This window comes from Trichosporon asahii (genome assembly GCF_000293215.1).
Source record: "Trichosporon asahii var. asahii CBS 2479 unplaced genomic scaffold scaffold00050, whole genome shotgun sequence".
In the NCBI taxonomy this organism is placed as follows: Eukaryota; Fungi; Basidiomycota; class Tremellomycetes; order Trichosporonales; family Trichosporonaceae; genus Trichosporon; species Trichosporon asahii.
In genome coordinates, this window is record NW_014040874.1 from 2,999,392 (window position 1) to 3,128,366 (window position 128,975).

The 128,975-nt window shown below is 59.7% G+C and overlaps 45 protein-coding genes across 45 annotated transcripts in view; 22 read left to right on the forward strand and 23 right to left on the reverse strand.

The window, feature by feature from the left end:
* Positions 1 to 600: 600 nt before the first annotated feature.
* Positions 601 to 1,044, reverse strand: A1Q1_02336 (uncharacterized protein; the record flags this gene model as incomplete). Its single annotated transcript, XM_014325281.1, has 1 exon — positions 601 to 1,044. The coding sequence occupies one exon, from the start codon at positions 1,042 to 1,044 to the stop codon at positions 601 to 603; it is 444 nt and encodes a 147-aa protein (XP_014180756.1).
* A 5,172-nt stretch (positions 1,045 to 6,216) lies between these two features.
* On the reverse strand, positions 6,217 to 8,180 carry A1Q1_02337 (oxidoreductase; the record flags this gene model as incomplete). The annotated part of the gene is made up of 2 exons (XM_014325282.1): positions 6,217 to 7,811; positions 7,886 to 8,180. 2 exons carry the CDS (start codon positions 8,178 to 8,180, stop codon positions 6,217 to 6,219), a joined length of 1,890 nt encoding a protein of 629 aa, XP_014180757.1.
* Positions 8,181 to 8,420: 240 nt separating this feature from the next.
* Positions 8,421 to 9,207, forward strand: A1Q1_02338 (uncharacterized protein; the record flags this gene model as incomplete). The annotated part of the gene is made up of 2 exons (XM_014325283.1): positions 8,421 to 9,024; positions 9,083 to 9,207. 2 exons carry the CDS (start codon positions 8,421 to 8,423, stop codon positions 9,205 to 9,207), a joined length of 729 nt encoding a protein of 242 aa, XP_014180758.1.
* A 473-nt stretch (positions 9,208 to 9,680) lies between these two features.
* Positions 9,681 to 11,612, forward strand: A1Q1_02339 (endoplasmic reticulum protein; the record flags this gene model as incomplete). Its single annotated transcript, XM_014325284.1, has 5 exons — positions 9,681 to 9,765; positions 9,838 to 10,062; positions 10,121 to 10,423; positions 10,461 to 10,904; positions 10,957 to 11,612. The coding sequence occupies 5 exons, from the start codon at positions 9,681 to 9,683 to the stop codon at positions 11,610 to 11,612; spliced, it is 1,713 nt and encodes a 570-aa protein (XP_014180759.1).
* Positions 11,613 to 11,723: 111 nt separating this feature from the next.
* On the reverse strand, positions 11,724 to 12,802 carry A1Q1_02340 (sterol metabolism-related protein; the record flags this gene model as incomplete). Its single annotated transcript, XM_014325285.1, has 4 exons — positions 11,724 to 11,975; positions 12,163 to 12,256; positions 12,386 to 12,675; positions 12,728 to 12,802. 4 exons carry the CDS (start codon positions 12,800 to 12,802, stop codon positions 11,724 to 11,726), a joined length of 711 nt encoding a protein of 236 aa, XP_014180760.1.
* A 603-nt stretch (positions 12,803 to 13,405) lies between these two features.
* Positions 13,406 to 15,255, forward strand: A1Q1_02341 (uncharacterized protein; the record flags this gene model as incomplete). The annotated part of the gene is made up of 4 exons (XM_014325286.1): positions 13,406 to 13,591; positions 13,690 to 14,298; positions 14,360 to 14,613; positions 14,670 to 15,255. 4 exons carry the CDS (start codon positions 13,406 to 13,408, stop codon positions 15,253 to 15,255), a joined length of 1,635 nt encoding a protein of 544 aa, XP_014180761.1.
* A 99-nt stretch (positions 15,256 to 15,354) lies between these two features.
* On the reverse strand, positions 15,355 to 15,774 carry A1Q1_02342 (uncharacterized protein; the record flags this gene model as incomplete). Its single annotated transcript, XM_014325287.1, has 3 exons — positions 15,355 to 15,444; positions 15,482 to 15,614; positions 15,683 to 15,774. 3 exons carry the CDS (start codon positions 15,772 to 15,774, stop codon positions 15,355 to 15,357), a joined length of 315 nt encoding a protein of 104 aa, XP_014180762.1.
* Positions 15,775 to 15,938: 164 nt separating this feature from the next.
* A1Q1_02343 (uncharacterized protein) lies at positions 15,939 to 17,030 on the reverse strand (the record flags this gene model as incomplete). The annotated part of the gene is made up of 5 exons (XM_014325288.1): positions 15,939 to 16,013; positions 16,071 to 16,148; positions 16,233 to 16,321; positions 16,362 to 16,586; positions 16,703 to 17,030. 5 exons carry the CDS (start codon positions 17,028 to 17,030, stop codon positions 15,939 to 15,941), a joined length of 795 nt encoding a protein of 264 aa, XP_014180763.1.
* A 432-nt stretch (positions 17,031 to 17,462) lies between these two features.
* A1Q1_02344 (uncharacterized protein) lies at positions 17,463 to 17,903 on the forward strand (the record flags this gene model as incomplete). The annotated part of the gene is made up of 1 exon (XM_014325289.1): positions 17,463 to 17,903. The coding sequence occupies one exon, from the start codon at positions 17,463 to 17,465 to the stop codon at positions 17,901 to 17,903; it is 441 nt and encodes a 146-aa protein (XP_014180764.1).
* A 764-nt stretch (positions 17,904 to 18,667) lies between these two features.
* A1Q1_02345 (uncharacterized protein) lies at positions 18,668 to 21,830 on the reverse strand (the record flags this gene model as incomplete). Its single annotated transcript, XM_014325290.1, has 2 exons — positions 18,668 to 19,161; positions 19,208 to 21,830. The coding sequence occupies 2 exons, from the start codon at positions 21,828 to 21,830 to the stop codon at positions 18,668 to 18,670; spliced, it is 3,117 nt and encodes a 1,038-aa protein (XP_014180765.1).
* A 583-nt stretch (positions 21,831 to 22,413) lies between these two features.
* Positions 22,414 to 22,869, forward strand: A1Q1_02346 (uncharacterized protein; the record flags this gene model as incomplete). The annotated part of the gene is made up of 1 exon (XM_014325291.1): positions 22,414 to 22,869. The coding sequence occupies one exon, from the start codon at positions 22,414 to 22,416 to the stop codon at positions 22,867 to 22,869; it is 456 nt and encodes a 151-aa protein (XP_014180766.1).
* A 219-nt stretch (positions 22,870 to 23,088) lies between these two features.
* A1Q1_02347 (uncharacterized protein) lies at positions 23,089 to 25,711 on the forward strand (the record flags this gene model as incomplete). Its single annotated transcript, XM_014325292.1, has 5 exons — positions 23,089 to 23,309; positions 23,350 to 23,378; positions 23,429 to 23,755; positions 23,869 to 24,318; positions 24,786 to 25,711. 5 exons carry the CDS (start codon positions 23,089 to 23,091, stop codon positions 25,709 to 25,711), a joined length of 1,953 nt encoding a protein of 650 aa, XP_014180767.1.
* Positions 25,712 to 26,656: 945 nt separating this feature from the next.
* On the reverse strand, positions 26,657 to 28,591 carry A1Q1_02348 (N-acetylglucosaminylphosphatidylinositol deacetylase; the record flags this gene model as incomplete). Its single annotated transcript, XM_014325293.1, has 6 exons — positions 26,657 to 27,049; positions 27,358 to 27,454; positions 27,566 to 27,665; positions 27,751 to 28,155; positions 28,398 to 28,479; positions 28,520 to 28,591. The coding sequence occupies 6 exons, from the start codon at positions 28,589 to 28,591 to the stop codon at positions 26,657 to 26,659; spliced, it is 1,149 nt and encodes a 382-aa protein (XP_014180768.1).
* Positions 28,592 to 29,051: 460 nt separating this feature from the next.
* Positions 29,052 to 29,734, reverse strand: A1Q1_02349 (uncharacterized protein; the record flags this gene model as incomplete). Its single annotated transcript, XM_014325294.1, has 2 exons — positions 29,052 to 29,463; positions 29,517 to 29,734. The coding sequence occupies 2 exons, from the start codon at positions 29,732 to 29,734 to the stop codon at positions 29,052 to 29,054; spliced, it is 630 nt and encodes a 209-aa protein (XP_014180769.1).
* A 1,297-nt stretch (positions 29,735 to 31,031) lies between these two features.
* A1Q1_02350 (methylenetetrahydrofolate dehydrogenase (NAD+)) lies at positions 31,032 to 32,316 on the forward strand (the record flags this gene model as incomplete). Its single annotated transcript, XM_014325295.1, has 4 exons — positions 31,032 to 31,199; positions 31,333 to 31,476; positions 31,527 to 31,639; positions 31,689 to 32,316. 4 exons carry the CDS (start codon positions 31,032 to 31,034, stop codon positions 32,314 to 32,316), a joined length of 1,053 nt encoding a protein of 350 aa, XP_014180770.1.
* A 466-nt stretch (positions 32,317 to 32,782) lies between these two features.
* On the forward strand, positions 32,783 to 35,541 carry A1Q1_02351 (jmjC domain DNA-binding protein; the record flags this gene model as incomplete). The annotated part of the gene is made up of 2 exons (XM_014325296.1): positions 32,783 to 34,305; positions 34,359 to 35,541. 2 exons carry the CDS (start codon positions 32,783 to 32,785, stop codon positions 35,539 to 35,541), a joined length of 2,706 nt encoding a protein of 901 aa, XP_014180771.1.
* Positions 35,542 to 35,847: 306 nt separating this feature from the next.
* Positions 35,848 to 37,304, reverse strand: A1Q1_02352 (LEM3 (ligand-effect modulator 3)/CDC50 family transcription regulatory protein; the record flags this gene model as incomplete). Its single annotated transcript, XM_014325297.1, has 5 exons — positions 35,848 to 35,888; positions 35,938 to 36,120; positions 36,171 to 36,640; positions 36,709 to 37,105; positions 37,196 to 37,304. The coding sequence occupies 5 exons, from the start codon at positions 37,302 to 37,304 to the stop codon at positions 35,848 to 35,850; spliced, it is 1,200 nt and encodes a 399-aa protein (XP_014180772.1).
* Positions 37,305 to 37,699: 395 nt separating this feature from the next.
* Positions 37,700 to 39,924, forward strand: A1Q1_02353 (uncharacterized protein; the record flags this gene model as incomplete). Its single annotated transcript, XM_014325298.1, has 5 exons — positions 37,700 to 37,747; positions 37,795 to 37,858; positions 37,980 to 38,161; positions 38,217 to 38,786; positions 38,824 to 39,924. 5 exons carry the CDS (start codon positions 37,700 to 37,702, stop codon positions 39,922 to 39,924), a joined length of 1,965 nt encoding a protein of 654 aa, XP_014180773.1.
* A 52-nt stretch (positions 39,925 to 39,976) lies between these two features.
* On the reverse strand, positions 39,977 to 41,369 carry A1Q1_02354 (cyclin-dependent protein kinase; the record flags this gene model as incomplete). The annotated part of the gene is made up of 8 exons (XM_014325299.1): positions 39,977 to 40,312; positions 40,358 to 40,544; positions 40,593 to 40,702; positions 40,780 to 40,911; positions 40,965 to 41,071; positions 41,183 to 41,209; positions 41,261 to 41,303; positions 41,349 to 41,369. The coding sequence occupies 8 exons, from the start codon at positions 41,367 to 41,369 to the stop codon at positions 39,977 to 39,979; spliced, it is 963 nt and encodes a 320-aa protein (XP_014180774.1).
* A 303-nt stretch (positions 41,370 to 41,672) lies between these two features.
* On the reverse strand, positions 41,673 to 43,188 carry A1Q1_02355 (membrane glycoprotein spo14; the record flags this gene model as incomplete). Its single annotated transcript, XM_014325300.1, has 6 exons — positions 41,673 to 41,879; positions 41,926 to 42,339; positions 42,417 to 42,651; positions 42,699 to 42,784; positions 42,842 to 42,946; positions 43,057 to 43,188. 6 exons carry the CDS (start codon positions 43,186 to 43,188, stop codon positions 41,673 to 41,675), a joined length of 1,179 nt encoding a protein of 392 aa, XP_014180775.1.
* A 5,479-nt stretch (positions 43,189 to 48,667) lies between these two features.
* Positions 48,668 to 49,971, reverse strand: A1Q1_02356 (uncharacterized protein; the record flags this gene model as incomplete). Its single annotated transcript, XM_014325301.1, has 2 exons — positions 48,668 to 49,159; positions 49,204 to 49,971. The coding sequence occupies 2 exons, from the start codon at positions 49,969 to 49,971 to the stop codon at positions 48,668 to 48,670; spliced, it is 1,260 nt and encodes a 419-aa protein (XP_014180776.1).
* A 10,102-nt stretch (positions 49,972 to 60,073) lies between these two features.
* On the reverse strand, positions 60,074 to 63,839 carry A1Q1_02357 (isoleucyl-tRNA synthetase; the record flags this gene model as incomplete). The annotated part of the gene is made up of 10 exons (XM_014325302.1): positions 60,074 to 60,186; positions 60,300 to 60,367; positions 60,418 to 60,524; positions 60,822 to 60,929; positions 61,131 to 61,261; positions 61,303 to 62,743; positions 62,806 to 63,114; positions 63,322 to 63,438; positions 63,493 to 63,549; positions 63,603 to 63,839. The coding sequence occupies 10 exons, from the start codon at positions 63,837 to 63,839 to the stop codon at positions 60,074 to 60,076; spliced, it is 2,688 nt and encodes an 895-aa protein (XP_014180777.1).
* Positions 63,840 to 64,073: 234 nt separating this feature from the next.
* A1Q1_02358 (uncharacterized protein) lies at positions 64,074 to 68,656 on the forward strand (the record flags this gene model as incomplete). Its single annotated transcript, XM_014325303.1, has 22 exons — positions 64,074 to 64,143; positions 64,198 to 64,233; positions 64,279 to 64,530; positions 64,583 to 64,624; positions 64,673 to 64,715; positions 64,779 to 65,407; positions 65,468 to 65,487; positions 65,549 to 65,743; positions 65,784 to 65,985; positions 66,060 to 66,104; positions 66,142 to 66,190; positions 66,230 to 66,532; positions 66,580 to 66,792; positions 66,847 to 66,874; positions 66,922 to 66,936; positions 67,100 to 67,149; positions 67,220 to 67,368; positions 67,460 to 67,624; positions 67,856 to 68,007; positions 68,046 to 68,132; positions 68,193 to 68,316; positions 68,364 to 68,656. The coding sequence occupies 22 exons, from the start codon at positions 64,074 to 64,076 to the stop codon at positions 68,654 to 68,656; spliced, it is 3,162 nt and encodes a 1,053-aa protein (XP_014180778.1).
* A 174-nt stretch (positions 68,657 to 68,830) lies between these two features.
* Positions 68,831 to 70,452, reverse strand: A1Q1_02359 (D-arabinono-1,4-lactone oxidase; the record flags this gene model as incomplete). The annotated part of the gene is made up of 2 exons (XM_014325304.1): positions 68,831 to 70,033; positions 70,093 to 70,452. The coding sequence occupies 2 exons, from the start codon at positions 70,450 to 70,452 to the stop codon at positions 68,831 to 68,833; spliced, it is 1,563 nt and encodes a 520-aa protein (XP_014180779.1).
* Positions 70,453 to 71,416: 964 nt separating this feature from the next.
* On the reverse strand, positions 71,417 to 72,364 carry A1Q1_02360 (uncharacterized protein; the record flags this gene model as incomplete). The annotated part of the gene is made up of 6 exons (XM_014325305.1): positions 71,417 to 71,449; positions 71,528 to 71,745; positions 71,803 to 71,873; positions 71,922 to 71,997; positions 72,048 to 72,057; positions 72,110 to 72,364. The coding sequence occupies 6 exons, from the start codon at positions 72,362 to 72,364 to the stop codon at positions 71,417 to 71,419; spliced, it is 663 nt and encodes a 220-aa protein (XP_014180780.1).
* Positions 72,365 to 73,469: 1,105 nt separating this feature from the next.
* Positions 73,470 to 74,280, forward strand: A1Q1_02361 (uncharacterized protein; the record flags this gene model as incomplete). Its single annotated transcript, XM_014325306.1, has 5 exons — positions 73,470 to 73,532; positions 73,590 to 73,749; positions 73,814 to 73,923; positions 73,979 to 74,110; positions 74,212 to 74,280. 5 exons carry the CDS (start codon positions 73,470 to 73,472, stop codon positions 74,278 to 74,280), a joined length of 534 nt encoding a protein of 177 aa, XP_014180781.1.
* Positions 74,281 to 75,156: 876 nt separating this feature from the next.
* A1Q1_02362 (uncharacterized protein) lies at positions 75,157 to 77,689 on the forward strand (the record flags this gene model as incomplete). Its single annotated transcript, XM_014325307.1, has 3 exons — positions 75,157 to 76,511; positions 76,571 to 76,987; positions 77,041 to 77,689. The coding sequence occupies 3 exons, from the start codon at positions 75,157 to 75,159 to the stop codon at positions 77,687 to 77,689; spliced, it is 2,421 nt and encodes an 806-aa protein (XP_014180782.1).
* A 790-nt stretch (positions 77,690 to 78,479) lies between these two features.
* A1Q1_02363 (O-acetyltransferase) lies at positions 78,480 to 81,342 on the forward strand (the record flags this gene model as incomplete). Its single annotated transcript, XM_014325308.1, has 3 exons — positions 78,480 to 78,699; positions 78,837 to 79,988; positions 80,030 to 81,342. The coding sequence occupies 3 exons, from the start codon at positions 78,480 to 78,482 to the stop codon at positions 81,340 to 81,342; spliced, it is 2,685 nt and encodes an 894-aa protein (XP_014180783.1).
* Positions 81,343 to 82,060: 718 nt separating this feature from the next.
* A1Q1_02364 (uncharacterized protein) lies at positions 82,061 to 82,891 on the forward strand (the record flags this gene model as incomplete). The annotated part of the gene is made up of 1 exon (XM_014325309.1): positions 82,061 to 82,891. The coding sequence occupies one exon, from the start codon at positions 82,061 to 82,063 to the stop codon at positions 82,889 to 82,891; it is 831 nt and encodes a 276-aa protein (XP_014180784.1).
* A 236-nt stretch (positions 82,892 to 83,127) lies between these two features.
* Positions 83,128 to 85,127, reverse strand: A1Q1_02365 (hsk1-interacting molecule 1; the record flags this gene model as incomplete). The annotated part of the gene is made up of 3 exons (XM_014325310.1): positions 83,128 to 84,338; positions 84,385 to 84,550; positions 84,612 to 85,127. The coding sequence occupies 3 exons, from the start codon at positions 85,125 to 85,127 to the stop codon at positions 83,128 to 83,130; spliced, it is 1,893 nt and encodes a 630-aa protein (XP_014180785.1).
* A 749-nt stretch (positions 85,128 to 85,876) lies between these two features.
* On the reverse strand, positions 85,877 to 87,973 carry A1Q1_02366 (heat shock protein; the record flags this gene model as incomplete). The annotated part of the gene is made up of 2 exons (XM_014325311.1): positions 85,877 to 87,728; positions 87,780 to 87,973. The coding sequence occupies 2 exons, from the start codon at positions 87,971 to 87,973 to the stop codon at positions 85,877 to 85,879; spliced, it is 2,046 nt and encodes a 681-aa protein (XP_014180786.1).
* A 1,358-nt stretch (positions 87,974 to 89,331) lies between these two features.
* Positions 89,332 to 89,942, forward strand: A1Q1_02367 (signal peptidase; the record flags this gene model as incomplete). The annotated part of the gene is made up of 2 exons (XM_014325312.1): positions 89,332 to 89,477; positions 89,594 to 89,942. The coding sequence occupies 2 exons, from the start codon at positions 89,332 to 89,334 to the stop codon at positions 89,940 to 89,942; spliced, it is 495 nt and encodes a 164-aa protein (XP_014180787.1).
* Positions 89,943 to 92,312: 2,370 nt separating this feature from the next.
* A1Q1_02368 (copper chaperone) lies at positions 92,313 to 92,828 on the forward strand (the record flags this gene model as incomplete). Its single annotated transcript, XM_014325313.1, has 2 exons — positions 92,313 to 92,373; positions 92,665 to 92,828. The coding sequence occupies 2 exons, from the start codon at positions 92,313 to 92,315 to the stop codon at positions 92,826 to 92,828; spliced, it is 225 nt and encodes a 74-aa protein (XP_014180788.1).
* A 243-nt stretch (positions 92,829 to 93,071) lies between these two features.
* A1Q1_02369 (thiol oxidase) lies at positions 93,072 to 94,042 on the reverse strand (the record flags this gene model as incomplete). The annotated part of the gene is made up of 2 exons (XM_014325314.1): positions 93,072 to 93,456; positions 93,549 to 94,042. The coding sequence occupies 2 exons, from the start codon at positions 94,040 to 94,042 to the stop codon at positions 93,072 to 93,074; spliced, it is 879 nt and encodes a 292-aa protein (XP_014180789.1).
* A 1,852-nt stretch (positions 94,043 to 95,894) lies between these two features.
* On the forward strand, positions 95,895 to 98,699 carry A1Q1_02370 (uncharacterized protein; the record flags this gene model as incomplete). Its single annotated transcript, XM_014325315.1, has 1 exon — positions 95,895 to 98,699. One exon carries the CDS (start codon positions 95,895 to 95,897, stop codon positions 98,697 to 98,699), a length of 2,805 nt encoding a protein of 934 aa, XP_014180790.1.
* A 1,064-nt stretch (positions 98,700 to 99,763) lies between these two features.
* Positions 99,764 to 102,646, reverse strand: A1Q1_02371 (uncharacterized protein; the record flags this gene model as incomplete). The annotated part of the gene is made up of 5 exons (XM_014325316.1): positions 99,764 to 101,520; positions 101,594 to 101,909; positions 102,018 to 102,161; positions 102,208 to 102,251; positions 102,295 to 102,646. The coding sequence occupies 5 exons, from the start codon at positions 102,644 to 102,646 to the stop codon at positions 99,764 to 99,766; spliced, it is 2,613 nt and encodes an 870-aa protein (XP_014180791.1).
* A 649-nt stretch (positions 102,647 to 103,295) lies between these two features.
* A1Q1_02372 (cell division control protein 45) lies at positions 103,296 to 105,695 on the forward strand (the record flags this gene model as incomplete). Its single annotated transcript, XM_014325317.1, has 6 exons — positions 103,296 to 103,439; positions 103,508 to 103,636; positions 103,832 to 104,060; positions 104,277 to 105,111; positions 105,160 to 105,589; positions 105,642 to 105,695. The coding sequence occupies 6 exons, from the start codon at positions 103,296 to 103,298 to the stop codon at positions 105,693 to 105,695; spliced, it is 1,821 nt and encodes a 606-aa protein (XP_014180792.1).
* Positions 105,696 to 106,767: 1,072 nt separating this feature from the next.
* On the forward strand, positions 106,768 to 110,042 carry A1Q1_02373 (uncharacterized protein; the record flags this gene model as incomplete). The annotated part of the gene is made up of 2 exons (XM_014325318.1): positions 106,768 to 107,904; positions 107,952 to 110,042. 2 exons carry the CDS (start codon positions 106,768 to 106,770, stop codon positions 110,040 to 110,042), a joined length of 3,228 nt encoding a protein of 1,075 aa, XP_014180793.1.
* A 344-nt stretch (positions 110,043 to 110,386) lies between these two features.
* Positions 110,387 to 113,135, reverse strand: A1Q1_02374 (MMS2 protein; the record flags this gene model as incomplete). Its single annotated transcript, XM_014325319.1, has 2 exons — positions 110,387 to 112,548; positions 112,961 to 113,135. 2 exons carry the CDS (start codon positions 113,133 to 113,135, stop codon positions 110,387 to 110,389), a joined length of 2,337 nt encoding a protein of 778 aa, XP_014180794.1.
* Positions 113,136 to 113,549: 414 nt separating this feature from the next.
* Positions 113,550 to 114,431, reverse strand: A1Q1_02375 (uncharacterized protein; the record flags this gene model as incomplete). Its single annotated transcript, XM_014325320.1, has 1 exon — positions 113,550 to 114,431. One exon carries the CDS (start codon positions 114,429 to 114,431, stop codon positions 113,550 to 113,552), a length of 882 nt encoding a protein of 293 aa, XP_014180795.1.
* Positions 114,432 to 114,583: 152 nt separating this feature from the next.
* Positions 114,584 to 115,443, forward strand: A1Q1_02376 (uncharacterized protein; the record flags this gene model as incomplete). The annotated part of the gene is made up of 2 exons (XM_014325321.1): positions 114,584 to 114,631; positions 114,703 to 115,443. The coding sequence occupies 2 exons, from the start codon at positions 114,584 to 114,586 to the stop codon at positions 115,441 to 115,443; spliced, it is 789 nt and encodes a 262-aa protein (XP_014180796.1).
* Positions 115,444 to 115,530: 87 nt separating this feature from the next.
* A1Q1_02377 (DNA replication licensing factor cdc19 (cell division control protein 19)) lies at positions 115,531 to 118,308 on the reverse strand (the record flags this gene model as incomplete). The annotated part of the gene is made up of 1 exon (XM_014325322.1): positions 115,531 to 118,308. The coding sequence occupies one exon, from the start codon at positions 118,306 to 118,308 to the stop codon at positions 115,531 to 115,533; it is 2,778 nt and encodes a 925-aa protein (XP_014180797.1).
* Positions 118,309 to 121,084: 2,776 nt separating this feature from the next.
* A1Q1_02378 (uncharacterized protein) lies at positions 121,085 to 123,436 on the forward strand (the record flags this gene model as incomplete). The annotated part of the gene is made up of 4 exons (XM_014325323.1): positions 121,085 to 121,215; positions 121,259 to 121,428; positions 121,484 to 122,645; positions 122,935 to 123,436. 4 exons carry the CDS (start codon positions 121,085 to 121,087, stop codon positions 123,434 to 123,436), a joined length of 1,965 nt encoding a protein of 654 aa, XP_014180798.1.
* Positions 123,437 to 123,517: 81 nt separating this feature from the next.
* On the forward strand, positions 123,518 to 124,116 carry A1Q1_02379 (uncharacterized protein; the record flags this gene model as incomplete). The annotated part of the gene is made up of 4 exons (XM_014325324.1): positions 123,518 to 123,714; positions 123,768 to 123,926; positions 123,986 to 124,028; positions 124,087 to 124,116. The coding sequence occupies 4 exons, from the start codon at positions 123,518 to 123,520 to the stop codon at positions 124,114 to 124,116; spliced, it is 429 nt and encodes a 142-aa protein (XP_014180799.1).
* A 3,809-nt stretch (positions 124,117 to 127,925) lies between these two features.
* Positions 127,926 to 128,975, reverse strand: part of A1Q1_02380 (uncharacterized protein) — a gene marked incomplete at both ends in the record, with an annotated part of 2,690 nt that continues 1,640 nt past the window's right edge. The window contains one exon of the mRNA XM_014325325.1: positions 127,926 to 128,975. This exon is cut by the window's right edge and continues 988 nt beyond it. Coding sequence (XP_014180800.1) covers positions 127,926 to 128,975 — 1,050 coding nt within the window.

Sequence of the window (128,975 nt, forward strand, 5' to 3'; positions counted from 1 at the left end):
CGCACGCCTCCTACGAAGATAGACGCACGCCGCGACGCCTCGCGGGATCCGAGAAGCTGGTTCTGCTTCGGTCCGGTCGGAATGGCGCTCCCGCACCTCCGCGAAGCCGCGAAGCATCACTCCCCGCCACCCCGCAAGCCCTTGAGCAAGTCACCGCACACGGACAGTGGGGTGCAAGCCGGTGCCAAAGCATGCGGCAGGATAATGACGCAGTGATGGTAAATCACTCAGTCCATGCCCAAGAAGCTTGGGATCGAGTGCCTGGTGCGAGAGGCAGAGAGTTTTAGGGAGGAAGGAGGCTCAGCAGGTGACGCGCGCCGTGGCGCACGGACGCGGGAATGTGTCTCGTCCTGTCTCAGACAGGCTCATCATGTCTCATCCTGGAACGCAATATCGCGACAACAACAGCGCCTGCTGCTATTGCTGACGTTTGTGCGGAATGTACACGCAAGCAAACACCGCGTGCGGTGGGCGAAGTGCCACATGCTTGTGGATTGTGGCAGTATTCTCGGGCGAAACAAAGGATGAAGTTTCCGGATGGCTGGAGCACCCGAAGATTCTCGAGGCGGCCCGGAGGGTATGGGGCGGATGGAAGAAGACTTACTTGTCAAGACAGTCGAGGGATCGACCGATATCCTGCGCCTCGATGCAGGCTTCGAGCTCGGTCAGGGAGGCGTAGTGAAGCTGTGCAGCGTACTTGTGGTAACTCTCGGGCGAGTGACAGTGCGGGAACGGAACATCGGCGTAAGGTGAAGGAGGAGAGTAAGGTGAGTAGGGAGGTGTTATCGGGTTCAGAGCCGAGTGACTAGATAGCGAGGAATGGGAAGACTGCGAGGAGTAGGAGGAAGGGACCGAGTGCACGGAAGGGGCCGAGTGTGCACTTTGCGGAGAGCCTGCATACGGTGATGCGGGGGCGGGATACGCGTAGACATATGGCGAGGGATAGGCCGGTACACTTATCGGCGCAGAAACGGGCACTGGCATCGGCGCGGGAGAGAGGTGCACCGGCATGGGCGTGTAGTAGGGGTAGTACTCGTGCGCCATGGTTGTCATGGAAACCGAGGAGAACGTCGAAGAAAGGAGGTGGCGAGGAACGCGATGTCCGTGATGTCGACTGATGGGAACTGATGGGCCAAGGGCAGTGACGATCACTGATAGTCGCTGATGGAAAGTGTTGCTGATGTTCGATGAGGGCGATGCCAGGCGATGACAGCACGGAGATTTCCTAGTTTACTGGGTCGTTTGGAACGATCAGGAGTGACAATACTCGTGACAAACAATGATAGCGAAGACGAAGGTGAGCAATGATGATCACTGAAGGGTAGTGATCGAAGATATGAAGACTGATGAGCCGTGATGCCTATTGATGGCTAGTGATGAGAGGTGATGCCTATTGATGGCTAGTGATGAGAGGTGATGCGGGACTTGGAATGCTAGAGAGGAGGGGATGCCGTCCACAAAACAGTGCGTGAGCGATTATAACCACCACGCGCTTTACGACTTTGTTCTCGACCCGGTTCGATGGTGTGCGGAATGCAACCGGTCTGATGCGGGATCACTCGATCACTGGAACGGCGGGGATGGACAAGGACTGGCCAGCGTGGCGAGAAAACAGATTGGAGTTGATTGAGAGCACTCTCTATTGTCAGCTGCTGAAACGCCAGGCACCCTCACCAGCCTGCCTCGGCGGTCTTGAGCAGCTGACTGCCTGATGGTCAGTTGGACGAGCGGACGGACGAGGCCGCAGGGTGAGCACGAGTGCGTGAACGCTGACTGGGAAGATAGCGCGTGGTTGTGTTTCCGAAGAGATGAGAGATATCCTGGGTCTGGTGTCGATTCGAAATGTCTAAGACATTATGAAACGGCGCCGAAGGAGACCAGACTTTGCTGGTGGCTATTGTTCTCTCGATCTCTTCTCTTGTCGAGATTGTGGTTCTTCTGAGCCGAACCGGGTTCAAGTGTGTGATCGCCTTAGGCCTGGTCTCAGCCGGTGTGAGCTGCCGCTAGCCTCCAGTGTGCGTGTGACGCGATGAGGGCCGTCGAGGCGTGAGAGAGGGGTGCTGGATACGCGCGATACTTCTAAGCGGCGTTCTATACGGCGGGCCGAGAACGGGAGGAAGCTCGTGAAGGCGCTGAAAGGCGCAATAAGGCGTGGGGCGGCGCTGACGGGCGCACGCCTCGAAGAACCAAAAGCGATATCAGGGGACTCCGGACGGAGAGGCGCGAAGGGAGGTTTTACTCGGGCTTGCTGTTTGCGCGATTTGCGGATCACGCGCACGCGGATGGGCGTTTGCGTCGCGGCGTGACAGATACCTGTCGGAGAGGATGCCCAGAGAAAGCTGGTGTGGCAGGTGGACCGTTGCAGGCGCCGGGGTAGTGGGCCAGGCGGAATGGTCGGCTGGGTGCGACTAGTGGTTGTCCGATGGTCCGGCGGCTGGACGGCCGCTGGGCCTTTGGGTTGTCTAGATTGTCTGGGCGGCGGACAACCAAGGCTGGCAGGTCTGGGCCGGACCGGGCGTTTGAGGCCACTTGGCGTGCGGCGTGCGGCGGTGTGTGTGCGGTTAACTGCGATTGACCTGGGTCCGGATTCGGGGTCTGCGATCGTCTCGCTGACGGATATGGGATATGGGTCCAAACAAGGCTGACAGTTATCTCTCGAGATCTCAAAGTGGACCTGTGGCAACAGTCTGGAACGAACGGGGAAAACATACGCCCAGCCAGCTTATATGACAATGGGCTGGCAGCTGACAGCGGCAGTGGCAACGGGGCTGCTTGGCATGGGGTGAATGATACGAGGGCTGCGCTGCGCTCGGAGGAGAGATCTAACAGGTGAGCCGCGAGAGAAAGCCCGCGACGCTACGTGGTCAGAGCCGTAGCAGTCCCCGAGTGCAGAGCATAGTGTAGTGAGCGAAAGGCGTCATGGCCAGAGCCTTGGAGAGCCGCGGTCAGGCTCGTGCTTTTCCGGGTCGCATTTCCTGTCCTTTTACCCTTTTCTGTGCCTTTCAGAGGTTTAGGCTGCATTCTCACCAGGGGCTGCGTCCTGATCTTGTTGCCTGTTGTGGCCGGAGTGACCATGCGGAGCTCGTCTGCGCTGCGTCTGCCCTGGCATTCCGCCGTGCCCTGGTCACCTGCCGAGTGTGCCGGTGGTGGTTGGCTGGCAAGACGTCCTGTGCGGGGCATACCGCTGAGGGTCAGCACTGACATGCGCGTGTGCGCACTGATCCTCATTCCATCAGATCCTGTCGATGTGAGTGGCCCCTCGTCGTATATCCAGCTCGTCCCTGTGCCTGGCCGTTCCTGCAGTGCACCTCGGCGTTTCATTAGTGATGTCTCTGCGCAGTTGCCGTGGTAAGTAACTTGAGCGGATGAGTCGAATGATAGGAGAAGACACAGGCGATAGCCTTAGCGACTCGATGTCAGGTCCCAGGTCCGAGTTCATCAGCGCTCGGGCTCTCGACGCGCAACGCGACGCCTCTCCGGGCGTTGCAGGCCTGTTGGCGCCTCTGCGCTGCCGTGCTTCGCCAGGACGCCGAAACGGAATGTTCCCCACCCCTTCGAGAACCGCGATAGCGACTACAGTGACACTAAGGCGTGCTCTGTTTCGAGACCTATCAGATTCCACCCGTTCCCAACAGCATGCGGCGCACAGTATCTCCGCAGTCCCTGCCCCTCAGCGTCCCACTACAGTGGTTCCGCTACCATAGGGTGCACAAGGTGAGCCCAGTAGTATTCCAGGACTACGACGGCACAATGACGGCGACGAAAGGTCACTGGGTACCTTCTGAGACAGCCGACATGACATCGCGCAACTCCGCATTCCGCGCGATAGCATTCCATATTCCATTTCCCATTGAACAGCCATGATTGCCGCTGATGGAGCGTGCGGGCGCCGGCGCCTGTTTCGCAAGACTGACGCCATGCGGGACCGATACTTGGGGCTCGCTATTGTGAGGCCTCCTCGGGCGTGCATGATACCGGTGCGATAGCTCGTGCTGGCTGTGCAGTTGACGTGAGAGGAGTGGGGGCAAGTGGGGAGACGCGGGGTAGCGCGGGGCGCAACGGCTCACCACGGCACAGTGCTCGAGCACGAGATAGAGGCTGAGCGGACAGAGCGGGGTGATTGCGATTGCTTCTGAAGGTCACACAGCAGCGCCATACGCGCACTGGGTTTGTTAGCGGTGCTCTGAGACAAGGCCGTGGGCGGGCACGTCGCCGCTGTAGCTGGCGCAGCTGCGAAACGCCTCGGTACGCTCTGCTCGCGAGATGTTTGTGCCTGGCGTTTGTCGGCTGACCAAGACACGGAAACTGACTGGTGTTAGCTGTCTGGCAGAACCAAACAGAGGGGGGAAGGAAGTGAGGATGAGAGAGCGGGTCGCGAACGCCGCCCGGCCCTGTTGGCACTGCGGCTGCCGTCGCCACTCTGCCCATGACCATCCGTGGAGCAATGTCAACCACTCGGGTCTCGCCGCCGTTATCAGCAGTCAGTCACGAGCCTCGTAATACCCCCACACTGTTCGTCATGTGAGGGTGATGCCAGCCGAAGGTCAGTTTGGGTCAGCATAGGGTGCCGCCGCATTCCGCAGGCTAGGGAAGAGACACGGCCGAATCGACAGGTTCCTCAACCAGCTGGTCCGGTGAGTTAGAAAACCGGGAGAAGTGTTAACGACGGACTTAACCTGGCCAGTGACTGGACGGCTGGGCCAAGCCACCATCGTCCGGGCCTAGGAAGTGGCAGAGGTGGCAATGGCACTCGGCTACGCTGCGCTCACAGCGCATCCCGTAAATGCAGGTCCCAATCCCTCTGCGGCATCGTCCGGTGGGAAAGGTGAGTGGCAGGTGCCTGGCGGCGCACATGCCTCGTCCATCCTCGTCCCCTCCCAGAGCTCCGCCACATCCATTGGCGACCCGCAAAAGCTAAGGGAGTGAAGCCACCGGGGCCACCACCACTCCGCGGCCCCTAAAGGCCCCACGACCACGAGTGTGGGTTGGGCTTCGAGTCCTGCCCAGAGTTGCCTTTTGCTCTCTTTTCCTGGCGAGCCGGACGACAGTCTCTGCCTCTTCGCCCTCGGCGGACGCCTACCCCTCTTCATGGCTCGAACGGCATAACCTCCTTAAGCCGGAACAACTGGGCTGAAGGTTGGTAGAAAAGCCCAACCGAGCCAAGCGGACGCGTGGGAGTGTGCGTCTCCAGGAGCGATGCTTCTTCTTTACTGTCACCAGATCTTCGCTGTTAGAGAGCTTGAGGTACAGTTATACGGTTTCCAGGAAGAAAACCAATTCGTATCCGAGACTAGCCGAATGGCCCCTATTGCGGCACCCCTGTCATCCGGCAAGGGGGCTCAGGCGCCGCAGAACGGTTCGGAGGCGTCCAATATCGATCGAAGAGACAGCGAGTCAGAGTGTGAGGGAGGAGCATGGCGGAGAGGACAACAACAGTACGAGGGAAGGCCAGTGGCCAATGTTTGCTGGGGCTTCACATGTTGCAGTTTCCCTTGGCTGCGCACTTGCTTGACCCGGGCAGTCCGGGTTCGCGGAGGTAGCGGGCCGCTTCACGGTGTCGTTGCACGGCTTCGCGGGCACCTGAGCCGTAAGCTTATTCTCGAGAACAATAGGAAAGAGGGAAGACCGGGCCCAGCCGGACGTCCTTCTTCGCGCGACGAAATGACCGATCAGATAACGCCCAGGCACGGTGTGTGATGGCGCCGCGGAACCTTTCTCCTGACCTCCTAACTTCCTTTCCGCCGCTGTTCAGTGAAGTAAGGGTAAAGAGATGACTGGACTGTGGGTCCGTGGGTCTGTTGCAATGTCTGGTCAGTGACTGGACAATGGGCAGGCACACTGCTGAAGCACAAGGCAGAGTAAAGGCTTTTACATCAGTGGGGGCGGCATGCGCACGAGCCGGGGCGTGCCGGCTGGTCGCTGCCCCCCGCTGGTTTTGATACCAACATACTAGTCGATGGATGGGGATGGAAATACTAAATGGCTGCTGCTTGCTGTCTCTATCATTATCATATGCATGATGCGTTTAGGTGAGGTCTGGATGTCAGCTTGGCTCCTACAGGGAAGACGTAGTGGCATTTTCGTCCATGCAGACGCAGGGTGACTTTGCCACTCGACTTGACACTCACTGTACTTGGGACCACCACCGCCCTCGGGAACGGTCCAGGTGATGTCCTGGGTAGGCGTCTTGATGGAGCAGGTCTTGCACTGGATATGTCAGCGATCGCTTTCGTCATCGCGCGACGGGCCGGAAGACTGCGGGTCCGGCTCGGCAATCAACAGGGACTGCCGAATACCGAGCCTCGAGCCGATCCGAAGCTCGGTGCCCGGTTCGCATCCACCGGGAACCGCAACAAAAACAAAGTTACTCACGTGGATGCAGTTCTGCGAGTTGATGACGAACTTCTTGCCCTCGGCGTCCTCCTCCGCTCCCTCGGCGTCCTGGTACTCGTAGACAGCGGCAGGGCAGACACGACCAAGGAGACCAGCGTACTTGGAGACGTTCTCCTCAACGTGGTGCTGGCGAGCCTCCTTTCCGGGAGGAAGACGGAGGTGCACAGGCTGGTTCTCGGCGTGGTTGGTACCAGTGAGCGAAACGGAAGTCAGAATGTCGAACGAAAGCTCGTTGTCGGGCTTCGGGTAGTTGATGGGCTTGTGGTGCGAAGCAAGCTCAGTGGCGGCGGAGTCCTCCTTGGGGTGGTGGAAGGTGAAGGGGACCTTGCCCTTGAGGATCATCGAGTCGAGACCAGACCAGGCCATGCCTCCCCAGAGACCGAGGGGGTTGTGGAACGAGGGACGGATGTTGCGGACCTCGCGGAGCTCGTCGTAGACCCACGACTTCTCCATCTCCTTCTCGTAACCAGACATGTCGATCTGCTCAGCCTCAGGGTTCTCCTGGAACTGCTTGTAGATCTCCTCGGCAGCGACCATACCAGACTTCATGGCATTGTGGGTTCCCTTGATCTTGGGGACGTTGAGGAAACCGGCCGAGCATCCGATAAGAGCTCCACCGGGGAAGTAGAGCTTGGGGATCGACTGAAGACCACCCTCGTTGAGGGCACGGGCACCGTAGGCGAGACGCTCACCGCCCTTGAGGATCTCAGCGAAGAAGGGGTGGTGCTTCATGCGCTGGAACTCCTGGTAGGGAGAGAGGTACGGGTTCGGGTAGTCGAGACCGACGACGAGACCCATGGTGACCATGTTGTCCTCCATGTGGTAGAGGAACGAACCACCGTAGGTCTTGTAGTCGAGGGGCCATCCCATGGTGTGGATGACCTTTCCGGGCTCGTAGACCTCGTCGCGCACACGCCAGACCTCCTTGATGCCGAGACCGTAAGTCTGGGGGTCCTTCCCCTCACGAAGGTTGTACTTGTTCTGGAGAACCTTGGAGAGCGAGCCGTGGGCACCCTCCGCGATGAGGGTAACCTTGGCGTGGAACTCCATACCGGGCTCGTAAGAGTCCTTGGGCTGGAAGTTCTTGTCGAGACCGACATCACCGGTGCAGACACCCTTGAGCGAGCCGTCCTCGTTGTAAACGGGCTTGGCGCCAGCGAAACCGGGGTAGACCTCGACACCGAGAGCCTCGGCCTGCTCAGCAAGCCAAGCGACGACACGCGAGAGCGAGACGATGTAGTTGCCCTCGTTGTTCATCTGGGGAGGGTGAGGGAGGGGGAAGGCCATGTTCTGGGTGAGGAACTTCATGGTGTCCTTGAGAGCGGGCTGGTTGAGGGGAGCGCCGTCCTCCTTCCAGTTGGGGAGGAGCTCGTCGAGCGCGCGGGGCTCAAGAACGGCACCGGACATGATGTGGTTTCCTAGGTTTCGTCAGTTTCGGACCCCCGGAACACTTTCCCGAGCCGTGTCGCGGCTCGGTACTCGGCAGACTTACCGGGCTCAGCGGCCTTCTCCAGAACGACAACACGGAGCGAGTCGTCAGTGTCGAGCTGCTTCAGGCGGATGGCGGCACTAAGACCAGCAGGGCCGCCTCCGACGATACAGACGTCGACCTCGTCGGTGGCGCGCTCGACCTCATCCGGGTTGAAAGCCTCCTCGGCCTCAGCCTCGGAAGCGTAGAAGCGGGCGCCGGAGCGAAGAGCGTTGCGGTGAACGGTGACGCGGGGCCTGGCGGCGGCGGCGGCGAGCCGCGTCCTCGAGGATCCAATCCAGCGCTGAGCAAGGGACATGGTGTACCGAACCTGTTCTTGCTGGAGCTGAGGTGTGAGATACAGTCAAAAGACAAACTAGATAGCGTGGTGGTGCGATCTTTCAAGTAGGCGGGCTGTGGTGGTTAGATACGCGGGGGCGGTCATTGGCCAGTGGGAGCTGCGGGGGTGTGATTTCTGTTTCCGCGTGCTCGGCTCGGTATAGGTCCGGCAGTTAGACGCGCGACACTCGGTTAAAGTGCCCGCAAGCAACCGATCGTCATGAACAATGACCGCACCTGGAGCCTACTCCCATGCTCCCTGGATGTAAACCCCGTCCTTCTCCGTGGGATCCGTGGCATCATCATGCACACCACGCAACCCAAGCCTAGTAGTGGGAGCTGTGAGCGAAAGGCGGCCGGGAGACCCACCCCATGGATCCCTCACGTCCTCCTCTCCCGAGTCACCCCTCAGCCCCAGCCCCGCACCGTCCAGCCAGTGAGAACGCCGATGGCCTGCTCCGTACTGTCTCCGCCCCAGCGCCCGGCGCCCAATGCCCCTCCACAAGCATATCGCATGGCGCCCAGCCAAAGCCAAAAAAGTCAGCCAACCGAGCTGCGAGCCGACAACGCACCGTCAGTGCTCGACCGGCTCACTTGGCTGAGCTTTTCGCGGGGATACTCCGAATTCGCTCGGCCTCTTACGGCTATTGCGCCTATCTTTATCCCTCCACCGCACATTTTAGGCGCAGCCCTCCACGCACCGTCCAAATGTCAACAAGCCAGGCGCGCACAGGCTCCACACACTGGCGAGCTTAACGTGATGCATAATCCACAGATTGACAGCGCTGGCCCGCAGAAGCGAGCTCTACGCTACCTCAGTTGTCGTAGGTCAGCCGTAGTGAGGGTGGGCCGCGATCTACAGACTCTCACGACCACATGTAGAGTGCTGGCGGATCATCGCACCCCCGTCACCGGACCTTGGCATGGAGCGGGGCCCAAGAACGCCCAGCTTCCAAGCTCCAGGCGACGTCCTCGGTACTTGTCACAACGGCCGTGCTTTCTCATGAAGCCGTGCAATCCTCTGTTGGAGCCATGAAATCGCCATTCTATCGCATCAAGGCGGTTATGCTGGCATGAACGATTTGCTTAGGATCTGGCTGGCAGCCGTCAAGCCAATTATGTAGACCTCGGCGGTGCAGACTTTGGATTATGTGTCTTTCTACCTGGGTCAATGACTAGTAACTGCTCATCCAGTAATTTCTGTGAGCTCCATCCTCCGTTCATCCCTTCACACCATGCATTATGCGCCTTCGTGCAAGAGGCTCTTCACATCGGTCCTTTCCCGCATGCCGCAGCGACCTCGGCGTCCATCCGATCTTCGCAGGCCTAAAGGCCGCTGTGACCAGATAGGCGCAACCACGTGCTTATCCCGTTAATGACCTTCCCGCCCCTTAGGCACGCAACCCCTAACGATCAGCGTGGCGCGGGGTAGTGACGACACGACAATATCGCTCTCCAGCATCACCTACCACCCAAAACCATGCAGTTAGCAGCGCTGTTCGGTGCGCTGAGCGCTCTCTCGGCGGTCTCAGCGGGTGCTGAGATCCGCGGCCTTGATCCAGCTCGTACGTCTTCGTCTTCCCTCCTCCCTGGGCTTCCTTCAGACCTCGGTGCTTGAGCTCCGTGACTAACCGCAGTGGCTTCCAAGTACACCGGCGCCGATGGCAAGTTTGCGTGTCTCGATGGGTCTGGCGTGATCCCTTTCTCGGCCGTTAACGACGACTACTGCGACTGCGCCGATGGCTCGGACGAGCCGGGCACGAGTGCCTGCGAGGGCCGGCCGAATGCGTGGTTCTACTGCAAGAACGAGGGACACATTCCCGGCCGTATCAGGTCGGGACGGGTGAACGATGGTATCTGTGGTGAGTAGCCCAAGACGCGACTTAGAGCTGGAGTGATCGACGGGTAAGCTAACGGCAGACCCCGAGTGCTGTGATGGCAGCGACGAGTGGGCGACTGGAGCGTGCCCGAACCGCTGCGCCGAGGTCTCAAAGGAGTACCGCGAGCGGACAGAGCGGGAGGCCAAGCTGCGCAAGACGGGCGGCAAGATTCGCTCCACCTACGTCAACTTTGCAGGCAAGGAGCGGCAGCGCCTCGAGGACGAGCTGAAGAGCAAGCGCGCCGAGCTTACGGAGAAGGAGGCGGAGCTGTCCGCGGCCCAGGCGGCTCTCAAGCGCGCCGAGGACATTAGCCGCGATGACCTCGAGAAGAAGAAGGCGACGCGTGAGTTTACCATCAGGGAAAATAACTGACACGGCAGCCCTGTTCCGATCCCTTGAGCGACACCGCGATGCCGTCACCAAGCTCAAGGAGGAGACCAAGTCGCTCCGCTCTGACCTCGAGAGCGTGCTTGCTATCTTGGGCGAGCTGTCCAACAACTGGAACCCGAACGGACAGGATATGGCCGTCAAGGCTGCTGTTGTGGGATACCGCGAGCTCACGGGCCAGATCCCTGACTCTGCCTCCGAGTCGACGGAGGTGAAGCAGGAGGAGGGCGAGGAGCCCGTCGAGGGTGTCTTCATCACGGAGACCGAGGAGGATGACGAGACGCCCGAGGCCGAGCCGCTGCTGTACGCTCTGAAGAACCCCGACGGCGCGATCAGCGAGTGGGAGCTGAACCACCTGCTGCGCGAGGACCTCGAGGGTCTGCTGCAGAAGGACACAACGGCGACCTCCTCAGACGACGACGACGAGGACAGCTTGCGTAAGTCTGCGAACCAGCTCCGGCTTCGACGGCACCGAGCTGACATATCCAGTGTACAAGCTCGAGGAGTACATCCCCGACAGCCTGTTCGAGTACTACGACGCGATCCGGGTCGGGCTCGTCGACTTCCTGACCTCGGCCGGCATCCTGCGCAAGCGCGAGTACGAAGTGGCCGAGGACGGCGCGCACGTCGCGAAGGCGCGTGAGCGTTCGAACACGGCGCAGCGTGCCGTCACCGACTTGCAATCCTCGATCACCTCAACCGAGCAGACGCTCGACAAGCTGACGAACGGCGAGTACGGTCCCGACGGGGAGTGGAAGAAGCTGGACGGGACGTGCATCTCGACCGTGGCGGGAGACTACACGTACGAGCTGTGCTTCTTTGGCCGCGCGACGCAGAAGAGCAACAAGGACTCCAGCTCCAACAGTCTCGGCAACTTTGAGGGCTGGGCCGAGGGCGCCGAGAAGGGCACGCTCGAGTATTACTCCAAGCAGAGGTACCGCAATGGCGCCAAGTGCTGGAACGGCCCGTTCCGTAGCGTCAACGTCGAACTCAGCTGTGGCAAGGAGAACGAAATCCTCAGCGTCACGGAGCCCGAGAAGTGCGAGTACAAGTTCAAGGCGACGAGTCCGGCGCTCTGCTGGCCCGAAGGCGACAAGGTCCAGGCTCAGACCACCGAGGAGGTTCAGGTCAAGGACGAGCTGTAAAGCTCCCTTCACCTCATCTCTCACCTCTCTCCTCTCGGCCGTGTAGAACGGATAAAAGTAGACTTAGACATGCATGCGCATCCCCTGTATTCTTCTACAGCTACATAGCCCTTAGTGGGCGTGGGGGTTCTTAGCCCCGTTGGAGCCGGCACCAGCGCCGGCGTGAGCGTGCGCCGCAGCAGCACGCTTCGCACGCTCCTGGGCCGCAATCTTGGCCTTCTTCGCCTCAACCTCGCGGCCGTGCGCGGCGTCGTCGCGGCGGCACGGCTCCGGAATCGGCGAGTCTGGGTCGATCTCGGGCAATAGCGCGCGGCCGACGTGCACGTACTTCTGCGCCATGAAGTCCTTCCACTTGTCGAGAGCCTGCGTGTCAGCTTAATCCTCCCAAACCAGCTATCTGTGGGTACCGCGATCGGGAGTAGAGCAGACAGTCCCGCTACACTGGAGCGGGCCAACCCAGTTCTGCGGAGCGCTCTCGGGCGGGAACAACGTCGCACGAGGTTGTTGTCGCAGCCACCAACATGCGGCTGCCGGCCGAATACGGACTTACCTTCAGCTCGCTCGCCGGGATACCGCGGAGGTCGTGCGTCTGGTGCGTGTCGAAGCAACCGGTGATGAAGGCGCGCGAGGCGTCACGGCCGGCCCTGGCTGTCAGCTATCTTCTCCGGCGCGCTAAGTAGCTCTTCCGCCCCCGCCATCTCTTGGAGGCATTGAGCGCCGGTGCACTTGGGTGACCTCGACGAGGTGCCCTGCAGAATTCATCTCGCACTCACATCATGTTGTAAGCGGCACCCTTGCCGTACATCCTCTGTCCGCCCTTGGTGACATCGTACACCTCTCCGTCAATGGAAACAAGGATGGGGAGCTTCGGGTCGCTGCCGTCGAACTTCTCAAGCTGCTTGAGGGTGTAGACCTTCTTGGCAGGTGCGAGTGGCGAGGCGCGGTACACCTTCTTGGCGTAGTGCTGGATCGCGGGGCCTTGGCCAAAGTGCAGCGTGCCGGTGAGGAAATAGGACAGCAGTGGCAGGAAGACAAACAGCGGCAGGAGGCGGGAGAAGAGCGACTTGCCGTCGTCGCGTTTCTGTCGTTAGCTTTCCGGGGCCTGCTAAGCTCACCTTAGTCTTGGTCTGCTTGACCTGGACGGGCTCGACGACCTCGACCTTCTCGACTTTCTCAACGGGGACGCTCATTGTTGTCGTGCGATGGGTGAGTGTGCGATGGCAAGAGGACAGTTACGTGTCATGGAAGTTACGTAGAGGTCGATGATGTGACACGTACGCCGCATGCGACTGGCCAGCTGGCTCGAAGCAGGTTGACAGCAAGCCCAGAGGATCGGCTCGGGAAGGAACAGAATTACGCTAATCTTGTGTGTTTCAGCTCGACCTGGCCGCAATCTCCCAGCTGCGACGCGACGAACGAGGCTGCGACGCCAGGGTGGCCAGGATCAGCGAGCGGCAACGGGAGTGGGGCACGTGGACTGCCCTATTCGGGCAACCAATATACGGAGAAGACGACTTCGGAGCTGGAGTACTTATACGTTCCGGTCTTCGGACGGTGTAATGAGCGATTAGCGGGAGTATTCGCCGAGCATCCGGTTGAGTGCGCGGCTGCATTCCTCCCACACGACCGAACGATGTGACCCCGGACATGACGTTGCCGCCATTGTCCGGGTAAACCACCGCAACCTCCATCTCTCGACCTTCCACAACCATCCGTTGTCTGGTCCTCATCAACCAAACTCTTGCTGATCCCATTTCTCAGCCTCGGGCTAGTTCTACGTTTCGGGCGTCACCATGAACATCGACAACACGACCCTCGTCCTCCTGGGCATCTTCCTCGCCCTCATGCTCTGGCAGCGCATGAAGCCGCAGTCTCTGGTTCACCCTCTCATGCTTGGCAAGCAGGCCGAGCCGGGTCCCGTTCGCAAGACGGGTGAGAGTGCGATCTACCGCTCTTGGGCGACTGGCCATAACGCTCCGGTATGTCCACTTTATCGAGCTAACTCTACCTGCTGGATGTAGCTGAACTATCTCTACTTGCTGGATGTAGCTGAACTATTTCTACCTGCTGGATGTAGCTGACAACGCAGCTTCAACTGCGCCCTTCGGGCCAGGCCAAGACCGTCCCGGACATGATCCCCAAGGACAAGGGTCGGCCCGAGTCTCGCCAGCTTCTCGGTGCGGAGCTGGACAGCGCTGGCCTCTCGCAGACTGCGACGATGCTGCCGGGTGGTCTGCGTGAGCTCTTCCCTGACCTTGCGAGGGCGACGAAGGACTCTCCCGCGCCGATCGCCGCGTTGATCCCCCCGTCCACGGCTACTGGTCTTCCTCTGCTGCTCCTGTCTCTCGCTTCTCGTCCTTCGACTCCTCTCGTTGTTGTGCCCCGTCCCAGTGCGCTCCCCGCCGCCCTCAAGGGCCAGGGCATGCCGCAGGCTCCCAAGCTCGTCGTTCTGCATGTCGCTTCCCTCGACCGTCTGCCCGAGATCGAATGCTCCGTCCTGCTTGTCGGAGACCCGCAGAAGAATGCCGCCCCGCGTGTTGGAGACAGGAAGAATGTTCAGTGGTGGGAGGACGTCTGGGCTGCTGCAGAGGTCGTGCCCAACTACACTGAGGAGGTCAGCTACATCGACACGCACAGCTACAGGTACAACGAGACGGGCACCGATGTCGCAAAGGCCATGCACGTTGTGAGTATCTCTTCTGCTTGCTCAGGAGCTGGGGGGCGCGGACCCTGGAAGCTAACAACAGAACATGACGGCCGGCGTTGCGTCGCTCCTCGCCATCTTTCCCGCCGAGAAGCGCCCTGGTCCCAAGGACACGATCGCCAGCAGCCAGAGCCTCAACACGCCGTTCGGCATGGGCATTGCTCTCGCTGCCGTTCTTAGTGGTTCCAGCATCAAGCTCGTTGGCTCGCCTGAGCCTGTGTGGGGCGCCTCGAACCCTGCTGCCGACATGATCGCGCTTGCTGCCAGCACAGGTCCTCGTCCCACGATCCTCATTCTGTGAGTAGGCGCCAAGGCGCCAAGCTTGATTGGTCGGTGAGGTAGCTGACAGTCAGTACGCCCGCGCAGGAGGCTGCAGTTCTCGCCGGCCTGTACGACACCTACGCGAAGACGCCCTTCTCCTCCCTCGCCGGCCGGCACATGCTCCGCAACCTGTCCGGCGGCCACGTCTCGCGCGAAGGTGTCTGGAACACGCTTGTCTGGAGCAGCGTGCGCGCCTCTGTCGGAGGGCTCGCCGCCGACGCGCGAGCGAACATTGTCGTCGGCCCCGTCCCCGAGTCGCTCCTCACGCCCGCCGCTGCGCTATTCTCCCTTCCTCTCATCCGCGTCACGAGCTCGCAGTGGGCCTCGGGACCCCTGACGGCCACGCACTTCTACGACCTCCAGAGCCCTGGTGGCGAGATCGCCCTGCCCCGTCCCGGGGGACCGATCGCGTCCGCCGGCCCGCCGGCGAACAACGTTGAGCTCCTCCTCAAGGGCGTCGCGGAGCCTTGGCCCGAGACGGGCAAGGTTGCCGGCCACGTCTGGGCGCGCGGGCCGAGCGTGCTCGACATCCTGGGCGTGACTGGATCTGATGGATGGGTCGACACGGGCTACGAGGGAGGCGTGCTCCCAAACGGCACGTTTGTCGTGGAGGCGTAAGGATAAGGTAGATATGCATAGCGATTTTCGTATGAACATACAACATGGGCTTGAAGCGAGATGGTGGTCGTGAGCTGTGATACAGATGGGAAGAGTGGACTACAGATTGGGAATCTTGATCCGGTCGCCGTCCTCGAGGCAGCGCACCTTGATGCTCTCGTCCCAGGTGATGGGGGCGGCTTTCGATTCCTGAGCTGTTAGGTTGTTACATCGGCATGACACCCACGAGATCGAGGTGGTATCTGTTCCAGAACCCAGCTGCCAGACGACCGTGCGCGTCGGAGCTGGGATGGAAACAGTCGACGTCCGAGACCGCCTCGATGGGGTAGTTCGCAATATCGACAGCGGAACCAGGTTGCCTGTTGTCAGCTACGCCACATCCTCTCAGCTATATGCCTCGCACATCAGCAACAGTGCGAACACGCACCATACAACAGCAAAGGTGGGGTCACGCTTCGCATTCCACTCCCTTATCAGTTGCAGAACTGCCTGGTCGTACTCGGCGGTGAGGGCGTCCATTTTGCGCCGCGTCCAGTCGCCGAAGGGGCCAGGAAGCATCGCGCACGAGCACTCGACGGGCAGGTGCGGTAGAGGTGGAAGGTGGGTACTGTTGTCAGTTACACTGAGGATAGCAACTTACCAATATGGATCGTCTTTAGTGAGGGCATATATGTCCGAGACCTTCAGTACGCCGACTGGGCATTAGCTCGCGGCCGATGGAGGCATGTAGGGAGCTGCATACCGATGTTGACGATGAGCTTGGCTGTATGTCAGTTTCGATGGGACTCGGACAACTCACGGACAGCTGCGCGTACTGAATCAACCGCTTCCCGAATACCGCGCGCATACTCCTCTGGCGTACCCGGTCCAAAGGGCGAGTTGGCTGCTGTCAGCTTGCGGTTTACCCAGAGCGTACAAGTCATGCAGAACGCGCACTGCCGTTAGCTTCCAGAACTGCCGGCCCTCAGCTATCTCACAATATCATTAGCCCCAACAGCGACGTTAAGCAGTGCCCAGGCCTGCTTATCGGCCCCGCTCATGTTGCGATACGTCGGCACGAGGTAGTCTGCCGTGTCAGCTTTCAACATCGGGTACAGGAAGCTCACCATTCGCCTGCTGAGGAAGGTTGAGCGAGACTGCGCCCGAGACGGCGGCGTTCAGGGCGTCATCGGGAAGGTGCTGGCAGCTCGCATGTGGACACGCAAGCGGTGGGTGGTTGCCGTGCGACTGTCCGTGCGGTTTCGTGTACCGCTGCAGAATACGGGGGATCGTCACGCTGCCCCGGTCGCCGCCAATCGCGTACGACACGCCGCGGTACTCTTCGAGGTCCACTGATGTCAGCTAGGTCCTCAGTGCGGCTCCACAGCTGGTAAGATCAGTGAGAGAGTCAAATGGACAAGACAAAGTGTCCGGTTCTTGGGGGAAGGAAGGTCCGTGGAGAACATACCCAGTCCACCAAGCACACGTTGGTCACCAAGCCAGTCCGACTCCGTGGGAGGGGTGGCGAGGAAGCCCGCGGTGATGCTGTCACCAAGCGCCATGACGACGCCAATGTTATCGAGCCGCACGTCGCGGCTGTTCTTGGGTTCATGCGGGGCGAGATCAGGGCACTGGTCGAGGTTAGAGAAGCGGACATACTTGCCCGGGATCTTCGGGCCGGGCAAGGGAGCTGCGACCGCGGAGAGCGGAGCAAGCCATGGAAAGGATGCGAATGAGCGTAGCGGGAAGAAGAGGAGTGCAGCGACGAGCGCTGGTAGTGGGGATAGCCTGCGCATTGCGTGAAGGAGTGTCAAAGTGTTTGTCGTGAGGAAGGTCAGAAAGTAGAAGTAGCGCAGGTGGCGAATTCCGGGCCCCAGCTTTGGCAGGATCTTATAGCCAGGTTGTTTTAGGACCCGGGGGAAGGCGTAGCGTCTCGCACCCTCGTCGCAATGTGACTGCGAGCGGAGAGATACGCGTGTGTCTGGGCCTTCCCTGCACACACACAGAAGGCGATCATGCATGTACAGAAGGAGAGTACGAGCATACGCGATGAAACAAACGCACTCGGTGACTTAGGCCAGCTCTCCGACTGGCTCTGACGTCGTCCCGCCTGGGTGACTGCCATCGGAGGAAATGCTTCCGCCCGTTGGCTCTTGGACATGACGGACGATATACACTCTCAGTCAGCCGAACTTTGCCTCTCACCACCACCTCCACCTTTCATCACGATGCGCCGTTCAGCCCACCTCCTGCGGCCACTGCGCTCCGCCCTCCCCTCTGCCACGCCGCTGCGTGCGCGTACGCTTGTCTCTCTTCCTCGTCCTACTTCTTCGACGCTCGCCTTTGCGGCTGTCCGTTCAGCCGTTCCGCGAACAGCCCTCCGATGGGCCTCGACCGAGGCTGCTGCGCCCTCGACGGTCTCGGTATCCGTTGAGGCGCCGGACCTTGCCGCGATCAAGGAGGAGGGATTCATCGAGGACCCCGAGCTCGTCCCGACCGAGAAGGCGACGCTGGCCATCACGCCCGAGGCGACAGCGCAGCTCGCCAAGCTCAAGGCTGGCGAGCCGGCCGACTCGCCCATGGCCCTCCGTGTCGGCGTTGACTCGGGCGGCTGCCACGGATACCAGTACATCATGGAGCTGACGGAGGAGAAGGGAACGGATGACTAGTGAGTTTGTTCTCGTATCGCGCCCCTGTTGCTTCTACGTCTTCCTTCGCCCGTGAGGAGGGCTGCAGCCTAACGAAGGTGGACGATCTGGAGCGGAGTGGAGCAGCGGATGTGGTCCAGCTATCCAAGGAGGCCTTGCTAGCTAGCTAACGCTCAGCGTCTTCCGGCCCCAGGGCGTCGACACGATCCCGGTCTACTGTGACCTGACCTCCCTCGGCCTGCTGAAGGGTAAGCTGCGTTAACATTTTACAGCTAACAACCAGGCGCGACGCTGCACTACGCGACCGAGCTGATCGGCTCGTCCTTCCGACTCCAGGACAACCCGCAGGCGAAGACGGGCGGCAACTGCGGCTGCGGCGTCAGCTGGGAGGCCAAGACGGACATCTAAACCATCCCCCGACCTCGATTACTCAGCACGGAACAAACAACGCATTTAGACCGACAATCCGAACAAACACCAGATGTATCAGTATGCTCATACCCCTCTCACTGTCTACTGATCAGATTCGCTTGCGGCTCGGTGTTCGGGCGAATTCATACATGCAAGTTTTAACTGACGAGACACTAACGAGACTGAGCTTTCAAGACTAGCGAAACACGGAACGCAGAACAGGCGAGAGCAAGAGTTCTTTTGGCGCTGTGTGTGGAGTGATGATGGGTGGTTGGATGATGTGAGATGAATGATGATAGTGTATGCGAGAGACGGGGAAAACTCTATACAGCGTCCATGCGCTGGCTGCGCCGGCGGACCAGCAGCCGGAGCGCTTAACCGCCGAAGAGGCGGATGATGAGGTACATGGTCGCGCAGATGAAGCGGAACGCGGCCATGGCGGCGACGAAGACGAGGATGACGAGCATGTAGATGCCAGTGCGGTTGTTGCCGTCAGAGCCGTTGAACGTGTCGCCAGCGCCGCCGCCAGAGAGAATCAGAGACGCGAGCAGCGCGTTCGAAAGAGACCACGCCAACAGCAGGTTGGTGCGGAAGTTGGCGTAGATGTCCTTCTGCTTCTGCTCCTTAGTCTCCTTCTTGGGAGGGACCTCGTCGGCGTCGACCTTAGCGCGCTTCACACGAATGTTGTCGAGAGCGTCCTGGTACGCGCTGTCAATGTCGTGTTGCGCACTGACGAGCGCGACCTCGACCTCCTTGCCGACAACCTTGACGTGGCCGAGGTCTTCCTCCACTGTGTCAGATCCCTTGGTACCCCACGACAGGTCGTGCAGGTTCGAGTAGGCGTAGATGTTGAGGATGTTAATGTACACTGAATGTCAGCTGGTGATCGTAACGCGCGAAGCTGGGTCACTTACTGGGCTGGAAGAGCAAGAACTGGAGGAAACAGGTACCGATGTGCCACGGGTCCAGCGCGAGAATACTCGAGATCACGAAGATACCGTACGTAGCGATCAAAGACACGACCATTCGGGAAAAGACGGGCGAGCCGATGTTTTCGATGGCGACTGCAATACAGAGCACACCGCAGATCAGCATGTACACCGTGAGAGCGGCGAAGATGTAGATAGCGATCTTGTACTTCCAGGGCGCGCCTTGAGGCCTGTTGCCCATCGCGAAGATGAAGCACGCGACGAGCGTTCCCAGATATATGTATTGGAGAATCACGTTGAAGACGTGGATACCCTTGGCGTGGAACTGAGGTGCCTCGAGAGCGGACGTGAGGATGACGAAGAAGATGTAGTAATTGCCGAGCGAGAACCAGCCGAAGATCAGGTTGAGAGCATTGTAGAAGAACTCGAGCATGAGCATCGACTTGCGGATGAGACTGTGACCGGACCACCAGAGGCGGCGAGAGTGCAGGAGAGCGTAAACAGCAGCGAAGAAGGAACCGTTGAGCCAACGACGACGCTGGCCGATGAACTCGGGGATCGTGTCGGGACAGTCCGTCTCACCAACGGCCGACTTGACATACTTCAGAACCCAGTTAGCCTTGGGCTTGGCGACAATTTCGAAACACAGCACACGATCCTCAGCGAGGTACATGTTGGCCGTGAACGAGTCGGCACCCGAGCCCTCGAGCTTCTCACCCATAAAGTAAGAAGCGAGGGGACCCTTTCCATCGGCGTCGTTCTGAAGAGCAATGTAGCGGTACGCCGAGAACGCTCCGGGAAGCACAGCACAGTAGCCGAACAGCGACTCCATGGGCTTGTCGAGAATGTTGGACATCTTGTACTCGAAGTTCTGCGCCGCGACGAGCGGGTTCAGGAGCAGCCTCCAACCTTTGCCCTTGTACGTGGCGATTTCACCACACGCGCCTCCGACGTTGGAATTGACATCGAACGCCTTCCAGAGATGGTAGATCGACTTGGGGCCGGGCATCGTACCAACATCGAGCAGAATACACACGTTCGGCTGAAGGAGAGGAGCAAATGCGTTGAAGAACCAGCGGTGCGAGTTGATCTTCTTGGCGTTCTTCTCCTTCATACAGAAAATGAACTGACAGGGAACGATACCCTTGTCCGGGTACTTGAAGTGAAGGTCGGGATCGAGCGCAAAGGATGTCGTGTACTCGAACACATGGGCGGTAACCGGACGGTCCTGAACCTTGTTCGTCATTGCACCCTCCTGGTAGATACCGAGAGCGGCAAGACAGTCGAGGACACGAGGGTTGACGTTCTTACGACCGTCGGCCACAATACAGACGACGACCTTCTGCCAGCCATTGTGGCCCCAAACACGCGAGTTCTTGCGTCCACAAAGGTGCGCAATGTTCTTCATGACGCCGTAGAGCGTACGACAGAAGAGCTCGGCGTCCTCATTGTACATCGTGATGACGATGAAGAGCTCGGTCTGGCGAGGCGGGTTGAACATGTTCTGCCTGAGACGCACACCGGAGGTAGCAAAGTCATCGGGGTCGGTGGTGACGGCAGTGTAGCGGGTAGTCTTCTGCTCCGCAACGCCCTTGACCGGCAGGAACTGAGCGAGACGGGACGGGATCGGCATGTCGACCTGGAACATACCCGACTCGTCGAGCTGCATCTTCTGCTTGATACGGCGGCCGGCATTGTTACGACGGCCAACGCGGCCAGTCGGTGCAGGACCAAAGTGCCTGGTCTCCTTCTCTTCCTCAACCAGAGGAACGCTCTCGAACTCGTCATCGATGGGCGCCTTGTAGGTGCTATTGGGGCGTCCATTCAGACCCAGGTTTCCGCTGTCGAGAGCAGACTCCGAGCCGAAGGGGTCGTATTTGCGGTAGGCAGGCGCGATGCCGTCATCGTTTGAGTCTCCCATGAGCGCCTGTTCAACATCTCCAGGTCGGCCATTGTAGCGCACGCTGTCGTCAAAGCCGGGGGACGGGGAGCGGGACGGCTCACGCATCTCGCGAGCGTACCGGAATGTTTGCGAAGGGATAAAACCAACCTGGAGGTCCGGGTGGTTCTGATCCGGCGGTGGGAGGTAGCTGGGAGTGGGCTGCATGTTTGACGGGGGCGGAGACATCATGTGCGGAGGCGGGGACATGATCTGCGAAGGGGAAGGAGACATCATGTGCGATGGAGCAGGCGACATCACAGGCGGCGTCATACCCTGGGGAGGAGGGATGACAGGAGGAGCTTCACCTCGAGTGTAGGCTGCTACACGCTCGAACGTCGGGAGGCGGCCGGTGGATGAGATCGGGGGAAGAAGCGGTGCCGCGCTGCTCGCAGCAGCGGAGGGCGCAAAGGCCGACGAGACGTGGGACGCATCCGAGCGGCCCGAAGAGTAGTTGGGCGGGTTGTTGGCGTACGGGGGATTGTAGACTGGGATGTTCAGGTTGAGGGAGCTGTGTCCATTGGAAGGAGGGGAGAGCGGGGTAGGGGTTTGCTGGGGAGCATAGGGGGGCACGGGCGATGCGTTGCGGAACAAGCTGCTGTTGCTGTGCGAGTGACGAGGGTATCGCTGGTCCCCGTCGTTGGGGGGAGCGGGTCCGCGCTGTGCCATGTCTGGAGAGATATGCACAAACGTTAGACAGGCAGCGAGGGTTCTGTCGGATGGATTGCTGTTGACGGATGGAGAGAAGAAAGAAAGAGGAAACACAGGGCCGATGGTGGGGGCAGGTAATGTTTGTGTTGACCCAGTGTTTTGCCAAGATGAATTAGTATGGGAAGTCACGTGCGGAAGCAACAAGCGCAAATCACGTTAAAGAAAAGCAGGCGCGCCCCTTGTCTGTGCGACCAGGAATTACCGTTCCTGGAATCCAGCTGTGCCTAACGTTCCTGCACGTGACCTTCTGGCCCGAAGAGGCGTGCGCTTGGACGAATGACGACACTGCGTATGTTGTTGCGGGCATACACGACGAACGACTGACTACGGGGGAAGGCGTTGCGTGTGTCGACGTCTCGTCTGTGCACAAGCTCACAGACGCGCGCATGCACACCAAAGCCGCAAAGGAGGCGATCGTCTGTGCGCGAATCTGTCGCAGGTGCCCCTCTTTTCGCACACTCGCACGCCCAGCTCACGGTACTCACACACGTAACCTGGTCGGTGACTCTCGCCATTGCCCACTCCATCATCGAGTCTGACCATGACCAACGCTGGCGAGCAGACCACTCCGCCTGCTCAGGCTGAAGGCGAGCCGATCAGCTATCACGACGTCTTTGGTAAGAAGCCGCCCCCGCGCGAGCTGTTCGAGTCGGTCGTGGGCTCGCTGGAGGACTTCAAGGCGCAGCCCATCAGTGTTCCCGCCCCTCCGCCACCTGGCGAGGTCCCGTACACGGACGCGAACGTGCGCAACGGTTTGAACGGGTGGCAGGACCAGGTCAACAAGCACGCAAGAGACAGTCACGGCCAGCCCTTCATCGATTCGACTATCAATCACTCGCTCGAGGCGCAGGCCAAGGTGGACGAGGAGCGCAAGAAGCGATACCGCGGTCGTCACACTGAGCGTGTGCAGGTCCCTGCTGCCGATGCGTTCAAGATCGGCGATCCAAACAGTGGCTGGGTAGAGCCGCTGACGTGCATTCGCGACTTCGACGAGTGAGCTAGCCAATTGTGGTGAGAAGCTGACAATAGGTCTCGTCCGCCGTTCGCCCGACGTAAGACTCGAGGGTGAAACAGTGACTGACAGCAGTGCTCGACGCCGCCTACGATTTCTTCGACACGCGTGGTCCGTGCCTCCTCTTCAATAAGAAGGACCGCCACTACTGGAACCAAGTGAGTTGGAAATATGTTGGGGAACTGACGGCAGATCCGCTGGGCGATGGGGGTGAAGGCTGAGTTTCCCGGCTTGCACTGGCCTGGTATCGGTCCCAAGGCACAGGCGTACGGAATGCAGTCTCGTGCTCGGCGTGATGCGACACGCGATATTATGGACGCTTACAATGCTGGAGAGGTCGGCGAGATCTGTCCGCTACTGAAGCACACCGAGCGTGCCGTGCGTGGCTTCCTCGCATGTGCGAGGCGTGAAGCTGAAGCCGTGTGGTGAGCTCCGTCTTCGTACACTTAACAGCTGACAAAACAGGGAAGTTGCGGGCGCGATCCGCCTCGCTGGTGCGTCCTCAAAGAGCCTCTGAGGCCCATAACACATAACTGACCTCCAGAAATCTTCGCTGCCTTCCTGGCCTTCGTAGTGCACCACCGTGCTCTGCCAGATGCCTTCCTGGCTCCCGCCTTCGACCGCGCGCTGGCAATGGCGCAGACTGGTCCGCGCAAGCTCCGCGAGGCCAAGGCGTGGGAGGCGCGGATCGACGAGGCGACCGCGCTCAACATGTCTGGCTTCGCGCTTCTGTGCGGGAACTACTACACGCGCTTGAAGGGCGTCAAGGCTGGATTGGCCTGGGAGCTGCCTCCCGAGACTGAGCCGGAGGAGAAGACCACGGCCGATACGACTCCTGAGATGGATGATGGCGGTTGGGGACCTGATCCTAGTGAGCTATCGATTGGGCTTGTAGCTAATGGCAGATGCCCCGAAAGTCAACCAGGTCGACGAGCCGACCGCGCGTGAAGGTGAGCTCTTTGCCCCGAGACTTCTAGCTAACAGCAGCCGCCTCAAACCTTGAAAGCGTCTTTGCGCCTCTCCCCGTAACCGACGTCAAGCTGTGGAACTGGATCGCGTTCGACCGTCGCCGCGTGACTGCTGTCTTCCCTCCTGACGCTCCCTCCGAAGGTGCGCCCGCGTTCACAACGCGTTACCACCGTTTCCGCACTGAGCCGGCTCCTTGGAGCGAGGAGGAGGGCTGGAAGGGACGAGCTCCGCACAAGGCGGCCGGCGACAGCACTCTCGACGGCAACGAGCACGTCTCGCCCGGCGGCGCCAAGTTCGAGCAGGAGAAGGACACGTGCCCGATCCCCGCTGAGCTTGACGTCTGGGTCGACTGCACCGGCATCGATGACTTTGACCCGCAGTGCGTTGTCGGCATGGGCATTCGTGCGCGCTGGGCGCAGATTGGCACCGAGGACAAGAAGTGGTGGATCTTCAAGCTCAAGGATTGTGAGTATAACACCTCCGTACTGGCCGCTCGGCGTCCAGGAGCGGGGGTCATCACCGCCCGTGACAAGAAAAGACGGACCACGTCAGCGATGCGGAGAATGCGGAGCGGCGAATGAGGAGCTCGCCTCATGACGACGAAAACGGTGGAGATGTCGCTAAGCGAGATGATCGGGGCCCTCCTGGGGCCCGTTATCGTCTCGAGGCCCCGTTATCGCTGCGATAAGGGGGTGTCTCCACGATCCTCATTCTCAACAGATCTCAGATCTCACGAGGCACACAGCCACCCCATATGCTCCGCGCAGTCACTCCACATGCTCCGCAATCTGCACAGCGAAGCACGCCACAGTAGTCACCATTCAGACGAGCCCAGCGCCTCCGGTACCGAACAGCCCTGTGTGGTGACTGCCCTGTTTCACTCAGTCTTCCCCTCATCGCAGCTGGTTTCGAGTGTCTTAGCTGACATACAGACGTGCTGCCCTCGTTTTGGCGCTCGACGCCAGAGGAGCTCGAGATCCAGGCGCGCGACCCGAAGCCGCCTTACGGTGACAAACTGCCCGCGCACCTGATCCCGAAGGAGGATCCGCGCGAGCCCTCCGAGGGGGGCAACAAGTTGAAGGCGAAGAAGAGCGAAGCGGACGACGAGAGCAGGGCCAAGCAGCACAACAAGCCTGAGAACAAGAACGACGATAAGCCCCTGTCTCCACCTCGCGATAACGACACCGATAAGCCTCAGATGCCCCAGAGTGATAAGCACGTCACACCCCGCCAGACCGAGAGCACGAGTTTAGCGGAGAATTCCAGCACCGCGGACAAGGTTGCTGGGAAGATCTTCCCCGAACTGGCGGTGGACACTCCGCCTGTGCCTCCGCCTGCGCCAAACGTGATTCCAGCCCAAACCGCCGCCAGGAACGCTCCACCCTCTTCTGACAAGGAAGCGAGGACTGCGGAACCTACGCAGCGTGTCAACGAGCCGGACATGGACACGAAGCGTGCCAGGCAGAACCTGGCCGATGCGAGCGAGGCGAGCGAGAGCCGGGCGAGCGTGAACCAGGCCGCAGAGGAACAGGGCCGCCAAGCCGCCCAGCTCATGGCCGACTTCACCTCCTCTATCCCTGCCCAGCCCCGCGCCGCACTCTCCGCACCCTCCATCAAGGCCGTGCTCGTGGGCAAGTCTGACCCGGACTACTTCAGCAGCGCTGTGCGCGCATTCGAGGCCGTCGACCAAGACGACGACGGGTACGACGCCGTCGCTGCTGCCCTCGAGGAGGAGTTTGACGAGGACGACCTCGTCGCCTACGCCCCGGACGAGGAGTATGAGAGCGACGAGGAGGACGAGGCGGACAAAGACGCCGCGCACTGGGAGCATGTTGTGAAGGGGGCGAGGGGCAAGTGAGCGCCGTCAAGGCGAGGTCGCGAGGCGGCCTCGCGAGCTGAGCCAGCGGAGCCGGCCGAGCGTCGCTGGCATCGCTGAAGGTCATCGAGTTCCGAGACATGCCGGAGAAGGAGGCGGCGAGACGGAGGATAAGGAGGATACGGAGGATCTGAAGTGGTCGGAAACATACTCCAGGAACGGCTCCGACGCACCAACGCCTTCGTCAACGTCATACCCAACCCGGACGCAGCTCTGGCCGACCCCGAAGTCATTGCCTCACCCAACACACGACTTGCATCATTTCACCGTCCCCTCACACTTGCATCATATGTCCATACTGCGCGACCGTTACGACCCTACCACCTTTGGTGCGTCCCCGGAATCACCCCCGGCGACCTCGGGAAGCGGAGAGCGTACCCGAACGCGCACTCTTCCCCGCCTGTCCATAGATAGCCCACGACGTGTACCGCACACCTGTATCTCACACCACCATGTCCATGCCGTCCCACTTCATCGTGCCTTCATTACCACACTCGCGTCATGCTCATAGACCCTCCTATGCAAAAACTGTGTAATAGACTGTGTAACTGCGTCGGGGGCTCGGGGCTCGGGGCTCGGGGCATTGGAGCAGACGCGTGGAGCACGGGCAAACTCTATATTCATTTTTTCATCCTAGGCTACTTGGCTGGACTTGCGTTGGACTTGGAAATGTGGTTGCGTTGTGGGTGTGGGTGTGGGTGTGGGTGTGGGTGTGGGTGTGGGTTGAGGGGATGCTAACTGAACAGGGTTGAGCTGCTACTTGCTGTATGTGTTTGTATGGGTTGTGTGGGCTACCTGGCCACCAAATGGAGTAATAATAAAGAACAAACGAAGACTTATGTACAAAAGATGCTTCACCATGAAGCGGACTTGGAGAGACGAGACGGGAAACTCTATATTGTGTTGAGACAGAGAAAAAACAAAAGGCTAGTGGCCCAGATCGATCAGACGGTTGACCCACATGAGCTGGCTGAAGGAGACGTAGAGCCAGCGGAACCACACGAGCTGGGAGCGGTGCGCAAGCATGGCGCGGATCGCCTTGGCATAGCGTACCGGCGAGGAGATGAGGGTCGCTGCCTCTGGCGCGTCGCCCTCGGGAGACGAGCCCAGGACGCGCGCAGCGAGTTCCCGCAGCGCGCACACGACGGCCCAAATCGGTCCCGTGTACTTTGTCGCGAGCGGGGGCGACTCGAGCTGCAGCAGCACCGGGCGCGGGACCTCGTCCGCACTGTCGAGATACGGGTTCAGGTGCGCGTGCACGTCGGCGAGGGCAATGTGGTTCGGGTGCTTGCTGACGCCCTGGTTGTCGAACGTGACGAGCTGTGCATACGTCAGCACGTGTTTCGGGGTTGGTCGAATGAGGCAAGCAACCCAAAGAGATGATGCAGATCACCCAGGACGAAATTGTCCTGAAATCATGGATCCTGAATTCACAACTCCATGCACTCTGAATGGCGGCAGAGCTTAAGTTAAATCACGAGATGGTCAAGCATCACACAAACCCCGCATTCGCGTGCTGCGGCATCGGTCTGGATGCCAGACGCCATTCACAGAATGCAGGGAAAGGAAGACGAAGGCGCTGTCCCGAAGCATGGCTTGGCTGCGGCACAAGAAAGAGATGCACTCACATGCGTGATTCCGTTGCGGTCAAGGTAGGGAGCGATCAGGTTCGCAACGAGCTGCGAGTCCCACATCTGCGAGGCGTTCATGCTGTCCTGCAGAGAACTGGAAAAGTCGTTAGCACACACGTTCCTCGAAAGAGCTGCGCAAGCCGGCACCGATGACGGAGTGAAAGCATGCACGACAGCGGAGCAGGCACCGCCCAAGCCAACTTACGGGTGCGTGATGAGGGAGACCTGGTCGGCCTTGAGGCCAAGGCGCGTGTACGACTGGTACAGCTCCTCCGTGCGAATGAGGCCGAGACCGTCTGCATTGCCTGTGACATGTCAGTTCTCCGTATGTGGTTGCGGCCAATAGCCAAGGATCCCGCCAAGAATAGTATTTTGTCAGGCACTACTCACCATCGGAAATGCAGATGGCGTGCATGTCCCAGCCGGCGTCGACCATGCTCAGGATGCTGGGAGCAAAGAACATCGCCTCGTCGTCCGGGTGCGCGGTGAGCACGGCGGCGCGGGGCTTGGCGACATCACCGGCGAGGGCGGAGAGCTGGGCGTCATTGCTGATCGTCGTCGTCCACTGCAGGAGCGCGGCAAACAGAACAACAATGAGGGCGAGGACGGGGCTGAAAGCCTTGCCAGAGCCGAGATCCGGTAGCGGCTTGGTCTTGCGCTGAGGACTGTCAAGCTCCGCGGCAATGTCAATGTCGTCCGGCTGTTCGTCAACGTCCGGCAGGCGTCGCGACGATGAGGGCGGGGACGCAGGCACACGAAGGCGCTCGATCGAAATGTGAAGGGTTCGCGTAATGGCTGATTGTCAGTCAGCACTGGAAGACCACAACGGGAGGATGTCGCAGGTGCGTGAGAATCCAGGAATTTTGGGACAGGTTCCAGGTAACCGAAAACATGTCGCTCAGACCACTGATCATGTGCGTTCCGAGTAACCGGTCGTGTCTTCACCACAACAAAGGCTGCGCTGGACAGGTACTGGGAACAACCATACCGGACCTGGCAACGAACAGAAGAAGGATCAGAAACACAAAACTACTCACCGTATGCGACGAGGTCGAGGGCCATGAAGAAAAGGAATGGAGCAGCCATCACGATGGCTAAAGCACGGAACGCATATGGGATCTGTGCGTCAGTCAAAGAGCACCGGTTGTAGCAGACTCACGTATCCGAATGGGAAGGGAAGTGTCGGGGTGAAGATGAGGTGGAAGAGGTCGCCGGTAGTCTGGAGAGACATGTTGGGCTATGGACGGTGTACCGTTGTTATGATGGTGGAAGCTGTTCTAAGATGGTGGTGATGTTGTAGTAACTCGGGGGAAGGCAGTCGAGTGTCGGACCGCCTACTTTTGAGAATGCTGTTGTACGGGGGCGATGGGAATGAGGGAATGTGTAGTGGTGGAATGTTGATTGCTCAGTGCAAGGTAGATGCGAGGCGAGAAGAGATGTGTAGATGTGCGGTGGTCAGGTGGGAGGTGAAAGAAGCGATAAGTCGAGGTCGATCTCAAGGCCGCAGAGGCAGATTGATTGCTTGAGCTGATCTGCTGGCTCGAGGAGGCTTGTGGGCTAGGCGACGCTAGGCTGGGCGCTACTGCTCGGTGCCGTTGAAGCGTTGCGGCAAATTCGTCGAGAATGGACGAAGGGCGAAAGAGCGTGGGAGTTGGGGACAATCGCGGAGGCCGGGGGGCGTGAAGAATGTTTCACGAGTGAGGCGAGGTGTGAAAGAGACGAGGTGGTCGAAGCAATTGAGAAGGAAGAGGGAAGAAAAAGGCCAAGGAGGCAGCGAGCGAGCGACCAAAAGGTCGGTCGGGTCGGTCGTTGGTGACAGAGGAGATATGTGGAACACGGTACCTTGAGTGCAGGACCAGGAGCTTGGCGGCGGTATCGGTATGCTGGGCCGAAGCACCGAGGGGAGCTTGGGCTGGTCGGGAGGGAAGGAAGGGCAGGGGTGATGAGCAATGAATGATGCGGTGGCCGATATGTGGCTTGGGACCTGTGGACCTGGGAGGCAGCTGGCTCTGCCCAGGTACGGATGTTGGTACGGCTGGTGGTACGGCTGGTGCGGCGGCCAGATGTTGCGTCGAGGGTGAGCTCGCTGAGCTAAACGGAGCACTGATTGCGATATGGCCAGGCCAGGTATCGCGACCTAGCGTGCTTTCACTCACTGTGTCCGCTCTGCCCGCTCTGTCCGCTCTGTCCTTGCGCACTCTGTCGTTGACCCTGGAACAGTGCCTAATGGGCGCTGCGTGGTGAGTGCACAGAGAGGAGGGCGTGCACAGATGGGAAGGGCGGGGGAGCGTGTGCCGTGTGTACCGGGCTCGCGATCAAAGGGGACCCGCGGGGGTGATTGTTGCAGAAGAATTTCATTCTCGTACGCTGGCATGGTTGGTTGCCATCTTTGGTCGCCGTGGGCGGTGAGGGTCGGACTCTTTTGGGCCCAAGAGACTCCGAAGCCTGGGCGTGATGCCAGAGCCGCCGGCCTGCAGCTTGTTCGGGACAGCGGCGAGGGTCCTCTCCCGACCCTTTGCCCCGTCCCTCGCTGGTGGGAAAATCGCTATCACAAGCCCAGGCACCCGGTCCCCTCCGTCCCTCCGCCCTCTGCGACCACCGCCCTCTCCATACGGGGTCTCCTCCACCATCCCTCCGGCCCTCCTGCCCCCGCTTTACGCGCCTCGCTCGCCTTGGCGACCGTTCCCTTTCCAAGCCTCCCTTTCAAGTGCACCCGAATCTCTAATCAGCCTATCGCACGTTCTGATGCCTGCGCATTCTATTCCTCGGATCCTCGCAAAGATCCCTCGACGGTACAACCTTACCACTGCCATTCCTATGTTCCTATGTCAGCCGCCCCGTCTGGACTCCCCACCCTACGCTGCGCTGTCCGCCGGCTTGGCCTTTCTCGTACATCTATTCTTCCTAGACAACATTTGACGCCTTCCCCCCACCTTATCCTCTGTTGCACGCACCCAACTGTCCGCTCAGTCGCCGTACGCCGTAGGGCCACGGCTCAGCGAGGTCGAGGACAGTCTGCGCTAATTGCGCCCAGATCAGTTCGCAATTCATTTGTTGCACAGCTCGACAGCTGCACGGGCGGCGGACACGGGAGCATGACAGAATGCCGTTTACATCAGAGCAGTTTGCGAGGACTCGCCGTGGGTGGCGGCGCATTCCACTGCTCGCAATTTTACCAGACCTAACGTTAACGCGTTACACTCGGACCCTGTCAATCCCTCTCAACCCTGCGCGTCCAGGCTAAATCAAGCCGGAACATCTTCGGCGTTATCACGTGACAACCAAATTATAATCGCGTGGCTTGGGACGATCGGCGTCTCGTGGGATTCGTGCGCCAACCGCGTGAGCAAAGTAGCCGGTTATTGCACGTGACCTGGCGCGCCAAAAGTTGATCCCTCTCAACTCCGGTCGCACTTCGACCAACGTCAGTCGGCTCAACGGCGTCGAAAACGCATCTGCAATCTCTCCCATCCAATCCGCGCTCCGGCAGACCTCTTCAGACGTCCTGATCTCAGGTTTAGATTTTCTAATCTGGCCCAGCCTTGCGATATATCGGCGTCAAAAATCTAGCTCCGTCCGCTGTGCGCCCCTGTCCTGTCGTCCTCGATCGAGTCGTTTGCCTTTTTCACCGAGGTGTCGTTCGCCCAGCTCTCCATCGACCGCTAAGCACCATGTCGTCCAACAACCACCAGGGTATCCTCGTCACCGCCTCGAAGGTGCACGTCCCCTTCAAGGCTGAGCTCCTCCAGGCCATCAACGACCCGCGCTTCCAGAAGCGCGCGCCTCACCTGGTCGGCATTCTCGCGACCAAGAAGGAGGATGCCCGCAGCTACGCCGAGGTGAGCAGGAAGAGAGAGGGTGTCGTAATCGAGGCAGCGCAGCGTTGAAAGTAATTGTATTATGCGCTTGTCCTTAGTGGCCCCGACCGAGCGTAATCACGTCGATCCAGAAGCTGACGATCAGTTCACAAAGCGCGCTTGCGAGCAGATCGGCATCAACTTCGAGCTGCGCCTGGTTGGCCAGGCCCGCGAGGGCATGGACGGTGCTGGTGTTGGCATCGGAGTCGAGGAGGCCATCCTCGAGGCGAACGAGGACGACGACGTTGACGGCATCATGGTGAGCAATCTCGGAAGCTGTAAGCCCGGCAAGATTGCAGCTAATCCCAGGTCTACTACCCGATCTACGGCGACCGTCAGGACCAGTACCTGCAGTCCGTTGTCTCCCCGGTCAAGGATGTTGAGGGTCTGAACCACCAGTTCCTGTTCAACCTCTACCACAAGTGAGTCACCGTTGTTTGTGCCACATGGTGCCGTGGCTGACCTCACTAGCATCCGCTTCATCTCTCCCCTTACCCTCCGCCCCGTCCCCGGCGCCATCGAGACTGGTGACCAGCCTCCTGAGGGCACCGTCAAGTCGATTCTCCCGTGTACCCCCCTCGCGATCGTCAAGGTGCTCGAGCACGTCGGTGTCTACAACTCGCTCATCCCGTACGGCGACCGTGCGCGCGGCAAGGTCATCACGGTCATCAACCGTTCCGAGGTTGTCGGCCGCCCGCTGGCCGCCCTTCTCGCCAACGACGGTGCGCGCGTCTTCTCCGTCGACATCACCGGCATTGTCGAGTTCTCGAAGCGCCCCTCGAAGCAGTCCAAGTACAACCCCCACCACGTCATCAACCCGACCGACCTGAGCCTCGAGGAGGTGCTCGGCCGCTCGGACGTCGTCATCTCCGCCGTCCCGAGCCAGAGCTACAAGGTCCCCACCGCGCAGCTCAAGGACGGCTGTGTCTGCGTCAACGTCGCCGGTGAGAAGAACTTTGAGGCCGACGTCCGCGAACGCGCCTCCATCTACGTCCCCTCCGTCGGTGTCATGACCATTGCCATGCTCCAGCGCAACCTCCTCCGTCTCTGCAAGTACCAGGACATGGTCAAGGAGGCCACTCAGGCCAAGTCCGCGTAAGCTACGAGGGAACTGCGAGCGAAGCGAGCAGCGAACGGCGTACAGCGCGGCGAGTCGTAAACATCGGCTCAGCCAATTTCTTGTCACTTTTAGATAGAATGTAAACGAAACGGCTTTATGCAATAGGGATTTATGTTGCTTTTTAGAGCCTGCATCGCATCTCCACTGCCTCGCTTGACATTCAGTCACCAGACCAGCTCCTGTGCCTGCGAGCGGTGTACAACAGTCGAGACCGTTGACGACGTCTACACGGAATGCCGCTTGAGGTGCTCCAAGTCTACACATTTCCCAGGCATACATGACAGGCACGCACGGACATGTCCGCCTGTCCGCGGACTGGTCACGATAAGGCACGAGAGGTGTCATCGGAATGTCATCGGAGTGTCATCGATTGTCATGACCTTTCGCCTATATAAACAAACCTTTCGACGACCATATCTCCCCCGTCGCTCAACTCACACCCCCCATGACACCCTCTACTGACTCCCCCAGCCCAGGGCTACCACCCAGGCCAAACAGCCCAGAAGTGTCATCGTCATCGGAGTCACGTGATTTGGCCGTCGCTGCTGCCCAGGACCAAGACCAGAACCAGGACCAGGACAACTCGAATGCTGCGGCAGGCAACCGGCGACGCGAAAACACGGGCGACCCGGATGACCCCTTGGTCGCAGCATTCATGGCTATGGAGGAGGGGACGGCGACTCGGAACCAGAGAAGAAGGGTGCGCATGTTTCTCGGCCGCGCTCCGCGGGGCAGCATGATAGACGGCAAGAGGATGAAGTGCCTTCTCGCGTTTCCGAGCGAGATGATGAAGGCCTGGGAGGACGTGTGGGAGCGCGAGCAGCGCGAGCAGCACGAGCAGCACGAGCAAAGCGAGGTCGTGGATGTCGGCGAGGTTTACTCCGGTGCTCCACCCGCAGGAGACGCAGGCACTTCCGACGATACGCAGCAGAAAGAGCAAGAGCCGAACGTCCAAACCACCAGCGACGACAAGCTCGAGAGCACCGAGAGCGCCACAGCGACCGACATTCTCACCCGCGTCCGCAAATTGATGAACAGGGTCCTCCAGGGCCAGTTCCAATACGACGAGCTCGGCAGCGACGTGCACGTGTGTGCGCGCTCGATCGACTCGGACCTGCGCGAGCTCCTCACACGCGCGCGCGCCGAGATCGACACCGTGCCCTTCCGTGACGTAAAGTCCGCAACTCTGACGCAGTACACGGACGCATGCTTCCTGCTCGCGCTCTGGCAGCTGTTCCGCCCCATGGCGCCCGCCTCGGTCCTGGGCCCGGGGCGGAAACGGCGCCGCAGCTCTGCGTCCGACGTTCATGCGCGGCGGTGTCGCGCGTGCCGGGAGGTTCTGCCCGAGGTGCAGATCAAGGTCAAGACGCGCGTCCAGGGACTATGTGTGTCCTGCAGCGCTGAGGCGATCAGGTTCGCGAAAGAGGCGGGAGATGGAGACGGGGGCGAACCGCTCGCTGACATGTGGGCGTTGGCGGAAAGGTGGGTGCTGGAACATCGCTCGGCGTCGCCCACGCCCCCTGCCCCGCCTGCCCCTGCGGTTTCTGCTTCTGCCGAATCAACCGAACCCGGCCGACCAGTCGGACCAATCGACCCCTCAGCTCTCATCGAGATCCCGGACGAGCCTCAGAGGGAGAAGACGATTCCGCGCGCATACACCGCCAGTCCACATACTGATGCGGACCCCTGGATCTCCGACGCGGGCGACGGGGCGCGCTTCATCGACGCCGTCAAGATGCTCGATCTCGCACTCATAGTAGCCGGGGGCGGGGACGAGGGGCGTCGCGAGCTCATCCGCAAGCTCGATACGGAGCTCCAGCGGCATATAAGGGAAGCGAGGGAGGGCGAGCGCGACTTTGACGAGTTTGACTGGCCCCGCAAGTCGAGGAGCCGGGCCACCACTCCCGCCGCCGGGCCACCACTCCCGCCGCTGAGGCCGCCGCTGAGGCGGGCGAGGCTTCAACAGGCGTGGGGGACTTGACGTGTGCCCGCCAACCCATTCCGAGCATCGACCCGCCCAGTCTACAAGCATACTCCTCCCGCGACGCCGGCGCTCCCTTCGTCCTCCGACGCTATGCAGCCAATGGCGAGCACCATCCCCGCTGGCAAGCCCTCGATCGCTGGCAGAGGGCCAGATACCTCCTCCGTCGTACGGGACGGGGGCGCGTCGTCCCCGTCGAGCTTGGGGGGAGCTACACCGAGGCAGGCTGGGGGCAGGCGATTGTGAGTTGGCAGCAGTTCCTGGCCCAGGCGGGGTGGGAGGGACCGATGGTGCCCGAGGAAGATGTCGAGGACGACGAGGCGATTGCGAGGGCGATGGCGGCCGACGGGGATGACGAGGAGGGCGAGATGTGTGAGGCGTTGGATAACTTTGCCCCTGCTGCTTCTTCCAGGGCGGGTGTACAGTTCAGTCGACGCACGAGCGAGGAGATGGAGAAGGAGAAGAGTGAGGAGAAGGAGAGGGAGAAGGAAAGAGAGAAAAGGGATGACGCCGTGCCAGTGTATCTCGCACAGCACGGGTTGTTCCGTCAATTCCCTGCGCTCGAGGCAGACTTCTCCGTCCCGGACTACGTCTTCTCCTCCCCAGAGGCACAGCTCGTACCCCCCGGTGTCGCATACGCGCCACCCTCCGAGCCACTCGTCAATGTCTGGATCGGAAGCCCCGGCGTGCTCTCCCCGGCTCACACGGACCCGTACTTCAACTGTTATGTCCAGGTCTTGGGACGGAAGAGGGTATGGCTCGCCCCGCCCTCGGTCACGGAGCACATGCACGCGTTTGGCGGCAAGGAGAAGGATGGCGAGGGCATGGATGTGGATCCGGAGTGGGTCATGATCCAGAAGATCCGGAAGCGCGCAGACGCGGAAGACCAGGACAAGGACGCGGACGAGGTAGAGGACAAGGTCGAGGGAGAAAGTGAGGGGAGAAAGGTGGGTGATGAGGAAGGGGACGAAGAATGGGACGACGAAGAGGACGAGTCGCTCTTTGCCTCGCTCATGACCAACACTTCGCGCCTTCCTTTGCTCAAGCCTGGCCAGAACGTGGACAGCATTGCGGCAAAGTACCCCGACTTTGAGAACGTGCTCCCGCACGCTATGGAGACTGTCCTCGAGCCTGGAGACATGCTCGTGATTCCGCCGGGGTGGTGGCACGCTATGCGCCAGGAGGGCGATGGGCCCGGCTGGAGCATCTCCTTCTGGTACTGAGCCCGTCATTTGTAATGACACCCAGGGTCGTCGAGAAGGACCCATTGATTGTATAAAGTAATTGTGAAGAGCGTAGTCAATCATGTCAGAAGCAATGAACAATGAGTAATCCGCCGCACGCACGCTCAATCTAACCTACATCGCGAATCTACAATGCCCCCGCAAAGAGCGCAGGCTGAAGGGTATATTCTGTCTTTTCCAATCCTCCGCATCTCTTGAGACAAAAACGGACAAAACAGACATGGCTGGATTTCGAAGTTTTCTCGCGTCTCCTTCTCCTCGCTGCACTCGCTGCACAAGCATGGATTACCGGTTGCCGGCGGCCTGGGGCTGGTTCCATGAGAGCACTGGTGTCAGCTAGATCGCGAGTTATCGAGCGAGGGAGGGGGGACTCACGGCTCATGTCTCCGAGCTTTCTCGGCTTGATGAAGTGGCGGATGAGGCCGGCGATCGCGAGCACGACGCACAGAATCGCGACGGCGACGTACGCCCAGCCCAGGAACGGCTGCTTGCCGCCGACCCAGGCGACAGTCGAGATCAGGATCGACTTGGTGCCGCCAAATTGCTTGACGGGGTAGTCTGGAAGTCAGCTAAGGTGATGTGTTCCGCAGCTCTCCGCATGGACTCACTCATCATCGCGACGGCCTCGTACGTGCCGCTCTTCATGACGTCGTCATCGTTGCGCGCCCACAGCTTGCGGAATGTGGGGAGCGCAGCAACACGCATCCAGACGTGGAAGTGCTCGTCGGCCTCGAGGTTGGGGTAGTTGTCCTCCGAGTAACCGTTCGGGTACTTCTCGTGCCAGTTGGGAGGGGGCAGGTAGTCGGTGATGTTGCCGTACGGCTTGTCGACGTAGTTCTTCGCAATACCGTGCCAGGCAATGTTCTTCTCCGAGAACTGGTACGTCTCATTGCTCGCGCCGTTCGACGGGTTCAGCAGCGTCACCTTGCCCGCGTTGTACGTGTCGTTGAAGTACGAGTTGGCGATCAGGCCACACGGGTAGTACGCCTTACCGCCAGAGCTCGTGACGGGCTTGCAGTTGCCGTCGTTGATCTGCGAGACAGTGCGCTTCTTGCCGAGCAGCTGGTCGGGGTCGAAGCTTTGCACATATCGACGGTGGTTCTGGTAGCTGGGCAGGTCAGCTTGCAGCCGTGCAACGCAGCTTACTAGTTGGTCAGGCGGTAGTAGAAGAAGACTCCGGGTCCGAGATCGTAAGGAACGTCAAACTGAATGCGGCACTGAGCACGCTCGCCAAGCGGTCTCGACGAGACGTTGGAGAAAGACCACTTCGGGGGCGGGATGTCGCTGGCCTTGATGTGGGACCCCGTCTTGAGCGAGTACGAGTACGCTCCCTTGGGCATGGTCGCGAACGTGCCATCGGTAGGGGCATCGGCGTCGCATTGCGTGTAGTCGAGGGTGATGTCGGTCACCTTGCCCGAGCCCCAGATGATGAGGGCTCCGATCGGAGCGAAGATGATACCGATGATGAAGAGTGTTGGCAGCACAGCCGCGGGCGTCAGGATGGGCTGCCATGCCTTGAGACGCTGCTGCTTGAACGCCGTGTCTGGAGATGGTCAGCGAAAACAAGTGACTGAGGCCGACGCCGACGCCACGCCACTCGGTCATGACGAGTACACGCTTGGGCTGAACTCACTGGCGGGTCGTTTAGACCACTTGACCTTCTCCTTGGGAGCGTCATGGTTGTTGGTGTCCTCCGATTGGAGGTTGTCGTTGTTTCTGTTTTTGCGCTTGAAGAGGCCCATTGTGCGGATGGGTCGACGAAGCGTGGATGGACGTGTGGTTGATCAAGAGTGAGATTTGGTCGAAGCGCTAGGAAGCGGCAACGTTGAAATCGAACACAGGGCCAGGGCTCCATCCGCGAGCCCGCGCTGTGCACGCGCGGCGGCCTACGGACACACAAGCACACAGCCTGGCGCAGGCGTCAGCACAGGCAGACGTCGTTCCCCGGGCCCGAAGCCAACCCCTTAGGCCCGCCAAGAATTCGTAGGTGTTTGGTCCGCCGGGCGCCTTTCGGCGGCCAGCATCACGTGATTCGCCACAAAGGTGGAGGTCGCAATGAGATTTCGGTGTCCAGATGTCTGAACCGGGAGGGAAGACACAAGGTTCAACAATAACACACCCGGGTCCAACGTGCACCATGCCCAAGGCTACCAAGAAGAAGAAGGAGAAGGTCGAGGACTTTAAAGTGAGCTGGTAGTTTTTGGGACGTGAGCTGACGGGCAGAAAGCGAAGCTCAAGCTTGGCAAGGGCAAGAAGCAGGCATCAAATGCGACCGACACATCCTTCAAGGCGCGATGTAAGTGCCTCAGTGTGTCACGGCTGACGTCAAGCGATCGCTCTTCCATCTCAGAAGCAGCTTTCAAGAGCACTCGCACGCGATGGCCAAGAGTCGACCGAGACGCCGACAACGTCTTCAGGCTTGACGCTTGACGATGTGCTCATCCAAATGCGGCACGTGAACGCCGGTGTGAGGAAGGAGTCTCTGAACCACCTGAGAGAAGTTCTGCAGGCTGGCGTGCGGCTAGGTATTAACTTTGGAGATCGACACGGTGAGGTCTCCAAGGTTGTGAGGGCTATCGGAGGCATGGTGACGGATGACGTGAGCTACTCAGTTGTGGCCAAGAGCTAACGACCAGGACGGACATGCGCGCAAGGCGTTGCACGGCTTCATCGAGTGGTACATCGCCCGCCTCCCTCGGACAACATTGGTCCCTTACCTTCCGTTGCTGGAGCTGCAGATCGCCTCGGCGCTCAGTCATATCTACCCCGCTGTGCGATTAGATGCGTGCAAGGTGGTCGAGATCCTACTGGACACGCACCCGGCTGAGGTGATCGGGTCGTGGCCGGCACCGAGTGTGAGCAGCAGTGTTGCGGGATCAGGATCAGGATCGACGATTTTCGAGGGACTGCGACTGGCTGCTGGCCTCGGAGGAGAGAAGGGGGCGAGCACGCAGGGCGGCTTCCGGTTAACGGCGGGCAGCAAACTGGTCATCCTCCGTGCGATCCGGACATTCATCGCGAAGGCGCTGGAGCCGTTGCTTGCTGCTCCGGAACTGAGCCATCCGGAGCCGAAGCTTGGCGAGTTCACTCTCCAGAAACTCGAGGTGCTCAGCGCTGCTGGACCGTGGAGCTTGGGCGAGTACGACTGGGCAACGCAGTGGGAAGAGCCGGATACGAGCTCCGCGGGCGACATTGCGTCGCCCGAGGCCCTCAACGAGATTTCTGTGAGCTGAAGACATGCCGATTCCAACTGACAATCAGCGAACGTACCTGTCTCTTCACTCCCTGCTGGTCGCAACGTTTATGGAGGCTGCGCCGAGCGCCTTCTCTGTCTCATCCACGGCGACGACGGACCAGGTTGCCCTCGATCTGTGCAGCGTGTGTGTCGACCTCGTGACTGTCTGCGCTCGTGCGCTGCTCGGACAGGCCGACTTCGCCTCCCTGGATAGTGCAAAGGAGCTCCGCTCCGCCTTCAGCGAGTTCCTTAAGCGCATGGCTGCGTACTTCCCCTTCGGACGTGGAGAGGGAGCGGCGTCAGCGGCGTCCGACGCCGTGTTCGGCATGTCGCTGAACTACGCCAAGCTGGCTGTTGCGCTCGCGCCCGTTCCGCCAGCAATCGCGCCTCAGCCCGTGTGGAAGCGTCGAGTGCGCGCGATCGACACCGCCTGGCGCGGCGTCAGCAATAAGAGCGACCCTGCGCTCGCCGCTGCCGCTGACTGGGTCGCATCGTGCCTCGAGCCGAGCACGGATGCGCTCGCCCCGCAGCTGTCGCCGACGAGCTACGCCGAGCTGCTTCCCGTCGTTCGATCCCTGCTCCTTCGCCCAAGTACGGCAGAGCTCGGCACGCAATTCGTGCACGCGGTCCTGCGTCAACAGTCAGCCAGCGCAAAGCGGCGCGCTAGCGATGCCTTCCTCGCCTCCCTCTTCCACACGCACGAGGACCGATGGGGTACGCTTCCCTTCTTCGTTCCGCTCGGCTCTGGTCTGCGCGCAGGATTCGCAAAGTGGCTTCAGAGCGTGCCGAAGACGCTCTGGGAGCTCGGCAACAAGGACCAGGAGGCGACGGAGCAGCTGCTCCGCTTCCTCCTCGATCTGGGGCGGAGGGCACCGAACGGGCTCGAGAAGCCGTACTCCCTCGTCGAGGCTGGGGAGCTCGAAGGTCTCGCTGCCAAGCTTGCACCTTTCTTCTGGGTTGCGCAGCGTAGCATGCTCGGACCCTGGGGACGATTGGATGACGGCACGCAGCGACTTGCGCTCGACGTCGCCCGCGTATGGGCGCCGATGGACGAGAGGCTCGGCGCGGCCGTTGCTGAGGCGGTCGAATCACGCCCGTGGGCAACAGAGTACTGGGCTCGGTCATAGATAATGTATGCAATAGTGTACTAGTACAGATCCCTCTAAGAACTACACGAAACTAGACGAACAGCTTTCGCGCGACGTTGCGCACCGCTTCCTGCGCAGGGGACGCCTTGCGCTTCGTGCCCGACTCGGGGTGGGGCTTGGTCTCTATCGGCCCGATGTCGCGGGGCTTGAGCTCGGCAAGCGGCTTGGGCAGAAGTACGGGCGGCGTCGGGCGCGGCGCACTCGTGAACCACCGGTGCGTCAGCGCCGCCTTGGCGCTTATCCGCTGCTTCGGGTCGTACTTCAGCAGCTCGCGGCAGAGATCCTGCCCATCCTTGCCCAGCGACGCGACGAGGTTCCACCACGGGTTCTTCGGGAACTGCGCGACCTCGGTGTAGTCCGGAAGCGACTTGTGGCCCTGCATGTCAGTTAATGCGGCTACCAATGAACTCACGGGCCAGTCCTCGTCTGTTGGCGTACCCATCGCGTGGAACGTTTTCTTCAGCTGGTCGATGTCCGAGTCACCCGCCAGGAACGGCACGCGCAGTACGAGCTCGACAAGGATCGTTCCTATCGACCACATGTCCACTGCCGTAGAATAATAGCGCGCACCCCACAGAAGCTCCGGGGGTCGATACCATCTGGACTGTCAGCTACGCGGCAAAACTGCCATCACAGCTTGAACTCACCGAGTGATGACCTGCGATGTCATCTTCCCTCCCGCGTCGCCAAACTCGCGCGCGAGGCCAAAGTCTGCAATCTTGAGCTCTCCGTTCGACGCGATCAGCAAGTTGTTCGGCTTCAAATCCTGTCTGTCAGCTCTGCGTAGCGTCGATCGAGCTTACGCGGTGGAGCACGCCGAAGCGGTGGATGTACTCGAGTCCTCGCAGACTCATGACCGTCCACGACTTCATGTCTGAGGTTTGGAAGATCAGGCTCTTGTCCCGGATCACGGCCTCGAGATCCGTGTCGAGGAACTCGAGCACGAGGTTCACGTTCTGCTTCACACTGAATACGTCCAGGAGCTGATGTCAGCTGACAAATACGGCCGGATAGCTTACCCCAATGATATTCGGGTGGTGTAGCTCCTGCAGGAACTTGACTTCGCGCAGCGCCGTCATATCCAATCCATCCTTCATTTCGCCGACCTTGATCTTCTTGATCGCGACTGAGGGTTAGCTCTCTAGATGAAGATGAATAAAGCTCGCGACTGCGGCGATAGCGGCGCTCGACGGTGATGCCGGCGAGGCATGGCGTCGCATGTGGGGCGGATGCATACCTTTTCTGCCGGTCGACTTCTCAACCGCTGTGTACTATCAGCTACGACGAAACCTTTTTCAGCTGTCACCCCACGTACCCTTGTAAACGTTGGCGAAGGTACCCTCGCCGATCTTCTTGCCCTTCTCCCCTGCCCGTCAGCTCGCAAGATCCGATCACTAGCTTACATCTTTCGGCTCTCCTCTCATTCTCCTGAGCAGCGAGATCCATCTTACCGGAAGATGTAAGGGGTGAAGAAGTGTCAGAATGCGCCGATTGATAGCCTGAACAAAGGATTGTTGTCGCCCCGCTCCGCCTGGCCGTTATTGACGAAACCTCCACCCAATTCCACCTCCACCTCATGGAACCAAATTCACGCGAGGACACACGTCATGTACAGCGCTCACATCATCCGAGCGTCGCAGCAACGAGGAAGCAGTTGTGCTCTGATGCACATGGATGTCTCATAAATCGTGAACTGTGAACTACAAATTTCCTAAGCCTATAGTTGCCTACACCTTGTTGCCGTGCTGGAGCAGAATGGCAACGAGAACGAGAATGACCGCAATGATGAAAGCGATTACGCTGAACGAAACACCGCCGAAGCTTGACGGGACGACGATCGTTCGGATCGTGTTGTCCGCGCTTGCGGAGACAATCATCGTTGCGGACGGGTTGAACTTGAGTGCTGTCGGCGGGAACGAGTGCACCTGCAAGATCTTGAGGAGGGGCTGGGGTCAGCTGAAGCGTACTAAGGCAGCTTACAGAAAGGGTTTTGGCGTCAAGCAGCCCGATCGAGAGGTCGGAAGCTCCGAACGCGACCAGTCCGTTCTTGCTAACATCCAACACGGTGATGGGCTTGCCAGCGACATCCCGCTTCAGCGTCAGGTCCCACTTGTACTTCGGCGTGTCCTTCTCGTCTCCGTCCTGGCCCGGAAGCTCGCTCGCCTCGTACCGCGCGATGTACGCCTTGCGCTGTCCCTTCTTTTGTCCGCGTTTCGGCAGCACAGAGTTAAGGACAGCGAGGATGGAGAGGTTGTTATCGTTCGATGCCGGTGTCGAGCTCGGGGTGAAGAAGCGGGCGGCGCGGAACTCGACCTTCGTGTCGTCGATCACCGGGGCGTCGATCGTCTGCGAGATCTCCAATCTCGGCACAAGATCCTTCTCCCCAGCCTCGAACTCGTAAATCGCAAGTTTCGTCGACGTTGTGATGGCAAGCTGAGCAAAGTTAGCTAGGTCAAATAGGGACGACTTACCCAAGTGCCGCTGGGGCCTCCCCAATCGAGATCGACAAGATCGCCGCCCTCAGGGTTGATCACGGTGATCGGGCTGAGGGAGGGGAACCGCAAGATGGACACCTTATTGTCCGTCGTTCCGACGGCGACAAATTCTGACGATCCAGACTTGGAGGACAGGGCAGTGATTTTCTGGTAGGGGTAGTCGTCCGAGTACGGTGCATCCAGCGTCTGCTGTGATCGAACGGGTGAGATCCTGCAAGGTCAGCTCTGCGGGTGCGCTCTTTAAGTGATAAGACTAACTCGTTGTCTTTGTATGAGAACACGCGACAGTTCGCGTTCTTCCCCGCCTTCAGCGACGACTCCGACTGGTTGATTCCCGTGACGAGCTGCGACGTCTGTCTGTCAGCTTCCGGCAGTAAGAAGTTCAGCTTCGGGTGACTCACGCCGCGATCCAGCGCCAGCGTCATGGGCGCGTCCTCGTCGCTGCTGAGGTTGAGCTCAAAGACGTCCTCGACGTTCTGTCCATTGTTGGCTACTCGACAAAGTTTCTGCAATGGCGTCAGTCCGGGCGTTACATTACATTACGTCTGCGGCGCAGCTACGCGCCGCCGGGTGGTCTGTCGGCGGCGCATCGGCTCAGCACGGTCTCCAGACTCACGAATTTGTTCGCGATACCAGACTTGGTCGCGCCTCCTCCTCCTCCTAGCAGAACAGTGTCATCGTCCGTCCAGTCGAGACAGTAGACAGGGAATGACTTGGTCGGGTGCGCGTAATGTTGAGTTCTCGTCATCGCGGCTGGTGGAAGCGGCGGGAGGCACGGGAAGGGTGCTAGGTCGCGCGAAGGGGGGTTACGTCGGCAATCGTCCGGTTCGTCAAGGAGTGTGAGGGGATAGATGCGTTGCGGGGATGGCACCGGGTTGTCTGATGGTGAGAAAAGATGGAGTGAATATGTCAAGTGGCCAGAGACGCGTGACAAAACACGTCGTACAGAAGCGGCGAGCCGGCGCTGAAAGCACGACAGCCTGACGGCGTCATCTTAACCGAAAGCTGGGCGACACGCTGCTTGCACGTGTTTTTGCTTCCGACATGTCTCATGTCTCAGGCAGGCCCCCTTCAAGATTCAGTCACGTGCACGTCAGAAAGGATCGACAGAGTGGCAGACAGGCAGTCTGAAGAGGCGGTGGGTAAGAACACAGGTGATGCATAGGGAGTATAGGAGAAAAAGCCAAGATCAGTCTTACATGATATACGGCCGGAGCGCCCCAGCACCAACTAGTACTGACCTTCACAAGGTGACCTGTGGCCGCTGTGAACATTGCAAGGTGATAAATGACCACGAGAGCGCGGTGAAATGTGTCGCTCTCCGTTCCCCAAGGAAGACGTATCAGCGGCTGAACTCACTAGTGCAAATCGACAGCCGCCCTCAGCCTCCAAGTGCCTCAGACACTCCTGAAGATGACGAATCCACCGTGCTGGAACCGATCGCACCAGGTATGCTGCATGCGATCGATCGAGAGCACTCTAGCACTTATCGTTCTCATAACTGGGGTACCTTTTCCGAGGTTGAGGACCAGGTAGGAAGGCCTGCATTCAGCGCGCGGATCACCGGCGACATCGCCGCATCTGCAATCACCGCATCCGCAATCGGACTGCGTAAGAGCTCACCCATCGCTATGGTGTGACACGTGCGACCTGCAATTTCGGCTCTCGGAATGGGAAGACCGCCGCTGTGAGATCTGAGATGGTCACATGCGTTTAGTATGCAGTCGAGGCGATTGTTTATAGTCTCATTGTGCAGGTCAACAGTGCTCCCCAGGGACTTCACTGAGAAATGCTGGGTTTCACCTCTACGACGTGCCACTCATGATCTGATCAGTATTGTTCGAGCCGACTTGGGAAGACACTTGCACTTAGAACAGCCAACGTTCGAAGCATTGCTAAACTCAAAGCCGAGGCAGAGATCAACGACCGCAGCCTAAATCTTTCCATCCATGATCTGGCTAGTTTGTCTGCCAAGATCGAGCTGCTTATCGTAATCCTCGCTCTTGCGGAATGATTCTAATCCTCGCTGCAGGTGCAGCACAACGCATTATTTCTCCGCTGATTGGAAGCAAGACGTCCCTTGGCCGTAGCGATCGGGCGACCCCGAAGCATGGACACCTGGAGCAAGGCTTCGCCCTCGATGGTGCTGCCCCAGTGGCGAATTCCTTTGATGCTCGGGGTTGTCTCTGCATGTGAATCAGTCGGGCTCGGATTCCAGGCCACAAGAAGCGCCCGACACTTGGAACGCACCACTGGAACGCAGCCCAGACGAATGTCCGCGTGTTCCTGCGCGTTCCTGCCGTAGCATCCTTTAGCGTGTCGCGAAGAGCCGCTTCGAACAGGCTTGGCGCCACTAACGTGTGTCTTCGTCACGTTGTCGGAGTATCGTCGGATGATTGGCGAGACTAGCCCGTCACCTTGTTGAAGCGATCGCGAACCATTGCGGTCCATCGTGAGCGATTGCGAGCTCCGCGACGCGGGAGCGGAGACGTTCCTGCACTCCTGCGCTTGTGAGGAATGGTGTACATGTGTGGGAATTGAGCGAAGTCGTGGGGAAGGCTGGAACACGGACCTTTGTGAGGGAAGGTCGAAGAGACGGACGACGACAGTGCGGCCGCCGTATCACAGGCTAAAGTGTCCAGAAACCCCTTACTCGTAGCTCTCGCTGGGTTGAATCTGGCGTCCTCTCTTCAGAACTCATAGACACTAAAAGCTGAGCCGTTCCCACAAACGCTACGCCTAGCCTTGTGTCTGGCGCTGTGGAACCAGCGCTCCAGAATAGTCTACTGTCGCTTCCATCGGTTGTGTCGCCTAGAACGTCCTCTAGCGGCTCTTGCATAAAGAAGGAGAAGTAGCCTGTCGTTCGGACAAGTTCAACCGCTCGGCGCCCTCCGCTGTGGCAGTCGGGTCATGTGGCGGCGGACCAGGCGGCGCATTGTCGGATGAAACCCGGGAACAGGTATGAAGGCACCACCAAGACTGCAGGTCACGAGGCCACTGTTCGTATCGACAGTGGCGAGAAGGAACCGCCGTCCCTGGCCCTAACGGAGTTCCGCTGTGCCACGATTGTGTGCACGCACGGTGTAGCGGCAATATCGCGACGACTATCGATGCACTGCAGGTCACTGGCAGTCGGGCACTTGTAGGTAGCCGACGGTGTTTCTCGCAAATTCATACAGTCGCCAACCTTGGTGACGCGCAGACAAAAGGTCAAGCGCTTTTGCAGCTGATTCGAAAGTCCGTCGAAGAAAGATCGTGCTCGATAAAACGTCGCTCCATTGAATAACCACAGATCGATCATTGGGAGAGGGCCAGCGCGCCACAAATGTCCACGCAGCAGAGCGCCCCATGAAGCTTCCCCATCTCTGCCCAGCATGAGAGAGATGCTGCATTGGATTACCCGGGTGCTGAACTGCAGAGTGTCCTAGACGGATGAATGGAGTGCCTCGAGGTAGACAGTCACATAATCGAGGTCTTCGCTAAGTGTTTCCTGCAATGTGGCGCTCTCGCTTGAGCGATCCTTTCCCTCTCATCCAGCCCGTCTTACGCAAGAGCATTCGTGCTCCAAACCCACTGCGGGCAAGTCCACGGATCTGGTCCAATCTGGTCCACTTCAGCATCTCCTTCTCCAAAGGGTGGCACATGTGCCCGATCAGCCGGTCCAGTCAGCCAGTCCAGTCAGCTGAGTGTTAGTCTCCTCCCCCTCCTTTACGAGAACCAGATTTTTTTCCGACGAGACAAATCCTCGGGTCACCTCCAGAGGCGTCGTCAGGTCATGCAGGCGGCGTCAGCGGGGCGCGTCGTGCGCCCTGCCTTGCTTGTTGCGCGCGGACTGGGCGTCGTCGCCGGCTGAAGGGGGGGCGATGCCGCGGCCCTATTGCGGTTCGACGATGCTTCGTGAGGTTTATCTGTTTTTCCGAGGTTACTCCGCGGATCTGCACCTCCGTCCATATGTCTCATTCCACCCTTCTGTAATGACGCACGCTGCTCGGGCAAGGCGCAAGGGATGCTTGTGCACTGCGTGCAGGTCTTCGCCCTCGCTAGCGGTACTAGAGGGTCGGCTCGATACGGTTGCCCGCAGTCAATTGTAGAGTAACGGAGAGTGGGCGAGACTTGAAGGTCAGACATCGCTTCTGGCGGAGTTGCGACATGCGACCTGTTGTGAGCAACTGCCGCCATTCTCATGACCACCTTATGTCTCACTTTGCCTGCCCCAGATCCGTCGATGCCGCACATACCGCAGCAGAAGCTCGGTGTGCTCGGTCTCGCTTCTGGAGATGAGATCCGGTCGCTTATCGGGGGTGGAGGTGTGGTGGACTAAAGCGCCACTCGGACTGGCGGAGGTGGTGCGCTCCAAGAGCGGCGCTGGCCGGCTTCGCGGAACCTGCCGACTTGGGCGAGCTGCGCATGACAGTGCACATTGGGCTACTAACCGCGCCCCGCATGGTGTTGATTTCCGCTGGACATGTGGTTTTGTCGCAGGAGGTTGACGGTGGTGCTCGGCGACGGAACTGCGTTACTACAAGAAATACACCCCCGTTCTCCGTTTAAATCCAACCGCCGAGCTGCAACCCTCCCCCTTCTCAACGAGAGTTCCCTCCGACGACCAGGAACAGTGACCCGACCCGACCCACTTTTCGTATGTTACCTTGGTAGCCCTACAGGCACCCCGATCGACTACGAGTGCGGTGACATCGTTGCTGGCAGCCCCACCCCGTGCTGAGAAGGCTGGCCAACCGGGGCCCGGCAAGCGAGAGCCCAAATGCGATGCAAGCACCCTGCGAGTGCTTGGAGCATGGTGACGGGCATCGGTATGCTGCAGACGAAAGGGGAAGTGTGCAGGGTGTCGTGGTGATTAGATGGTGTTAAAGTTGGCGGTTTGCATTGATTGTCTGAAAAGGCGGAAGTGCATCAGAGGGTGGATGGCATAGATGCGAGTGGATGCGTTGGCGGCGTTGGCGACCCAAGGAGGGTCAGCATGCCACACTCACCTAAAGCTCTCCTAAGGCTGAGGGTCACAGGGCACGAGGGGTGACCTGAAAAATGCCTGGACCCCGGACCCGTCGGACCGTGAATGGTATCACGTATCGGTGTGTCGGATATGTGAGCTTGGGTACTGCCCTGCGCCGGGCCCAAGTTTACCGTACGCGCGACATGCCTTGCACTCGACAAGGGTTCAGAAAAGGGTACGAAGGGCACGCAAGGGCATCGCCGGCATGGGTCAAGTGCATTGTTGAAGGGTACCGCCTGCGATTTCTCCGCCTGCTTAGCGTGTTTCCGGTAAACCTAATTCCACAGTCCTGTTTCGTAATAGGGCTCATAGGGGCCCATAAGGGCGTGCAAGGGCTAACAAGGGCTCGCGACACTGTGAAAGGGCCGCTGAAGAGATCTTGCTTTTCCATTCTGAGCTAAAACTCCAGGTTCACACATGCGGCCATGCTTGCAACATGCGCACCTGGCCTGCACATGCTTCTTGCGTTGCAGCGTACCTGTGCTTTACCTGTGTGCGTAGACGTTCGTGTCACTCTTTATTCGCCGTCGATGCCGAGAACATTTGCAGGGTGGAGCGCGCTCAAGCGCACACAAGCGTACACAATTACCCGTCTGAGGAAGGCGGGTGCACGTACGCACTACCGTCAACCAAGTCTTGGAACTGTCAGGTCACTCTTGGTCGCCCTCGCTGGATACGTACCCATTAGGATCCGAGTTCTCCGAGCTCTATGCCGATTTGCTGGGTACGACGACTCACACTACGCGTACCACTCCCAGCCAATGCGCCGACAAGCTCAGAGCAGATGTTACTAGATCGTGAGGTGCCTTGGATGCTACGTCTACGAATCGCGTTTCGTTCCAAACGCGTCGCATGCTGTGCAAGGGCTTCGCACCGTATCCAAGTGAACCGACGTGCGTAGAGAGTTCTAGGCATTCCAGACAAACTGTATGTTCACCAACGCTCGACGTAGGCCGTCGGGGCTCGGAAAAGAATGACGCTGGTTCGCGCTGGGCGCATTACATGTCGTCAACGACGTAGATTATGTGCTATTGAGACAGAGCAGGGCAACTTAGGTTCGTCGCAGCGTCTGTCTGGCTATCTAAAAAATCCTCTAACGTAAACCGTCGACCCACCACTGTTTCAGTCGCGTAGAGTGTCCAACAAGACACCCTACTCTGTTGAGCGATGTGAACCGTCCCAGCACTGAGCAGGGGAAAAACAGACGTTGCCCCGTTCAGTCATAACGGCGACTGTGACTCGGATGCGCGCTATGGCCATGAGATGGATGTCCACGGGGTCCGTGGGGACCTAAATCCCGGGGTGGTGACCAGCTCGGTGGTGGCCGCTCATGATAGGGCGAGTACATCTGCGGAGGTGGCCCGCTGTGAGGATGGGGAGGTGACAGGCCATGGGGCGGAGGTTGCAAAGGTGGCAGTTGGAGTCCAGACCTGCTGTGATACGGTCCGCCCATTCCAACGGAACTGCTTCTCTCCCTTCCATAGCGCGGGGCAGAGTAGGAAGGAGCAGCAGGCGGAGCTGTGTGCGGGGGAGCTGACGGGTAGGGTGATCGGGTATCGTAGCCACCTAGACGAGGAGGAGATCGAACAGGCGACACTGGTCGACGCGGCCCTTGGTGCACTACGGGTGATGGCGCGGGAGGTAGCGGGGGAGGTAGTGCCGTAGGGACCGATATCCGCGGAGAGGGTTGTCGAGGGCTTCGCCTTCTCTGCTGGACAGTCAGCGTCGATGTAATTGGAAGGAAAGACTCACAATGTCCCCGCCAGCGTCCGCGCTCTGGAACCGCAGATTCTGTTCCCACTTTACCCATTGGTCGAGATTGGACTCGAGGTAGCTTATCCTTTCCGAGGCACGCTTGAGTTCATCTTGAAGTCGCCTGTTCGCCGACTCCAGACTTGCAACTCGGAGCTCTGCGTCAGCCGTGGACGGCGAAGCGAACCGGGAAAGTCGACTCGTTGACGCCGATCTACCAGGAGCACCCGGGATGACAGAGGGGCTCTGATCGAAGCGCCTCATCAGATGCTCGCCAGCATGCGGACCGTGGTATCCTCGTCCAGCGTGACCCTCTTCTGCATCCTCCAACCTCCTGTTCAGGATCGCACGTTCTTCCTCCAGCACGCGGATCCTTTCCTCCAAACTGTCCTGATATCCCTTCTTTCGATTGCGAAATCGCTGGGCCGCTAGACGGTTGGCTTCGCGACGCCGCAAGATCATCGATTCTTCCCCCGGATTCCCACTCGATGAGGCAGCCTCATCCCATGTCGGAGAGCTCGGCCGCTTCCTATCTGGTCGAGCCTTCGAGGATGCTGCAGACGACGATGACTCGCCTGCTCCTGGGGTAGCGGCAGTAGATGTCATTCCGGGCTTCGATGGAGACGACGAGCGTCGCCGGCCTGGCTCTTCAATATCACGCTCCCGCCTTGTGGAGCTACTAGTGCCTTCCGCTGGTGTATTGGTTTGCTGCAAGTGTCGCTGAGACGCATGGGGCTGTCGTCGTCGTGACCCAGGCGAGTCTGACATATCGACCGGACACGACACAGGCGGATGGCGAAACAGCGACCGCCACTGATAATCAAAGAATGCAAGAGAGCAGTGTCGGAAAGTTATCAATCATGGCGATGGTCGAGGGGCCTAAGAAATGCTCCTCAGGCTTATGTGACACAAGCGCCCGATACGGACAGGCGGGGAGGCGACCTTAGGTTCCAGAGGGTTGCGAAGCTAGCGTGGTGGCCCTCGGCGCGATGAGAACCTGAGTAATGTCCCGGTGCAAGCCTAACAGCGGTTGAGTTGTGATGTACCAGATTGATGGTAAAACCTAGGCTCGTTTGACGTATTTTGGATTGCTTGATTTGATCAAGCAGGTCGAGGCTGTCACTAGATTTGATAAGGGGCGGAGATCGGATGGGACGGCTCTTTCTAACGGACTGGCCAGGCCAACCTTGCCTTGAATTGGAGGTGTTGGATGGGTTTCCTATGGCAAGTTAGCTCAATCGTAGGTATGCAAGGGGGGGAGCAGAGTGGCGCGAGTGAGGGTGAAAGGGTCAGACGCCATGCACGTTTGGCTGACGCAAGCAGACAGCTGAAATCGACGCTAGATCTGGAGATCTCTGGGATGGTGTAACACCGGCCCGCGGCTATTGTGCTTATCCTACTCTGAAGCTGCAGTTCACGTTGAACCAACAGTCGAACGTGAATTGGAGCCGGCCAAAGCAGGAGGCTACAGACCCGACGCCGTCGGCTGCATCCGTATTGACGCCTCACACATGTCGGCGGTGGACAGTCCATTAGCACGAATGTACCAGTGTCCCTCCCGTGCCACTTGTCTTGCTTTGCCCTTCCGTGATTGCAACAGGTACTAACGGTTTCAGTGAACAGCCTTCCAGTAGCAACAGTGGCTTGGTGATGTCGTTGTGGCTTGAAGGGAATTTCCGACACTTGTCTGTCCAGCGATTGGTCTTGTGATCTTGACAGTGAGCTCGGTGGCCCTAACCGGCTATGAATGAAATCGATCGATTCGGTTACCAGTTGATAAGGGAAGGCTGAACCAACAATGGGAGCGAAGACGCCCCCTCGAAGGCACTACTGAGAACGTTCGAGGCTGCGCCCTAGAGGGAAGGTAGATGCGCTTGCAGGTGACTGCGGGCACTACTATTGCAGAGCGGTCGAGAATGGCAACCCAACCTGGGCTAGACGGTCGACAACAACGGGTAGCGAATGCAGCGACTGTTTGCAAATTGACGAGCAAGCAAACAGTGGAGAAGACTAATCGGTGTGTGTGGTGGTGCACGATGGGCCAGCCGGTATAGGAATTGAAACGGGGTTGAAGACCGAAGGAATAAAGTTCGAGAAGAACGAGGAAGGTGGACCGAGATGAGAGGGTGAAGCAGAGGAGGTGGTATAGGAAGGTGAGGGAAGGGGATGGGACAGGGACGAGGAGGGCGGCCTTGTTGGAGTCGATGAAATTATCTGGAGAGTAGAGTGAAGGAGAGATAGGAGATGGAGAGTTGCCGACAGACAGAGATCTGGCGAGAAAAGAGTTTGGGCTGGAGGAATGGCCGGAATGGAGTGTAGACGGGCGTTGGTTACGGGGAGTTGATTGATTAGGGAGATCGAGAAAGGCACAGCACCGAGCGAGGGACAGCAAGGGTTGGGAGGATCAGATGCACAAACTCTGCGTCCGTATATCCCGAACCGCCGCGTGTAATGTCAGAGTGTGCGGGGATACGCGGGGTGTGCGGGCGAGATGACAGTGGTGGATGGATGGTCCTGGCCGGACTCACAGGCTCACGCTCGCAGAGGAGGATATAGGAGGATGGGAGCGCAGGGATGTGAGGCACTTACCTGCGTGCTGCGGCTGGCTGGCTGGCTGGTGTTGGCTGAATGATGCTGCTTGTTGGTCCGGGGTGGGGTGCGTTGCAGGTGGTGGTGGATGGCCCCTGTGCGATCTGTCTTTGGTGGCCGGGGTGGGAGCTCGAGCGGGCGAGCCGCGAGCCGCGCGAGTCATCGAGCCAGGGTGCGCTGGTGCTGGCGGCGCCGCGGCGTCGATAATGTCAAGTTTGGGCTAGAGTAACCCTTAAGGACATGCAGCACAGGGTGACTCACTTACGTGGTCGGCTGAACTTTGCCATGTCCCAAACCGTCACCTTCATTGTGGATGCATTCTCTGCCATTACTAAACAATTTGATTCCAATTCAGCCCAGGCCACCTTAAGGGGGGCGCTTTTCAGACGTGGAACCGTCGTCGACGTACGTACGACACGACCGTTGGCCCAGGCCGGTGCCCGCAGAGCGCTGCCAGATGACCAGGCCCCGTCTGCCCTGGGCCTGCCGGCTTGCGCGTGTGCGCGGCAAAGGCACGGCGGACGGACGACAGCAGGAGAGGTGCAAGGGGGCTGGGGAAGCATCACCAGGAGGGAAACGAGATTAGCGGCCCCGGAAGAACACAAGCACTCACGTACAAGGTCATCAGGTAACCGGATGGACTGGGAATAAGAGTGTGTGAGTAGCAAGGTAGACAAGGGACCGGCCACAGGGCACAGGTAAAGGAGCAGAGGAGAGGGCAGAAGGGCACAGGGAGCAAGGAGTCGTGCAGCTCGGCATGGCCCCAGGCTGGTCACAGTGTGCTTGCACTAAAGCTTTCGTGCCGTGTTTGGTCGCGGGTGTCACAGCTCCAGGCTCCAGTGCTGTGCCGGTTGTGCCGTGGTTGTGCATGATGCGCTGGTACGGGGAGTGGGTCGTCGGCTGACACGGCGGTACGGTGGGTTTGACCGTCTCGAACTCACGGGTGCCGGCTTCATTTCCATGCACGTATGCACGGCGTTGAGGGATCCCTCAACGTTTGAGATACCACAAGTCGCAAACGCACAGCGAGACACCTCTGTCGCACAACCGACAGGCGCGACAGGTGCACAGCGAATGAGGTCATGGTGTCTCCGTTCATTGACGGCTTGACGCCCCGAACGGAAGGAGACGACCAGTCGGTGATCGCTGAGCTGATGGGTGCGACGTGTGCGTACGGCTGTCCGCTCTAGAGTTGAATGCCGTGGGGTCTGGGGGTTTGGAGCGGTGATACTTGCTAGCTGGCAGCTCGTAAACGATCAGAATCAAGCTCAGATGAAAGACAGTGCAGGAAGCAGGACGCTGTAGTTTATCTGAACGCGGGCAGGGTCTCCAGGGAGATCAGGGTAAATGAGCATAGTTTAAGGGTTCGTCATCCACTCTGGCTGGCCCCTGTGCCCTGCATGCCCTGGTGGGTCGTGCGGGTCGTCGAGATACGCCAGACACGCTATTGTAGACGCTCTAGACGCTCCAGTCAGCCCGGCCCAGTCGCCCAGTCACCCTGTTCATCAACTCATTACTGCTCGCCAGGGCCGGCAGGCGCGCGAGCCCAGGAGGAGTGCGTGGTCTACGGCCCATCGGGGAATGCGGCGATCCCCACTGTTCTTATACTTCCCTCGGAGGATACTCTACAGCCGAGCCGACAGAAGCAGAACCCTCGTGCAACGTGCAACAAAGCGCGCTTGACTGCGCCTGACCATGCCGCCATGCCTGTTTCCATCACACCGGATCCCACCTCGCTACGATCGCTACTGCACCACTCACCTTGAGCTCGCTTGCGGTCAGGATACTTTCGGGCCTTCCTTTGCACCTCCGACAGTCAGGCTGCACGTTGCTTAACTTGAACAAGATGCCTAGATCTCGGGAATCGATAGTGGACGGTCGCATGTGTCTCTCTGGCTCGGCTCACCATCACCCTCATCAAGTTTACGTACCTTGCCTTAGGACTCCCAGCTCATCTCCTTGCAGGCCGCACAATTCTCGGGCCAAGGTTAGACAACGTTACCTCAGAACGCACCGCCCCTCTGATGTCTGACTGTTTCCCCCAATGACAGTCTTGTTTAACAAAATCAGCCAGTGGGACGCGGCTGGATGGACGATTGCCCTCCCTTGCTCCAACATCTTCCCCTCTCGTACCCTGCCCCGTTCTCGAGAGTCCTTATCCCTGTCCGGCACACCCGCATTTTCTGTCCCAATCCAAGGTTTGACGTTATTAGCCAACTACTGAATCTGTGGGATATCAAACACCGTACTCGTCGTCCTCCCTCCCCCTTGTCCGGGAATCAGCCTGTGCATCTGTGAGACCTTCAGCTTTGCTCGGCCGCATTTGATAGACCCGACGAGATTTTTGCCTCGGATCTTCCCCCTGACACACTCCCAACCCCGATTTACGAACAGACCGAAGCCGTGCCGTCCTATTTCTTCATCTAGCAGGTCACGCGGACCACTTGAGGTCACATTTGCCTCGTCTATGATGTCTGTCCTCATCTTCCACCCCATGCCCCAACTCCTCGTGGCGGGCGGACAAAGCTGACGGGGGATAGTGGGGCTGATGGGGTATGGACTGAAGGCGATGACGAGGCAGGAGACAGACGTTATCCAGGCACCAAGATTCCAGTAAAGCTCGCGGTGCCAGGTTTCAAAGTTGAGGACCAGGAACCCACGTACCACGGACCCTACAATGGCCTCGAAAAAAATGAAAACGTGGGCATCCAAAAGCATCCACACGACCGACACTGTGTACTGGGGCGCAACAGGACACCTTCGAACATCTTCGTCGAGGAACCGGTGACAACCTTCGGTCCGGGAACTTCTTGCATGCCGCAATTGTCCAAGTGGCCGGGTTGTCGGAGTGCAGTCGAGTTGCCTCTGTTCTGACTTCTGCGACCGTATCTCGAACCAGTCTGACCATCTCTCTGGCAGTGATTGTCACCCCCGTTGTCTACGCCTCACAATTCCTTCTTGTCCGACAGATCAGCTTGGTAGGACAAGTCCGGACTGGAACATCCAAGGTATCTGGTCGTGGTCGGGACTTGGAGACGTCGGACCTAGCCAATGACGTTGTTATTACGGGCCTTAAGGGGAAGAGTTGTGATCGTCGTCGTCCACGAATTGCTTGTGGCTTGGGGCCTGAGGGCTGTCGGATATTGGGAGTCATCGATCGCGCAAGGTGACAGACAGGCCTGATGACGGAAGGCATGCTTTACGTTCCGAGTCACAGAATTCACAAATCCACGGACAACCAAGAGGCACAGGAACAGCAGGACGGAGCATGCATTGGAGCATCAAGCCGAGCAGGCCGAGTAGCCGAGTAAATCTGCAATCTGGCTGATTCAATCCTGCTTATCTCCTGCTTGCATGAGCATGGCATTGAAGAGAGCTTCAACAACACAAGGCAACGTCGACAAATGCACTCCATCCTGCATCCGAGTAGCACGGCGCTTGATCAGGGGTGTCAAGGCAAATCGCTCGAGCGCTCAAGCCTGAGGCTTGACTGATCCGCGCCAGGCCTTTACGGGGCGCACTGAGGGCGCAATGGGCGTTCTCCTGACCTCCTGAGTGATCCTGAGCTTGCTAGGGATGGCATGCGGGCAGCTCAGAGGAAGGTCGGACCTGATGTCCACGGCAACAAAACTGCTCCGCGCCCCTGATGCCGGATGTCCGGACGGCCAAGAGCTCACCGAGTTCTGCATGCGTGCTCCAAGGTACAGGACACCGTTACGGCGACGGATGACGGCGATCATGGATTGTGGAAAACAACGGGCACTCGGCTTCGGCATTGCATCCGGTGTACCCGGGATCAGCACCTGTCTCATACCCATGCAGGTGCGCCTGACGTCGATCATCACTGTACCCTATCCGTGCCCAGCTCCGGCGCTCCGAACCCTCCGCCCGTGCTCCGATCCCGTGCCCCAGCGCCCCAGTCCATTGAACACCGACGCCAGGCCACGGTCCGCGGCCCATACCGTCCCCCCGTCGCAGTGCGCATTCTGCAAGCTGACTGGAGCCGAATCACTCCCGTGCAGCAGCATGCACGCAAGACTTGATGAAGGCCGCGACTCCTGACTCACCTTCCCTATTACCTGTGCACGCCAATCAACCCGGCCCTCTACCTGCGACAAAGGCGCCGTGGCGGGCACCTGTCCCCGTTATGCATGCCATATGGCGCTGATTCATGAGTCATCATCCATCAGCCGCCCACTCATCATCAATCGCCTTCCCTGCCCTTTGGCTATCCGACAGCCGACGCATCAATGCGCCTCTGTCTCACTTCCCGTGCCCAAACCTGAACAAGCTGGGGACTGCCTGCATACCGGGTCCTGAGTTCAGGTGTCAAGTCATTAAGAAAGTGACTCAGAGTCGAGTCTAGTCCATTCGACGTCGTATGTCGGCCAGAGATCGCGACCCCACCTCCCGCCGGCCGCGATCAAGATGAGATCCCATGCCGTTCATATTGGGTTCTGCCTTTCAGCCTCCTCGGTCTTCTCGGCCTTGACATCCTCCTCGTCTGCGAGCTCGGAGCGAGCTCGGAGCCCTTCCGGGCCCACTGCGCCAATTTCAGAGTGTGCATGTGGGCGCGCGGGGCGCACTTCAACCTTCAATGCGCGATCGAGATAATGCTCTGAGCTCCACTGCTGGAGTCTTCCAAAGTAGCGGAGCTTGGGCCGCACGTTCCGTGATTAAGGAGGAGTGGGCAAGTGGGTCGAGAGCTTGGACGATGCACGGGTCCGTCTGCTGGGGAATGAAAGTCCTCCGACATCTGCCAGGTGACACTCACCGAGCGGCTCAAACCGACGGAGAAAAAAAAAATTGGATTGTTGTCGACCCCTGGTGCGTGCCAACAATGCCAACATCGCTGGTCACAGATGCGATTTCGGGGAAGTTTGACATCCGCTAGTGCCGTGCCTGTCGGACCTGTCGTTATCGTCGCCGGCCAACAGCCTTGCGCCCCCAATACATCCTCCGCGGTTCCTGCTCCGTACCTCGTGTCGTCACCCGGCTGTCTGGTCTCCGTTTTTTTTTCGTGAGAAGCCGAGCCGAGCTCGTCCAAGAGGCCGCGCCGACGGAGCTCGCCGGCCATTCACCGTGGACTTTGAACGCAAGAATTGTGATCGACATGCCTCCATGCATTTCGTTGTTCCTCTACGTTCCTCTGTCGTTCCTAGTACCTTCATAAGTTGCCGTACTGCACGGCAACCACATGACTCATGCTATCGTTACTCCGGACTCCCCCCAACTGTACAGTCATCCGGCCTAGTCGCCTACGTCCTTGACACCGTTTCGAGGCCATTGCAGCTTCGTGGGATCCGCGGATCTTCACTAGTCACCTATTCCGTTTCCAGCGGATCTGCATGCGGCGGTGCAGTGTCTCACTTTCCTCCGGACTTTCTCCGTACACAGCCCTAGTGATCCCGTCAGCTCCACAACAAGACCTTATGCATGCACCCGAATTCCGGATACCGCGAGTGTCTGCGCAGCAAATGGTTGCAGGGGACAAGGTGCAGACGCCGTCTTGTTTCGAAAGAGTGGGAAATTAAGCAGGCTACGCATCGTTCAGGCCCGCCCCGGAGGAGCAAGAGGAAGGAAGTCGAAGTCCCGAAAGTCACTGGAGCCTGCAGGGCCAGGTCGACAAGAGATCGTCGCCTCGGTCTTGCCCTCTCGACGTGCGCGAAACCCCATTCCCCCCCACCTGAGGGCTCCTCAGGATGCAATAAACGCAACCTGACCACGCTGGGCACACGCCGCCGACACGCTGTACGCACGCCGTCGTGCACCTGACCAATGTGGAATTTGTGCGCAGCAGCCAACTCTGCCAACTGGCGGGCGTAAGCGAGACGTAGCACGACGTACGCTTGGTGCGTACTCGTGCTGTCGCAAGCAAGTTCTTAAGCCTAAAGAGCTCCGAGCGAGGTCGGTCCGTCAGCCGTCCTCGCGAGGCATTCCAGTGCGGCGCCGACATATCGGCCTCATCGACCGTCACCCTACGGTCCTTTGGCTGCCAACCTTCAACCGCAGCGGAGCATACACGCTGACGGAATACACCTCCGTCTGCTAGTCCGTAATCCGAGCACCACGCTTGCACTCGCGGTCCGCCGTTGCACACCCCGCTCATCTCTTTTCAGCCCTTCAGCTCACACGAAAAAAAGAGCAATAAGTTTCAGGCACTGCACTCTAATTCCTGGCCGACTTGGGTTGACTCCGATATTTTCTCCTGTTTCCTTCTGCCTGTCTGCGCAACGTTCCTTACCATGTGGGCTGCGGCGCCCAGACCGGAGTTGCTAAGAGGCACCAAGCTCCTGACACGATAGTCTAGTCACGCTGACTCACCTGGTGGATATACAGATCGCAGCGATGCTGCCGCGCAGCCCGCCGAAGAGGCACAGAACGGTACCGGCCAGGCTCTCAGCCTCATTGTACGACAGTCACTTGCCCGGTGCCCGCTTTACACAATGCAAAGGTCACTCTCATCATAAGCGAATCGAGGTAGCTAGGAGTCGTCTATGCTCCGCACAATGAGCCCGGGGCGCGCTGACAAGATCACTCATTAGATCACTCAGATTGCTGGGCGATCCACGCGAGACACGGCACGCAGGGATCAGCATAGGGAACCGGAGAGACAAGGCAGGGAGGCCGAGAGGGCCAGGGCTCAGGGCCGTAGATGAGCAATCTCGGTGCCTTGGCACAAACAAAATCCCCCCTTCGCCATCCCCGCGTCTCCGCCAGCTCTTAGCATGCGGTCTGCGGTCATGTCGGGCGTCAGGCGCAGCGGAAAACGAGTATGCGACAGCATACGACTGTACGACATTGTCGTGCACTTTTCACGAATGGCTCCAACCCCAACGAGAACGCAAATACCCCAAGCTGTCCCAGTCGGGTAGTCTTGTGGTCACTGAAATGACCAGGTGACCGATGCCCCCGCCAGCCGCTGTCGCTTATCGCTTATGCTGGTGGACGCATGTGCCCCAGCATGTGCTTCATCGCGGGGTATGTACCGCTTCACGAAGTGTCACCTCGTCACCTGCTGCTGCGGAGCGTGTCATCGCTTCGCTCTTCGCTCCCTCGCTCCGAGGCCTCTAGCCCCCGAGAGAGCTAGTTGGGAACAAGGTGGGTCCACCGGTTTCGGGTATTGTCACTTGGGCAGGGCGCGCAACCATTGGCCGGCGCGCGGCTCATGAGTCACGTCTGGCTCTGAACTCGACATCTTGGTTATCCCGTCTTCGGATCGGGCGAACAGCGCCAGCAAATGGAAGTAGTGTGAACAGTGGACGTGCTGCATGCTGTATTCTGGTGTACTTGTGATCTTGCGTGCTTGCGTGCTTCCTACTGGCCCAACGCGTCCGCACAGCGCTGGCACAGGTGGCCTTCCTCCTCTGCCGTCTGCAGCCAGCAGCGAGGGCACTGCGCCCGAGTAGCAGGCACAAGCGAGATCTCGACGCGCTCGGCGCCGTGGTTTCCGGTTACTGACTGCGCGCCGGGTGTGCCGATCGCGTCAGAGCCTGCGAGTGGGTTAGCTGCCCATTCACCATTCGTCATTCATCATGCACAGCCCGTCGCCAACATCGCCCCTGTCGTCCTGCAACTACCGAGACAGGCGAGGAGCAGCCCAAATGGCTAGCGAGCCGAAAATGACTCGAGGGGGACCCAATGTGGCCCACTTCTGAGACGTGCCGTGACCCGTTGTGCCCAACTTGTGACCAGCAAGACCAGATGTGGCCCGATGTAGTCCGTCGCGACTGGTGGAGCAATGTGGCCCGCATCCCACGCACTCGCCGCATTTGGCCGCAATGTGCAAGTATAGCAAACACGGCACCGGACACCGGACCGTGTTTTCCACACTTTGAGCATTGAGCCTCGAGCTACGCGAGCAGACGCCGACGTGCCGACGTGCCGACGTCACAGAATGGCGTTGCAAAGATAAGCATCGGACCGCTAGCCACTCAGAGCACGCGCTGGGGCCCGGTGCCCGACTGCGGAGGATTTCATCCCATTTTCAGAGCACCCACAACCCCTGGAAAAAAGACAGGACAGGACAGCATGTGCCTCACTGCCCCTCACCGCTAAATGCCCGTCATGAAAGCATGCCCATGCCCGCCGGCCCGGAAGCCCTCCATGCTTTTTCTGGACGGTCCGATGTGGCGCGGCCCTGTTGCCGCATGCATGCTTTCGGAGGGTCCGGACCGACGTTCCTCTCAAACTTCGCGGCTGCGCAGCACCGTACAAGAGCCATATGAACACCACCATCACACGGGTATGCTGTTGCGAAACACAAACAAGAAACCAGAGCTTACTCACCGATCGCCGCGTTCGCGCCCAGGCGCCAAGCGGGCTGGGCGGCGTCGTCGCCGCTTTCGCCCAATCGCACCTCACTCACGCCGAAGAGTGCAGGGAGAAGGGCATCTGTGATGTCAGTGCCTGCAGGAGCGATCTAGGACGTAATGTCAGAGGGCCACCCCCAGACCACTCAGGCCCGCATGCGGGCCCTCGTTCCCTCATCCCTCGTGTAAACTTACGATGCTGCTGGATAGCCTTATCTGTCGTGTTCAGGACGACGGCGGTCTCAGTCGGTTTCGCAATGAGCCTGGGCACACGGGTCAGTTACTGGCAGAGCCTCAAACTCAAAGTACTCACTTGTCGCGACGCGCAGCCTCGAGCAGCGTCAAGATCTCACTACGCAGTGCAAGAAGAGGCTTCATCGCCTCCCCGCTGTACTGAGGAGAGCGCTCCGCGCTTCCAGACTAGAGGAAGATCAGCATCCGACTAGTCATCTCCGTACATCGGGCTCCGGACATCACAGGGCCAGGTAAGGGCACTGTGGGCGAGCGGGCAGAAGAGCGAGGCTAGCGATTGACACTGGTCCGTAGGCTGACCCGATGCCGTTCTCGCTTAGGCACCTACAGATCCACACAGATGAACACCTGCGTGAAACGGCCCTGCGCTCGCTCCGATGCACCCTTCTTCACCAGGGCGCAAACTAGGGGTGCTTTCTCTGCCCTACAGTGTGGCCCTGCTTCGGCAACTCAATCTCAACTTACCTCCCAGTGGGACATGAAGACGGAACCCGTGCGCCCGAGCGCCTCCCACACCTCTTCCGCGAGGTGTGGCGTGATTGGAGCGACCACCTTGACGAGCACATTCAGCACCTGGGGAAAGTCAGTCCGGCAAGCTCGCCAACAAGAATAAACACGGCATGCACAGCATTAACGCAAGACCGTGAGTAACATGCTTAGCAAGCTCAGACCGCCGAGAACGGACCACGCGGGTCGCTTGGAGTAGTTCTCATGGTCCGAAGGGGACACAAAATCCGAAAGGGCCAAGATGAAAGGCGGGAAAGGGGTACTCACATGCTGCATTGTGGCAATAATTGCCTGCCTCTGGGGGCTAGAGGGCGCATCGCAGTAGAGCGTGTCCTTGACGACGTCGAAGTAGAGCGACGACAGCGTGCTGGACGCGAACGTGGACGCAGCTTGAAGCACTGCCACTGGTCAGCTTGGTTCACCCGCAAGAAGGACTCACCCTTGTTGAACGTGTACTCGTCGTACGCCTCGCGCGCCGTACGCTCGAGCTGCTCAAGCTCAGCGAGCACGTACTCATCCATGGGCGACAGCGTCACCTGGTCGAGAGGGAGAGGCGTCTCCTTCGTCTCCGTGTTTGCGACGTTGCCGACCATGAAGCGAAGAGCTGAGCGCAGCTTACGAAGGAGCTCGGACGCCATGCTGATACTGTTCGGACCGATACTGCAGTCGCGCGTGTAGTCAACACCGGCCGCCCAAACGCGCAGCGTGTCAGATCCGTAAGTGGGCTTGCCCTGCGAGCCCTTCACAATGTCCATCGGGCTGATACCGTTGCCCAGGCTCTTGCTCATCTTGTTGCCCGCCTCGTCAGTAGTGAAGCCGTGCGTGATCAACGTGCGGTACGGCGCTGCCGGTTTTCCCTCGCCCTGCAGGTCGGCAAGACGCGTGAGGATACTGCTCTGGAACCATCCACGGTGCTGGTCGGAGCCCTCGAGGTAAACATCAGCGAGAGGCTCGCTGGGGTCGCGCAGCTTGGCGTCCTTCAGAAGCGACCACGACGTGCCACTGTCAAACCAAACGTCAAGCGTGTCGAAGCCCTTGCTCAGCTGCTGGCCCTTCATCGACGGGGGCACGAAATCCTCTACCGGCCCGGCCCACCAGTAATCGACGCCCTTCTCGGACAGCACGGAGATGATGTGTGCGAGCGACTCCTCAGTGAGCACGGGAGCACCCTCGGCAGTGAAAAGCGCCAGGATCGGCACACCCCACGAACGCTGTCGCGAGATGCACCATTCTGAACGACTCTGGACCATAGCGCTGAGACGGTTACGTCCAATCGGCGGCACGAAGCCAATGTTCTCGATCGCAGCCTCGGCATCCCCCTTCAGGCTCTCGACGTCCGCAAACCATTGCGGCGTCGCGCGCACCATAATCGGCTCCTTCGTTCGCCAGTCACACGGGTATCGATGCGTGATCTTCTCGGTAGCGAGCAGCGCACCCCGTCCAGCGATGAATTCGACCATGGCGCGCGAACCTCGCGACTTCTTGCCGACCACAACCTGGCCGACGAGGGACTCCGCATCCGGGCCCGCCCATCCCAGCAGCTCGGTCGTGAACTTTCCGTCGTCATCAATAGGGCAACGCAGCTCCTCCAGCGACAAACCAGCAGCCAGGAAGGCGTCGTAGTCATCGTGTCCGTGCGCCGGAGCCGAGTGCACCAATCCCGTTCCCGAGTCGGCGGTGACATACGGGGCCGAGAAGACCGTTGGCCGCGGTCCCTCAGCGCTGGCGGGATGGAAGACGTGGGTGTAATTGGTGCCGACGAGATCGGCCCCGGTCAGGCGGTCGACGATGGTGAGCTCACCAAGGTGCTTCTTCAGCTCCTCGATACGCTCCTCGGCGACGACAAGCAGTTGCCCCTTCTCATTCAACACCACCGCGTACTGGATCTCATCCCCAACTGTTACGCCCTGTGGTCAGCTTCGGCTACGATGAAAAGCCTCACCATGTTACCAGGAAGACTCCACGGTGTTGTCGTCCAGATGGCGAGGTGAAGCTTGGCGTCGGGCGCGGTTTCCCGTCCCTTCGCCAGCGCCTGCTCAAGACGCGGACTAGCGTCACCGTCCTCGACGGGGAAGGCGACATACACACTCGTGCTCTTCAAATCGGCATACTCGAGCTCTGCCTCGGCGAGCGCAGTCCGCGATGACGGCGAGTAGTAGGTCGGTCGGTGGCGGTGTGTGATGAACCCCTTCTTCACCATCTGCTGGAACAGGCGCAGCTGTCGAATCTCGAAACCGTGGTCTGCCGTGAGCTTCCCACAAGCAGCAGTGACTCACCAAGTGTCCGGTACACGCCGCCTTCGGCGTCCCAGTCCGCCATCACGCCGAGCAGCTTCATTTCCGCCTTCTGCACATCGATCGCCTCGAGGGCGAACTTCCTCGCCTCTTGCCGCACGCTAACCGGATCCAAGGCCGTGTGCGATTTCTTCAGTCAGCTTCTTCGTACCGCGTCGACTCACTCCGAGAGCTGCGAGAGCCTTGTGCTCAATCGGCAAGCCGTGACAGTCCCAGCCCGGTACGTAGTGAACCTTCCGCCCGCGAATGACGTTGTACCGGTTGATCATGTCCTTCAGGATCTTGTTGAGTGCATGACCTGTCGGTCAGTATCCAGTGAGTGTCGCCTGACTCACCCATGTGAAGGTTGCCGTTCGCGTACGGTGGTCCGTCATGTAGAATGAAGATATCGCCTTCGTTGCTTTTGTACTAACTGTCAGCTCGCAATTGCCTAGTAGCAACGTACCTGCTCTTGATAGAGCTCATGGGTGGTACGATCCCTCAGCCTGTCCTCGATCTTCAACGGACTCTTCGCCCGCAGCTGCATGGGCGTTTTCGGGAGGAGGAGAGTAGCCGAGTACTTCTTCTTGTCATCGTTGGCCGGAGCCGTCGAGGCGAGTCGGAAGCCGCCAACGAGGCGAAGGCTAGGGTATCGAGAAAGCACAGGCGCTCTTCCCCCGGTAAGGGTTAAGAGCCTGCTCATGCTGCTGTCGAGTTGTGTGCACAAGAGATCGGTGGATTCGGGTAGTAATCTCGGATTGTCCTCCGCAACTCGAAATCACGACCCGAAAGTGGAGGTCGATCCCGACTTTTGTCGTCGACCGTGGGATAGCTGACACTAGACATCACGTGAGTATATTTGGTTCCTATCAACCAGGGGTGAATGACTGGAGATGAGGTCACCTCCTATTGTTACGTCGTCAACACGCCGCCCAACATGAGGAAGGCCCAGCGACGGCCATCCAAGGCCAAGGTAAAGGTCAACGCAGAAGGGAAGATCGTTAGACGTGAGCTTACCACCGGCACCCTCTAGAACTAGAACGTCGCTGATGCTTCTACAGCGGACAAACCGAAGTTGAAATCCGAGAGGTCACCGCGTAAGCGTGACGGAGATATCCGCCGCTGACCGTTAGCACCAAAAGACGACTTCGACGAGGAAGCCGAAGCAGATGCCCAGTACTACGTGGGCGATCGCGATGACGAGCGGAAATGGCGTGAGCGCAAGGAGGAAAGGGATAAGGTGAAGGCCGAGAACGCGCGGAGAAGAAAACGAGGCGAGGACCCACTTCCTCTGCCGACAGTTCCATCCCGGAAGAAGCTGCGACGCGCACGCGATGCTCTGAGGAAGCCTCCGAAGCCGCAATCGCATGATTCAGACTCGGAAGGAGGGGAATGTGAGTGACGTTGGCCCCTTCCTCCCCGCGACAACTTGGCTGATCATCACAGTGCCAGGTGTGCTGGGCTTCAACCCACTACCCATCTTGGCAGGTAAGAACGGCAACAGGTGAACTGTGGAATATGAACCTGACTTTGCAGCAAAACCCCACGAAGTGTTCTCTGTGGAGACCATTGTCCTTGGGTGAGTTCCCCGGGTGGCAACGTGGTGCCCGTGATCGAAACTATAATTCGTGCTTACGATAAGTCATAACGGCAATGTGTCCGTGCAAAGCTCAATGTCGGAAACGAGTAGATTTGATCACAAAGTCAAAGCCCAGCCCTGTCCTCCTTTGAAAGACGAGACCGCCACTCCTCCCGATGTCGCGCATCATCCACCACATCTCGAGGACGTGAAACCCGGGCTACTTGCAGACGTCAAACGGGTCTTTCCTGAGGACGTCAAGCCGCGCGTTTCGGAAGATATCAAACCTCAGATGCCTCAGGACACGAAGCCTCGAATTCCGGTAGACATGAAGCCGCGAATGACTGAGGAGACGTCCCTTGCTCATGCTGAGACTGGAGAAGACGAGGGAGAAGAGGACAGCTATGAGGATGATGGATTGGTGCCAACGTATTCGATTTCTGCCGACACTAAGCCTCATGTTAGTGCCTACAAGGACATGAAGCCAACAGCTGCCGAACTTCGGAATGTCAAAGAAGACTCGGCGGACGAGGAAGAAGGTGAAGAGGAATACGATGATGACGACTTTGTCATGGCGCCGCGATCTGGACTTAGTCTCTCTGGGCCGCTCATCGTCAAGCAAGAAGTCGAGGCCATGCAAGCGGAGGATACCGATGAGGAAGAGGAGTATGAAGAGGAGGACTGGATTCAAGGTGCATCGCAATCGTGGAAATCCGGCTGACGTCTTAGCCTCCGATGAGCCCTTGGGACAGACACATTCTCTTCAGCGGCCGTATGCCCGGACATATTTGGCTGACGGCGATCTGGAGCGACCCGCGTTCGAGTACTCGGAGGCTCAGGCGGCCATTGGCCCTTTCAAACTTGATCCAGAAGATCCCGGCATCGTGATCCCGAAGAGCATCAACCGCTTCCTCCGCGATTACCAGCGCGTCGGTGCCGCGTTCTTGTACAGGAAGTACAAGCAAGGTCACGGTGGAGTTCTTGGTGACGACATGGGTCTGGGGAAGACGATACAGGTCATCTCCTTCGTAAGTATAGTATCGCTCTCCACAATTGACCGATACACAGTTGTCTGCCATCATGCGCAAGACTGGAACGTCGACGGACTACTGGCGACGAAAAATCGCAATCCGCCACGGTTCGGGGAACGGCATACCCCCTCAACAGTGGCCCACGGCTCTAATCGTATGCCCCAAATCCCTTCTTTTCAATGTGAGTGGCACAGCGTTTGGCAAAGCTGATGATACAGTGGGCGCGCGAGCTGGACACGGTGAGTCGTCGATAGACTCCTCTCCTAACCACAGTGGGGCTACTTTGAGTACGCTGTCTGGTCATCCAGTTCAGGCCGAGAAATCTGGAAGCAGATGGAGCAAGGATATCTAGATATCGGTAAGGTTTTCGTGGTGAGATGAGCTGATGACGTTAGTTCTGGTCTCCCATGCTCTCGTTGGACAACTGAGGGGTCTTCCGTTCTCGTGAGTGCGATCGTGAAAGTGCGCTCGCTGAATGTGTAGGACCGTGATCGTTGACGAGGCGCACAAGATGAAGCGTCCTGACTCTAGGCTTGCGTTTGCGGCCAAAAGTATAAGTGCTCGCGCATGCTTCGCACTCACAGGTACTCTTGTGCAGAACAGGATCGAGGAGCTCTGGAGTGTTCTGGACTTCGTGCGAAGGGGATGGGCGGGTACGCAGCAGGAATGGAAGGATTATGCCGTGAACCCTATCAATTACGGCCATAAGTTTGACGGCAGCCTGAAAGACATGGTCAACGCGGTAGTGAGTGGATCTGAAGACATAGTGCTCACGTTCAGAAACGCGTGGGCGAGCTGAGTCAGAAAATCCTCCCTCACTTTTACCTGCGCAGGGACAAACGGCTCATAGCTCACGAGATGCCGAGCAAGAGAGACATGCCCCTACTCTGTCCTCTCGGATCCCGACAGGCAGAGCTGTACCAGAGAGTTGTGGATTCAAATGGTAAGATCAGTAGTTGCCACGCTTACAACGCAGAGGTGCAGTATCTCATCAATCACGACGCCCGTGACAAGCATTTCGACTCGGTGCTTGGACCTGATCCCAGGTCAGCACAGCTTAGACTGTGAGAACGATACCGCGCACCGAACTTACGAATCAGCTTCCACGCTTTCGGTCGAATAAGCAACGTACGTTGACCCGACTCCTGGGGGCCGCGCTAACGTGAAGCACCTAGCACTGCTGTACCAAGGTAAAGCGATAGAGGGGAATGCGGAGAGCTAACCGGAGGCGATGACGACTCAGTTGAAGCGGTGGGTGGATTTTCTTTGTCGGGAACTGACCCCAGCGTGCCAAAGCCGCCGATTTCTTCCGATTTACTGTAGGGAGGAATCTTGAGATGCCGTTGACGTTAGACTGGTGACATCTACGATCCAGAGAAGGATAAAAGCGAGGAAGCGATCTAGTAGGTGATCGTGTTACGAAAGACTAACAGCAGTGACCCCGCCAACTGTGGCAAGTGGACAGTAAGCTAGCGAAGCGAGGATGGGCAGGATTGATTCTCAGGTTCTTGTCAACCTGCTTGAAGAATGGCACTCCGATCGAGAAGAGAGGAACAAAGTACTCATCTTCTCCACCTCTGTTCGCTTGCTGAAAATGATCAGGAAGTTCATCGAGGTCAACCGTGAGTGTGTTCCAGTCATCCGACTAAACCCCAGTGCCTGGATATACACATGGGCTCTTCTCCGGCGAGCTGGACCAAGACGACCGCACAGAAATGGTCGACAAATTCCAAGACCCAGAACAGGACCTCTTCATCATGCTCGTCAGCACCCTGGCTGGAGGTGTAGGCTTGAATCTCACAGCTGTGAGGGTCCTATCAACATTCAAACCAACTGACGCCAAGGCGAACAAGGTTGTTATCTTCGATCCGAGCTGGAGTAGGTGGCCGAGGCAATATATGAAGAAGTGATTAACAGCAGACCCGGCCAATGACATGCAAGCAATGGACCGCGCATTCCGAATTGGTCAGAAGCGCCCTGTGTGAGTACGAAGTAAGGCCCTTCGTCTAATTGAAGGGATGTGTACCGATTGTTCGGCAAGGGTACCGTGGAGGAGTTGATGTACGCGCGTCAAAGTAAGTCGCACGGTTGACTGAGTTCTGATCCCAGTTTACAAGCAACAGCGAGCCCGTCAGCTGAACTATGGCACCTTTGAGGCTCGTATGTACACCGGAGTTGAAGGGTCTCCTCTAGAGAAGGGAGAGCTGTTCGGACTCAAGAACATCTTTCGCTATCGCCCCGAAGGATTCGTTGTTCAAAACGTTGGTGATTCTCTGATCTGCAAAGCTGATGCATGCAGCTTGAGCGTGTGCGCCTCACCGAAGAACAGGTGCGCGCCGATCTTCTTGCTGCAGAGCATGAGGAAGAGTCCGACGATGACGAAGAGGTACGCCGCGTCGGTGGTATGACCTGACATCAGGGCGAGGGCTCAAGTCTCCGGAAGCAGAGGCGCGACAAGGAGGCCAAGCGTATGATGATACAAGCAAGGGACGACAGTGCCCTGCTCAGCGAGCTTGCATCGGACGGCGATCCAACAACGGATCCCGAGGAGCGCCTCCTGGAAGAGCTTGGTATAACCCGTACGCCACGCTGATGATATTTGGTATCTGACTCACAGATATGCGTCACGACGATGCATTCAAGGACTCACCCGAGGAGAAGAAGATTTTCGAGATCGGCCTGCAAATCCTTGCAATGAACCCAGAACTGGCCAAGTCGATCAAGGCGAACGACGCAGCCAAGCACCGGCCGAGGCTTCCCAAGCGAGCCACACAGGGCATCAAGCTGGAGCCTGAGTTAGAGGAAGACCCGTGGAAGAAGAGACTGGAGAAGTTGGAGCGTGAGAAAAAGGAAAACCGTGGCCGCGAGCGAGTCAAGCAGTTGGTGGACGAGGAGGACATGGACGACTAGAGTGTCCACCTTATTTGTAGCACAAGCCCCTGTGTATGTATCACTGTGATATCGTTCCGCGCCGCCGCCGCCAGCTGTGTACTGCGTACATGGCACCCTGTGTAAAACTAATGAGAAAGAGTAATAAAGAGTAAAGCACTAAGTCTAGATCTATGTGTCACCGTACAGCTCTGTCTACTGACGCTTCTTGAACAACCTGGCGGGAATGGCGTCCCCCTCGAAATGTCTCCGGATGTACTCGTTGCGGAGGACGCCCTCGGGGTCGACGCGCTTCACAACATCCTTCCACTGTCCCGACTTCTCGTACATGGCCTCGATCTCCTTGGGACCAAGATCGTGCTCCTTGGCCCAATGCGGCCGTCCGCCGTGCTCGGCGCAGATCTTGGCGAAGCCCGCCTGGAACTTGCGATACGGCACCGCGAGGCCGTACGGCCTGTATTGGACGATACCGATCCAGCACGTCTCGCGCCCGTACGAGGGCGACATGGGAATGTCGTCGGGGCCGGACCAGCGGATCTCGACAGGGAAGTGCGGGTACAGTCCGTCCCTGCGCATGTCGGCAAGGTACTCGCGCAGCGCCTTGAGGACGGGCACGGCGGCGGACGAAGGCAGAGCGTACTCAGACGTGTACTGAGGGAACTGGCTGTCAGCTTTTGCTTGCGAAAGGACCGTTGAAGCTGCGGACAGATGCGGTAAACTCACGAGGCAGTCAAAGTTGAAGACACGATATCCCTCGTCGATAGTCGTACCGCCCGCCTTGGCGAGGTTCCAAGCCCACTTGCCGACGTACGGCGTGAAACTCCGTACGTAGCGGCTGACGAAGAGGAGGAACTGCGTGACGTGGAAGCCGAGGAACTCGCCCCACCAGCTCTTGACGGGCTGGGCGGGCTCGTACGTTCGGTTCGCGCGGGCGACAACCATGCCGCCCTCGGGGTACCACCAGACACGGACATGCTGGGCTGAACCCTTGATCGTGTCGAGGTTGTCCAGCACCTCGTCCACCGGCCGGCCCTCCTTGACCTCCTTGAGCCGGTATGACGGCTCAACGCGCATTTCGACCTCGAGGATGAGGCCAGTCGCACCTAAACCGCACTGCGAAGCGCGGAACAGCTCAGGGTCTTGAGAGCGAGACACGCGCACAACAGGCGCACCAGGTAGCGGCAGGACGAGCAGGAGCGAGACGACGTCCTCGCTCACGACGGGATACTGGACGCCGGAACCGTGCGACGCCGTCGAGATCAGGCCGGCAATCGTCTGGTCAGAGATCGAGCCGAGGTTGCGCAGCGCGAGCGGCGGGTCGTTCTTCATCAGCGCCGCATGCACGGCATGCAGCGTCGTGCCGGCACGGAAGTTTGCCGTCTCGTTCTTGGCGGAAATCTGCCGTCAGCCCCCTGTCGCCACTCCAACACGCCATATCTAGGGGCGAAGGTGCTCACCTGTAGCGCGCCATTCACGCCCTCCATGCGCACGAGCCACCCGTTCGTGCATCCCAGGTCGGACGGGGAGTGTCCCACGCCGACGGGGTGCAGGCTCTTGCCTAGTCTTCGGGCGAGCTCGACAATCTGGCGACACTGTTCCGGCGTTCGCGGGGCGTATACTCGCTCGGGACGGCACTCGAACGTGCGCGCCCAGTTCGTGAAGAAGGCATTTGCCGGCGGCTCGATCAGGGCCTCCAGGTTGCGCTCGAGCAGGTCCGTGTCGATCTTCTCAAGGTCAGTCGTCAACGTCGCCGGCACCGAGGATTGCGACACGGGGAACGCCGTCGTGTTCGGTGTCGGACCCGAGGTCGACGCCATTGTGATCGGTCGGCGGGGGCGGAGGCGGAGCGGAAGGGTGGAGGTCACGACCAGTTTAAGCTTGGCGTGCGTCTCGACGATCGACGTGCGTGCGTGCGTGTGTGAATTTTGTGGTGTCGGGCCGAGACAAATCGATAAGACGATCCAAATTGTTTGTTTCGTTTTTCCGCTTTCCGCGCCGATTTTCGGACTTCGAATGCGCAGCAGGCGGGCGCAGCGGTAGCGAGAGGGGGTATCGTCGCCACTCGGGGCGTTTGCAAGAGGGAGGGAAAGGGAGAGAGGGAAGGGAGTCGGGACAGGAGACGATGATGGACGAAATCAAAAGTTGAGCGGACGCTTCGTTGTCCGGCCATGGCCGCGCGCCAGCCGGCTTACTGATCATGAAATCTTGTCACCGATCGCGTCATACAGCGCATCCACCCAGGTCCACCCAAAAATCGCCGCGTACGGGCGCCAAAAGGGGAACATCGAATCGGCCCAGCCGACCTAGACGCTCAGAACATTCGGTGGGCATATCGTGGAGCTCATAGGGCTCCACATTTTCCGCACATGTAGCACTGCATTCAGTGTGATAAGAGACGCGCCCCCTGTTTGCTGCATGTACGCTTCGTCAAATCCGATGCATCTCCGACCATGCTTGGCTTTGCTGCTCATTTGGTCGGCATGAAGTGTTGGCTGGGTGCGCAGACCGAATTCCGAGCCCAAATAACGCCCGGAAATGTCGTCAGCTCGGTGCTCTTATCTGATACAGATCTTCGCGTTCAACGCGCCGCGTGATGCGCGTCGTGCGCCGAACATACTCGCGCCGGATCAGATGACCACGACATGTCGTCCACACACTCTTCGATATGCCTCGATACGACCACCGAAGCTCGCTTCCGGGCGATCCAAAGCCTTGGCTCCGAGGCACCGGTCGCAGCGTTCCACGCTCCACACGTCACGCGCCGCCGATCCCTCCGAGAACTTACGCTTGCCTCATTTGCTCATCCGCCGATTGCTGGGCTAGTCAGCAATCCGTCAATGCGGCGTACGTACCGGGAACAACCGCATGCCGACGAAGAGCGACGCAACGAACAAGCCGCTCTCGATGATGATCCAGATCGTCGCCCACACTGCGTTCAGCTGCGTGGTCCGATTCACCTAGCTCACCTCCTGGGGTCAGACCCATGCTCATGGCCAAGTGCTCGGCGCAACTCGGATGCTCGCGAGGGAAAAGCCGGCGCTCGCTGAAGTCCCACACGGCGTAGAAGAGGTTCATGGTCCCTGTCGTCAGCTCCTGTAGCAAATGAGTAGCTACCGAAAAGGCAGACTATGCGTCAGCTTGTGGAACGGGCTCAGCGGTCAACTCACCATAGAAGCGCAAGGCGCTGCCATGTGCCGCGAAGTAGAGGCCGATGAGGAGCGCGACCCAGAACGCGCAGCTGAAGAACGGTCTGCTACTCAGCTCGAGAGCTTGATCGACAGCTTACGTTTTCCGCCACGCCCTCAGCATGCAGAGCAGCAGGCCGATGGCGATGAAGATGCCCACGACCTTCGAAGCGCTGACTGAGACTGAGTGTCAGCTTCGCATTCAAGCACACTTCGAAGCATCTTACATGAGCACACCTGTGAGGCACAGTTAGCACAGCCGCCCATTCCACAGAAGGAGGTGACTCACCACAAGGAAGAAGCCGATCACCGCGCTCCCGAAGTACCCCATGAGGAGCATCGAGGACATGCCAGGTCCGTCGGCCGACATGACGCCTTCGGTTGGCACGTAGCCGCTGTGTTCGCTCTGCTCCTGGTTCAGGATCGGACCCATGAAGTTCGTGAAACCACCCATATTGGGATCGATGCAGAACATGGTCAGCTGCCCTCCGAGCGCAAGGCCAGTGAGGACGTGCCAGATCTCGTGGCAGGCGATCACGAGCATCTGGTGAAGGATAAGTGGGAAGGCAGTGCATGGACGACGGAGAACGGAAGAAGACGTTCCATGTCAGTAGCGTTTCGCCAATCAGCCAGTCCACTGCTCACCTTGGGCGCCGCAGCCAGCTCTCGGATCCATGGCACCGCCCACAGGACGGCGCTGCCGGCGATGCAGCACACTGCACCGATGATGGTGTCTCGGTCTGTCGTCAGCTCACAAGTGTCCCTGGACAGCTGTTATCGTGATTGTGTTTGGGGTGAACCCGGCGAAAGCAAGACTCACGCCAAGTGTTGGGATGAGGAAAAGCTCTTCGTACCAAATGAACGGCGTCGTCCAGGTCGGGCGTCGGTATCCAGCTTGAGTCCACGGCAACCATTGCTCTAGGAGACACGAGGGGATGAGGCTGTTAACAGTAGAGGACGGCAGAGGAGGTGGGTGTACTTGCAAAGTTGTCTACAACTCGACAACCCTCACCATTGTTTGTTTACGTCTGCTACAGGGCTGCTAGGTGACGAGCGGTCTGAGCACGGACGAAGCACAGACCAGATCAATGACACATGCCAATCATTTCGCGGAGGTGCTGGAGGAAGTCCGGTGGTTATGCGTGCTGAGAGTCGTGAGAAGAGAAAAGTGCATCAGTCGTCAGACCGGGTCTAAGAAGAGGTCTGTGATCTCCTCTCCTTGTTGTTGCGAAAGAGAATTGCGCAACGAAAGCCCATTCTCTACCGCAGTAAGTGATTAACGTCGAGCGATCAAGAAGGCGCTGGTCAAGGCCAAGCTCTGCCAATCCCTCCTCGTGTCGCAATGTGAGTTCGAAGGTGTCTTCGTGGCTCCGCAGGTCAAGATGCCCGCCGCATGCTGCATACCACGCCGAGCAAGAAAGCTGAGCGATTGGAGCAATGCATGTGAGGGGGTGTCAAGAGAATAGTCCACCAAGACGTCGAGCTGAGAATGCGGGGACCCCGCCACGCCACGCGTCCGGCACACGGAAAGGCCGATTTCCTCCGCCGCGCGTACGGCGAGCGGGCGAGCGCTCCTCGACGGCCAGTGGCCGCGATCGAGCAAGCATTCAACATCATCAGCACCCTAGCCACCACTACCCATCCCCATCATGTCTAACCAGGAGGTCATTGTCTCAGCCCCCGTCCCCAGCGAGGACGCTGTCGCCCGCAAGGTGAGCTAGGATACGTTGATATGAAAGCTGACAGCCGCAGTTCGACACCTGCGTGAGTATCAAAAACGTCATTCGCGTCATGGCGCGGCATGTCGACCGTTCGCGATCCCTATGAGTCTTCGGAGAGACTATGGAGAGTACTCCGAGGATGGAAGTGACAAGAGTCTGCCTGGAGGGCCGAATCTGGAGAGATCTCAGAATGGTGGAAGAGCTGTCTGTATGTGTCCGCACCGTCGGCTGGCAGAGCTCTGGACCGGGGCATTTGCGTCTTCAGTTTCCAGCACGTCTTCCCTGTGGTCTCCTGCACGTCTGCTTGGAAACTTGGGACTCAAAGGGTTGCGAACGGTGCTGTGCAGAGACGAGGATAGCGCAGATGGTCAAGGGGTCCTTCGTGATTCGACACGCACAGGCGGAAGCTTTGTTAAGTGTTCATGAGCTAACCTCAGCTTGCCGACCTCATCGTTGACGCTGGTATCGGATTCGGAGCTGGTGTTATCGCCTCCGTCATCCTGTTCCGTCGCCGCGCCTGGCCCATCGCCCTCGGCACTGGTTTCGGTGCCGGTGTTGCTTACTCGAACGTGAGTGTCCCTTGGGCGGAGACCGCCCCAAAGCTACCGCGCATGGCAGGTGTCACGCCTCTGCAGCTCCCCATCTGTTGAATGCCAAGCTGACGTCCCAGTGCAACTTCCGCCTCAACCCCTACGTCCTCCCAGGCACCAAGGTTGTTGTTACGGAGACCAAGCAGTAGATACCAAAATGAGATTATTCTCTAGAGTGACGCTATGCTAGATCTACGGACGTGAGGTGCGGCGCTCGTACAATGCTGTGATTCATGAGGATGGGGAGGGAGTGCGTTTTGCGATGATATGAGGGGTAATGGGACCTGGGTGGCCGAAGTTGAAACCCGGAGAACAGGGACGTCTAGAATGACTTCGTCTCCGTGGACTCCTGTTGTTGTTGTTGTCCCTGAGCCTCCCACGGCACACCTCCAGTTTGGAGAATACGGTCCTTCGAGTCGGGCCGCGGGATCTTGCGCTGCTCCTCACCCATGTACTCTGACAGATCAGCAAAGTGCAACACCCCAGACACTCACCTCGACGGTACAGAATGGCGCTGGTCACGACCAGGAGGGGGAAGGAGACAATAATCGTCTTACCGTCAGCATTTAGTCCAGATATGTACCTCAAGCACTCACCCTCAGACGGGCAGCATCACCTTTCAGAGGCGCCATTGTTGACGATATCGGTGCGAGAGATATGAGGAGGTCGCCATGAACAACGGTCCTGGGTAGCCGAACCGCTGACTTTTGTAAAGGGCGGGACTAAACAAAGGCCGATGTCCGGCCCGTCATCCGTCGAGGTGACATTCGAAGGGTCACCCAGTGGCCGGGTTGCTATCACAACATCACCCTCTAACACGTCTACTCGTATCGCCTATTCCGCAACGCCAGGGAATCCCATTCACCCCGCTTTCCTACTACCTGACACCTCACCGTCTAACTTCGAACAGGCTTCAAGCTCTGCTGACGTTCTAATCTATCCTTACCTCCGTTACTTTTCCTCACCTCTCCAGGAACACGTAAGATAATGACCACCACCTCGACACTAACTCGGACAGTATCCGGATGAGCTACAACAACGGCGGAGGGTACAACCCCTCATCGTCGTCAGGGGGTTACAATCCCTCGGCGCCCTTCGGGCTGGGACGCCCGCCTGCCCCCCGTCCGCCTTTGCCGCCCTTCCCTCCTCGTACAGGCTACGGTGCGCCCCCGCCACGCCCGACTCTAGCCCCTGGAATGCCGCCTCCCACGCTTCCGCCGGCCGGTACTCCGAGCTACCGTTCGCCGTACGATGAGTACAACCCTGCGGCTTCGGGATCTCCTCTCACATCCACGCCATCCTACGATGGAAGTCGAAAGTACGACGACGTGTACGACCCATACCAGCCGAGTAATGTTGCGCCGTACGATCCTTCAGCTCCCTCCGGTCTCAACACCCGCATGCCGACCCCGAGTACCAGCTACGCGTCATCTCCCGCTTCATTTCTCCCGCCCAAGAACCGCGGCGGAGATATGTCTGATCAGCCGATACTGACTGGCACTAAGCAAGTGACTATTGGCGATATCACGACGAGCGTTTACGACTTGCCCCCGAGCGAGCTCCCGATCACGAAGTACATTACTGTCAATCCGGACGACGCGATCGTCCTGCATCGTGCGATCTGCCAGGCAGGCAAGTCTGAGAGTTTATGGTACGCGGAAGGCTCGAATAGGGCTGGAGAGGGCTGGGCAGCTGCGGTTGAGTGGATTTTGGACGAGGGCATGAGTCGATCCAAGATGCGCGGATTTGTCGGTCACACAGATGCTCTGGGAACCGAGCTGGGCGCGATGCTCAAGGCTGTGGAGGGCTTCCGCGAACAGCTTCAGCAAAGCATCCGCAACCAAAAACCGATTAACCAAGAGTTCATCCTCTTCACTTCATCACCATGCGCTATTGTCAGTCTGGACACATCAAGTCGCCCTGAAAGCATCAAGTTCTGCAAGCTGTGGCGGGAGATCTGCACCGAGTTCCTCAAGGCGCAGCTGACTGTTGTGTGGCTTCCTCGCAGTAACGCTGTCGAAGGTTGGGTTCTTGCCGAGAAGATCGCCACCGTTGCTGCGACCAACTCGTATACAAAGCGCAAGAAGGAGCGCTCTTTGGAGGACATCTACAATCGTCCCGGCGGTGGCGACCCCCTACCGGGTTCAAGTACCATTCCCGGTCCCTGGCAGCACGGAGACGCCGACCCCAGTTTCCGCAAGCTGCCTTTCGAGCGCCCGCAGCCGCCGCCCCCTCGTGAGCCGTCGCCACCACCGACACGCCCGTCGCCTGCTGTTTCCTCCCCGATGCCGTCTGTTGATCACGATCACGACGCGGAGCAGCAGGCTGAACCGGAAGATGAGGGCATCAGGCCTCGCGCAGACGCTCTATGTGTCACGAAGTATGTCGAAGATCGAAAGAAAGGACGTGCTGACCTCAGTTTCCCGGACAGCGCCTCAGCAAAGGATCTTGGCATCCTGTTCGCGCAATTTGGCGAGATGTAAGACACCAACCACCCACAAGTGAACTAACAGGCAGTGTCTCTGTCGACATCTTCTCCATACCCCCAGTCCACCCCCGTTTCGCCTTTGTGGCGTTCGCCAAACCCAAGCCGTCGAACGCGGATGCTGTGAAGACCCTTCACCGTCAACCGATTAAGCTTGACACACCCTTCGCCAAGAAGAACGCCGAAGACCTCACGATCTGGAAGGGGTGGCCCGGAACGCTTACAGTTGTTGAATCGACTTCTGACCAGCTCATTCCGAAAAGCATTGCTCAAGACTTCCCTGACCTGCCCGCTTACGCTGTGGAGACTCAAGCGACATCGCCAGGAAGTGATCTTACCCGCAAGCGAGAGCGAGACGCTCAAGATATGACGTACGTGAATGACTGGGTACTCACAGCCGTAACCTTTACTGACAGTTGACTAGCCCCTCAGGCGTTCCTGAGGACTCACCTTCCAGCAAGCGCGCACGCGCAGATGCAGCTGCCAAGGATGCTGTCTCCAACGGCGCGGCGGTTCCGGCTATCCCTGGTCCCACTACTCTTCGTGCGCAGATCGATCTCGTCAAGAATGTCTTCGTCAAGCACGGGAGGGAGAACTGGATTGCTCACACTTGTCTGATTGCTACCGATCTTGACCAAGTGCGGCGACAGCTGCAAGCTGACCTGTACGCCACGGACGAGGCTGTCATCACCAGTCGCGAGCTGGAAGGAACCTTAACGTCCAGGGGTTTCAGTCTTCAGAGGATCGATGCGTTCGTGATCAAGACGTTGAAGGTCCTGGACGGGATCGCTTCGGCAGACGAACTCGAGAGCGGAGGTGCCCAGAAGGCGAAGGGCGATGACGGCGATGCCTCCGCTCTGCAAGCCGAGTTGACTGCCCTGCTCAAAGGATACCCTGCGCAGACTCGCGACGCCATGGCGGCTGCTGGCACTGTGCTCGAGTACCTGAACCGCGGCAAGGAGGAGCAGGAGAAGAAGCGTCTCGAGCTTGAGCGTCGCGTCGGCGTTATGGATGGGATGGTGAAGATTGGCGAGCAGGTCAGCAGTGTGGTGAAGTATCTTCTGAACGGCTGATGGGCTGACTGACTTGTGGTTAGACCGTCGCGGCAGTGACGCCTCGTTCTTTGGTCTTGATAGCTTGTCCAAGCACCATGTTGCTCAGCGTACCTTGTAGTCATACATACACCATTGTTATTTCTATGCCATACGTAAAGCAAGCATAACGGTTAAAGTTGAGAGCTTGTCAGTCGCATCATCGCATCACCAAGCGATAGACGGGAGTGTGGGTGCCGAGGTCACTGGAAGTTAATTCGGCTCAGTGAATTGCGAACACTAGCACGATTGCAGTGTGTTTGCGGACAATGCGTAGCACCGGATGTGATGAGGTCTGCGAAGTACGCAGTGATGCTTCGGACGCGGGTGGTGGACTGTCCACGCGAGTTGGTTGCGTGAACGAAAAACGGAGAGGTTGGATGCCGTAAGGGACCGCAGATCGCAGGTGTAAGGATGCCCGAGTTCAGCCTGGCCCACTGCACATGGACACGACTTGCCCTGAATAATCTTAAAGAGCCCGTCCACCCCGCGTGAAACGTCGCTTGTAGCCGTCACCATTCCAACATTTCAGTAACCATCTTCCCTTCCCTCTCCCTTTGTCCATCTACACATCACTCAATCATCACTCGGCAGGGCACAACAGCGACATCCCAACTCCGAGTCGTCCCTCGCCGCCCTCCACCGCCTCCGTCGCTTGCACGGCACAAGGCGACCATCCACTAACACCTCTTTCCTCCGCTCGATCTCTCACCTACACGCGCCGGCCTGGGGGTGGTAGCTTTATTTTCGCGCACCGCGACCAAGTACCGGTATGCCGCCCCAAAGCGGTCAGGCTCGCCAGAGCGCAAGCCAAGCCCGCCTCAACCCGATATGGTACAGCTACGCGTGCATCACCGTTCTCGCCGCCGTCATCCTCGGCAATCTCATGCGATGGAGCTTCCTCGACTACCCTGACCCGTACTACTGCGGCGCGCTTCTGACGATCGGCCGGTGGCTCGACCCGGGGACGTACAAGGTCTGGCAGCCAGAGGGTGAGTTCTAACACGGGCTAACCGTTGACATTCAGGCTGCTACCAGCAGGCGCTGAAGGGGACCGAGATCTCGCAGTGTCTGACCGGCACGACGAGCAACACGCGGGGACTGAAGGGACGGCATGATCGGCGGGCAGTCTTCATCGGTGACTCGAACGTCCGACAGCTGTACTTTGCGGCGGTCCGCGCCATCGACGGGGGTAAGAACTATACGCCGAAATGGGAGAAGGACGGCGACAAGCACACGAACCGCGGCGCTGTCGTCAAGTCCAAGGACGGCCACCGCCTAAACCTCGACTTTTGGTGGGATCCCTACCTGAACTCGACGGAGACGATCGCCTTCCTCAAGTCGACGCCGAAAGAACCCCTCAGCATGCTGGTCATGGGCTCGGGCCTGTGGTACCTGCGCAATCCGTCTTCGGGTGGTCTCGCGGCGTGGACGATGGCGATCCACTCGACGTTCGATCTGCTGCGCGAACACCAGGGACAGCCGGATGCGCCGCTGCAGACGCCGTGGGACACGATGGACCAGAGCCTTCAGTTCCGTATGCCTGGCTTACTGCCCTCGTCGGCACCGGCGCGCTCTAAGGATAAGCCGAACGCTGAGAACAACTTTGCACTCGCCGACACGGTTGTCTTCCTCCCCGTTCCCGACCCGGTCGACGAGAAGCTCTCGCCCGAGCGCGCCGCAACGATCCTGCACTCGGACGTCGAGGCGATGAACGCTGACCTGTCTGCGCGCCTGCAGCACGAGAACCCGCCGCCTGTGGTCCTCCCGACGGTGCTGAACGACCTCATCGTGGACTCGGAGAGCGACGATGGACTCCACTTCAGCGACAAGATCATGAACAAGCAGGCCGAGATTCTGCTGTCGTGGCGCTGCGCGGACGCACTTCGCCAGGACGGCCTGGGTCAGCCCTCCACCTGCTGCCGACGCTACAGCTATGTGCGCCCGCTGCAGGGTTTGCTCCTGGTGTTTTTGGCTGTGTGGTCTCCCCTCGTCGCGTACTTTGGCCACAAGCTTCCGGCGCACTCGCCGATTCAGCGCTTTGTGCCCGGTACCAAAGCTGCGCTCGCGGTCAGCACGTTTGGCCTCTCCGTCACGTACTTATGGTTCACGGACCGCACGACGATGTTCCTCAAGGAGAACAAGGACTGGGACCCGAAGGTCTTCACGATCCTCAGCGTTGTGTCTCTGGTTGCGGGCCTTGCGACTGTGAGGAACCGCGGCAAGGATTTAGGTTTCCTGAACCGCGACCTGACCGATGAGTGGAAGGGATGGATGCAGAGTGAGTGCAGCTGGTGCGGTGATCAAGGTGAGAGCTAATAGCAGTCGCGATCCTGATCTACCACTTTGTCGGCGCGTCCAAGATCTCGGGCATCTACAACCCGATCCGCGTCCTGGTCGCGGCGTACCTGTTCATGACGGGCTACGGGCACTTCTTCTTCTACTACAAGAAGGCGGACTTCGGTTTACAGCGTGTCGCGACGGTGCTCGTGCGCCTGAACCTGCTGTCGGTGGTCCTGCCCTACACGATGAACACCAACTATGTGTTCTACTACTTTGCTCCGCTCGTGAGCTGGTGGTACCTCATCATCTACGGCGTCATGGCTTTAGGGTCGCAGTACAACGACCGCGCGGCGTTCCTGCTGCCCAAGCTGGTGCTTTCGGCTGTCGCCATTGCCGCATTCATGCACTACTCCTTCCTGATGGAGTACCTGTTTGCGTTCCTGAACACGGTGTTCAAGATCCAGTGGACGGCGCGCGAGTGGACCTTCCGCGTCACGCTCGACCTGTACATCGTGTGGGGCGGCATGCTCACGGCGTACGCGTACATCAAGGCGAAGGAGCACCGGCTCACGGAGCAGCCGTACTTCAACCAGCTGCGTGGCGGCGCGTGCGTCGCTTCGGTTGCCGCGCTGGTGTGGTACTTCTGGTACGAGCTGCACTTGGAGAGCAAGTTTGTCTACAACAAGTACCACGCGTATGTCTCGATCGTGCCGATTTTAGGCTACGTTGTGCTGCGCAATGCGTCTTCGAGGCTGAGGCAGCACTCGTCGCTGCTGTTCTGCTGGGTCGGCCAGATCTCCCTGGAGACGTTCATTCTGCAGTTCCACGGCTGGCTCGCGGCGGACACTAAGGCGATTCTGCTGGTCCTGCCGCCAGAGTACCGCCCCGTCAACCTCGCCATCTCGACTGTCTGCTTTATCCATCTGTCCTGGCTCGTGTCCGGCGCCACGGGAGAGATCACGACCTGGATCATCGGCAAGGGCAAGGGCAAGGAGCGCTTACCGGCGCCTGCGACGACGGCGCAGCCGGCCCAGACGACGGACGAGATCCCGCTGCTCGATCGCAATCAGGGCGACAAGGACAGCGAGAGTGCCCCCTCGGGCTCTGGCTCGGGCAGTGGGTCGGGAGAGCCGGCGCTCGAGACGCCGGCGTCGCCGAACACGACGCTCGACAACAGCGGGTACTTCCGCGACAATGGGGCCGCTGTCACGGGCTACGACGCGCCGGTCCGCTGGAGCCAGCACACTGTGTTGTCGGTGGTGAGCAACATCAGGTCACTGGCGCAGGCGCATCTGTCTGTGAAGCTGGGCCTGGTGCTGCTGGGGCTGTGGGTGGCCAACTGGCTATACTAGCCGCGAACACAGTGAGCGGCGGCAGAGCGCAGCGTGGTGTTTCTCCTCTGTCTGAGAGGTGTTATAAGAGTGTAGACAACATACACATAATAGAATATGCAACATGGGTTTTCTGGCAGAGCGTCACGGAGCGAAGCCGAGCGAAGCGAGGTGAGCGTGTCGCACGAGTGTTAGCGAGGAAGGTGGAGTGAAAGTTGATGAGAGTACGACAGAGGCAGTGAGGCCAACAAGTGGCCGAGATATCGGTACAGTGCAAGCCGGAAGGTCGGCCCGGCTCTCGCCGGTAAGGTATTGATGTCATTGCCCACCGACATTTGTTGTGTCTGACAACAGTCAAGCCACTGACTTCACTTCTCGGTGCTCGCAGCACTCTCAACACTCTCCTCTCGACCCGGTCGACGTCAACGAGAGTCTCCGAATTCGGTCACATCTCTCTATCCTCCTCATCCGCCATCGATCACCTCGTCTGCTCCGTCTGCTCCGTCCGCGTCGTCCGCGTCGTCTGCCTTGTATCTAATTTACGCTCAGACTAAGCTCCATCCCATCACGAGTGAGTCGTCTGATGACCTGGACAGTCTAGAGAGTCTAGAGAGTCTAAAGCCGGGCCGAAAGTTGACAGCCAGTGCACATCCTCCTAACAGGTGCCTGCGGCCGAATCGGGACACACACGCTCTCCCATCTCCTGGAGTCCGGGCATACAGTCCTGGCGACAGACGTGATGGACCTGCCCTCGTCCCTCCCGACGACTGCGGCAGGGTACACGCCCTGCTTGCCGCATCCCAAGCTGTCATTCCTGAAAGGCGACCTGACCGATCTCTCCTTTGTCGACACGCTGTATGCGAACAAGTTTGAGTTCGACGGCGTGATTCACCTGGGCGCGATCCCGAACCCGCGCGACGATCTAGACGACAGGAAGCTGCACATGATCAACACGTGCAGTTCGTACAACATTCTCCGAACCAGCACCGACCACGGGATTAAGCGTCTAGTCCAAGCATCCTCCGTTAATGCGCACGGCCTCTCCTACTCCCCCCCTGGACATGCCCATTTTGACCGTTTTCCTATCACAGAACAAGTCGAGAAGAGGCCCGAGGACGCATACGCTATAAGCAAGGCTGAGTGCGAACTCCAGGCCACTGCTATTTGTAGGTGGGCGCCCGGGACGCGTGTAGCCAGCTTGCGCTTCCACATGGTGCGCGAGAGCTACGACCATGCCTGGCCCGATTGCACTGCCCGTGACATCTTCTCCTGGGTCAGCTATGAGAGCTGCGCTAGGGCTTGTTTGCTGGCGCTGGAAAAGGGGGAATGGAGGGGTCACGAGGTGTTCAACATTGTCGCGCCCGAGACTTGCTGGGAGGGCAGTGTCGAGGTACAGCGGAAGAAGGGCGAAGGGGCTGGAGAGAGGGCGGGCACGGTTGAGTTGCTGACAAAGTATTGGCCCGATGGAGAGTTGGACATGGCCTACTTTGAGAAGAATCCTCGGGCCGCCGCTTGGACTTCGGCCAAGGCTGAGAGGATGCTGGGATGGAAGCATGATCCCAATCAGTAGATGTCGTAGAAAGAGACACTATGTACCTCTTTTTTCTCCCGCTCACGCTCACTCCCAACCCCAACTCCCTCGCACCAGCGCCTTCGGCGCCGGCGCTCGTAGTTACTATGCCATGCATTACAATGCTATCAACAGACACGACTGTGCAGCGTGAAGAAGAAAAATGCTATCTAATGTTATACTCGCGACCACTTCTGGTCGCACCGACTGAATGAACTACGGACTACACTCGGCTCTCACGCCCGGCTCGGGCTGCCCTCTGACGTCGCGTACCCCTCTGCGAAAGCGTAATGCCTCTTCCTCGTACTCCCCGGCGTGCTCTTCGGGGACGAAAAGAGCGCCTCGTCGTCGAGACATTTGCCGCAGCGCGCGTCCTTGTCGTGCTTCGCCCAGCAGGGGCGACACACCCGCGTCGGCACGCACATGAGCGGATTCGGCGGCCGCTGGAGACACTGCAGCATGTCGTCGAGGTCGGCGAAATTCTTCGGATTGTTCGCAAACCGGCGGTGCTTGCCCGAGGCAATGTGCACCGATAGGTCGTTGTAGCGTACCCGGCAGTTCTCGCAGTAGCCGCTCGCCGTGTCCTGGTCCTTGCGCTTGTAGCCGGCGTCAACGTGCTCGCGATTCCGCACGCGCTCCTCGTAGGACGGTTTCGTCTGCGTTGTCGGCGCGCGCAGCTGCCGGAGCATATTCACGACCTGCGTCTGCGACAGGAACTCCTTCGTGGCTGCTGGCGCGGGTGTCTCCATGCCCGTCGACCGTCGGCGGGACACGCGCTCACGCTCCGCCTCTCGCTCATGCTTGCTTGCACTCACACTCGCGGCCATGCGCGCATTGCCCTTCAGCACCTGCACGCGCTTGCTCATTTGCATGATGGCGCGGTCCTTGTTAGCACCGAGCGCCAGAGCACCCCCAGGAGCAAACGCGTTGGGGGTCATGTTGGCCGTCGACGTTGACGCAATGTTGGACGTAATGACGACACTGTTGCCAGAAGCCTTGTCGTGGTACGGGAGCTCCTCGGGCAGCGGCGTCACGGGCATTTCGCGGAGCGAGTTGGATCGCTTCAGCGTCGGCACTGGCGGCTCCTCGCCCCGGAACGGCGTGTTCTCGACGTACAATGACCATGCGCGTTCACGCAGGTCGCGCACCAAGTTCTTCGAGTGCTCCACGCTCGGTGGCAGCTGCGACGACGTCGTTAACCGCAGGAACTGGTCGTGGATGATTGGCCATTCGAGCTCTTTCGTGTACTCCTTAATCATGACCGGTCGGTGTCGCGCAGTCGCGTCCTCGACGAGCAGGTACTTGCTCCCCGGTCGGAAGTAGTAGTAGTCTGGTCTCGGGGCAGAGAGATCACGCTCGCGCGTTCCGTTCAGCTTCTCGTCCGCGAGCAGGTTTGACAGCGAGTCGTGCTTCTCATTGTCCACCGGCGCGAGCTTGTTCAGCATGTCTGTGAGCTCTGCAGGTCAGTTAACTCGAACAGCACGCAAACTCACTCTTCACCGTCCACACCTTGATGCCCAGCTTCTCCGCCTTTGTCACGAGATCCGTTGCTCCCGTAGAATCGAGGAAGGGATTGTCACTCTGGCCCTCGCGCCGCCGTGACGGCGCCTTCTTCTGCGGCGACGCCGCGACCCCCTTCACCACGAGATGCGATACGCGCTGCGAGAAGAACTGGTCGACTTTCTGAGCAGAGTTAGACATGAACAGTACCCCAACTCACAGCTCCCATGCCTAGCACGCGCTGCCGGAGTCCGCGTCCGACACCCTCCTCCACGCCGAGCTCAAAGTGGAAGACGAGGGAGGGGAAAGCTTTGCGCCACTTGCCGATCCACTTGTCCTGCTCCTCGAGATGACGCGCTGCCTGCTGGGACGCCTCAGCGCGGGCGCGCTTTGAGAGCGTCTGATCGCGTGCATGCTGCTGGTCCAGCCGGAGGCGCTTGCCGAGGGACGTCGTTGTCGTCTTGCCCGCGTCGTACTCGAACACGTCGTGCGCCGGTGCCGGCTGCGGAACAGCTTTGGCCAGCTGAGACCGCGTGGTCCGATGCTGCTGCTGCTTCTGAGCGGCTGCGGTTGCATTGTGCGCAATGTTAACATTGACGCGTCCCAGCACGGTTCTCTTGAGCGGGTCATGCTTGGACGACAAGGAGGGTGTGCCGTTGGGCAGAGCGACGCCGTTTACGCCGGGGACTGCTTTTGAGGGCTGTGACGGGTTATTGTTGGAGATGTCGCGCATCATGGCGGTGGACTGGAGCGAGGACGCATTGGTGGAGTGGTCGAGGTGGGATGATCGCTGGGTGATGACTTTGGACATTGGCCTGTCCTTCTCTCTCGTCCGCTGTCGGGTAGAGGGTGAGCAGCAGGGGTAGAGGGAAGACAGCAGGGGAGAGGGAGAAGGACAGGCAGACTGGAGAGGAGAGGGAGGAGAGAGAAAGAGAGAAGAAACCGAGAGAGGTCGAGGAAGGAGACGTGAACGAGAAGGTGATACAGAGGACGGGGCGAGAGGCTGAGGCTGAATCCAACATGGATCCTGAGCGCAAGCGTGTTGTGCGTCAAACCACGTGCCGTACAAAGGCATCCACCTGCAGGATTGCAAGCCACTCGCCATTAACGGAAGCACATATTCTCTAATGTCTCATCACGCGTCGCATTAACTCCCATTAGCACCTCATTAGTATGTGCGGATCACAACTGCGAGATCACGGCCCACAAGAAATCAACCGCGTCACGCCTCCACTCTAAACCCTGGCAGGTCATGTTCGTCTTCCCTCTTCCAGTAACCCATCCGGCGGACTGTCTGCTCTTCCGCCCTCGCAAACAACACACAAACACACACAAACACATCTATGCGGTATCAAGTGCATTAAACACTGTTTGAGTCTAATACGAATCCATATTCTTCTTGTTTACCCATCGTCGAGTGGGTGTAAGGTGTGGGGGGGTGGGGTGGTTATGCAATGCTACAGTATTACAAGCTCGTTCCTTCTCTTAGAGCTCATCGTGGTTGAAGGGGACCTCGTCGTCGCCAGCCGAACCTCCCTGGTACAGCTTGGCGGTGATCGGGGCAACAGTCGACTGGAGCTCAGACAGCTGCTCCTCGTAGTCCTCGGCGTCGGCAGACGGGTTCGAGTCGAGCCACTTCTGCTTCTCCTTGATGGCCTCCTCAATCGTCTCCTTGTCGTCAGAGTCGAGCTTGCCACCGAGGCCATCCTTGTCGTTGATCTGGCCCTTGAGCGAGTAAACCATGTTCTCGAGCGAGTTCTTGGCCTCGATGCGCTTCTTGATGGCAGCGTCCTCGTCGGCAAACTCCTCGGCCTCCTGGACCATGCGGTCAATGTCCTCCTGGGACAGGCGGCGGTCGTCGTTGGTGATGGTGATCGACTCAGACTTGCCGGTACCCTTGTCAAGGGCAGAGACCTTGAGGATACCGTTGGCGTCAATCTCGAAAGTGACCTCAATCTGAGGAACACCGCGAGGAGCGGGAGGAATGTTGGTGAGGTCGAACTGGCCAAGCTTGTTGTTGTCCTTGGTCATCGAACGCTCACCCTCGTAGACCTGGATCTGGACGGTGGGCTGGTTGTCGACGGCGGTGGAGAAGATCTGGGCCTTCTTGGTGGGGACAACCGAGTTGCGGCCAATGAGCTTGGTCATGACACCGCCAGTGGTCTCGATACCGAGAGTAAGGGGGCAGACGTCGATGAGGAGGACACCGTTGGCGCCGTCGTCGCCAGAGAGGACACCACCCTGGACGGCGGCACCGTAGGCGACAGCCTCGTCGGGGTTGATACCCTTGGAGGGCTCCTTGCCGTTGAAGTACTCCTTGAGGAGAGCCTGGACCTTGGGGATACGGGTAGAGCCACCGACGAGGACAATGTCGTCAACCTCGGACTTCTTGACACCGGCGTCCTTGAGAACCTGCTCAACGGGCTTCATGGTCTTGCGGAAAAGGTCAACGTTGAGCTCCTCAAACTTGGCGCGGGTAAGGGTCTCGGAGAGGTCGTTGCCGCCCTCAAAGGACTCAATCTCAATCTTGGTGGACATCTGCGAAGAGAGAGTGCGCTTGGCCTTCTCAACCTCGCGACGGAGCTTGCCCATGGCCTTCTTGTTGCCAGAGACGTCGACGCCAGTGTCCTTCTTGTACTTCTTGATGATGTAGTCCATGACACGGTTGTCAAAGTCCTCACCACCGAGGTGGGTGTCACCGGCAGTGGCGAGAACCTCGAAGACGCCGTCCTCAATCGAGAGAAGCGAGACATCGAAAGTACCGCCACCGAGGTCGTAGACAATGATCTGACGCTCCTCCTTGTCCTTGACACGGTCAAGGCCGTAGGCGATGGCGGCGGCGGTGGGCTCGTTGACAAGACGGAGGACGTTGAGGCCGGCAATGGTTCCGGCGTCAATGGTGGCCTTGCGCTGGGCGTCGTCGAAGTAGGCGGGGACGGTGACGACGGCGTGGGTGACGGGCTCACCGAGGTAGGCCTCGGCGGTCTCCTTCATCTTGGAGAGGACCATGGCGGAGATCTCCTCGGCGGAGAAGTCCTTCTTGTTGCCCTTGGCGGTAACCTGGATCATGGGCTTACCGGCCTTGGAGACAACGGCGAAGGGCCAGTGCTTCTTGTCGCGCTGCACCTCGGGGTCCGAGTACTTGCGGCCGACGAGACGCTTGGCATCGAAGACAGTGTTGGACGGGTTCTGGGGAGCCTGGTTCTTGGCGGCGTCACCAATCAGACGCTCCTCGTCGGTGAAACCGACCCAAGAGGGAGTGATACGGTTGCCCTGGTCGTTCGCAATAATCTCAACCTTTCCGCCCTTCTGGACGGCGACACACGAGTAAGTAGTTCTGCACTGTTAGCTGGAGCTCAACGCAATGAGAGAGCTAGATTGTACTCACCCAAGGTCGATACCGATGACATTTCCGTAGTTCTTCTCCTCGGTCTCGGCGGCACGAACGAGGTTGCCGGCGGGGAGGAAGCAGAGGCAGCAGAGGAGGACGAGGGCGATGAGGCCGACGTTTGCGAGGATGGAGCGCTGGGCCTTTGCGGCTCGTGAGCGCTTCGGCCTGATAGTGGCACGAGGGTATGCCATTTTGGCTGAAGGAGTGTGGAAGGTGTTGTTGGGGTGGACGAAGGAAAAAAGAAAAGGGAAAAGGATGTGGTTGGTGGTGGTAATTAATATCTATCTCTGGTGGTTGTCGTCGCGTCTGGCTACTACTCGCTTGTGGGTGGGTCAGTGCAACGTGGCACCTGTGTGACGTGGCGTCGGGATGGGCTCCAGTGCCAGCGGGGCAACTCCGGCGCGTCTACGAGGGGATGATGAATTGCTCCCGCACCGCCTGCTTGTCTCCGTCCGCATTTGCCGCCCGCCCGTCCGCACGTCGTGATCCTGAGCTGAGTAGTGCTAGGCGTTTCTACCATTTTCGGCCCAACCGCCGCCGCGTCAGCCAGCAAATGCAGCAAAGCCGCACTCATCACCGCCGACCGCGGCATCCACTCTGCTGCTGACATCCCCTTGCGTGGCGAACCCTTTCCTTCCCGCACTCAGAGTCCCGGTCATTCGGTCGCTGCATCGGGTGTCAAGGGTGCTGCTTCTTACTCTTGTCCATTGTACATCGAGGCACAGGTGACTGCCATCCGCACCCGTGATCGTCAGTCGTCGCCACAGAGGGCCATTGGCCCGAGCGTAGACCGCTCATATCGCGCTCATGTAGCCCTTGTCTAGCTTGTCGCCTATGCATCAAAAATCCCCGACCTCCCCGACTTGCCCGAACACTTCGGACCGATCACAAAAGAAACAAGACACGTCATGCTGCACCGAGCGTTTCGTGTCTCGGCCGGCCGTCTAAACGGCGCTGGCAGCTGACGTGTCCTCATCGCTGCAAGGTGCCTCGTCACCACTGTCGATGCCCGCCCGCCTCGTCAGCACCTCCGAAGGCACGGTCACGAGCTGACTCATCGACGTGGCGAGGAACATTGCAACACTGGAATCGCCTCGCCACCCGTCAACACCGCAATGTGTATCGCCACCACTGCCATATGATGCCAGAACATGCTCGGCGTTCCGATCATTAGGGTTGGGACGCCGTCGGACAATGAGACGGCACGGCCATTGTTCACCTCCCCAAGACTCCACCTGGACATCGCGCGGCAAGTCCTCGTCTTCGTTCCTCGATCTCGTCAGACCCGAAGTACTGGAATACATCCATCACTAGATAGAGGCACTCCTGCCTCGATATCCTCGATGACCTCAACCATAACGGACAGGCACGTGATCTAGCTGAGACCACTACAACTTTCCTAATCCACTGATCACGAGCACATCCTAATCGATCAATTTACCTCCGCTAATGACCTCCACCTCCAGATCGACGCCTCCACGCCGTCGCGGACCGCTCAGCAGTGATCGATGACACCGACACAACGTCACAACAACACCCCGCCGCCGCAATGTACTCGACGTTTCAGCGGTTAAACCAGCTCTCCTCGCTGGCGACGACGGCCGTCATGGTCCTGCTCGGCCTCATCTCGCTGGCCAGCTGGTACCACCAGCCGACCCCTGCTCCGGGCAAGATTGACGTCAAGTCGTTGATGATGTGAGTGTGCGTCGGACCGTCAGGCCCGGCGTCCTGTCTTCCCTCCCCTCCACATCCCGCTCATCTCTCCCACCTCCGATCCTCTAGCTACCCTGCCCGCATTGAGCTAACCTCAGCACCCGTGGCCGTAATCCCTCCCGCTGGCGCGCGCCCGAGGAGGACGTGCTCAAGCTCAAGTTCGACGTAAAAGCAGACCTGACCCCCGTGCTGCGCTCGTACAACACGAAACAGGTCTTCCTGTACCTGCTGGCCGACTACGTCGACGAGGTCTCAAAGGAGGCGCACCAGGTCGTGCTCTGGGACCGCATCGTGACCCGCGCCTCGGGCGACTTCAGGTCCGTCGACGCGTTCCATGACGGAAGGCAGAAGCATAGGAAGACCAAGACGTACAAAAACGCCAAGATCCGGCTCGAGGGCGCGAGGAACGTGTACTTTTGGCATCAGCCGGATGGCAAGTTTGAGTGAGTGTCGGGCCTCAGCCGGAGCCGGAGCGCCGCAGGCGTGTAGGCGAGGCGCGGTCAGGAGCCAGTCCGACGGCCGGTTCCCCTTGGTCGCCTTCTAAGCTTTTTCCCGAGCATTCAGCTGACGACAGCAACGTGCACCTCGCCAACCTGACCTTGCATTATAACGTGATGCCGTACGTCGGGCTGCTCACGAGCGGAGTCGCCGCGACGGCGCAGGGCGAGGTGGCCATCCCGAAGAGGGAGTAGACGGAGACGAGCACCGAGCGACCACCGAGCGAAGCGAGGTGTGAGCGGGGTGCGATGCATGAGAGCAGCTCATGCTAGAGCGGAGCGGCGAGAACTCTCAGTCGTTGCAACCGAGTGTCTGGCCAGCTCAAGCGGGGAGCAACGAGCGCCCAGAGCGAGCGCTAGAGCACGCAGTGGAGCAGTAGAACAGCGTAATGACAGCAATAGACCATGCAATGTGTACTTGATAGCAACGACACAAGCAGGCGGTGCGCACAGCCCTCGGCGAGATGATGGCCGATGCGCGAGATCCGCGGGCAGTGTGCGGGACACTGGGTCCATGTCCGCTCCCGATCTCGGGAGGTGCGGGTGCGCGAATTGAGCTGCCCGAAGCATGTCGAGCATGTCTAGAGCTTATCCCAACCTACGCCATAGACGCTCCACGTATTCTGCTCTCCGCTGGGAAAGTGAGAGGGGGAGCGGGAATGCACATGCAGAGCAAAAATATAGACGGGGTTGTGTGTAAGCAGAACCACAGGGTGGAAGAACGGTTTCGGCCGTGTCCGTGCCTTCTGATCACTCCAGCCACTCAGATCGGTGACGCCATCCAGGCCCTGCTAGCCCTGCTCTTTGCTGACATTGAAATAAACGACTTGCCAACAACAACTCTTGCTTCCTCCAACTCTTATCATTCAGGTTATAACCATGTCTGCTCCTGTGAGTTCTTCCTCCATGCTCTCACCATGCAGGCATTGCAACGAGTGCAGGAATGACCATGGCTGCGAGGGTCAATAGGGATCAAAATGGCAAGGCGGTCGACCATGTTGTCGTGGTGCGGTTTAGTCCATTCCGCGCCTGCGCGCCTGCGCTCCTCTTGTCGACTCGTCGAGTACAGCTGTTGCAGCCAGCCTTGATCCGCTAGCTGGTCATGCCACTCTGCACTCCTCGGCTTGGCTCCTGCCTGCTCCTGCCTGCTCCTGCCTGCTCCTGCCTGCTCCTGCCTGCTCCTGCCTGCTCCTGCCTGCTCCTGCCTGCTCCTGCCTGCTCCTGCCTGCTCCTGCCTGCTCCTGCCTGCTCCTGCCTGCTCCTGCCTGCTCCTGCCTGCTCCTGCCTGCTCCTGCCTGCTCCTGCCTGCTCCTGCCTGCTCCTGCCTGCTCCTGCCTGCTCCTGCCTGCTCCTGCCTGCTCCTGCCTGCTCCTGCCTGCTCCTGCCTGCTCCTGCCTGCTCCTGCCTGCTCCTGCCTGCTCCTGCCTGCTCCTGCCTGCTCCTGCCTGCTCCTGCCTGCTCCTGCCTGCTCCTGCCTGCTCCTGCCTGCTCCTGCCTGCTCCTGCCTGCTCCTGCCTGCTCCTGCCTGCTCCTGCCTGCTCCTGCCTGCTCCTGCCTGCTCCTGCCTGCTCCTGCCTGCTCCTGCCTGCTCCTGCCTGCTCCTGCCTGCTCCTGCCTGCTCCTGCCTGCTCCTGCCCTCGCCCTCAACCTTGCGTTGTTGTTCGCGCTGCTGCCTCGCGGTCGCCCTTCTGTCGCTCGCCATTGCTTTTTTTTTCCTCCTACTCGCAGCTCGTTATCGCTTCTTTTTTCCCACTCCTGCTCGCTGCTCGCTGCTCGCTGCTCGCTGCTCGCTGCTCGCTGCTCGCTGCTCGCTGCTCGCTGCTCGCTGCTCGCTGCTCGCTGCTCGCTGCTCGCTGCTCGCTGCTCGCTGCTCGCTGCTCGCTGCTCGCTGCTCGCTGCTCGCTGCTCGCTGCTCGCTGCTCGCTGCTCGCTGCTCGCTGCTCGCTGCTCGCTGCTCGCTGCTCGCTGCTCGCTGCTCGCTGCTCGCTGCTCGCTGCTCGCTGCTCGCTGCTCGCTGCTCGCTGCTCGCTGCTCGCTGCTCGCTGCTCGCTGCTCGCTGCTCGCTGCTCGCTGCTCGCTGCTCGCTGCTCGCTGCTCGCTGCTCGCTGCTCGCTGCTCGCTGCTCGCTGCTCGCTGCTCGCTGCTCGCTGCTCGCTGCTCGCTGCTCGCTGCTCGCTGCTCGCTGCTCGCTGCTCGCTGCTCGCTGCTCGCTGCTCGCTGCTCGCTGCTCGCTGCTCGCTGCTCTCCGCTCGCTATCGCTCGCTACCGCTCGCAGTGCTAACGCCAGGCCACCGGTCCCGCCTACAACTACACCGTGAAGATGACGTGCGGCGGCTGTTCGGGCGCCATTGAGCGTGTGCTCAAGAAGAACATTGAGGCGCGTGAGTACGAGAGCGCCGGCCGCTAGGCCGGTGCTCCAGCCCTTGTCTCCTTCCCCCTCCTCCCTCCTACTCGTCACGGCCAGCTCTCCCTTCTCTCTCCCGTCTTCTCTCCCCTCCCTGCTCTCTCCTTGTTCATGACCCGCCGTCTCTCTCCCTGTTCGCGCTCCACCTCCGCGCTCGCTCACTCCACTCCGCTCCCCTCCCCTCCTTCCGCTTTCCCCTCTCGATCGCTCCGCCCCGCTCCTTCCGCTTTCCCCGCTCGCTTCGCTCGCGTGCAAAGCTGACGCCCAGCCAACGCCTACCTCGTCTCCCTCCCCACCCAGCGCGTGGTCGTGTACGGCCCCTCCCTGCCCCCGTTCGAGACCGTGACCGAGAAGATTGCAAAGACGGGCAAGGAGATCCTGTCCAAGGAGGAGATCCCCGCGGGTGGAGCCGTGCCTGCTGTCTCTGCTTAGACGACGCCTGGCTCTAGTTAGATGAGATATGCGAGAAGTTACATTTTTCATTTCGGCTGCTGAGTGTCCGTCCCGTCCACTTGTATTGAACTATTGATTTGGCTGTGGCACGCGGGGGTGCGCGGGGGTGCGCCAGGAAGTCTATGGTTTCTGCTGTTCCTCTCTCCTATCTCATGTCTCCTTCCGATACTCTCCCGAGTCGGCTGTTCGAACTCTGCTCGCCGCGCCGGCCGCGCTGGCCATCTACGCCTCAATCACGGCCGTGTACTCCCTCTTCCCCTTGCCCCCTTCCTTCCCCTCCGCCCCAGCCGGCGCCGTCTCATTCCCACACCCACAGTCATACGTCTCGTCGAGCGTGAGACAGTCGAATTCGGGCTTGTGCAGGCGTGCATTCACGATATTGTGCAGATTGCACAGCCACAGACTCGCACTCTTCCTGCTCCCCGTCTGGACGGGGTATTCTTTCAGCATGCCTTGGAAATGCTCGGCGCACTCGCCACAGGGATACAGCCTGCTGAAGAGGTGGAAGAAGGACTTGAGCGCGGCACGGTCGTCGGGCGTCGGATGGTCCGGATACCGGAGTGTCATGAGGTGGAGGAGACGCCAGGAGCCGCGGCCCAGCTCGGCCCTGTGCGTTAGCTGAGATATCTAGATATCTCGAGATTTAGGAAGCGGGGAGTGCTGGTGGGTTACTTGGAGGACAGGGGACTCGTGACTCACTTCGCGGTCGCATTGCCGAGATGCGGCATGATGACCTTGCCGATCTCCTCGCCGCCGTGCGCACCCATGGCGTGCTGCTCCTCCTTCCCGCCCGAGACCTCGCGGTGCTTCTCGTGGTCGAAGCTGTCGTCTGCCGGCCCGCCCCCGCCTCCTGATCCCTTCCTCACATCCCCCCCTGACTCGCCAACGTGCTCGGGCGCCGCGCCCCCAGAGCCATGGTTCACGCTCTCGCCATCGATGAGGGCGCGCTGCTCCTCGTCCTCGATCTCGACGGCAGCTTGCTCGGGCGTCACTTGATGATCTTGCTGATTGGAATTCGCCTCGAGGATCTCGGCCGGCGTGCGGAAGTGCTCGCCGTCGATGCCGCCTACGTCCCAACCGAACTTTTGCAAGGCGGCTGGTCGCGGGCCGGGGTAGAAGAGGTACAGTGAGGGAATGGCGAGGAGGGCAGTCAGGATTAGGAAGAGTCGGGCGACTCTTGGAACGCTGAACATGGTGGGCTGACTCCTTGGCACGGGTTGAGGTAAGACTGGGAGAGGCTGTGCGAGCCGCGCGGGTGGAGGTTTGGAGTGGGTGGCGAACGACGATTCAGGCGGGTGCACTAGTCACGAAGTGGTCGTTATCGCTCAGAACCGATGAAGATTGAATGAGTGTGGTGGATAATGAACAATTGCGAACTGTCGAAGCGGTAGTGTGAAGTGTGAAGATCAGAATAGCAGCAGTAGATCGCCATGACGACGGTGCTCGGCGGACATCGCAGCTCGGATCGTCGGTTTCAAGCGGGGAGAGAGTATGGCCACGTGGTTTGCTTCCCGATTTTGTAATCTAGCGTGATCTCGCATTACCTTCCAAGGATGAGCGATTAGCAAGCGACCATAAGCCCATCAACGGGGCCCGGGGGGCGTCTCGCGTTAATCTGCTGCCATCGAGCAGTAACGAGTGCCGCAACGCCGCGACCTAGCCTCTAAGATCTATGACCTAGCCTACGGCCTAACTACGGCCCGTTCACAGACTATGCCTCAACAGTCCTAGCTTGGGAATTACCGCGCACATGCACCTCGCACGTTGGACGTCTGTTGCCCACGCAGGCCGCGCACGGTCAGCGGTGCATGTGGGAGATGAGAGAAGCAGTCCCAGATGCCCGGGAAGAAGCTACCACACACGCTTCCGAGAATCATTGCGGTTTCTTCGGGAGGCCGTAGCTCTCTGGTGTACCACCCTGTAGCCTGGGCAGTGTAGAAGTTAGCCACGGCGAAGAGCAAGGAAACGTGAGCCACGGAACCCCGGGTGGTAACTAGCAACGGGGGTGCCTCACAGGTACAGTGCCTCGCTGAGCAATCACCCGCAGATGGGCTGAAGCATATCGACAAGACTGAGGTATGTCTGTAGTTGGGAGATTGGTGGTGCAGGCCGGGAGCAGGTTTACGGCTTGGTGAGCCTGGATATGCTGGGGTGCGCTGCAAACCTTAAAAGGACTTGATGGCATCCATGGTGACAGTTTCGCCAGTCACTACAGTCTGGCATTGCTCTGCGCGCGTAGCTTTTCTTTTCATGGTGGAGACAGGAGTACAGGAGGGATCTGTGTCAGATTAGATGAGGAGAGAACAAGGCCGGGAATGGATGAGCATGCCGAACAAATGTCTTAGGATAACCCGGATCACTCTAAGGTTGATCGGCGATCACCTGAAAGATGAGATGAGATTGCTCCTCGACGCGTCAAGTACGTAGTCTCCAGCAAGCTAGCAGCGATGAAAGAGCCAGAGTAATGATCCAGGGAGCATGGAGAGAGGGACTGAGTGCATGAGTGCCTTGTTCGGTTGCAGTGTCCAAGCGGTGGGTGGGTGGCCCTGGCGTAAAGTCGTAACAGAGACGCGTCCCTTTGCGACTTTCCCTGGGACTGAAGCCCCCATTCGGCCCTCGAGACTACGCCGCCGCCGCCGCCGCCGCCGCCGTCTCATCCTCTCACCACATCTTTGACTCTCTCTCCCACACCCACAACACCCACAACGCACAGACTCCCTCTCAACCCAACATCCCAACATCCATGGCGCCCCAGCACACCCGGCATTGATTGAACTCGACCATCCGACATCCATCCCCCCCTTCCCTTCTCCGCGCTTTATCCTCGGACTTGTCCTTCCTCCCATCACTCAACTGTACATCCACCCTCGATCACCTCCGACACAACATCTCCGACCACCCCGCACACCCTCCCTTTTCTCACCTTGAAACTCTGATCACTACTCACCCGCACCCTCCTTTCGCCAATCCCGACAGGCCGGCTCTGAGCGCGCGCCACCGCGCCGTGCCGCCTCCACCATTATATCAACTCCATCCAGCCCAGGCATGGCAAGCAGCATAGCCTCGGGCTCCAATGCCCCAGTCATCGTGGATGATCTCGTCGCCTGGCCTCCTCCACCCTCCATCGCCCGCTTCGGTGGGTCTGGTGTGCTCCGTCAGACGCGATTGTCGCTTATCAATCCGCTCAACTCTCCGCCATCATCGTCTTCAGCAGGCTCTGTGCCCTCGGCGACGTTTCCCGGCGCGTCGCCCTTGACGGGATATGCGAACAGCAAGCCGCCGCCGACGACGCCAAAGTCCCCGACACGGCTGGGCACATCATGGGCAGAGGAGGATGAGATTGCGCTCATGTCGCCGACGAAGGCGAGCAGCCGACCAGCGTACCCACCCCCGAACAAGCCGCTGAGCCCGCAGCATCTCGGCCGCATAGCGCAGTCCTTTGGTATCGTCACACCGACGCTGCCGTCAGCCTCATCGACGAGGGCACACACAAGATCGCCGACACAGCAGTCGACATATTCCGTGGGATCGATGGGGCACACTACGAGACACACGCCCGCGCCCTCGCTTTCGCAGCAGGTCGTCGCTGTGGTCCCGCCGACGTCACTAATGCCGCCGGACGAGGGGGACAAGGAGCGCGCGAAGAAGTGGCGCCGCGGACGGCTGCTACCCCTTCAGCCGACGTTGGGAAGCATGCTCGTCGTGATCGCGCGGGAGTTTGGTCTGCCCTCGACAACAGGACTCAGTGTCTACCTCGGCCCGGCGGGAGGATACGCCGAGTCGGTGTCTGCCGCGGATGACGGCGGCCCGCTCATTACGCAGGACAGCTGGGCGACACTCTTCGGCGCTGGTGCCGTCGGTATGGGCGTCGCGGACTCTCCACGGTCAGGGAGCATCAAGCGGTTTCCTCGTGCGTCGACATCGCCATTAACACGGGTGGACGAGGACGGTCATGTGCGCGATAAGTCTGTCAGCTCGCAGCCCGACATGGCGCGGAGTAGCCTCTCGTCGTCCTCGTCGTACAACTCACCACGGACACCGGCGTCCGTTTCGCTCCCGTCATTCGGCACGATCGAGTTTGATGTTGCACCCGACGCACCGTGGTTAGCCGACTATCGAGCGGGCAAGCGGGCAACCGAGGCGGCGGGAGGAATACGCGATTTGACGTTGGTGCAGCGACTGAACGATAGCCGGCCGAAGTTCTTAAAGGACATGGCGGACGAGCGGGAGCGCGCGCGGGCAGCAAGTCTTGCTGCCCAGGCTGCTGCTTTAGAAGCGGCACGATTAAGTGCGGCACAGCGCGAGACGGTCGTGAAGGAGCAGCGTGTGCGTCGCGCCTCGGAGCTCGAACGACAACGGACGCGGACCATGTCACAGGACTCGACCGGACCGCCGACAAGGTTGTCCCTCCGAAGCCCGGCGCCGACCCCGCCTCGTCCTGCTAGGAGCAGTGCGCGGCCCCCGTCGACGATTGAGGCGCCCGAGTCATCCTCTGGCCACAGTGCGGAACCCGAGCCGATCCTGGAGGAGCTCCCCGAGCCGCGAGAAGCCGAGGAGACGGAGGAACTCAAGCTCTTAGGACCCATAAGCATCGAGCCGTTCGACGCAGACCGGACATCTTGCATGGTCATGGCGCACCAGCTCAACCACCTCGAGAAGATGATGAAGACGCTCTCGCCACAGGACCTGCGCTTCACCGTGACGCCAGGCTCACCCCGCCCAGAGATGCCGCGGAGTCCTGGATCTGCGGCGTCTCTCTCCCCGGCGCTGTCACCCGCGCTCTCGCCAGCTTCGGCTGAGGGCGGTGAGGGCCTCCGCCCAACCTCGACGTTCAGTAACGAGTTTGGCAGTCTCCCGCCCCGGGGTAGCAGCAGGTTGCCCTACCTCCAGCCCGAGAACCGGAGCAGTCTGTCAGCGTCCACGGACTCGGCGTCGCCCCTTCCATCTCCCCGGCGCGCGAGCGACGAGGGCGGCGACCGATCCTCCATCGCGACACTGAACGGGCAGCCGCGCGTGCGATCAACGGGTCCTCCGCCCCGACCAGCCCGTCCGCCTACGCCCGACCTTAGCACCCCGGACTTGGTCGAACACGTCCTGCCCGCGCAATATGTGGACCACATCAAGTCTCCCGTATCTCCCGTCCCCCGTCCCGCGTCTATGTCTCTCAAAGGCCTGAAACGGCAATTATCCATGCGCCCCGAGTCCGGAGCCGACTTTGGCTTCACGCCGCGCGACACAGCGTCTGTCGGGCGCGCGGCTGGCCGCCAAACGACAGTGTATGGGCAATACAACGATGTGAACGCGCAAGGCTCTCAGCGTCGGACGCGGCGCGAGTCGGAATTCGGCTCGTCGCGCATCAGCAGGTTGTTCGGGAAGAAGCCCTCTATTGACGAGACGCGGCGCATGACGATTGTGCATTTATCCAGTCCGGTGGGCACGGCGCCGCCCACCCAACTGTCGCACTCGCGGCAACCGAGCCAGCAGCAGCAGTACGGGAGCTTCAACAGTGTCCTCCCCGGCACTGCGCCCGCCAACTCTGGCCTGGGCCTCACGAACGGGAGCGCCGGCGGCGGATCTGGCGGCGGGTCTGGCGGCGGGCACGCCCTCGCCTCGTCCGCCGGCGGATTCAGCGGCCAAGGTGTCGGCCTCACGGGCGCCATGACGGGTCTCGCGGGCATCCCGCACGCGCGGAAACCGTCGAGGGACGCGCCCCCGCCCCCTCTGCAGTTGCGACGGGGCACGCCCAGCGACGGCACGCTGTCCCCGACGAGCCCGAGGAGCAACTACACGAGGCGGAAACCGGTGCCCGGCGGCGGGTCGAGGGGGAGCATGGACGTGCTGAGCGATTAGCGGTCGCCGGCGCAGCTGGCGCAGCTGGCGCAGCTGCAGCGCGCGGACAGTCCGCGGTCCATGTACTGAGTCCCCCCGTCTCGATGCTTTGGAGATGGAGGACGCCCCTGCCGCTCATGCCGAGCGTTGACCCGAGCGTTGCCCCGAGACGGACCCCGAGACAGACAATCAACGATCCCACGACAAACTTCACGATCTTATCTATCCCTACAGTATAACCAGCTTTTCGCACCCTTACCCTTACCCTACCGTACCCTTCGTCTTCGTACTTTGCGCATTTCGTATCGCCATACCGTTCGTTCCCTCGTGCACTCTACTGCGCCATGCCAAAAGCATTCACGCTCCAGCCCTCTGCAGATCTGCATAGACTCTGCATAGAGAGGACATTTGTACCAATGTATAGTTTTCTTCACCGTATAATCGAATGCATCAAGCTGCTCCCATCATACTTGCTGCTGGACATAGGGGCTGAAAGATTGATACAAGTGGGTAAAGTGGGTGGGTGAGAGTGCCGAATCTTGCGTGAGTCGTCGGCGCGTTCATGCGCGTTTCATGCGCGTTTCATGCGCTGCTCCGCGTCATCTGTCATCTGAAGTGAGAGGGCCAGCTTAGATGTAGATGGCCAGCGTGATGGGGTTCACCGCGATCCAGTCTCCGCCCGTGATCCACTTTTCCTCCTGCACGTTAGCTCGTGTCTCCATACTTCTCCCATCGCTCCACTCTCCATCGCCGACTCTCCGTCCTTCGTCTCGGTGGAGATTCGGCGGAGGACGGGGTCCAAAGGACGGAGCCCACGGAGCCCACGGAGCACTTCGCGGAGCCCTTCGGGCTCCTAAATCACTTACAATGAGGAAGTCGATAGGCATCGGCACGAGGTGTCCGCGCACCTTGGTCAGCTCCATCCGGATCTCGGGCAGCGTCATGTCCGAGTTCATGACGTGGCCGACCTGTTGTCAGCTCTGAACCGCTTTGGGCTAGCTGCGGGGTGTAGTTCCGTCTCAGTCGTGGAGATATGTCTCGCTGGCCCTGCTCCATGGCTGGCAGGCAATGGCCAGCCCGTGCCTTCACAAAGACCAGCCAACTGTGCTTGTGCAGAGACCAGTCTTTGCTTTGCTAGAACTTGGTCTCGCTTCGCTGGAACTTGGTCTCGCTTTGCAAAGAACAAGGTCTCGCTTCGCCGGAACTTGGTCTTGCTTTACAGAGAACAAGTCTCGCTTCGCTCGACTACCGCTGCGCGCCTTCGCTTCGCTTACCTTGATGCCCTTATTCCTCTCCACAAAGTCCTTGTACTGCCCCCAGTTCCTGACCATCGAGTTGGGCACAGTCTTGAAGATACGATCAAAGATGCGCCTGTTCTCCTTTGCCGTTTCGCGCCAGAGCCTGCTAAAGTCGACGCCGAGGGGATCCTCGACGAGCAGATCGTCGGGCGAGCCCCAGTCATACTCGTTCGGGACGGGCACGGGGTGCATCTGTGCCGTCTCCCTGCCCACGACCTGGCAGGGCGCTAGGCCGAGATGCTCGCGCATGAGCGCGCGGCGCCACGACGTGGCCAGTTTCGAGCCCATGTACTTCCTCCCGCCCATTGACATCTCGACCAGCTCCGTGTCCTCGATCACGACTGCGATCTCGCTATCGTGATCGCCGTTCTGGGAGCGGTCGTTGATGTTCGCAGACCCGACGATCACGCGCCGGTCGTCCACGATCATGAGCTTCGAGTGGATGTAGCATAGCTCCGAGACGAGCGCGTCGCGCTCCTCCTGCTCCGTCCCGTTCCAGGGCTCGTCGAGGAGCGTCTGCCCCTCCGTCCGCAGCGCGTGCTGGCAGATATTGTCCTCGGTCGGCTTGCCCTGTGGCGCGCCCGCGGCCTCGAAGCGGTCGATGATGTCCCGCGCCTCGGCCATGGTGCGCGGGATCTTCACCGCCTCGCGCGCAGTCTTCTTCTTGTTCGTCTCGGCTGCTGCCGTCGCCTGATCGTGTGGCTTCTCGATGTACACGTACTCGTCCTCGTCGACTTGGTCCCCGGCCTCCCCGACGTAGAGGCGGGCCATGGCGACCTGCGCCTCGTGGAACTTGACGCCCGACGCCTCCTCCTGCGCCTTGATGACCGACTCGGCCGCGTTGATCCGGTCGTAACTGCGCAGATTCCAGAAACTGATGTACTCGTTCGGGTCGAAGCCCTCGGCGCGGATCTTCTCAAAGATGCTCTTGCCCCCACGGTTGATCGAGCGGTACTGAGCCTCCATGATCGCCTTCAGTCCAGACTCGGCCTGGATGTCGCCCGGGAACGCGGGCACTTCCGGGATCAGAACAAAAATCTTGAACGGCCGCCCGGCCTTGGCGGCAGACACGACGCGCTCGACGAGCGCGGCGCCGATCTGGTTTTTCACCGGCGTCGTGTCGTCGATCGCCGTGATGAAGAACTGGTTCTCAATGTAGATGAAGTGGTTCGCCTCCCGGATCAGGCCGATGTACGCCTGCTGCACACTGTCCTCGGTCAGGTAGCCGTGGCTCCAGTCCGAGATCGAGCGCACGACCTGCACGCGCGCAGTGCCGCTGGGCACCTCCTCGTGCGCCCGCGGCTCCTCCGAGGGCGGGAAGTGGAAGGGGTGGTACAGCTGGCGTCCCTTCTCCTTCCACCTGGACAGGTGCGGGTGCTCCTCGCGGAACTTTTTGTCCTCGGCCGCCTTGCCTGCGTCCGTCTCGCTATAGACGTCCGCCCACGGCGACGGGAGCTGCAGCCAGTCCATCCGCTTCTCGTGCTTGTACTTGAACTCCTTGACAAAGTTCCACCTCTCGCAAAAGTGCTGCACGAGGTCAACCACTGCCGGGCCCACCATCGTGATCGACGTGTCGTGCCACGCTGTCATTAGCTGAGAAGAAGTTGGATAGCTTACGCATTCGGGTCGTGTCCTGGATCGCAAGCTCGTTGGAGGTAAACTTGTCCACGGTCTGGAAGTCCATGACGCGCGAGTTGTTGTAGTCCTGGCCAGGGAACAACGAGTTGCCAAACTTGGTAGGGTGCACGTCGGCGAGCGGGTGGTCGTGCGTGTCCCATCGTCCGAAGCAGGCGTCGAGTCCGCCGAGCGCCGCATACTTGTTGTCCACGATGCAGAGCTTGTCGTGGTGCGAGAAGTAGTACACGAGCTCGCCGCCAGAGTGGTCCGGATGGCGCTGGCACGCAATGTTCTCGTGCAGGTCCTCGAGGGCGTGCTGATGTCAGAAATAGAACTGCTAATGTCGCACCTTGGTGTGTTTCGAGCCGAGAGACATCGACGCGGTCACCTGCTGTCAGCTACGCAAGCGGGATTTCTAGCTCACCTCCTTGTACACCTGGACGTAGATGCGAACGCCCTCGGCCGCCTTGCGCTGCAGCAGACGATCGAGACGCCATTCGGGATACTTGGCCGCCGGGCGACGCAGCTGCAGCTCGGGGGACAGCCACCAGTCGAGAATCATGATGGTCTGGGGGTTAGATCCGACCCTGCGTCATGGACCCGTGGGTACGTACGCTCTCTGCCCTGTCGATCATCTCGGACAGCGCCCAAAAGTAGTCTGCAGTGTCAGCTCAACGCTACGCCAGAGCTTCTGAACCCACCGTGCCCGTCAATCTGCCACTTGACCATGTTTCCCTCTCGTTCAGGCGCAAAGGAGCGGAAGCGGTGTCCGTTGCGAATGTCCTCGATTTTGCGGTCAATCTCCTTCTCCCATTCCTCGTCGTGCCTGTGGTTCGGGTTCCAGGTGGTCGCGACAGCGGTGCCGAGACGGCTCACACCCGAAGTAATGCGGTCGACCTTGCCCATGAACCTGCTGACTCTGCTAGGCTGGGGGACATCCTTCTTGTTGTAGGTGGGGGATGTGCCGGTCTCTGTGCTGGTGGAGGGTGCGATGGACGAGTCGTCGTCCTGGAACGCGGATGGGTCGGAGGACTTGGGGACGGGGACGCTCATGCTGTCCAAGAGTAACCGGTGACAGCAGTGACAAGTGACTGGGTGATGAGAGATGAGGAGGAAGCAAAGAGGAGTGAGAGGTAGATGGCTGTGTGTGTGAGTGTGTTGCACTACTCTGCCCGGCGCCAGCAAGTTATTTACTCAGGATTGAGGCCAAGTTTAGTTCAGTGCCCGGTGCCAAGGTCCTGTTCCCAGAAGAAGCAAAGGCCGCGTGACTGGGTGCGATCGATCGGTTCCGTCGGCAAAGCTCGTCGCGTCGACAACCGGCCCCCGTGCTGCTGCTGCCCGTGACTGGCTGCGACTGCCCTTGCGCCCCTTGCTCCGGCGCCGCCGCCGCCGTCCCCCGCCGGCGTCCATCCTCCGCGCCCCCGTCCTCTTTGATCGCCGCAGCCGCCGCCGTCGCATGCACTGCACTGCACACAGCCATGACGTAACAGAGGGGCGCTTATTTACCCGGAAGCATTCCCGGCAATTTTCCTTTCAATTGTGCAGCCACGTGACTCCCATGCATGCCCATCTTCTTGGGACGCGAAGTCAACTGGGACGCGACGCGTTCCTTTGGTCAGGCCAATGTTGAGCGAGGGGTGGAGGTCCCAGAGTCAACAACCACCTCAAGTCAACATTCCTACTACCACCACTCGAGACCCATATGCCCGTCCTCGTCCCGCCGGCACCCAACCTCCGGCCATCCCAGAAGACATATGTCGACGGATACAACTCGATCGTGTCCCGCGTCCGCCGCCGCGGAGGCGCAGGATCGGGCGGCGTAGTCGTATTCGTCTCGGTTGATGTCGTGAGTGTGCAGTTGTGTGGACACACACAGCGAGAAACTCTAGACATTGTGGCTGACTCGGAACTCAGGATGGACTCCTCGCTACACGCATCCTTGCAGCTCTGTTCCAGCAGGACGACGTCGCATACCGCATCGTGCCCATTGGGGGATACTCGGAGCTCGAGGCGCGGAGAGATGAGGCTCTCGCTTCAGAGGAGGTGGGTCGATGAGCGGATCGGGCGAGCGGCTCAGCAGAACTGTTCGTGGGGGCTTGAATCCTTATCTGGCGGTGTGCTTGATGCCCAGTTTGAAGCTGGGCCTTGTGCTGCCATGCTGGACTCCGATGTTGCGTCATGAAGCTGCATACGGAACCAGCCCCAGCTCCCTACCAGTCGAACATTGCTGACACTTAGCTACACACGCTGATCCTGCTCTCGCTCGGCTCATTGTTGAATCTCGCCGAGTACTTCCACCTCCCCGAGGGGGTGCATCTGCACATCATCGACGCTCACCGTCCGTGGAACCTGGACAACCTCTTCGGCCTAGAAGTCGACGGCGAGGGCGACCGCATCTGGGTCTGGGGCGACGGCGACGAGGTCAAGCTCGACAATGTCAAGAAGTCCTGGGAGGCTCTGGAGGTGGGTCTCACATCGGTCACTCCCGCTGACGTCAGTTTGAGCCGTCAGACTCGGAATCGGACGACGAGAGCGAGGACGAAGGCGAGGACACGGAGGAGGACGAGGACGAGGAGGAAGACGGGGACGACGTGAATGGTGACGGGAAGCGGAGCCGATCTGACTCGGCGCGTCCGTCCAAACGGAGAAAAGACGACAAGGTGAGCTGACTATCTCGCATCAGCTGACGCCCAGCCAAGAAAGATGCCCCGCGCAATCCGAGACGCCCACATCGAGCGCGTGAACCGGTACTACCACGCCGGAACGTCGTACGGCATGTCGATCGCGCTGACAGTGTACCTACTGGCAACCGTGCTCGAGCGGGCCGACAACGACCTGCTGTGGCTGTCAATCCTAGCCGTGACGCACCAGTACGTGGCGGCCGAAATTGACCGATCACGGTATGAGGGGGAGCACGAGCTGCTCCTGGACGAAGTGGTGCGGTTGAACCCCGAGACCACCGGCCCTCCAGACCCAGACAACAGGAGCATATCCCGGAGCGACGAGTTCCGCTTCGTCCTCTTCCGGCACTGGAACCTGTACGACTCGATGCTGCACAGTGGCTACGTCGCGGGCCGAATGGGGATCTGGAAAGACCGCGGACGGAAGAAACTCCAGGGCCTGCTGGCCAAAATGGGCTTCTCGCTGGCCCAGTGCACCCAAGCCTATGCGCACATGGACGTAAGCCTGAAGCGCGACCTGAGGGGGAAGCTGGACGCGATCGCGCCAGAGTATGGCCTCGTCGAGCTCGAGTATCCCAGCTTTGTGAGGGCGTATGGGTTCGAGATGGCCGCGCTCTCGGCGGCGGACGCGTGCGAGGGCCTCGAGGCGCTGCTCGAGGCCGCGAAGGGGATCAAGCTCGAGGTGGAGCAGGACGGCGGCCGGGGCGGTGGCGAGTGGTTCGGCTCCCTCAAGGTGTGGAGCGTGGACGACGAACCGGTCGAAAAGCCAGAGACGGAGAGCAAGAGCCAGCCCTGGCACGTGCAGAACTTTTGGATCGCCTACGATGCGTGCGACAAGTGAGTCATTAGAGTCCCACTTTCTCAAGCTGACAGAAACAGCATCAGGCTCCTCCGCCGCAGCCTGCCGCTCGCCAAGACGCTGCACCGCGCCATCATCCGGCAAGGCAGCGCCATCCTCGACAAGGGCATCATCCGCCCGCTGCGTTCCTTCCGTTTCGCAGCCATCAAGGAGGGTCCCGACCTAAAACTGTTTTCCCACCCGTCAACCCTGTCCCGTCTAGCGCTGTGGCTCGTGGACGCGACACGCGACCGCTGGGCCGAGCGCGAGGAGCGCAGCGGGCGCAACGTCACCTCGCTGCCCTTTGTCATCGCCTGTCTGGACGAGGAGAAGGACGCCTACATGGTCGTAGGCGTCACGGGGGCGGTCGAGTATGGCGATGTGCGGAAGAACAAGTTTGGCCTCGCGTTCCAGCAAGCCAGCGAGGAGAGTGGGGTCGAGAGTAAGATGGAGATGTTTGACACGAGCGTTGTCGAGGTAGGCAAGGAGGACTTGAAGGGGTTCATTGAGGCGCTGCATCTGCATGCAGGGTAGCGAGGCCGCGAGCGCGACGACAGCCGCGCGAGAGGCGGAGCGCGATTGATCCTGGCTTGGGTAGCGGCTAGAACGTAGAGCGTAAGTGTAGTTGCATGTAACAGTAACCTCCTCCTTGGTGCTCTTCACTGATGCCCCACTGACGTTGTGGCAAGAGACACAAATACTGATGCGAGCAGGCCGATTGATGGACAATACTCTTCCATCAGCGGTCGTTGTTCGATCGCGGTGTATGGCGGGTGGTGCTGAGCGGGGCGAGACAATGAGTTGGAGATCGGCGAACATTTCCATCCTTGTTCATCGATTGATGCACCGCTCCGGCTTGCGCCACAGGTGTCACTGATGCCACTGCGCATCACTCGTCACTCATCACCCACTGCTCACTGCGAAAACGTGTCGCTGACGTTGGTGCTCGTCGACATGAGTTTGAAGCGATGTTGAAGCGGCATAGCGAGGATGTGAACAATAGACACTGAGGACATTCCAACTAACACAGGACACACTACGTCGCCTCGCCGCTGGCACAACGACCGAACCTGTCGTCCTCAAATCTTCCTCGACACGAGTTTGATCGATTGCTGAAGCGAACTGTGGACCTGGCGAAGTCACAACTTACTGATGAACACTTACGATGACGAGGCGAGCGTGCGAGTAGGCATGATCATGGATTGGAGTGAAGGTATAAGAAGTATACTGGACACGCGAGAGTCGCAACCCACAGCCTCCCTTCACTCAACACATATTGCACACTCGCACGCACTGCTCCCCAGTCCGCCCTCCTCGCCTCGTCTCTGGACTTCTCATTGCGGTTCACAGGCGGGCTCCGGGCAGCTGGAAACTGGACTCGGGGCAGGTATCGGTCCTAAGTCCCCCGACTCTGGCCGCTTGCCTTGTCCTTGTCCGTCCAGCCCCAGTGCGCACTCGCACTCACGACCCAGTCCACCCGTCCCCCTCAACCCGTCACGCGTGCGAGGGGGGTACACACACCCTCTCCTCCTCTCTTCTTCTCACCCCTGCTCCTCATCATCACTGCATTTCCATCTTCCTTCTCATCCCTCATCACCCAATTCCCCATTCCCCCCTCCCTCTCTCCCTGTACTTAACTTCGGGTGAGAACAAACATGGCCCGCGGAAAGGGCAAGGCGAGAGCCAAGCCCGAGTCGCCTCGTAAAAGCACTCCCAGGGCTCCCAAGGCTTCTCCCAAGGCCAAGAACAAGGCGAGCACCAAGGCGAGCTCGACGGCCACCGGCTCGCGCAGCATCGGTGATGGTGACGTCTCAATGTCCGACATCCGCTCCACGAACCAGTCGCCCGGTGGTGAGGGTGGCGACGCGTCTGGGTCGGGGTCGAGTGGCGACGCCAACGCCTCCATCAGTGCCATCGTTGCCGACTCGACCGCAGCCACGACTGGCAGCACCTCGAATGATGGAGAGCTCAGCGCAACGCTGAGCGCTAGCACTGCTCAAGACACCTCCCCCTCTGCCACGCAGGACGCGCCCGACGCGTCCTCGACCCCCTCGCAGGCTGGTGGGACGCGTACCCGCAAGCGCCGCGCTACTGCCTCTGCCTTTAGCCAGCAGGAGCCCACCTCGTCCTCAGCGAGGCGCGCCACGCGTCGCGCGACCGACTCTTCCGCCGCCGCCGAGGACAAGACCGGCAGCAAAACCGCCACGCCTACCAAGACTCCCAAGAGGAACAAGAAGGCCCGGACCACGCGCGGTCCCTCGGACGCGCACGTCCTCTTCGGCCCCTCGCGCCCTTTGCCCTCGGAGGCAGGTCCCTCGACTGCCGCGCAGGAAGTGATCGACCTGGCCGACTCCGACGAGATCGACGAGAACGACGAGATCAGGGATGAGGACCACTGGCCCCGCGTCCCGGAGCGTCTCCGCGGCATCCTCACCCCCGGCACTGAGGATCCGTTCATCACCACGCCTCCCCCCGAGAACGGCCGGCACGCACTCGCCAACTTGCTCAATCCCGAGCCTGGGGCTGGCTTCAACATCGGCGCCGACCCTGGACCCAGCAATGGTGAGCCCAGCAGCTTGACGCGCACCAGCCGCCGTCGTGAGCGCCGTCGTCACTCCAGCAACACCAACAACGCCGAGGACACCGAGGACAAGGACGACGCCAGCGTCTACTGGCACCGCAGGCTGCCCTCGCCTATTCCCGCCGGACCTCCGGGTCTGCCACGGCCCCGCCTGCCCCGCCCCACCCGAACTCTCGGAACGGGTTCGAGTTCCGCCCCCGCGCCACGCCGCGTCCGTACGAACACGAGCGGTATGAGGGCAACCGCCGCGTGAACCAGTTCTGGACGCATGGACCGGGCTATCCGCACGAGTACGCTCATGATCGGTACAATCTGCATGCCGGCCCGCCGGGGCTGGGCGCTGCTGGTCCCGGACCTAGCACGGCTCGTAATGTTGCTCGCTTCGCTACTGGTCATGGCTCCACTCAGACTTTCGCTGGTCCTACTGGCCCCTCTGCCTTCGCTGACCCCTCTCGCCCCCCTGGCCCTCCGCCACCCGCTTTCCCGCCCAACATGCACACCGGCCCTGCCGCCATTGGCCACGGTCATCACCATCATGCACCTCTCCAGCGCCGCTTCGCGGACGACTTTGGCGCGCCCTTTGGCGGCATCATGGCGCCTCCTGGTGGGGGTGGGTTCGGCGGGTTCGGCGACGGATACGCCGCCGCTCCGGGCGTGCAGCCCCAGCTCAACGAGAGGCAGGGACAGGGGTTCACCGGTCTCGCGTCCCCGATGCACATGATTGAGCGCCGTGGCCAGATTACCAATATCCCGCCCCCGCCTCCGCCTCCGTATCAGCCTCTGCCCCCGATGCGCGCGGGACCGTCTTGGGTCTCCACTCCTCCCTCGACTGCGTCCGTGACTGAGTCGGCCGTACCCCCCGGAATGGAGATTGTGGAGGTCGAGATTGTCGAGGTCGAGGAGGACGAGCTTGCGTCGGAGTCTGAGTCGGACACGGAGATGAGCGAAGATGAGGGCGACGACCACGACCACGACGACAACGACAACGACCCGCCGCCTGGCGCTGGTCCCAGCTCTGGGGGTGCTACTGGTGGTGCGACCGGTGGCAGTGGCGGTGGAAACTCGGGTAACTCTGGAAACTTTGGATGGGGCAGGCACTCCTACACCTCGAGCGAGGACGGTCACTCTGACTACGACAGCGGCGGCAGCGCGGGTGGTAACAACGACACCGTGAAAGCCGAACCTGCTCCTATGTCGTCCCCCACGTCTCCTGCGGCCATCCCCGCCTCTGATGAGCCCAAGTCCTCCGCCGCCACCAAGGCTGCCTCCGACACCAACACGGTCTCTGAGCTGTCCGACTATCTCCTCCCAAGGACCAAGTCTGAGTCCTGTTCCGGCCCCGACCTCGAGAGTGAGACTGAGGAGGAGCCCAGGACCAAGCCCAAGCCTCTCCATCCCCGGGAGAAGTACCTCGCGCTCATGAACGCGCACCCCCTGCCGGACAACGCCCCCGAACCACTCAAGTACCGCTACCAGCTCTGGCTGGACGCGCAGTCTCAAACTTGCCGTCCCGTTGCTCGCTCGGCGCCTCACTTCCTCAGCGCCGCGACTTCCGCTTCTATCTCCGTCACTACGACCACCACCGCCCCCGCCGATGCGAGAGAGGACGAGAGCGACGACCAAAAGGCCGAGGCCCTGAACGATGCAGTGGTGGACGCAGTCATGAAGCGCACCCCCTTCACGCTGGGGATGGAGGCGCAGCTGCTCGCGACCCTCGCGGATCTGCCCAAGTTTACCGAGATGCCGAGCGACACCGAACTCGCGGCGGCCATCATGCACAAAGGCATTGTGGCCCGGCGGCGTTCGGCGCGGATTCGTGCGCGCGACGCGCTCCAGGCCGAGAAGGCGGCTGAGCAGCTCCTCACCCTCCAGGTCCCACATGGCGCGCAGGGGCTTCTGGACCTCGGCACGCAGCCCGCCAATGACCTCGAGGACAAGAAGGATGGCAAGGTGGACAAGCAGGACACGCAGGACAAGGTCTGGTTCGACCACCTGCCCCGGCCCCGCTCCCCGAAGCTGCCCTTTGACGCACACGCGAACGCCATCGATCTGCGCGAGCGACTCGAGGCCGTCGACCCCGCCTTCGTCCGCGCGCGCTTGAGGCGCACGCACAACCTGGCCGTTTGGCGCAAGAATGTTGAGGTTGAGGGGTATGAGAACTTCCCGGGTGCTTGGCGCTTGGCGACTCGCAGTGAGGGGATTCAGATTCGGAAGAGGGAGCGAAGGGAGGAGCAGAAGGAGAAGGAGGAGAAGGAGAAGGAGGTGGCCAAGGGCGGCAGGAGGCGCAAGGCTCCTGTTACGCCCGTGCCCAGGATCAAGCTTACTTTCAAGCGCGCCAAGCTTGTTTAGTTCAAGCATATCTATCACCACATCAATCACTCTGTCACTTACGTCGCGTAATCACATCCAAAGCCATCATCATCTCATCATCACTACACTTCAACCACATTCATATACTGTATCATTCCCTACTCCTGTTGTCTGCACTACAAGAACTCGCATCATCCATAACCCCGCCCACACCATCACATATCCAGCCCCACCGGGTGCCCCATGTTGTTCATAGTTCACCAAGGCCTAGCGCCACTCTGTCATATGCACGAACGTCTCAGTACGCGCCGCAGCAAAAGGATAGCTGATTTATCCGCATCTTGACCATTGTGCAGAACTAACAGATACATAAATCTCTATCTCTATTGGTTGTTCCGATTCACCATGCGTCCCCTGATCCAGAACAAGACCATGATCACCCCCGTCAGCACGATAATGACCAGGCTCTCAATGATGTCGTCTACCTCGTCAAACTCCTCGTCGTCCCCAGCCTGACCCCCTCCCTGCTGCTGCGCCCACCCCGCGCCCGAGTAGTCCTCGACCTCCTCGTCCTGCTCGGGCACGTACCCGTCGTACTTTGGCCACACTAGGCCCTTCAGCCCCTCCCACAGACTTTGGGGGGCTTGGTCCTCGTCATAGAGGCCCAGGCCGGGCACGGCGCCGCCCGTGCGGAACGACACCCACCAGCTGCGCAGGTACAACTTGCACATGGACAGGAGCCAGGGGAGGTACGCGGCGTCGGGCGTCTGCGAGTATGACAGGTCGTACTGCCGCTTGGCGATGTGCCAGTCGCGCGGCACGCCGAGGCCGTTCTCGTACATGTACCCTAGGTTCCAGTACGCCATAGCGCTCTGCTTGTCGGCGGCGGTTTGGTAGTATGCGAGGGCCTTCGCGTAGTCGGGCTCCCCGTGCTCGCCGGTGGGGAGTTCCGGGGCCGTTGCGTTCTCGTTGGGTCCCAGACCGGCATAGTAATAGTCGCCCACTTTCACCATGGCGTCGGCATTGTCCTGGGCCGCCGAGCGCATCCAGAGCGTCAGCTCCGAGTCGGCGGGCGCATCCACGTCCTTCCCCAGTCCGCGGGAGAGGAGGAACGCGACGTTGTTCTGCCCAATCTCGCTTCCTGCCTCGGCAGCAAGCCACCACCCGACGAGGGCGTTGTTCGTCTCCCCGCGGGCCCAGGCACGGTCCGCGTCGCCGACAAAGTCCTCGCCCCAGGATCCGACCTCGGAGACGATCTTGTAGTAGATCGTCGCAATGCCGCAGACACTGAGGTGGTCCTGGATTCCCTCGTCTGCGATCTTGCGCGAGCGAGCTGCGTGATGCTCAGCGACGTGGTAGAGGGCTTCGAATGGCGAGCCCGATCGAATCCCCGCCTCGAACACCTTGATTGCGTCCTGGCCCGATGCCGACATCAACTTGCCGAGATTCACTTGCGCTTCGGGGAGCTGCGCCGTCGCCGCGCTCTTGAAGTACTTCATCGCCTGCTTCGCGTCCACGTTGACGCCCAGCCCGTCCCTGTAGATGATACCGAGGCCGTTGTGTGCCTCGGGGTCGCCGAGCTCAGCTGCCCGCTTGTACCAAAGGTACGCGGCGCGGTAGTCCTGCTGCATGCCCTCGCCGCGGAGGGCCATGCGGCCGAGGAGAGACGCCGCGCTCATGGCGTACTTGCGGATCGCGTCTTCGGACTCCTTGCTCATCTTCTTCTTGGGCATGATCTTGCCCTCGGCATCAAAGTCGGCCGGCCACAGCTGTCGCACGACGTGGTACAGGTACCGCTGGGCTTTGGCGTAGTCACGGGGTACTTCGCCGACGACCTCGGCGCCGGAACTGACGCCCACACCGTGCCCGTACACGCTGCCGAGGTAGAAGAGTAGGCCGAGCTGGTACGTGTAGCTCAGCGAGCCGCGGTCAGAACGGTACTGGTAGAACTCGAGGATCTCGGCCTCGTTCTCGCCCCGCTCCTTGGCCTGGCTCGCCTTCACGGCCGCGCGGTGTGCCATGACACCCGTCGACGCCCAGCTCGCGTGCGGGCCAAAGATGCCGCCGTACCGATCACTGAGGCGCGATGGCGAAAGGAGGAGCGTCTTTCCGCCTGGCGGTCCAGAGTTGAACGCATAGAATGCGTTCCGCGCCGCGGACTCGTAGTAGTCCAGCGCGAGGTCGCAGTCCTCCTTCACCGCAATCCCGGACCAGTATCGGTACCCCATCGCCATCTGCGCGGCCTTGTACCCCTGCAGCGCCGAGAAGGTGTAGTACAGCAGTGCGCGGGCCTGATCGCGGGGCGCGCCGCCGAGTCCCGTCGCGTAGAAGAAGCCGAGCATGAACTGCGCCTTCGGATCGCTCGTGTAGCCATCGAGGTAGGATTCGTAGTCTTCGTACGCTGCAGTCAGGTTCTGTGCGATACCCCGCGGCGGGAACATGTTGACCTCTGCGCGCAGAGCGAGTGCTTCAAGGCAGCCATTCTCGACCGCGTCATCGATCAGGTCCAGCGCCCGTTCTGCGTTCGCCTGGCGCTCCCTTCCGACTTTGCTCCGGGAGCCGCGTAGCTTCTCGCTCGTTCCGCGTAGTCGGGACACGATCTGGAAGGGGTTCACGAGGTTCAGCACGCGAGGGAGTAACCGCAACGTAGCCGACATCGGGCCCTGGCTGTCAGCTGAGATGGGGACACTCTAGCTTACATCACGCGACCAGCCGAGACTGTCGCTAATCGAGGTCGTCGGCCCAACCCCGCCGAGCTTCTTGTCCAAATGAGCGTCGTGCCTCGGCTGCATCCGCCGCAGGATCTGGCGCGCCTCCACCAACGGCGCGCACACTGATGTGAGCTGAACTGAATGACCGCCAAGCTGGGATACTGTAGCGGTGGAGACCAGACTCCAAGACCATGACGCGTAAGGTCGTGCTTGATACTTGTCTGCACCGCAGTGTCAACGACTCACCATCAGGCCCAATTTCCGGGGGTACGTCGACATCGAGCACTTGTTGTTGTTCTTCCACCTGTCCTTTGACGAGTGTCGCTTTTCGTCCTTCGTCCTGGTTCCGTGCCCGCTCGTCCGCGAACACGAGCAGTACCAGGAGAAGCGCCGCAATCAAGTGAATGAGGTGACGCCTCATGTTGTCATGGCCGATGGAGTAAAGTTACAAGACACATTTGGACGCTTACTCGACGGGTTAGCTTCGCTGAGACGGCTTCGTCATACCGAACTCGGCGACACGTTGCCCGCGTGGCAAAAGTGGAGGTCGTTGTTTTCGGTGGCAAAATGCGGCACGAGTGGCCCCGCAGAATCCGGAGCATGATAGCAGATGCATGCAGTGCGTACTGACAGCTGGTTAAGAGAACTTGAGAATATGCAGAACACGCCTTGCGATGCGACACAAGCCAGAGGTCTATGCAATTCATGATGATTTCTACCGTTATCCCAAAATTCCGTTCTGCCAGGCAAGCCCTTCAGCTCAGCCCCTCGACGCCTCGTTCGGCCCGATGTCGCTATCGTTGTGTACTTGTGCCGATGTCCATCGTGCCCACGTCTACTCGGCGGTGATGAACGCAGCGCTAGCTTTGGCAATCTTCTTCCACTCCTTGAGCTCCTCCTCGTCCCTCGGCGCATACACAAACATGTACGTGAGCGGCGTCATGCGGCCGGCCATGCCGTGCCTCTCTCCCCAGCCTTTCTCGAGCACCTCGCGCGCGTCGGGCACACTCAGGATGAAGTGGGAGCTCCCGTCCTGGTGAACGTGGGCGAACTCGCCGACCATCTGCCACTTGTGCTTCCGCTTGAGCCACACCGAGCCGATATCCCCGCTCTCGAGGTTGGACGGCTTGATGGTGAAGCGATCGTCGCGGTCCGCCATGTCCTCGACATAGCTCCTCAGCACGGGCACGATGTCCTCGTTGCCCTCGACCTCGAGCTGCGGCACGACGTACGGCAGCACCTCGGCGTGGTCGCGCGGCTTCAAGCTCGCGGCTGAGAGATAGCTGATGCTGCCGCCTGGAGCGGTGCGCTTGGCCCAGTGCTCGGCTTTCTCGGAGCCCGGGGCGAAGACGGAGACGTCCCGCTTGTCGACCTGTATCTTTTGAAGGAACTTGTCCACCCCGTAGCCTACCACGTTGAGGGGCAGGCCGTGCGCGCCCAGGCTGTACCAGTCCGTGTATGGCTCGGAATAGCCGATGGTGATGAGGTAGCCGACGATGAGGGTCGCGACGGCGTAAAGCTGGAAGATGATCATCGCCATGGTGTCGGGAGCCGTTGGGCGATGAGTGCGATTCGGAGTCGGAGTCGGAGTCGGGGTGATAGGGAGGGGGAGGGTGGAGAGGTGTGAGGGCGATGGAGAGGTGGACAGATGCAGAGTCCGTGCCAAGGCTGACTTTCGAGACGAGGTCAGTGATCCGGCATCAGGCACGACCGGCATGATGTAAGGGACTGGAGGAGCACTCAGTGGTGGAGGGCGGGATCAAATCCAAACTTCGCCATTCGTCACCACCGTCGTCCATGTCCGACGCAATGAGGAGCAGCTAGCTGTCTGCTGTTGTTGTTGTCCAGATACCCTACGAATTATCAACAATGAGCTCGCTGTGGGCCAGACTGACGTCGCGTGCCAAGAAGCCCAACGTGAGTGCCCCTTGCCTCCTTTCTCCTTGTCCTTCACTCAGCTCGTTTTCAGAGACAGAGCTAACGTTCAGGGCCTCGTCGGCACCGACCTCCTCGGAAACAAGTACTACGAGATCCCCACCTCGTTCGGCCGACCGAAGCGTTTTGTCGAGTACGCCGAGCCGGGCACCGAAGGCTCCAAGGAACGTATGATCAACAGTGGCAATTACAGCAACCGGCTCGAGTATCGCTTGGGTACGCAGCAGCTGCCCGTGCAGTGGACGGCGTGGATGAGCTTCACGCGCGCGAACCCGCCGACAATGGACGAATTGAAGCGCGACTACGTGCGCCAAGAAAGGCTCCGGCAGCGCGTCGCCGAGATTGAGGAGAGGGAGAGACTCGAGCGCATCGAGCAGGGATACCTGAACCCGGACGGGAGCGAGATCGACCCCGACCGCCTGGAGGCGCCGCGGGACCTGCAGCCCAAGATTGGCGGCCCCAAGGGCGCCAAGGGCGCGTACAGCTATGCCGGCGCTGGCAAGCCGAGCAGCTACGCGAGCCAGAAGCCGTCGGTCGCGCAGGCGCGCGGGTTCGATTTGCCCCCCTCCGCTGTTCAGGAGGCGTCCAAGGCTATGGGGCAGGAGAGCTACCTCGCCCCGCCGCGCGAGAAGGTGGACGCGGCGCAGCACGATGATGCCGACGAGCTCCGCAGGCTCGCTATGGAGGACACGAAGCGAAGGATGGAGGAGAGTGGCGTCACGGAGCATCGTGAGCAGGAGGACGTGCAGGGCCTCGGACAAGGCTTCAAGCCTGCGCCGCGGCGGCGGGGCTAGCGGGCTAGGTTCATAGATGGCGGCGACTCAATAGCATAACCTGTAAACCTGTACAAACTCTCTTCATACAATACGCAAAGCAAAGCATTACTCCTCTTCCTCCTCTACGGGCGCGAATGACTTCTCGATCAGCCCGTCGTGCACGCTGTACCCGTTGCGCTTGAAGAGGGCGCTCTTGAGGAACGGGTTGATGTCGTAGATCTCGACCTCCTTGGCGCGGCTCTCGAGCTGCTTCACGCTCACCGTCACCTTGTCCGGCATCTGTCCGCGCTGGTGCCAGTACACCTGCGCGCGCTCCTTGACAATCTGGCCGAGGAGGAACGCGAGCAGCTCGTCCGAATCCGTCGCTTGGTGCACATACTTCCTGAAGCCGCGCTGCAGCGTTTTCTTGACCGACGCCTTCTGCGCAGACACGAACGAGCCGACCATGACCTGGATCGCGAGGTCAATATCGTCGGCGCGCACAAATTCGCGCAGGTGCATCTTGGCCGACGCCTCGGCCATACGGATCATGGACTCGAGGTGACGAACCGTGATCGGGAAGGAGCCCGTGGCGAGTGACTCGCGACGCAGGTCCGCGTACAGGCGCGCAAGCTTGTCCTGGTCCAGCTGGTACAGCTTCGGCTGGATGTGGTCCTTCGCGTACATGATGTACTTGCGCAGGTCCTCCTGGGAGATGATGTCCGCATCCTGCGTCGTGTTGACCGCGACCTCGTCTGTGGCGGGGTCAAAGTCGGGGTGCGAGCGGAGATGCGAGCCGACGACGAACTGCGCGAGGTGCTCGTCCTTGACAGGGTCGACCGCATCCTTGACAACACACAGCACGTCGAAACGCGACAGGATCGGCTCCGTCAGTTCGACGTTCTGCTGGAACGGGATCGTGGGGTTGTACCGGCCACCGATCGGGTTTGCAGCAGCAACAATGGCGCAACGAGCCTGCAGTGTCGTGACGATACCGGCCTTGGAGATCGAGATACTCTGCTGCTCCATCGCCTCGTGGATCGACGTTCGGTCCGCGTCGTTCATCTTGTCAAACTCGTCGATCAGGCAGTGGCCCTTGTCCGCGAGCACAAGGGCTCCTCCTTCGAGCGTCCACTCGCGAGTGACAGGGTCCTTGCGCACAGAAGCCGTAAGACCGACGGCACTCGCTCCCTGACCCGTCGTGAAGACCGCACGGTTGGCCGTCTTCTCAACATATTTGAGGAACTGCGACTTGGCAGTACCGGGGTCACCGAGCAACAGCACGTTGATGTCACCACGGATGCGGTGCTTGCGGTTGATGTCCTTCGTGAGACCACCGAAGAGCGACAGCGCAATGGCCGTCTTGATGTCGTCGTGGCCGTAGATCGAGGGAGCGATGGACTTGATGATGCGCTTCGCAATGCGGTCGTCCTTCGCCATCGTGCGGATCATCTTCTCATCCTCCTCTGTCAGGTGAATCGAGGCGTACATGTCTTCCTTCTTCGTGATTTGGTTCGCCTCGATGACCGTGGAGAAAACGGGGAAGCCGTTCTTCGAGTTCAGGGAAGCGTCAAAGTTGTTGCGGTAGATACCGGTCACCTCGATCTCCTCTCCGGGACGGGCGCTGTCGATGAGGTCCCAGAGAAGGATGACTTCGCGATGGCGGGGAAGACGACCGGCAGGAACGGAGCCGGGCGCCTCCTGCAGCGTCATCTTCTGGTAGTTGCGGTACACCGTCTGCTCCGAGTTGACCGTGAACGGTCCGCGGCTCTCACACTGTGAACAGAAGCTGATCTTAAGCTCCTTCGTGGTGTCCTGGTAGAAGGGGCCGAGGACCGCCTTACACTTGCCACAGTCGAACTTGACATACTTGAGCTGCGGGAAGACACCGGTACGGCGGGTGACGACACCGTTGATGCGAACAAGACAGTTGAGATCGCTCTGGCGGAGGTCGCGAAGGCTCTTGCTGGAGGGCAGGTCGGTGATGCGGACGTGGATCTCCGAGTGGATACGGTCATAGGCGGGGTAGTAGAGCAGGATGGCCTCGAGGGCGACCTCGTCGAAGAGGGAGAGCATCGACTGAGGCGAGTTGGCGAGGAAGTACGCAAGAATGGGACGCGAACTGGCCAGGTGCATGTATGATACCTCGAGCGACTCGGAGTTGATCTCACCGAGGTTCTTGATGCGCTGACCGTAGACCGACTGGCCGCTGTCGTCGACGTAGGTCATGAGGAAGCTGCGGAAGTGCTTCTGGACAGCCCTTCGGACCTGCGGGATCGAGACCCACTCGCTGATGGAGGAGGCCTTGACGTCTCCGAGATGCTCAAGCGACATCTCGTCCTCCTCAATGTCGTCCTCGTCCATGCGCTCATCGTACTGACGACGCGTTCGTCGGGTGTTAATGCCGCTGAGAAGACCGCCATCGACGGCTCCATCGTCATCGTCGTCACTCTGCAGGAAGGTCGGGACACGTCCTCGTCGCGCCGCTCGTCCGCCGGTCAGGCCGCGGTCTCGCCTCGCCATCTCTCGCTCGGCCGCGAGTCTGTCGGCGCGCGACATCTCCTGTACGCTGCTCCGGTCATCGAGTCCGGCATCCGAGTACCGGTCAAGCTCCGGGTTCACCTCGTAGTCGCGCTGGAGGTTGTCGTCGTTGAACAGATCTTCGCCCTCGTCGTCCGTGTCCTCGTCGCCGGCGTCTCGTCGACCGCGCGCGCGCATCTCAGCCTCCTCATCATCTCCAACATCCTCGTCGTCTCCAAAGTCGGAGAATGGCGCCGGGGGAGACGAGGGAGGGAGAGAGGAAGGGGGCGGGGAGGAAGATCGAGCGCCAGGAGTCGAGGCGAGATCAGCGTCCGACCGTCTTCGCTTCGTCCTGTTCGTGCTCGGGGGGATGGGAGAGCTCATGTCGACTTGGGCGTCTGTCGGGTCACACTAAGGGTCGTCTTTCAGCGTGTGTCCGGGCGTGCAGAGTCGAGCGTGGTGTTGTTGTTTGTGTGGGAGGAGGGAGAGAATAATATTGGTTGTTCAGGGGTGGAGTAGACGGTGCGACGCGAAATGGACACAAGACGCGTCGACGGAACCATTTGCGACGCGCCGGCCATCTCCCATTTACTGCCCACGTGGGCTGACATCAGCGGACATGACGCGTACTCCGTCCTTTCAACGAGTTGGCGCCACAAACCGCCATCCAGCGTCAGGTTACAGGGGAAACGAGGCAGAACAGTGCTGAATGACTGCATGGGGCACCTTTGAGGTATTGGGGGGTTGAGGAGAGAATCCTGATATCTTCCAAGCCGACTCGGTAAGAGTGGGCGAGAGAGATCTCGATCTCGATCTCGCAGCAAACTCGCCCCAGAAGCTTGGTTATTGTGTCAAGCTTCCTCGGGCAATTCACAAACATGATCGCGCGCAATTAGGTCGGCTGGTCTCTCCACCCAGATAAGCTGGTTGTCTCAGAAGTTTGTCCGATGCCGTGATGCCGATACACACCTGTGCCCGGCTTCCCCGGCTTCGGCCATCTGCGACACTTGATAAGGACCTTGGCGTTCCGTATTGGCATCTGAAGGTGTGACGTGACATGCGCGAGACCGGGGCCCGGTCTGGGGTACTGTCATTCTGGAGGAATGGTGCCGGTGGGGCCGAGAACGCCGGTTTCACTTTCAGCTGACGAGGCGTCAGCGATGGCTTCCGCCGTGATGTAAAAACAGACTCGTCATGCCTGCAGCCAAGAGACTCAAGCCTCTGCACCGTTCGCGAACTGGTTGCGTGCCTAGGAGCACTCTCGCACCGCATGTATATCGAATCGGTCATGTCCGTGGCCATCACTCTCGACACGAGGTAGCCGAAATCCAAGTGGTTTGCGATGCGGTGCAAAGTGACAGTGCGATGGTGCGGTATGCACATTAAGCTACTAGACGGCCAGTGACAACGCCCACATTCGTAATGTAACAGGGGTAGAGTACTGCTTCATTGAGAGATTCGAGTATGAAGAGTCAACGGTCACTGCATAGATGAACGCTCGTGCATGGTTGTTGCACCTGTGACGGGACACTGCCACGGGTCAGCGTTGCCAAGCTGATCAGATTCCAGGTCTGTGTGGCCCAACGCCACGACAAGGAGTCATGCAGTCGCCACGAGATGTGATGGCCAGAGACGGCCTGAGTCATTATTGAGGTACTGATGAGTCGCACGCTGATGATTTGTAGATGAGCTCCTCTTGCCGCTTTGCCGCTGCACTGCGCCGCATTCCTCGGTTTCCTCGTTACCGATGGGCACCCTGTGGTCAGTGCGCTACGAAACAGCGGCGCTGGTTGGACGATGGTTGTTCGCTCCCCCTTTCCCCCCACTCTCGATCGCGAGCATCGCTGGAGTCAGCCATCGAGGAGCTGAAAGAAGACTGTGGGGCGACAACGGGGGACACATTCGTCAGCTGCGGAGACACCGTGTCTGTGCGGCTTCGCGGAGGCGACGCTCCGCAGAAGCTTGCCAGGGATCGCGATCGGCCCGTCCGGCAAGGCTAGAACAGAGTGAGGGTAGCACCTGGGTACTGACGCCGAGTTGAACTGTCTTCCGAAGTGACATTGCTGGTCTGTTCATTCGCATTGACATGGCTGCTTGCGTCCAGTCACCGCCGTGGTGGAGGTGCAGTGCAACAGATTGGTAGAAGACTTCGAATTATCGTCATTTTCTGAGATTTCCGTTGCCGTGCGGAATGAAATGAGTCCTCCAAGAATGGCCCGAGCCCCTGACAGGAAAACGCCTACTAGGCCTGCTGGCTGCATGAAGATCAGGCTCTCCGGGCTGTGATTCGAGGACAGTAGCCAGCGTTTCAAGTTTGGGCTCAAACACTGGCTCCTGAGTACGGTACAGGTGCTGGACACGTCCTGATGCATGTGCCGGATCGAACCGGCCAGTATCGGCACGAGGGATTCGCCAATCTGGAACACGATGTCTTCTTCTCCTTCCACGCCCCACCCCTCGGTCATCGGCCCCCACTTAGGGAACGCTTGAGGCCCCGCACTGACCTTGGTGTGGCGTCTCCTGAAGCCGCCTGCTCGTTCGCGCGGGTCCCTCTCCGCCAGTGATTTGTTTTATCGCACAGGTGAAAGTGATGCCGAGGTCGTGCGAGAGAAGAAAAAAGATCGTGCAGGGCGCCCGGTCTTGGGGGTCTGCGTTCGAGGGTAGCCCTGAAGGGAGAGGCAATGGGTAGGAGCAGAGTTGCTGACCGGACGCTGCCCTCGTCCAGGGGCGATCACATCACAAGTCTCGCGATGGTGCCCCAGGTGGCCCCCGAGGGCTCTCCGGGGAACCAAGAACAGAGTCGTCGCTCCCACAGTTCCTTGCACCCAAGCTCGTGGCGTGAGGAGGTGGCGGTGAGCGGGGCAAGAGCGGGGGAACGAGCGGCATAACTCAGAACGTCCTTGCTCAAGCGTCTACCCCAGCCGAAGCGCTCGTTCACGTCGTGGGGCACACACTCCTTGATGTGATCGATACCGCTCACCGATCATCGAGTATAAAGAGTCAAGCTGCAACATCGATGTCAAAACCAGTCCCACGCTCGATACTTCAGCGCGCGTCCGCGGATTACCGACAACCCAACCCGCTCACCTGACCCTTTCTCACACGACTACCACTTTACGACTACCCGACACCCGTATACAACGGACCACATTCTTTAGCAATGTCTTCGACTCCCGAAAAGTACGAGGAGAAGTACATCGAGGAGACCGCCATCGAGCACTCCAAGGGCGTTACCGACGTGACTGAGCTTGAGGCTCAGCAGGTCGACGTTAAGAAACTGATCCGCAAGATGTGAGTGGCACATGAGCTCTTTTCCCCCTTGCTAACCTTGCAGCGACTTCCACCTTGTCCCTTGGCTTGCCCTCCTTTACCTTCTGTCTTTCCTCGACCGTTCCAACATCGGAAATGCGAAGATCTTCGGCCTTGAGAAGCATCTTCACATTAACTCGACTCAGTATGGAGCCTGTCTCGCTATTTTCTTCGCCTTCTACGTCCTGTTCGAAGGTGAGTAGCCCGCCCTTGGACCCTCATGATGGCACAGCTAGCTGACGACAATCAGTTCCCTCCAACATGGTCATGAAGGCCTGGCGCCCCTCCATGTGGCTTCCGATCATTATGGTTGCCTGGGGTATTGTCATGATTGGAATGGGTTTCGTTAAGAACTTTGCCGGTCTCATGGCCACCCGTGTCTTCCTGGGTGCTACCGAGGCCGGTCTCTTCCCTGGTGTCTCCTTCTTCCTGACCCAGTGGTACCGCAAGTATGAGATCTCCTGGCGTATCTCGCTCTTCTTCTCCGCCGCCACCATCGCCGGTGCCTTCGGTGGTCTCCTGGCCCGTCTCATCAATCTCATGGACGGCATCCAGGGCTACGAGGGCTGGCGCTGGATCTTCATCCTCGAGGGTATCCTCACCGTCGTCGTGGCTCTCGCTTCCTTCTTCACCATGTACGACTACCCCGGCACTGCCAAGTTCCTCACCGACGCTGAGCGTGTGGTGATTGTCGAGCGCCTCCACCTCGACAACGACGGTTGCTCGCACGAGTTCAAGTCCAAGTTCATCTGGGACGCCTTCACCGACTGGAAGGTCTGGTGCCAGGCTATCATGTTCCACGGCTCCCTCTGCCCCGTTTACACCTTCTCGCTCTTCGCCCCTACCCTTACCCAGAACCTCGGTTACACTGCTGCCATGGCCCAGCTCATGTCCGTTCCCCCTTACGTCGCCGCCGCCTTCGTCACGCTCGGCACAGGTTACCTCTCTGACAAGATCCAGAAGCGTGGTGTCGTCATCATCGGCTGCTCCTGCATCGGCGCCGTCGGCTACATTCTTCTTCTCGCCGACGCGTCCCACGGCTCTTCTTACTTCGGCCTCTTCCTCGCTGCCATGGGCGCTTACCCCCTTGTTCCCCTCATCATGGCCTGGGGTGCCAACAACTGCGGCGGCTCTCTCAAGAAGTCGGTCGCCACCGCTATCATCGTCTCCGTCGGTAACCTTGGTGGTATCGTTTCCTCTTTCATCTACCCCAAGGAGGACGGCCCCCGCTTCATCAAGGGTCACGCCGTCTGTCTCGCTTACCAGGGAGCTGTCATCATCTCCGCCACTGTCATGTGGGTTTACTGCTCGTACGCCAACCGCCAGCGTGCTGCCCGCAACGCTGCGCGTGGCCGTGACTACACTCCTGAGGAGAAGCTCGAGCTCCAGGACCGCGGAGACCACGTCGACTGGTTCGTCTACACCATCTAAGCAACCAGCTCGACCCCTTTTACATCATTGCAATCGCACACGAACTCAAAAGTCAACGAATCAGAAAGCAACGAATCAGTCAAGTCCCCATTTCTATCGCATAATCATGTTTGGAGAATGTCCACGAAAGTCAGTAGTTCAAGTCAAATTAATCTAGTCCCCAAACTCATAGTCCCGTCTCGAAGGTAGAAAACGATGCACTTTCTCAGAAAAATACCACACACGCTGCTCTCTTGGGCTGCAAGTCCAAAATGTCTGAGCCTTTCGTAGGTTCACGGTGGCAAGAGCCTTGTGGGCGTCCGGGTGCGAGCTCGGCAGTGCCGAACATGAACATCATGAGGAAGTAGGGAGTGGACGGTCTGTGCGGAGAGCCCAGCTCGAGCCTGGTCCCATGCCCGATCTCAAGCTCGAGCCCGAAATCAAAGTCAGACATGAAAAGTCCAAAGCGCCACACTCCCCCACTCTATACTGGGCCCAAGCGTACCGGACTGTCGGTTTACAAGGCCTGGGTGGGGGCGCCGCCCCCCGCAAGGCCCAGGCGCGTGCGAAGCACGCTGTGCGCCATGCAGCGATCTTGCGATCTCGCGCAGGACGAGATCAGTGCGCCGCACTGCAATCTGAAGGCTCGGCAATGCAGCGCTCCGTCGGCCATGGCGTCGACCTCGCCCTTCCTCGGACGGGAGACAATGAAACTGGGGCGGTTGTCGTTATCCGGGCGTTCTCCGCACTACGGCTCCGGCACTACGGCTCCGGAGACGGCGTGGGGCGTTGAGAGCATGGGGAGATAAGACCAGTTCATTGTCCTCGATGGACAGGCCGGAGAGCAGCCGGAGTGGAAACAAGGCCAAGCACCATGTGGGACACATGTTACCGCGCTGCCGAGCGAGTATCGGCGGACACCGCTGCCAAGACTGGGTCGGAGGCATCTCAAGCCTCTCACGCCGCTCACGCTGGCGCCAGCGGCGTTCGCGGCGCTGCTCTCAGGTTACCTCGTGTTGCCTATCACACCATGCCCAAAGCACGCCATGCATCGGGCGTCCCGTTCAGAGTGTCAGAACACGCGACGGCAGACATCTGATGCAGCTCTGGCATCGCGGAGCTAGATCGACCAGCATGGATACCTCTGAGCTCGTCGTAGACTTGGAGTCGAACTCCTCCAGCCAAACACTTACGACAGCGGGACTGAACTGGGGGGCGAAGAAGGTCAGTTCACAGGTGATCGAATGTTATGACCTCAGGGCGTTCATCAGAAGTACCGATTGGTGAGTTTGATGAGTATAGTGAGCTGGGAGGGGCAGTACAAAAGACTCTTGACCCTCAGGTTGTCGAGCATCCCTGGCTGGGCGGCGATGAGTAATGTCGAGGTGTGTTCAGGAAAGAGCGCCCGACTCCTGGACGCCTTAAGTACTGACATCCCTGCAGAACCGGAACATGCCTAGCACACAGCGATAGCGATGTGCTTCGCAGCGGAGCATGCAGTGGAAAGTGCTAGCTGCCAGCGGAGAGGCATTCCGACATCGCGAGCGCAAGGCGACTCTGTGCGAGTCGCGCCGAGCATCCCATCCGAAAGGCCTCAGCTCGCTCCTGCTGTTTTGTGGATTCTCCTACCCATGTTGCAAATGTTCGCCATCTGGGCTAGAGGGCTAGAGCAGAGGCCGTGGCCACTGGCAGACAAGCCATGACCTGGCAGGCCGGTCGGCCGGTATATCCTCGGCCGGCGCCGGGGCCTCCTCGCTATCTGACCACATCCCGGAGTGAAAGCGGCGGAGACGGCGGTTGGGCAAGGGGGCGTTTGTTAGCGGATTGATCAGCTGCGGCTATCTTTAGTATCTTCTCAGAACTAGACTGCGAGCACGCGCTAATCTAGGTCTAGACGCCATATGGGAGCGCCAAATTGCACTCGTCGCTGTAATCTTGATCAGCAGGGTCAGAAGTGCGAAAGACTAGCAACGTCGGCCCCAGCGTATCGCATCTCTTGGCAGTGGTCCAGGTGTCCGTCTCGGGGCTTCTCTACTCTGCACTCTGCTTCCAACATCCTACCGGGCAAGGCGGAGGCTCGTGAAGAGTCTTGACTCGCGATGTGCAGAAGCCGGCTCGGAGAGTTGCTGCGGTCTGTGTCCTCGGGACAAGCGCCTGCGATGTCTGTGATCAGTCAGCTCCGCTTAGTTTATCCGATGGCATGGTCGGGCCGACGGCCTAGCGGGTGTGTTTATCCGCTGCCGCAACATCCGCCTGCCGCTTTGCGCGCTGTGAGAGTGAGAGAGATGCTCGCGATGCACACCAGCTCCACTTTACGGAGAGGACGGCGTAAGTTGGAGGCGTCAACGTCATTGCTTCCGCCAGCATCTCGGGTTCCTGACCTGATACCCGATTGAAGGCCGGTGCTCGGCGTTCTTGGTGGCTGACTAGTGATCCGCGTGCGATGGCTTGCGATGCAGGACGGGATCCAGTTCGTTTGCATGCTGTCGAGTTCGGAAGCGGAGGAGCCCCGTGTCTGGGCTAGCGGGAGGTCCATGCTCCTCATGATGCCCCTAGATCAGACTGACCGTCGCGGTCCGCTCTCGAGACCTGCCCCTCGCACCTCGATCTCGATGGAGCTCATGGCAGCGAGCTTCCACCAGTGTACGACAAGATGCAAGTACCTCTCCTCCCCGACCATGACGCGGAAATCCATGATGGTTTGCTAGCCATCGCTGCCCATGATGGTCGACTGGCCACCGTTACACCTTACGTTGGTCTCCCATTGCAGCAAGTTTCCTCTTTCTTCAGTCTGCAGGATACTCTCATTCTGAGCAGATGTGAGGACGGTTTGTAACCTGATATCCGCGCTCTCCCCATGATATCGACACCGAGTCACTCCAATTTGCCGTACAGAGACCGTGTCACCGGCTTTTGATGCATCAGCGTCTTCAGAACCCTTCAAATAGTAGATTGTGGCTGGAGTGCCTCGAGCTCAGCTCCGGTTTACGCCCTGGGCCCCTCTCCCACGCTCAATCATGGAGCACCTTGACCAGCACTACAGCTACGCCAATCCTCACAATAACGAGCACCCCCGTTGAAAGGCACTTCGAAGCTCGAGGTTCGCCTCGCGACGTCGGGGGTACGGATGTGAGTTTCGCGTTTCAACACAAACACAGCTCCTCTCTATGCTTTCGTTGCCCGCCGACCGCATGTCTTGCGCTTCCACATCCCCACCACTGCCAGAGTTGGCGCCAGGCGAGTCTGGCCGCACTTTAGCATTGTCTTTATCCCCATTAGAGGTGGGTCATGTGTACGCCAAGTGCGAAAAGGAGGTGCCGGAAGGAACGTCGCGGTCGGTGGTGCAGATGGGGAGTCGCTGAGAAGCATAAACATGACGCGATGTGCTTCATGGCTCCACGGTTTTGAACCGTCACGTCCGGTCCCTCTTTATGTCAGCGGTCGGTGTTCTCTGCGATCGGTCGACAAGCATGATGCTTGCGTAGGCGAAGCTTGAGCCTCGCTCGGTGGGTCTGCATCGCCAGCAACCGGTCAGTAGAGATCGGTGTCAAGCATCTCCGCTACCCAGCCATTGTGCTGAAACGCCTTACGCGTTCTTTCTGAGAACCTTCCCCAAGGTCTGTAGAAGGTGGCCCAGCGGTGCCAAAGCGACGAGGTGCGTTTCGTGTATCGGATGTCGCGTTTCAGCATCTCCAGCGTTCCAACGAGGGTTGCAAGTGGAGTGGCACAGCGGATGACGTGAAGCCTGGGCTCATAGTCACGAGTGAGACATGGCCCATGTATGTTTGATCTACCCTCCACTTATCGCGTCAGCACCGATGCTGGGCTATGAGACTCACGTTCACGTGCAAAAGGTGGTGAGAAGTTGGTATCCAACGACTTCAAGGTTTTGCGTTTCCGAGCTACGCAAATGACTGACTACTCCATGTCCTGTGCTGCTGCTGCTGCGACGAGGAAAGACATGACGGTATGACGGAAGACTGTTTAAACAGTGACGGTAGCCCGGTTCCAGCACCACTGCCTCTGACGACTCCAACCGACTCTGACGACCGGGGAAGGCATGCCCGCTGCTGTATCTGTTGCTTGGGTGGAAGCTTAACTTTGTTTTGGGCATATCTCTCGTGATTCTGGCATGATACCCCACACCGGCACGCTATGCACACCACGCGTTGCCCCGTGGAGAAGGACACCTGACCTGCACACAACTGCGCGCGGTGTTTGCTGTGTCCTGCTGGGTACCGATCGCTCGTTGTTCCTACTGCATGCCCGCAATGTTGACAGCTCGCTCGCTCCACTTCCCAGGCGCGAGTGTCCGGCCAGGCCCTCGCCTCCACTCAGATCGCGATCGAGATGCGTCCCGATAGTAGCCAAGCCGAAGCTACCACTCGCGGCCTCCTCGCTAGACTTCAGGCTTTCCAGGCTCCACAGATCCACACATGACTAGCGTCTTACTCCTGCATGCCTGCGCGCAAAGACCTGAGACACTCCGGTGGGCAAGGTATGCATCTGGGCTTTATCTGCAGAAAGTCGCAGGTATGCCGAGTCAGTCGATGCTGGGAACTGGCTCGGAGCCAAATACGCCGCACTTGGCTTGGGTGGTTGCTCGAGCACCCAGACCATGTCGTAAGCGGGCTCCCGCGCTTCTCAATGCGGGAAGTGGTCTGCTTCCCATCACGACAGCGCCAGTCGAATTCGAATGCATTCATGTCTACCCGCTGGGGATTGTTCTGCCGGGGCCATCGGGGACGCAATGCATGCAGTCCTCGACCTGGGCTAGCGTGTCCCCGTGATCCACTGCGTACTACAAGCTATGGCGAAGCGAGGATCGCACTGTTCTCAGCGTAGATGCCGAGATGTCAACAGAGTTCTGTAAGGCCCAGGAACACGCCATGATGACTGTCTCAGACATGTACGGCAGGCGCAATTCCCAAGTTCCGGTCGTGGCCACTCCCTCGGTCGCTATCGCTCAACGTTCGGTCGAACCTTGTCCAGACGTTGACGTTGTATGCGCTAGTGATGTCATATCGCGACGCACATGAGACGACTCGACGTGGACGATTGCGGTGAGAACGGGTGGACAGCTCTAACTCAGTGGCGAGGGGCGCAGTACTGGTAGTGAACTGATAGTGACATGCATCTGAAGAGCGTAGTAATATAACAACAAAGGGGGTTCGTTAACTGGCACCGCACGCAGCACGGGATGTGATGAGAGCTTTCGCAGAAGGCTGTTTGCTTTTGGTTTGCTTTGAATGTGTTTCGTGTTCAAATGTTCGAATGGTGAATTACGCGCTCGCCTCAACCTCGGCGGCGGCGGCAGAGATAGACATGGACTTCTTCTTGTTGAGGAACCTAGAGAACTTGCGGAATCCCGACGTCGTGTTCGCCGTCGCTGAGGGCGGGACGCTGGCGAGCGCCTTGGCCTTGGCCTGCTCTGCCTCAGACTTCTCGGGAGGCGACGGGGGAAGGCCAAGCCCAAGTGCAGGACGCTCTTCGACGTGCAGCGGCGCGGCCGCCTGCATCGTCTGCATCGGCTTGAAAGTCGGGACGTTCTCTTCGGGCGAAGGGGTCGACTTGCGCGACGAGAACTCGAGCACGCTCATGGCGCTGCGCTCGAGGCCGTAGAACGCCTTGCGCGATGCCGGGGGGGCGAAGAGCGGCGAGCTGTCCTCCTCGTCCGAAACCAGCGGGTCGACCTGAAGCGAGAACGTTGGCACGGTGACGGGGTTCATGAGCGACATGCGGGCCGCCTTGCGCGCGGCGGGGACGGGCGGCTTGGTCACCTGCTGCTGTTGCAGCTCGTTGTACTCTGTCACGCTGACGACGGGGACGGCCTTGCGCGGAAGAATCTTCGGGGAGGGAGGCTTTCCGCCGCGCTGCCTTCGTAGCCGCTGAGCCTCGACCTCGAGCTCCTTCGCAACCTGGCGGAGGTTGCGAAGCTCATCCAGCGTCGTCGGGTTCGAGAGGCTCTCAAAGTTAGAGTTGATGAACTCGAGTCGCGTCGGTGTTGTCGGGATCGACCCGTTCGAGGAAACCGTGCGCATCGACTCGCCGGCGAGAGATCCGGCGTCATCCGTCGAGGACGACGACGATAGTGACGGCACCATCTGCTGTCCATTGGGCGTGGGAGCGATGGGAGCGGTCGAAATAGCGGGCTGCTGATGCAATTCATTCACCTGGGTCTGGGATGACGGTTGGGGGGTGAATGTCCTGGGTGTCGCATAAGCAGAGCCATAAGTAGAGGCCATTTCAGGGTCGGGGAATTCACGGGCGTCCTCGAACTCGTCGAACGCTGGCGAGCTCCGCCCACTGGCGAGGTCGACTCCCGCGACGGG